This window comes from Juglans microcarpa x Juglans regia, chromosome 2S (assembly GCF_004785595.1).
Source record: "Juglans microcarpa x Juglans regia isolate MS1-56 chromosome 2S, Jm3101_v1.0, whole genome shotgun sequence".
In the NCBI taxonomy this organism is placed as follows: domain Eukaryota; kingdom Viridiplantae; phylum Streptophyta; class Magnoliopsida; order Fagales; family Juglandaceae; genus Juglans; species Juglans microcarpa x Juglans regia.
Window position 1 is genome coordinate 9,598,431 of NC_054597.1, and position 144,179 is coordinate 9,742,609.

Below are 144,179 nucleotides of genomic sequence, written 5' to 3' on the forward strand. Positions count from 1 at the left end.
TCATACTAGCATGTGTGCATGATTTTGATTGACAAAATTTAAAATAAATAATAATATTGATCATTCGTGAAGAAATAATCTATGAAATTTCTAAGATGGTTAAATGGATTTGGAAGGACGCATTTGTCCCTTGACGGGCTAGGCCTGGTCCAGTTGTCAGAATTAAGGGCCCAGTGTTAAAAGGCTCCTCGTATGACGAGGAGAAAGCTCAAGCCAACATGAGAAAAGACAAGACAGCCCCTGCTGGGACATACGACTCGAGACCTCGTCTCTGACAGAGGGTGCTAGATTAAATGCGATTGGATGCCGCCCCCTAGACATAAAGCCTTGGCATGGGTCGAGACATCATGATAGAGGCTACTGCATAAAATGCGACGGCACGTTGTCCAGCACAGGGGTAGACACTCAAAGCACAAGGACAATAGAGCTCCATTAGACAAGGGGAGTATAAAAGCCTCGATAAAGGTACAATTCAGGGGCTTCATTGTCTCCAATTTACTATCTCTTTCACTCTTAAGCATACACTGATTTAGGCATCAAATGTGCTTACTGACACTTCGGGCCCCTCAATCTTTCTTGCCTCAAGTGACCGGCAGAGCAAGACGGGGTGCGAAACACTTCCTTAATGTCCATATGTAAGTAGCGGTCAATCACCCAATTGTTTAAATCAAAGAACACAACTCCCCACAAGATAAGGGGCTCACAAGACTACACAAAAAAAAAAAAAAAACATCAACAACAACAATAAACAACAGACAAAGATAGCTGGAAACGACAAGCACCAAATATATATATATATATATATATATATATATATATATATATATATATATATATATATAGACAATGAGCTGATTACAAAAAAGAAGTGTAAGGAAGCAAGAGTGCACATATTCGCAAATACCAACAAAAGCATAAATCAGAACAAATGTGTATCATTTAAAGAGGCAAGGGCCAAGAAACCTATGTACAAGGCATATATCGCTAAAAAAAAAAGATGGGAGCCTATTATTTCTTAGTTTGGATAGCAGGCCGAGAAAAGGCGTCGGGCATCAGGTCCCTCCCAAAGAGTCAAGGAACCCGAGAGCCTCCTGATCAGGCTTCAATATCTCTAAGTTCAGGGCCTTTAGGTTGACTTGGGGTTCAACAATAAGTACGCTCACATTTTCTTCAAGCCCAGATAGCCCTAAGTTTGGTTACGAACCCTCTTAGCCACTGCGAATTGAGGGGAGAGCTTGGCAAGATCATCTTTGGCAGAGGCAAACTCGAACTTCTATTCCTTCACTAACCTCTTGCATGACCTCACCCTTTTCTTGATCGTGGCATACTTGGTGCCCACAGAGGCCTTGTTTCTTGATAGCGCCATGTGCCGCACCTCAAGCTCCTCTCTCTCGGCCTTGACACGATCATGCTCCATGCCCATATCCAACCTAACATCCTCGGCTTTTGACAGAGAGGCAAAGTAGCCAAGGCAACACTCTTAGGTTGCCTTTAGTTCCTTGTCCAAACAGGATGCCAGAATCCACTCCAGATTCTGTTCTTCGGTCAAGACTTCAACCGCTTTCGGGACACTTCCTCCTTAGACTTGTCCAGATCCTTTCAAAGGGCAAGAACTTCTTTGCAAAGGCAAGCAATGTCTCCCTCTAGGGCCTTGAGGTCAAGCCTCCTCAAAGTGCTATGTGGAGGTCAGGCCTTGACAAATCCCAAGAATTGGATTGAGTAGGGCCTTGAAGAATGCCATCTCCAAGTCCGCCTAGTCCTAAGCAAGAGTCATCGGCCCTTGGTCACTAGACGAGGTAGAAGGGAGATCTAGGGGCGGAGAAATGGGCTGAGCATTGATCAACAAGAGCTCAAAGTCTAATGTTGCGGTCATATTAGTGTCGGCCTACGCCATGATGGCATCAAAGTCATCCAAGTCAGGAGAGATCTCTTGGACTGGGGCCGAGGCAATTGGCTTGGGCAGGGTTTGACACGACCGCTCCACAAATGGGCGAGAAGCCCTTTGCTCGGGCTCTAAATGGTCGTGCATTTCCCTTGCTCCTTGAACCTCCTTGCCCTCGCAATGAGGTCTATTTTCTTCCCCTCCTGACATGGCATTAGAAGACCTCTTCTTGCCTCAAGAAACAACATGGTCCTTAAAAAAGCGATGATTGACCACGAGAGATCGATCCAGTATCACCAAGAACTAGTCAATGTTCTCTTTAGTCGAAATAGAATCGATACATACATCCTCGGGGTGTTGGTCAACCTAGGAATAAACTGATTGAATGCGAGCTTGCTCTTGCTCCGAAAGAGTCACGGAGATCACCTTGTCATCGGAAATGATCCTCCATGAGGCCTGTACATGGAACTCTTGCTTGCTGGGGAACTCACACTCCTTGCCGAAAATGAAGAAAAACTTGTGTTACCAATCTTTGGCATTGGAGTTACAGTTCTTAAACCAGGTGATGCGATATTTGGACTAGGAACAGAAACTACAAATATTACCTCCCAAAGACCGGATGTCGTGTGTAAACACAAACTACTTGACGGTCAAATCAAGATATTTCTCACTGGTAGGCTCTAGGACCATGCGCCATACGACGCAGCATGACATCATGATCCTCCATGAGTTAGGATGCAACCAGGCAAGGGCCACCCTTAGGAAATTAGGATTTGCGAACGGGGTGACAAAAAGGGAGTCTCAGCCCATGTGAGAAGGTGCTGGTATGTAGACCAACCTTCTCAACAAGCCCCTTAGAGTCAACGGCCCCGCGGCTCGGGATTGGGACCTCCAAGACAACCGTGTCTGGAACTCCGTATGTGTCCCTCAATGCCCTAAGGTCAACCAAACTAGTAGTAAAGGACCAGTCGCGCCCGTCGTAGCAAGGAAGGCCCCTTCGGGAAGAAGGCTTACACCTCACGAGGACCCCTATGGTGAGGGAAGTGCAAACCCATGAGAAGAAAGCTTAGACGCATTTGGGAGCCATCAAGGACGAATAATGGAAGCAAGGAAGAAAAAAAATGAAAGAGTAAGGATTCTGGAGAAGGGACAAATGGAAGAAGAAAGCGAAATCGAGAAAGGTGGAAAAGTGTTCAGATGACAAAGAGAAGGTTTTAAATAAAGAAGACGAAGGTCGAATAACACTAATGGGGGGGGCTGACAAGTGTGCAGGAAGCATAAATGTCTCTGATGGTTCTCGCAAACCACGCAAAGTGAAGGGATGTGGGTACAGAACTGTCATGCTTAGTACCGAGACATGGGTGCATGCAGTGCTGAAATAATTGGTGAGGGTAAGGACAAGACGGTCGTGGGCATGAGAAATTCCTATCATGCCACGTGATAGGAATTTGCGGGATAATTGAAAGGACGCATTTGTCCCTCAACAGGATGGGTCTGGCCTAGTTGTCAGAATTAAGGGCCCAGTGTTAAAAGGCTTCCCATATAGTGAGGTAAAGACCTAGGCCAGCATGGGAAAGGATGAGACAACCCCTGTTGGAGCACGTTCATGGTATAACACATCAAATGATTAGATATAGGTCAAGATCTAATGATTAAATGTGATTGGACGTTGCCCCAGACACAAAGCCTCACGTGGGTCGAGACATCCTGACAAAGTTGTCGCATTAAATGTGACGACATGATGTCCAGCATAGGGGCAGACACTCCAAGTACAAGGAGAACAAAGCTCATCAGACAAGTGTAGTATAAAAGCCTCGATACAAATACAATTTGAGGGAATTCATTCTCTCAGACTTTGGCATCAGGGGTTCTTACTGGCAATCCAGACCCCTCAAGCTTTCTTGCCTCAGGTGACTGGTGGAGCAAGGCGGGGTGGGAAACATGTCCTTAACAGGACTTATGTATATAAATTCTTTATTCTTTATTTAATTATTTCTGAGCATCCAACCAAGTAATAAATTTCCAAAGTTAATTTAATACTTGATTCGTTCCCTAGAATTCAACTTGTCATTATTAAATTTGACTGCATTAAAGGAACTCACGGTAGTGTTAAAGTTTCCTCACACAAATAATTTATTTTAGTGAGACAATAATTAATGAATGACTTGATGAAAATGAAGGTCATGACATTGTTGTCTTGTGAAGCTAATTTATATATGCAGAGATGTCGCTATAGAGCATCTGCAAAGTTATCTTATCGTTATTTTCTTACATTTGCTCGTTGTTCAATTCGATTCTATTGATACCTTCCATTTTTTTGAAAAATATTTTAATCAAACCCGCTATAACTTTCAATACTTCTAATTCATTACTTTCTAGCAATTTATATTATGATTATTACTTAAACTTAATCACAATTGAAAAAAATCTATTCATCATCTATTTTCTTATCATCTCATGATGTGAAATTAGATGATAGGTTCACAAATAAAATATAATAAATAGTCTCTAATCATCTTATAAACATATTCTGAGATGATGAGAGGATGATGAATAGAATTACTTATTAATTATGAGAAAAATGACAAACAAAATGAGTATTACAATATTTATTAAGTATTTAATATTATCGGGTGAGTCTCTACAGCATCAGGAAATACTAAAAGATCAACTTCGTGTCTTTCTTCCGTAAATCTTAAACTTTGGATAGAAACTTTAGGAAGTCCTAATCACCCAAAAATATCCTCAAATGTTAATCTTGTTTGTTTCGGAAGTTATTTCTATTTCTACATCTGTTCTTCCTCTTCCTAGTCTTCTCCCTCATATTTCATTTATGAAATTTCTTAGCAACAATAGGCGACAATACTCTGCTTAAATAGTACACTGGTAAAAAATAAAAAATTACTAATATTCTAGTCATATTAAAGTAAAGCTATGTTTGAATATAGAAATAGTTTATTCTCATTTTATCTCATTTCATTTCATTATTATAATTTTTTTAAATTTCTGTATAAAATATAATAAACAATTCAATTTTTTTAAATTCTAAAATAATAATAATAATAAAAAATAATATTATAATAATATTTTATTCAACTTTTAACTTTCATCTAAAACCATTTCATCTCATCTTACTATTCAAACGGAGCCTAAATCTAATATAATTAGTTTGTTGTATTCATACTAATTAATAATTGTTAAATGAGAGGCCCAACCAATGAAATTAGTTGATTAGAACAGTTGGAACGCGTGGGATATGTGATGATGGTATCTGTAAATTCAAGAGAACAACAATACCATAATGAATGTATGCTTGTTTTACCCAATTATTATTATTTCTGCAATAAACAAAAAATTTCCCTATTGTTAGTCAAATTTTCATTGATTAAGGAGTGGAGTGGATCGAGTGGTTAAGATCACTAATGCAGACACAGCATGTGAGCTTCTCTGTCACTCTTACGTGTGCTGGTTTTCACACCCCACTTAGACGTGGGCAAGGAGGGCTCAAGAATTTTGATAAGGACTGTGATATTATATCATCCTTGGATTATATATATTTTTTTGAAATAAAAAATTGATGGATGATGCCACCTCATCATATTAAGATAAAAATATACCATTAAGAATTTTTTGCAATTTGCAAGGATTGTATGATTATATCTTTGAACATAATGGGTTTTTTTTTTTTTTTTTTAATGCAAAGATTATGATATCTCATCGTGATATTCAGTAAAGAATTAATTTACCCATTAGTCACTATTCATTACTCTAGATCCTATAAAAAAAAAAAAACAATAAGGTGTAGGGTATGAGGATGGATAGTAGTTGATGTATAGTAAAACCTTTCATTAAAAATCTACTCATAACAAAATAAACTAATGAAAACAACAACATTAAAACCATTAACCAAAACGACATTGAAAAATAATTTCATTGTTCTCTCTTTATTTAAGATTTTGGAGATATCAGGCTGTTATAATCAGTTAATTTACTAAGTATAAATGTTGTGTGTAAATCTGCTTAACGGCTAATTTCATTCCCAACGAAAAAGAACAAAAGGCCCCCAAGGTTCAAGTCCAGGAGCATACTGTTGGGGAGCTCCAAATGCTTGGCCTAAGGCTAAAACCCACCCACCTTTACAAACGCCTTCCCTCCTCTCTTGTATTCTCCACAACTTCAACTTCCAACTATCTTAACTGTCGCCTCAACTTCTTCCTCTCCCAACAAACCTCAACCCTCCGATTTCTCCTTCAAGCCCATAATCTCGTCATAACAAGTGGCAACTCAAACAACCTCTTTATAGCATCGAAGCTCATCTCCCTCTATGCCTCTCTCAACGAACCCATTTCCTCCACCAAAGTGTTTGATTCGTTGTGTTCAAAAGATACGTTTCTTTGGAACTCCGTGATCAAATCCCAGTTCTCGAATGGAAATTACTCGCAAGCACTTGATTTTTATCTCCAAATGCGAGTATCTGATACCCCACTCGACCAATTCACCATTCCGATGGTTGTTTCTACGTGCGCCGAGTTGATGTTGCTATATCATGGCAAGAACATTCATGGATTGGCTTTGAAATTGGGGCTCTTCACGAGGAATTCTGCTGTTGGATCTTCATTTGTGTACATGTATTCGAAGTGTGCTCGAATGGAGGATGCCTGGTCCATGTTTGATGAAATTTGTGTTAGGGATGTGGTTGGTTGGACCGCACTTGTGATTGGGTATGTGCAGAATGGTGAGAGTGAGAAGGGTTTGGAGTGTCTTTGTGAGATGCACAGGATTGGTGGAGATGGTGAGGGGCCGACTTTTAGAACATTGGAAGGCGGGTTTCAAGCTTGTAGGAAACTGGATGCTATTGTGGAAGGAAGATGCTTACACAGTTTAGCGGTAAAAACCGGAATTGGGTGCTCACAGGTTGTTCGATCTTCACTTTTATCAATGTATTCAAACTGTGGGAACCCTGAAGAAGCTTACCTTTCCTTTTGTGAAGAAATGGATAAAGATCTTCTCTCATGGACATTAATCATTGGTATTTATTCGAGATTTGGACTAATGACTGAGTGCCTAAGTTTGTTTCTGAAAATGCAGGAGAATGATATATGCCCTGATGGAATTCTGATTAGTTCTGTGCTTTTGGGGTTCAGTAATTCCACGAATGTCTTTGAAGGAAAAGCCTTTCATGGATTAATCATAAGACAGCATTATGGGTTGGATGAAAAGGTTCATAATGCATTACTGTCCATGTACTGCAAGTGGGGACAATTCACTCTTGCAAAGAAGCTCTTTGGTAGGGTACCTGAGCCTAATAGAGACTGTTGGAACACTATGATTTTTCACTATGGCAAGATGGGGCTGGAAGCAAGATGTACAGAATTGTTTAAAGAGATGCAATATCATGGCATTCAACCTGATTCAAACAGCTTTGTCTCTGTAGTTTCTTCGTGTTCCAATACAGGAGCAACATATCTTGGTCTTTCACTTCATTGCTATATAATTAAATGTTCACTGGATGAAAATAGATTGGTCACCAATTCACTCATAGACATGTATGGTAGAAGTGGCAATCTAAACATAGCCTGGAAAATATTTTGTCGGACACAGAGGGATATCATCACATGGAACACTTTGATCTCATCTTACGCTCATAGTGGTCATTATGCTGAGGCTGTAGCCTTATTTGATAAAATGACTTCAGAGAATGTGAAGCCTGACTCGGCAACATTGGTAACAATTATTTTGAGTTGTTCTCATCTTGCATCTCTGGAGAAAGGAGAAAGTATTCACCGTTACATTGAAGAAAGAGAGATTGAGTTTAATATATGCCTTGCCACTACATTGGTTGATATGTATGTGAAATGCGGGCAGCTTGAAAAAGCAAGAAAGTTGTTCAATTCAATGAAAGAGAGGGATGTTATATCTTGGAATGTGATGATCTCAGGTTACGGAATGCACGGATATGCAAAATATGCCATTGATATATTTCAAGAGATGGAGAATTCAAATGTTAAACCAAATGGACTCACCTTCCTTGCCCTTCTCTCAGCTTGTGTTCATGGAGGGCTTGTTGAAGAAGGGAAGTGTCTGTTTGATAGGATGCAAGACTATTCCATAAAAGCCAGCATGAAGCATTATGCATGTATGGTAGATCTCCTAGGCAGGTCAGGTAATCTACGAGAAGCTGAAACTTTGGTTCTTTCAATGCCGTTTTCTCCGGATGGTGAGGTTTGGGGGACTTTGTTAAGTTCTTGTAAAACTCACAATGAAATTGAGATAGGAATAAGGATAGCCAAGCATGCCATTGAGACTGACCCAACAAATGATGGGTACTATATAATGATGTCTAACTTGTATAGTTCTGTTGGGAGGTGGGAGGAGGCAGAAAGGGTGAGAGAAATGATGAATGAAAGGAATGTGTTGAAGAAAGCTGGTTGGAGTACACTCTAAGTGAGATGTATTTCCTTTGATTCTTTGTTGGGAAATGTTTCTCTAACCCTGAGAGTTGATAATTATATAAGGAGCTTCAAGATCCACCTGAATTTTGATAGCTAGGAGGAACAGATATTGAATAAGCCACACGGGCCCTGAATTTTTTTTCCTTCCAAATATGACTGGTACTGATGTTGCACTACTGTGGCTCACAGGTAATATTCTGTTCACTGTCCTCAGCTCCTTCTCTTTCCTCTCTTTTTTTTCCTAATTAATGACCGAAACACAATTCCAGAAAACCAGTCTGTTTCTGTTGTATGAGTTCACATTCAAACCAAATTTATGGTTTCTATTTTTTTTATATAAAGAGGGATGGTACCCCATATTTTATTAGTTACCCACACTTTTGGCAGAAGAATACTGTATACATGATAAAAGGCTTTTGCGGTTTCAAAAATCCAGAAACGAAAACCTTGAAAAAGTACCTATACTGTAAAAGAAAAATAACTGTGAAAACCTATATTAACACATCAGAATATAGCCCATTAATGCCTGAAGGATGGCAATCCAGCTTTGTCCAATGCTAATAGGCCAATCACTGGCTTTGGTAGGAGACTCACAGAAACAAAAGAAGCATCAGAACCAGCTACCCCTATATTAGCAAGACCATCAGCACGTCTATTCCCTTCTCTATACATGTGGCATAGATCAAAAGGCATAGAAGAGGAAAGAAAAACAATATCTTCCCACAGTTCAAAATATTGTCAAGGAGGCTGCTTCCTATTTCTAAACCAGTGCATAACCAACGAAGAATTGGTCTCCACAACTATTTTTGTAGGCTGTAGTTGATAACATATTAAGAGACCAATTTTTAAATCACTAATCTCTGCAAATATGTTTGTCCCAAACCCAAGGAAGCAAGAGAAGCCTTCAACAAAAATACCTTCATGATTTCTTATAACACCAACTGCATCTTGCTGGACCAGGATTCCCTTTAGACGCACCATCAATATTCAACTTGAATCCATCAAGTGGAGGAGGGTGCCATCGAACTAAGAAAGGTTTAGGAGCTTTTATCTGAATTGGTTTAATAAAGAGACTAGATAAAACAGCCAGATTCATCTTCGAGGTTGGTTTCTATTTATTTTACCATTTATATGGTTCATGGATTGTGTGCTATCTTTCTTCTCCATGCAAGAAAGAAGAAACGAGGTGTGGGGGCTTTAGATATACTCCATCTCTTCTATATTCTATAGCTTAGGGAAAAAAAATATTTTGATTAAACTATGACTTACTTTCTCCATTGTATTTTCCATGGAACATTTGGGATGTGGTAAAGAGTGATCAATAAGCTGTTACCTACTGTAACTGGCATTTTTGTTGTCCATGTAGAGGATTGCAGTGTCTTGCAATCCAAAAAACAAGCTTTTTGACCTTTTTGAATTTGTAAAGGGTGAGATATTTTTCTTGTTCTGATTAAGTGTGATATTTACATTTTCCTCTGCAGAATCCTACTTTCTTGTTGGGTATGCTTGGATGGATTGGAGATGCTAAAGCCTGAATTAGGGGACTTCAGATTTTCAATATTTAATTTTGTTTTCATTTTTTAATATTTGAAGTTTCTGTACACTTCAAGTGCATTCCTATGTGATTTTGCACTTGGGAAGAGTGGCTAGGAGTGTAACTTGTAAGCTTCGAACATTTTGTTGCCCACACAATTTTTGTGTGGTATCATTTTGCCTTTTGATTTTCCTTTCTGTTAGATAGGGTCAAAGTTTTCATTTTATCGTGAGTTGAAAACTTTAATTACATTATAAGAATTTAATTTGTGCAGTGATAGATTTTCATTCTGCAACGGCAGGTGTGGAGGTTTTTGGGAATGTGGAAAGTCAGAGGAAGCATCTCTTGGAACAGCTGCAGATTTTGGAGGATAGAGAGTTGTTGGGGGAAACGTTAGGTGAGGATAAGGAGAGAAAGAGAGGGGTGGTTGCTGCTTTAGAGAAGATTACCCTTATGACGGAAATTTCTTGGAGTTCTTTGGTTGAAGGAAAGTGACAAGTGTACAAAGTTTTTTCACTAAATGGCAAACTCTCATCGAAGAAATAATGCTATTGAGGTTCTTCAAACAGGTGATTGTATTCTTTCCGATCATTTAGCTATCAAGGAACACATTGTGAATTTTTATGAAATGCTTTTTTGGGAGGAATACTCTTGGAGACCTAAGTTGGATGGGTTGGTTTTTGAGTTCATCGATCAGTATAGTGCAGAGTGGTTCAAGAGAGCTTTTGAAGAAGAGGAAATACTTGATGTGGTTACAGGAATGGCAAGGGATAAAGCTTTGGGTCCGGGCGGTTTTTCTATGACTTTTTTTTCAAGCTTGTTAGGATATTGTGCGACAGGATGTTCTGAAGGTTTTTCTGGAATTTCAGCCGTTTATAAAATTTGCAAAAATTCTTAATGCTACATTTATCGCACTTATTCTTAAAAAGGCGGGGGCAGTGGAAATGAGGGATTTTCAGCCTATTAGTTTGGTCAATGGGATGTACAAGATCATTTCCAAGGTGCTAGCTAACCATATGAGCGTGGTGATGATTAAGATTATTTTGAAATCTTAGAATGCATTTGTGAGAGGAAGACAAATTCTGAATTCGATTTTAATAGCTAATGAATGTTTAGAGAGTAGAATCAGATCGGGCGACTCTGATATTCTTGTAAAATTGGACATGGAAAAGGTATATGATCATGTTAACTGGGAGTTTCTCTTGTACTTGCTTGGGAGATATGATTTTGGTGAGAAGTGGTGTTTGTGGATCAAGCAATGTATTTCAACTATCATATTCTTGATTTTGGTGAATGGTTCTCCGGTTGGTTTCTTCAATAGTTTTCGTGATTTGAGACAAGGGGATCCTTTGTCTCCTTTTCTTTTTGTTCTTGTTATGGATGCTTTGAGTAGAGTGATTGAAGCGGCGGTGGACGGGAGTTTCTTGTCTGGTTTTTTGGTTGGTAATGGGTCTAGGGGCAGCATTAAAGTCTCACATCTTCTTTTTGCCAACAACACTTTAATTTTCAGTGAGACAATCGAGATCATCTTCAGTCTTTGAGAGCCCTCTTGTGGTGTTTTGAAGCTGTTTCTGGTCTTAGAATTAATTTATCTAAGTCTGAAATAGTTCTTGCGGATTCTGTAATGAATATTTTGGATTTAGCTAATATTTTAGGTTGTAAGGTCTCATCATTACCTATGATATATCTTGGTCTTCCATTGGGGGCTCCTCACAAATCCTTGATGATTTGGGACGGGGTGATTGAGTAGATTGAAAAGAGGCTGGCTGGTTGGAAAATGTTATATTTTTCCAAAGGGGGAAGAATTACTTTGATTAGGAGTCCGTCGTCTAACCTTCCAATGTATTTCTTTTCTCTTTTACCTTTGCCTGCAGGGGTGGCCAATAGAAATGAAAGGATTTTCGCAATTTTTTGTGGGGTGGTAATAGGGAGGAAAGAAATTTTCATTTGGTAAATTGGAGCAAGGTTTGCTCTCTGGCTTCTTATGGAGGCTTGGGGGTTCCAAATTTAAGGTTTTTCAACAAAGCTTTACTTGGGAGATGGTTATGGTGGTATCACCTTGAGAGGGATGCATTATGGAGAAACATTATTGATGTTAAATATGGGAGAATGTGGGGGAATTGGTGTTCTTATGAAGTTAGAGGAGTGTATGGGGTGGGTTTGTAGAAGTCTATTCGGAATGGTTGGGGGGAATTTGTCAATCATGTTAAATACAAGGTGGGTGATGGAACTAGGATTAATTTTTGGCATGATATTTGGTGAGGGAAAACAGCTCTTAAGAATGTTTATCCTTCCCTCTTTAGGATTGCAAGAGATAAAGATGCTTCAATGGCTGGTTCCTATATTTTTTTAAACAATAATCTTCAATGGAATGTATATTTTATTAGAGATGTGTATGATTGGGAAGTGAATTCCGTTTCTGATTTTTTTGGAAGACTCTATGATATGAAGATGGTGCAGGGAAGGGAGGACAGCTTGCTGTGGATTCACATTGGTAATTCCAGATTTTCGGTCAGCTCCTTTTACAAGGCGTTAAGTTGTCATTGTGTCAATAAATTCCCTTGGAAGAGCAGGAGATCTAAGGTGCCTAGTAAGGTTACATTTTTCTGTTGGTTGGCGTCTCTTGGAAAAATATGGACCATGGATAATTTGAGAAGGGGTGGATTATTTGTTGTGGATTGGTGCTTCATGTGTAAGAAAGATGGTGAATTTGTTGACCATCTGTTTCTACATTGTGAGGTGGCTAGGACTTTGTGGGATGAGATTTTTGGTTTGATGGGTATTGCTTGGGTGATGCCTAAGCAAGTGGTGTACCTTTTAGCATGTTGGCAAGGTTTTAAGGGGAGTCATTGCATTGCTGCCATTTGGAAGATGATTCATTCCTTCATGTTTGATATGGTGCTTATGGTTGGAAAGGAATGGACAGTGTTTTGAAGATAAAGAACGTTCAATGGGAGCACTTAGGGAGTTTTTCGTTAGTACTTTGTGTATCGGGGCTAAAGCTCTTGTATTGAATGGAGATATTCTTCATGATTTGCTTTTAGTCCACTCTAGTTCCTAGCTTGTATTTATGTGTTTTCTCATGTGTACTTGGGCTATGCTTATTTACTTGTTAATAAAAATTTCTTATACTTAAAAAAAAAAAAAAAAAAAAAAAAAAAAAAAAAGATTTTCATTTTGAACAAGTTATGTGACAGTTCAAGGCAAAGATCCAACCTCTAGTCACAGACTGTAATTAATTTCCAATGTCGATGAAGTTGAACCTCTCACAATCTGGGGAGAGCAAGTAAATATATTTGAATGTGAGACATTTATGATAAGAGTCACAATGCTGACTCCTGAGATACTTATAAAAAAAAGAGTCACAATGCTGAGATTGGTTATTTCCCTTCTACTATTTTACTTTTAAGTAATTATTAATTTCTAAATTCTGTTGTTGCTTTCCTAAAATGGTCAAAAGATTTGACTAAAGCCATACTTATTTTCTCGGTTTAGAAAATCTTTAATTTGTTTCATCAAAGTCGTGTCAATGTCAATACTCATACTCTATATGTTAAGTGTCTTTATTGCATTTTTGTTCTTAATCTACATAGTCCCATTGTGGCACTTCATATTCCTCTTCTCGTTTGTGCTATCTAAAGAGAAAGTTAACTTAAGTCACTGACCTTTGTTTATAGTGGAATTCGCTGCATCACTAATATAGAACTTCTTCATAGGTCTTTCAGAAACATAGATCCTTTATATTGCTACTGTGCTGCAACATATGACCGTAATCTGATTATCATTGCTGTCTCTTCTTGCAACCAGCAGTGTCAAGTACCGAGGAAAGCAAATATAGGATTGGCAGTTAATCAAATGGAGACTGTAGAGTTCCTTTCTGCATCCTTTACTTTCAACAATGGATGATGCAGAGGTTACCGGCTAACCTTGTTGCCAACCAGTTGGAAAATGCTAATAATAGCATTATCACAAATGACTTCGAGGTGAGTTGTTTCCAAGACCTATGTTGTAACTGCATATTCATTATTATTGCCATAATTAATTTTTTTTTTTTATAAGTAATAAGTAGTTGTATTGATAAAGATAGGCATAGCTCAAGTACACCGGAGGTATACATATGAGTACACCAAATTAAGAACTAGAAACTGTTACAAGAAAGTTATGGAAGCTGGGACCATTTAACTCTAGAGCAATGGCCCACATAAATAAGTTTCCCAAAAAAATCTCCTAAAATTCTTTAAGGAACGTTCATGATCCTCAAAAAGTCTATAATTTCGTTCTCTCCAAATACACCAGAAAATACAAATAGAAACCATCTTCCACACTGCCATAATTAATTTATATTCTTTAGTGGAACTTGTTAGATAATGATTGGATTAGAAATAATGAACTTGTTAAAATTACCCTTGCCTGATTTTTAGAAAGAGTTCTCCTTGGTAGGCATGTTACAAAATGAGTGATCGTTTGAGAGATTGAAGACTTTTTTTTTTTTTTGTTCTCTCAATGATAGCAAGTTGGCTTAGGAGGGGTTTCAAATCGGGCCACTCATACAAATCATTGACAAGCATGAAGCATCTAATATTCTTTATCAATCCCAATTGTTAGATATACGAATAATGCAAGTTTTCTGAAGCAAATGCTTCTTAAATGATCTTAACAAGCAATGTTAACCTTGTATCCACATACCAATCTTTCTGAAGTTTTGTGTCATTGCTTTTAGTATGCGTCCCCAATTGCTGGAGGAAGCATCTGTTTCAGATTTTCAATGATGAGTTTATCTCATTTTTCTATAAAAATCAACTTCGACACCTGGACTAAGGTACTTAACCGAGTTTTTTTTTTAATGTTTTTCTAACTAGAGGGGGATTACGGGGACTCTGCATCAATATTGGTGCATCCTATGCTTCAATCTAGTACTGTTCAGCCAAATATGAACCCCTCCTAAATATTTTCCATCTTTTTCTCTCTCCCTATCTCTCTCAATTATTTGATTGTTGAAGTTATAAAAAAAAATTCTCGGCTATTACGAAACTTACTCAAAAGAATATATATTGTCAAAATCACTGAGTTGTTTATGAAATAAATTATGAGCATCACCTCTTCTTAAGAAAAGACAGAGATGAGTTGAGATGGTTTTAGATGAGTTGAATAAAATATTATTAGAATTTTATTTTTAATATTATTATTATTTTGGAGTTTGAAAAAGTTGAATTGTTTATTATATTTTGTGTTGAAATTTAGAAAAGTTGTAAGGATGAGTTGAGATGAGTTGATGTGAGTCTTGAATCCAAACAAGGGCTAATGTTTTATGGGGTTTTAGGAGAGAACAGAAAAAGTTAAATAAAAAATATCATAAAGTTAAAATATTGTTAGAATATAATTTTTTATATTATTTTTGTTTACAGATTTGAAAAAGTTGAATTGTCTTTTATTTTATGTTTAAAAGTTTAGAAAAATTGTAATGATTAGTTTGAAAATATCTGTATTTAAGTGATATTTGAGAATGAGATAAGATGAAAATTTTGAAATGCTTAGTTTTGAAAGTGGATGCCAACTTTTTACCATTTTCCTTTCACTGTACTTTCTCTTGTTTTGTGTTACCTTCTATGGTTAACAGTACATCAATTAAAAAAATAAAAAAATAACAATGTTCTCTCCACTCTCTTCTCATTTCTTTTTAAATGATAGAAAAAAAAAAAAAAATTGTAAATCTTCTTATTGACACATTCAACACGTTTTTCGTGTATAATCAACTGAGAAAAAAGATCTTGGTAATCTTAATTCTATTATAGAACTCTAAAAAATTTCAAATCTTCGCCCTATTTCTATTTTGTAGAATAGTTAGGTGGAATTCTTTCCATTCTCTCTCGGCTTCCTCTGAATTGTTTGATCCTCTCATTTTCATTTTCTTTTACCTACTTTCACGCTCAGTTTTTCTCCTACCCTTTTATTAAAACTAGCCAACTACTAAGATTATCAACATTTAAATATTCTACATCCGTGGCTGCTTTACAAATTTCATATTGACTATAGAGATTAAAGTACCTAAGAGCTATACCCAGGTCGAGGTTTCGACTTTTACATAATCGAGGAAATTGTCTTTCCTACTATTGGTAGTCCGTAATAAAAAAAGGACCATATTTATTTGAGAAAGTCTACTATGTCGCCTCACTATGACCGCTCAATTTGACCGGTCAAATTGGCGGTCAATTTTTTTTTTTTTTTTTTACTTAATGATTAAGGAAGTGATTTTAAATATATTGGTGTATTTTTTTTATTTTCTAAAAATATTTAAATGTATTAAAAAAATATAAAAAAGAAAAAGATAATCACTAAGTGGCACGCCCAACTGTAAGAGTAGGGCGGCACTATTTATTTTTGCCTACAAATTAAAGATCTTTGATTGCTAAGGGAAGTGTACCCCCACCTAAAACAAAAAGAAAAAGACTAGGGAGAGGCTACCAGCCGGATGGTGAAATTCTCTGTTTTACACCCACATGTAAAAATTGTAGCAAATTGAAGAATAGAATCATATGTAGAGAATCATCATTCACACAGTTCTTTCTTTCTTTCTCCTGCGTTTTCTCACTTCCCTCTCTCGATGGTAGGCCAAAACCCATTCCCTTGCCTCTCTCTCTCTCTCTCAATGGAGGCCTTTTCCGGGTTCTCTTCGCCCTGCCTTAAGACACCAGGTTTTCTTCGTAATTATACAAGGAAACATGGCGTGGGAATCATAAGGGCCTGTGTGGCTGTTGTGCAGCAGACCGAGAAGACCAAGGTTACATTCATCGGTAACCCCGCACTCACTAATGGTCTAAAATTATTTTGCTGAATTGAAATCGTTAAGGTTGTTGGATTTGAGTGGAAACAATCTTTCACCCATCACTCTCGATATTTTTGAAGGTTATAATTGAGGGAAATCCTCTGTTGGTTGCAAATACAATTGATGTATCTCACTTACCTGCTAATAGCGTGCCCACCACCTGTTAGTCTAAAGCACTCGACGGAGAGGAGAAAAAGGAGAGGGTGTAGGAGAGGAGAATCAAGAGAGGCACTGTGTAGACAAGAGAAAAGTAAAAAAATGAGAGGAAAATAAGAGAGGAGAAGGTGCGGGGAGAGTATAGAGAAAGGATGAGAATTGCTTTAGTAGATTAGCACCCACCATAAAATATATAAACCTCATATATGTCGAGATTATATTGGCCAGTGTAAATTGGGATTTCTCACCCGATCGGTTCTGAGTTTTTCCCTACTATCAAACTTCATGTACAAATTTCGTACCCCCACTTTGTGAACTACGCCTCAAACAATACATATATATTATTATTTGTAAAAGTTGCACTTCACTTTGATAAGGAATATGAATTCAAATTCCTTACAATTATCTATTACAAATATTTTTAGATAGATACAAAATGTAAATCTTACTATATCTATGTTATATAGGGGTGACAATATATGATACGACCTGTGAGTTTGACACTATCACGATACAAAATAATTAATGGATTTGAGTATGGTATAGATGAGTTTTGATCAAAATGGATTGACCTAATAAGACATGATTAATAAACGGGTCAATAGTGGCTCAACCTGCAAAACCCTCAATCAACCCATATAACATGAATAAATTCTATTTTCTAAATTTTCTAAATATTTAGTTTTATATGCAGGGGTGTAAACGGTCCGGTTTTAGACATATTTTATAACCGAACCGGTATATATTGGGTTTGAGATTTGAAGAACCGATACCGCACCAGTTACATCCCTAAATTGGTACTCCGATCCTATTTGGTCCAGTTTTTCTAGTATATTATATAGTATATATAATATAGTATATATATTATAATATATAATAATATAATGATGATATATTGTAGTATATTATAATATATATTAAATTGTATTATAGACTATAGTGATATATTATAGTATATTATAATTTTTTTTTTCTTCCAAAAAGGGGAAGTGGGGGTGACCAGCGTAGCTACCCTCCTTGGGTGTGACCATAGGAGCCCTTCTCCGCTGTGGAATGTCCGGTTTGAGCCATAACTATTGCCCAATGGGTGAGCCCCTCACCACAGCAGCACCAAGCTATCAACTGGTCCAAAACCCATCCCATAGACTTTTGGTTAGGCAGTTCTCCCGCAAGCGGTTTCGACTTACGCCCAACTCAAACTCCTAATCTCAAGACTATGGAATACCAGCTCGTACCAACTAATCTACCACCTTGGTGGTTTGATATTATAATATATAGTGATATAGTATTAGTATAACTACTAATACAATAGACTATAGTGATAATATATAGTTATTTTATATAGGATTTTAAAATTTATTATATAATACAAAATTATTTTATATATAATTATATATTATATATAATTTAATTATATACATTATATATTAAAATTATATATAATATAAAAATATTTTATACAATATAAAAAATTAAAATATATATATGAACCGGTCTGGTCTGGTGTTAGAAAAATGAAAACCGAAAGCAGATTGATTTTGACCAATGTTAAGAAAAATGGAACTAGTACCGGATCGAACCAGACTCGATACTGGACCAAACGCACCAGTTAGGTTCTGTCCGGTCCAATTTACTGGTTCACCAATTTTTTTTCAACCTAGTTATATGTCTTTCGTTGTTGTTGGAAATATATAATATTACTATTAGTATATTAGTATTTGACTACATTATATCTCAAACTATTAAATTTTTTTTTGTTAATATGTAATTTTATTTTATGAAAATATTATTTTTCTCATATATTATTGGTTTGGATATTAATAATAAAATATTTTATCATGAATCTAGTAGTGATTGTAATTTATTTATATAATTATTCTCGTATTATATATGAAATTATATTAATTGAGTTAAAAAAATCAATATATGGGTCAACTCAATTTATTTATATGAAACATGTTAAGTGGATTAAATGGACTGAAACAGATTAAATGGGTGGTGTCTAGATTAACTCAATAAAAGTTAATTACTAAACGAGTTAAGCGGGTCATGTCGTGTTACACATTAATTAAACGGGTTGGGTTCGAGTTTCTCCATATAGCCTAACACTTATGACTTAACACAACTTACGAATACAAATTATCAACTCTAATGTTATACTATATCTATCTCGCTACAAATTGAACTACTGAACCCCTTCTCGGCATTATCTTCTTCCATAACATTCACCTCGCTCGTCACAACTGAGCCCTTTTCCGTGACATTAACCGATTGACATTCACCACGACCCCCTCCCAGCGACACGTGAAGCCACCGTGAAACATCTCCTCCTCGACGACAACCACAAAAACCCTTAATGACAGCGCTCGTTTTAATTTTTGTGGTTTATCTCTTCTCCTAACTCTCTCATAATTTTGACCATTGTTTGATAAATTATGTATTAGATTGGTAGATGAAATGTATGAACTTTTGATACATTGGTATGAAGTTAAGTAGTAGTTGGAAATGTATGGATTTTATGATAGAAATTCAATTTGACAAATTATGTATTAGGTTGATAGATGGAAATGTATGAACTTTTGATACATTTGTATGAACTTATGAAGTTATGTAGTTGCTAGAAATGTATGGATTTTTAATAAAATTTAGTTTGACAGATTCTGAAGTTAATTTAGGTTGATAGATGGATTTTATGTATTTTGATATAGAGATTGTTGGAAATTATGAAAATGAAAATAAAAAGTATTTTAAAAATAATTAATTAATGCATTAAAAAGTATATACAAAAATTAAAAAAATAATATCATTTTATTATTATAGATAGTAAGATAACTAATCCAATGTGAAGTCTAAATTTTGAGTGATTAGGCCTAAGGCAAAAAGTGGCATATTAGCCAAATTTTGGCTAAAACTTTGCCAAAGCCAATGAGAGTGCTCTTACTCCATATACTTTTAACTTTAATTAAACTAATGATTTTGTAAATAAACCATTAATAGTATGTTATTTTATCAATGTATTTATAGATGTGATTGTTTTTATTAAAATTGAAGGTGAGTTCAAAATTAAAATATACGGACTAAGACTTTTAAAGAAGCAAATCATAGGTTTATTTTATGAGAAGTGCTACATCCATAAAAAAGATTTCACAAAAATAAACTCACAAATCGATATGGTTTGGTGTGATTCATTAGATCTACTTTTATAATTAAAAATAACTTTACAATTCAACATACTATATCCCATGCGAGTAATGATACACGTAGAACCTTTTATACAACCATGTTTTAAAATAGAGAAATTCTACTAATCATCTTTACACCACACATGATTTTTTTTTTCCTTAGCAAGTATTTGGTATATGAATAATGAGTAGAAAAATTTAATTAGTTTAGTAGGAATAAAAAAATAAAATAAAAATAAGTGTGGTCATATCTGATATATGATATGATGAGCAGCAAAACTCTTTAAAATAAGAATATTTATGTAAAGTGATATTATTTTTATAATTATTTTACAAAAGAGTAGTTCTACTCATCTGCCCCTTAAGTCTCCAACACCACACACCGATGATGTGGCATTTTTCTTTAATTTTTTTTCTTACAGTAAAACGCATGTTTTACCCCCAAATAATCTGATTCGAATTTCTTCCTTCCCCCACATTCTTCCTCCATGCCTTCACCCCTCTGCTTGCCTTGCAGTACGTCTGCTATAGTCTGGTGTCGCCGACGACACCAATCAACGAAAGAAACTCACACCCAGGTTCTCTCTCTCTATGGAAATCTCTCTCTAAAAATTTTCAATAAAATGCCCAAATTAGTGGTTGCATTTTGGGTCACACTCGCTCGATGGCTAAGTTTGTATTTCTTTATACATGGCTGAGTTCTTTTTGAACATGGTAGATTTTATATGGCCCAACTCTGTCTTTTTTGTTTGGGTTTTCCTCAAATACAAAGTAATGTAATTTATGTGTATGTACATGGCTGAGTTGTAGCTCTATATAGAAGGATTGTATTTTTTTTTCTCTCTGGAATCTGGAAGTTAGACATGTTTGGGTTTTCTTCAAATACAAAGTAATGTAATTTATTTATTTGTACATGGTTGAGTTGTAGCTCTATATAGAAGGATTTGATTTTTTCTCTCTGGAATATGGAAACTGGACATGTTTGGGGTTTCTCTACAATATGAGTCGTAGCTCTATTTGTTTGATGCTTGAGATACTGGCTACCACTCTCATATCGTGTTCAGTGGACATGTGACTTATTTTAGACACATATATACCTTGTTACAAGAATCTGCAGTGAAAGAGGTACCACAAAGTTGTTAAATTTGTGGATTAAGCTACCAACTTTTGACCCCATTTTATACCAATCTGTCACTCATCTTAAATTATCATCTAGATCTTGTTTGTAGTTATTATTGAAAGCATTAAAACCTGTGTTTTGTGTTAATTATAGTGTACTCAGCACATAAGATATTCACCTTAATGCTAGTAGTCGTATTGTGCATCAATTAGATTTGTGAAGGTGTCATGCTAGTCAAAGGATGCTTGATTTAAATGACAGAGTAGGTATTCGAATGAATAAGAATTTCAGCGCACTTGTTGTTGATGCTGGGGAGTTCGAGAATCTTGATTTTCAAGAAAAAAAATTGTCAAAATTTCATTGACAAAGCCAGACACTTAAGTTGAGAGGATGATGTTGATGAACGATGGCTTTCTTTATGTGATTGATGTGGATGGGGAGTTGTGAATTATAAATGTGTTTTGAGCTGACGCACGAAGTTGAGCAGCATATGAGTATTTCGGAGATGTTATCACATTCGATACGACATACCTAATAAATAGATACGGCATGTTATTTGCTTCCTTTGTTGGTGTAAACCATCATGAGCATTCTATTCTGTTAGGGGCTGACTTGATTTCAATCGAGGACATAAGTACTTTTGTGTGGTTGTTTCGAGCATGGTTTCCAGACACTTGCTATAGATATTGTCTATGGCATATAATGTCGAAACTACCTGAGAAATTGATATCTCACTCCCAATTCAATGCAGGGCTGAAGACTTCCATCCAGAGTGCCTTATATGATTCACAGACATATGTAGAATTTGAGGAGAAATGAAGGCAACTTATTTAGAAGTATGACCTTGGTAATAATGCATGGATGCAAGAGTTGTACAACGAGAGGTCATTCTGAGTACCGGCTTACTTAAAGGATATGTTTTGGGCTGATATGAGTACTATCTAGTGGTCTGAAAGTATGAATGCTTTCTTCGATGGGTTTGTGCATTCTGGTACGACACTAAAAGAATTCGTCTATCAATTTGACAATGTACTGAGGAAGAAGGTGAAAGTCGAGACGATAATTGATTTCAATTCCTACAACCAAACCATCCCATGTTCATCCCCATTTCGCATTGAGAAGCAGTTTCAAGCGTTATATGCAAATGCGAAGTTTAAAGAGGTCTAAAGAGGTGTGATGGATGATTTTATGTAATTACATACTTATCAGCAAGTAGGATTGCATATCCACCTTCGTTGTTTTGGTTGAAATTACCGTCGATGATGACCATGTCAAAAGCATCAAGTACTCAATTTACTATAACGAGAAGAAGTGTAAAGTGAAATGTACATGTGCATTATTTGAGATGAAGGGGATTCCCTGTAGGCATGCATTGAAAGTTTGTCAGATGAAGAAAATTCATGTGTTACCAGAGAAGTACATCTTGGATTGATGGAGGTAGAACTTAAAGAGGAAATACACAATGGTCAAAAGTAGTTAGATGACGTGGCACAATACGGACTCACAGAGGTATGAACTTGTGGTGAAACGATGTCTAAAATTAGCAACCTGTGTATTCCCAAGTGATGACCATGTTAATGCATTCATGTGCATTTTGTATGATTTTGAAAATCAATTTAAAGGATTAAAACTTGAGTCCGGTTCAACCAAGATAAAAGAGAATGTGGTCACGGACAAGGGTAAGAAAATATTAAGCCTAAACGTTGTCCAAGGGAAAGGGAGGTAGCCAAAGAAAAGAAAGGTTCCGCCTGTGGACAAGGTTGTGACTAAGAGAAAGAAGAAACGAGTAATAAATCTTTTTTCATATTTATTCTATATTGCTTCTCCCTGCATGCATATTCCTTTCTAATGTATGTGTATTTTTTTGTTTAAAATTTAGACTTATAGAAAAATATTTGATGATGAATCACAGCAGAGTGAGGTATCAAAAGCTCAACTTGGTGCTAGCATTGATGATTTTGTTGTTGAAATACAATGTAGTATTGTCACACAACCAACGCCATCGGACAATGAGGAGGTGTGAGGTCATGGTTGTAACTGAGTAATTTGTTGAATTTTGGGTGTTGTAATGAAATATACTGTGGGTGTGAGACTCTTTAATGCAAAACGTATAATTTATTACAAAGAATGTTGTTTGCAAGTTGTAGGTTGTTGTATTTTGGGGCTTGTGATGAAATATGTTGTGGGTGTAAGAATCTTTAATGTAACTTGTATTGTAAAGAATGTTGTTTGCTAGTTGGAGCTTGTGATTTGTTATAGCTAAGAAGTTCATTGAGGATTTTTCTTTTGTTGGTGTAATAGGCAGCGGGATACTATGAATTATTTATGTTGTGTTGTGTTGTATTGGTGTAATAGGCAGGAGAATTTATATTGTGTTAGTGTAATAGGCTGAGAAGTTCAAGATTTATGAAATATTTCAACAAAGATCATGTATATAAGTGCTATGAATGGAGATCATGTGTATATTTCAATGTATATAAGTGCTATGAATATTTCTGTTGCGTTGGTTTAACTTGATGTATGCTGCTATTCGAGATTTACATAAAAAAAATTGAAGGCCTATTACTATTGCCTATAGGGCTGTAATTGAGCACAGTCGAGCCGATCTTTGGCTTGCTGAGCTCGGCTCGACTCAAAATGCTCGAGCTCAATCTCGAGCTCGAGATTTTTTTTTATTCTTTGTTCGAGCTTGACTCGTTAAGCTAAACTCTCAACTCGAGTTTGAGTTCGGGCTCGTCCCACAAACGAGTTCGAGTCGAGCCCAGCCGAGCTTGAGCTCAAACTGTTTATTTTTTTATTTTTTGAATAAGATTTAATAATTAATAAATTAAATAAAAAAATCTAATATTGAATTTATACAATTAAGAAGTAGAATATCTATTGAATTATAAAATTTATAAATAATTAATATCTAACTAGTTGATATTTATTCAAAATAACAATATATTATATGCATACAAATATTATTAATACATACACTTAATATGATAGCAAATATCTATTTCATATATGATTATCACATATTAGTATATGAAATTATTAAATTTTATCTATTAATTATTATACAAATTATAAAATATTCTTATGAATTATATTCAGTATATAGACATAAGTAATTAGATTACATATTATATATTTAATTTTAAAATTGGTATGCTTATATTATTAGTTACTACATATGTACACTATTATTAATACTGTACCGTACCGGCCGGTATTTGCCGTACCGGCCACTAGGCCAGTACAGGTACTATATATATTTCGTACCGGCCTAAATATTGAACGTACCGGCCGGTACCGGCCAATATTTCGGCCTGTACCGGCCTGTGTACCGACCGATATTTCGGTCTTAATTTTTTTTTTTCATTTTTTCACACTACAAGCTCATTTTTTTACACCAAATTCAAACTAGACTATTTATAATTTATATATATGTATATCTATTTATATATAATTTATCCATCTATAGACTATTATTTTGAAATATAATTTATATACATATATTTATATATATAATTTATTTATATATCGACTATCTCGAAACGGTACATGAAACGGTACCGGTATCGAAATATTTCGTTCCAGTGCCTTGACCGGTACGGCATCTGGTACGGTATTCAAAACATTGCATATGTATATATGTGTGTGTGTGTGTGTGTGTATACATAGGTGTATGTATATATTTATCAATATATGAATGAGTTTTAATTGAGTCGGCTAACGAGTTGACTCGAACATAAACGAGCGAGCTTTAATGAGTTTTAGCCGAGTCGAGTTGAGTTTTGTTGGGCATGTGTCATCTACAATTCGAGCAAGTATTTGCTTTCACGAACGAGTCTTTTTTTTTCACGAGTCGAGTTCGATTCAAATTTAATTGAGTGAGTACTGAGCGGGTTATCGAACAAACTGATTCATTTACAGTCCTAATTGCCTGAGAATAACCATGCCATTATGGAAAAATGAAGACTATTAATTGCACTAATTACTAGAAAATGAAGAATATTAATGGAGCATAACCACATAATCAAATTATCAATCTCCACCATATACATAGGCCGAATCATCGATTTACAATTAACAGTAACACGATACCTCTATAGTCCAAACCAACAAAAACTATTACAATTGATAACACCCAATATATACACAATAATATACGTGCACATTTATTCTCTACAATCTGCTTTTTAATTTTCTCATCTTGCTTGTGAAGAGCATTCTCTCTCTCAATTAGTTTATTTTTCTTTTTCTAAACTTCATACTCGTGCAACAATAAGTTATCCTCCTGTTTTCAAACTGCATTTTCTCTTGTGAGAATTTTCTTCTATACCAGTTGAAGTATATCTACCCATATGAAGAATTGACATCTTGCTCCTCTATGCATACAATTTGAGAATTTCAAACGTTAAATATGACAAGTTAAAAAGCAATACAAATATATATATATAATATGCTTTATCATGTTATACTTCGAGCATGCATAAAATTTTCTTTCAAAATTTTTGTTAGTTTGAGAGGTTTTTAGTGGAGCTTTCAGGCCACACCAACATGTTAGTGATTCCATTTGAAACATATCAACTACATATGATGATTGACTTGATGTCACAGGTGATCTAAATGAAACAATGAGTATATTTAATGCCACAGACTTCCAAGATAACTTTTTAAATGTATATGACCCCTTGTTGAGAAATGCAACCATAAATGAGGACTTATAATTTGAAAAACATAACTATATGAGTGTGAGATGGAACATCGATGAGTGAAACCTATCTACAACAATAAATAGAAAATGGGAAGCAAAGAATACAAGAAGAAACATTAACATAAATTCATAATAACCCACCCCACCTCCCTGTAAAAAAATAAAAGAAAAAAAAATAAAGAAAGAAGAACAAAAGCTGGCTTGCACACCTACTCCTAGAAAGTTGAATGAACTAAACAAGAATGCCTTTCAAAATTGAAACCTACAAGCATTCAAATATGCATCAAAATATAATATAACCTCGCTACATGATTTCAGTAGCCACTAGATCTATAGAAAAATGATAGGATAGCATTCTTTGGGTAATTGGCTGGAACTTAGACCTCAATTTCTGTTTTTTCAATCAAAATATAATTTAGGAGTCTTGTTGCCTAATCTCTTTAACAAGTTTTAGGCCCCTTACATCTTTGCATAAGACTATTGATTTGAAAATTTTAGGAATTTGCATAAGACTATTTTGATGAAAATTCTAGGAATTTGAATAAGGCGCTTGATTTGAAAATTTTAGGCCCCTAACAATAAAAAATAGTCTATTCTTTTTTATGGCTTTGTTTTTTCTATTTTTTATCACAGTGGGCCTCCAAACTAGAACACGTACGTGGACATACACAATGGGAAACATGCACTAATCACATTTTTGTTTGACATTAACAACATAACAATATGAAAAATGCACATAATCGAAGAAAAATTGAAAGGATTAAAAAAGTGACAACTTGAATGGGCAGCTAAATATGTGCAAACTAACAGCTTAAAACTTGCTGCATATAATATGGAAGTTAGCTTTTACTCTAATGGGCACAAACATGGACACATACAATGTTCATTTGGCTCAGTAATTCTCTCAAACAGTTGACTGGCACAACCAAAAACATCGAAACATTTGACCAATGATTTAGAGAATATAGTTTCCATACAACGCAACTCAGTGTAGAAAACCCACTTGTGCAACTCAGTGTAGAAAACCCACACAACGTCACTATACTGGGGCGGCCGAAAACTTACCATGATGGAGGCGATTGACCGTATGTCTTCGACTCAGAGATCTGGATGCAGTAATTTCCTCCAAATTACTATCAACTCACAGATTGGGGACGCAAGCACAGATTGGGGGTACGAGAGGGAAGTTCTTGTTGCGAGAGAGGGATGGCTACGAAAGTGAGAGAGGGAGAGAGGGTAGTCAGGCGGTAGGAGAAGTGACATAGTAGTGAGGGTTTTTCCTAGGGTAAGAGACTGAAAATGAATTTTGGGTTTAGAGAGGACGAATGAGAAGACAAGAGGGAAATGGAAGGGATCAAAGGTTTCTTAAGCATGGGTTTTTCCAAATGAAGGAGAAGACGAGAGGGAAAGGGAAGGCATCAAAGGTTTCTTACGCATGGACTTTTTCAAATGAAGGAGATGATGAGAGTTTTTCTTTTTCTCTGGAGAAGGCGTTCTCAACCTTTACATTTTTGGAGTTAGTGTCAAACCGTGATGTGGTGGCCGGACTGGATTCGCTATGTCACGGTGTATGGTGTTAGATTAATAGACCGATTTAAAAGTAAATTTTTTTTTTTAAAAAAAGTATCTCCCATTTAAAATATAAATATATAAAATATGAATAATGCTACACTAACCAAACAAACCCATCGACGGTGGGTAGCGAACGTGTAAATTATTCATAAAAGATTATAAAAATAGTTCTACGTCTATAATTTTTTTTTAGCGCAAAACCTAGCAATTGTACCTTTTTACGGCACATAAAAAAACAAAGCATGTGTCGCTCTCTAATTGGCTCCCATTTGTTGTTATCTCCCTCCGTTTCGGCGCCTGAAAAACCTACGCCCTCTTTTAAAATCCGAACATAGCACTATTCAATCGTTCTTACTGTCCCCATCAGATCATCCTAGTCTCAGTTCTAACCACTTTAAACCAAAGATTACCATTAAAACAATGCCCAAGTACTTCAACTTCGTAGCCACCTGGAATTGGTGGTTCCGCTACGCCTTCTCACACGCCGGCCTCAAGTCCACCATCACCGACCTCGGCGACGGCACCGTCATCCACTGCTGGCTCCCCAAGGCCCACACTCACTCCAAGCCCAATCTCCTCCTCATCCATGGCCTCGGCGCCAACGCAATGTGGCATTGGGGTCATTTCATCTCCTCTCTCATCCCTCATTTCAACGTCTACGTCCCCGACCTAGTCTTCTTCGGGATTCCTACACGACCCGCCCCGACCGCTCCGAGGCCTTCCAGGCACGCTGCTTAATGGCCCTCATGGAAGCACAGGGGGTGGTAAAGACGATGAGCATCGCCGGTATCAGCTACGGCGGGTTCGTGGCGTACAGTATGGCGGCTCAGTTTAGGGAGAGGGTGGAGCGGGTGGTGCTTTGCTGCGCTGGGGTGTGCATGGAGGATAAGGACTTGGAGGAGGGTATGTTCCTGGTGAGGAGCTTGGATGAGGCCGTTACCGTCCTGCTGCCGCGGAGTCCCGAGAAGATGAGGGAGTTGATGCGCCTCACGTTTGTTAAGCCCACTTACAAGGCCGTGCCCTCTTGCTTTCTCAACGATTTCATCCATGTAAGTGGTCTTTGGCATTTGCTTTGACATGGTTGGACGATTAGTTTTTTATATTGAGACTTGGGGGGATTGATTAGAATTGGAATTTGTATCTCGGGATTACTTCAACGTTGGTTCAAATTTTAATTAAGCGAAGAACAAATAAGAGCGGAAAATTATATTATTTTCCACTGTTTGTTTTACAAAGAGAAATTAAAGAAAATAGCTGTGTTTACAGTTAACTCTCAATCTCTCTCTCTCTCTCTCTCTATCAAACTCATCTGTTCTGGAGAGGAAACCCGACAATGACACATTCGCTCTTTCTTTTCTTCTCTCTACCATTATAAACCAAACACTGAAAAGGAGATAAATCTTGAAAAAGATTATCTTCTTTCCTTTCTATGGTTTGGTTTATTCGATAAAAAGCTAGCTAGCTGAGACAATTGAAGTTGAGAGGAGATCTCAGATGGGTGAAGGCCTGAAGTGTAAACAATGTATTTGTCTATTTATTTCTCTCTTTTTTCCCTCAAGGGTTACAATGTCAAGGATTGGGAATTGTTCGTGCAATATATCCAAAGTCTAAGATTAAAATCGACGGATCTAGGTTAAGCATTTTTCAGATAATTTTTTGACAGTCCTTTCCAGACCGCATAAGCTGTTCAAGACTGCGCTAGCTTCTTAGGTATAACTTGCTGAAGTAGTTGTTAATATTTTTGGGGGTTGCGTAAACTCTGATCCTGTGATGCTAACTGTCCTGATTTTCCCAGTTACTTCATCATGGGGTCGACGATTCATATTGAGTTTTAGTTAATATTTGTTTTGGAAATTGCTTTTTATCGCTTGCAGATAATGTGTACAGAACACTTTCAAGAGAAGAAGGAATTGGTTGAAGCATTACACCATGGTAGAAAGCTCTCTGATCTTCCCAATATAACCCAGGTTATATATTCACCATTACCTTTTAGTTTTCTGTACATGTTGACTTTTCAAGTTAGCCTTCCCTCTTTAGCAGTCTTCCTGGGTATGTATGCATATAAAGGCATATGATCTTCTCCTTGCTACATACAGCCTACACTGATAATCTGGGGTGAGCAAGACCGGGTATTCCCACTGGAATTGGCACACAGATTGAAGAGGTAAATCTGATCAACTTAAAACGTTCAACATTAATATCAACTTTATTTCGGCTTTCTCAAACTATATGAACAACTTTGGAGCATAATTAGGTGGTCGGTTTGAATTGAGAGATGCGTTGAGATCAATAATGTCACTATTATTTATAAATTTCAACTCACAAATTATCTCAATATTATTTACAAACCATTTCAATTCATTTCATCTTATCTATGAAATCCAAACGGATAATCTTCAAACTCGTCAGTTGCTTTTAAGGTTTTGCATTGTGGATAATTTACCCCTGTGATACAGGCATCTGGGTGAGAATGCACAACTAGTAATCCTAAAGAATGCAGGGCACGCAATCAATGGTGAGAAACCCAAAGAGATGTGCAAGCACATGAAATCTTTCCTCATTGACCGGCCACTTCCTTCACGGAAGCATTTTGTCAAATCACAGCAATGACCACAAGGTGGAGTACTGTAATTGGTATGATATAGAAAAAGATGTAGATAAGTGTTTATCAATGCAGAGAAAAGCACCAACATTGTCCATCACTGCTAAGGAAGCTGGCCTTAGTAACCTGATTTCACTTCATTTACTAAGGACATGCATATCAACCCCTGGCTTGAGATTTCATGTTGAAAATCATGAAAAAGACACATTATCAGCTGCATCTAAAAAATATGTACACAATAAGTGGACGATATACTGGCTGGTGGTTATCACTTTCTACATTGGTACTGAACTTTCTGTAGAATATATATCTCAAAAATAATTAGCATTAGGAACTTTAAGAGTTTAGTGTTCATATTTTAAAGTTTTAGAATTTTTTAATTGTGTAAATAGAGGGTTTAAAAGCTATTTTTATAGCCATCCTGACCAAAATGCACATTATTTTGATACACTTATAACTATTTTTTACAATTTTTATTTAACCATGTTTTAAATAAAGGATACTTTTGTAAAGTAACTTATAGAAGTAGGAAAATACTACTCCCACCTACAAAACCTACCGACAAAACCCACCGATTGGTTTTTTTTACTTAATGGTTACTGAAGTGTTTTTTAATAAATTTGAGATTTTTTTTTTGTATTTTTAAAAATGTTTAAAGGTTTTAAAAAATGTTTGAAAAAAAAACAAAAAAAAAAAAAAATTGCCGTTCGGTGAAGGTCTTCGATATGTGAGTGTAGTAGCATCACCCTATAGAAGTAACATCACTTTACAGAAATACCCTCGTATTAATACATGATTGTATAAAGTTGTAAAAAATAGTTGTACATGTATCATTATTTTTATTTTTATATATATAAAAAATGATTCTCATGTTCAAATAATGAAAAACAAAATACATATGTCAATTAAATTTGAAAGATGGTTAGATCAAGTGGAGGGACTTAAAAAGAAAAGGATTCACGGTTTACAACTTTGGAGATGAAAAACATTTTACAGAACTATGAGTTATTTTAACAGAAATGTTAGGTACACGATCCCTGTTTATAGACCCCTAATGTAATTTGTCAGCTCTTTTTAGATAGTGAAAATATTTCATCTCATCATTATAATTTTATCAAATTCTTACAAAAAATATAATAAACAATTCAACTTTTTCAAATCTCAAAATAATAATAATATTAAAAAATAATATTCTAACAATATTTTATTTAACTTTCAACTTTCATATAAAATCACGTCATCTCATTTAAGTATCCAAATCATACCTTAGAATTCACCTGAACGGTACAAATATTATTCACGTGAAAGTTCTTTTACGTAGAGATCCTTTGCTCCTAATATTAATGTATTTTTTCTTATTTTTTACTTTAATCAGTTTTTACACATTTTTAAATATTTTTTAAAAATAAAAAAAATATTAATTCACTAATAATTACTTTCTTAATAATTAAATAAAATTAAAAATTCAATGGCCATGACTTTCATCAATTACTTTTATCGGCTATACTGTCAAAATGCAGCGGTAAGCTAGGTTTGCTCTCCCTCCGAAGATGAGTCTCTTCCTCTGCGTAGTCTCCTCCTTTAATACCCACCTAACACATCATTTTCACCTGCCTTTCATCACCATCTATACCCCACCTCCTACCAATTCCGAAACCACCAATTAACTTCCATCTAACAATGTCAACGGAGAAAGAAAACGCAAGTGTTGAATCATTCATCGAACAAACAAAAGCTCTAACATGGGATGACATCATATTTGAGCTCGAGTAAGAAACATCTGCAAAAAATTCAAACCAAGCACTAATTGGTAAGTTCGTCTCTTCCAAAAACCTGAACAAACATACTTTTCACTCTACAATCCGTGAGGTATGGAGCTTTATTCATAATCTCACCATTGAAGACTTATGAACCAACATTTTCTTATTCACTTTTCCATCATCAATCGAGAAAAATAGAGTTTTTTTCCCAAAGACCCTAGAACTTCAAGGGATTCCATATGGTGCTCAAATAATGGCCTTCAGGCCTCAATCTTCAAGAAATAGACTTTACACACTCTGCCTTTTGGATTCATATATATGTGCTACCTTTCAGAATGATGACTGAAGGCAATGTTGCAAAAATAGGAAAAGTTCTGGGTCTTTTACTTGAAATAGATCAAGCATTTCTTTCTAGCAATGGGGTAAAACAATTTCTCAGGATTAGAGTAGAAATCAATACGGAAAAGCCTCTTTATGAAGGGTTCATCTTACCCCGACCCAAAAAGCAACCTACAAAGGTTAGCTTCAAATATGAAAGGCTTTTAGAATTCCGATATAGATGTGGACGGCTTGGTCATCTTCAACAGACATGCCACATTTACATCAGCCCAGTTGATGAGTCTTTCTTCAGTCCTTGGATGAGAGTGGAACCCCAAGACTCAAGAAGACAGTCTCAATTTGAAGAAACCCAAAGAGATTTACAACATCAAAGCTCCCAGGTTTTACCATTGTTAGAACAAATGAATCACATCCCGTCTTCCCTCCCGCCAGTACACATCAAAGAACCATCCAACTATCCTTCCCACGATGGTTCAAGAACTTTCGATTTAGCAAAAAAGAGCACCAAGTTGAATATCTAGGTAAAGGAAAAGCCATCATCATCAATGTGGAAGAAGGCCAAAAGAAGGAATTCTACATTAAAAAAAAAAGCTCTTCTATACAAAGTTATGGTAAAGAAACCCTAAATGTGTACTGTTCATCCAGAAGCACTTCGTAAGGAACTATGCAAGCAGATCAAATCACCACATGGCAACGATCCAAGTTCCCACACAAAGTCATCGGATCTAATTAAGTAAGTAGTCAAACCATCAACATCAACAAAATGATTCCTGACCCTCCCCCCCCCCCCCCCCCCCCAGTTTTGTCTGTTGACGAGTCCCCCTTCCCTCCAAGTGTCCAACTCGATCCCAAATAAGCCAGTGCTTGGTTTAGGAAAACTCCCATAATGCCCGTCTGGCCTCTCCTTTCAATCCTGTGAGGCTTACACTCCCGAACTCAGATAACAAATCCATTAGCCTCTTTCTGATGAACCTAAGCCCAAGACATCCCTCATCAAACAATTCATCTCTCAGTTCAAAGACAAAAAAGGCTCATCAGAATTTCAAAATCATAGCCATACCATATCCTTACTGGTTAGCCCTTCGGGTAAGGCCTGTTTTGCCTTTAACACTATACAGCTGAGCCCAACACACATTTTCTCCCCAGCCCATCAAACACACCCAACCCACTCTGACCCCCAGATCGTCTCTTCTTCCTCGATACAAACCCTAACAAAAAACAAAATGGCCTCCTCTGTCTCAGCGCATCAATGCCCAACCTCTTTCTAAAATGGATTATAAAGAAGAGGAAAAACTCATTAGAAGAGAATAGCTCATTCCTCAATCCTCACAAAAAAAAAATGCCTGCTAAGCATTACAATTCCTGTGACTATTGAAGAGGAAAATGGTGTCCCAAAGGAAGGAGAAAGGGTTGCCAATCCGAGAGCCTTTCCAGTACAAAGCAAAGCAACCCAGCAACCAAAGAAAGAACGGATTCAAAGAAAACAACCGAAAAGGAGCTCAACAATATTAAGATACGCACCATATCAAAATCATAATTTGAAGACTACGGGTAATAACATCCAGTCTCAAACTATAAATCTATTTCCTATGAATCCAATGACTGATGTGGCAGGGTCTTCACTGCCACCAGAGGAACCATGAGGCTACTAGTTTGGAATTGCTGAGGTATTGCTCGACCTTTCGCAATCATATCACTTGGGGCTAATATCAGGATTATATTAGCCCTGATATTTCTTAGCTTCTAACAAATATTAGCCCTGATATCAGAATGTTTATTAACTTCTAATGGCTGTGCACGTATTGTTAATATGTTAGGTTATGCATATTTTGTGTATTCTCCTCCTACTAGAAAATGAGGGAGCCTTTTGCTTCTGTATCGACTTGAAGTTAATATAGAAATTGTACATATTTCTAGTAATATTATCTCTGTTTTGTTGTATTCTGATCCTAGTCACTTGTCGTGGCTCCTCAACTTGGTTTACTATCTTTGCCCTATACAGAAAAAAATAATTATTTTAGGATCTCCTCTCGGGTATCACAACATCATTCTCTGGTTCTACCTTAGCTTTAGGGGATTTCAACTCCATACTCACCCAATTTGAAAAGTTAGGGGGTAATCTTTTTGCTAATTCCTCAAAACCAAAAGACCTCAAATTGTTCATGAAAAACTTAGGCTTTGTGGACCTAGGATCATCTGGCCCGAAATACACTTAGACTAACAATAGATTTGGTCCCCATTAAAGTAAGGAGAGACTTGACAGAGGTATAGCTAACATTTCCTGACTTGATCTGTTCCCTCAAGCTATCCTCACCACTCTCACACGGGCCTCTTCCGATCATGCTCCCATTCTCTTAGATACAAAAAATAGGAAGAGTTATCCCAAATCCTTCAAATTTGAAGAATTCTAGATCTGGGATCTGGGATCCGGGATCCGTTTATTTTCAAAATAATCAAAGAGGCCTGGAATTCTCACTTCATTGGAACCCCTTCCTTCATCCTCTCAAAAAACTCAAAGCCACCAAGAAAGCCCTTCGGGAATGAAATTATAACAACTTTGGTCACATCCAATCCAAACTTAAAGTCTTGATGTCGAAACTTTCCTCTCTCCAAAAAGAAGATTCTCAACCATATTCCTGCACCTTGGAAGCCGATTTAAAAGAAAACATTAATGAGTTGCTCTTAAGAGAGGAATTCATTTGGAGGCAAAAATCCAGAATCACATGGCTCATCTCCACAGATCTTAACACAAAATTCTTTCATGCCTCCACTTCAATCAGACATAAAAGAAACAACATTGATTGCCTCCAGTTAGGCAGAAACAATTGGATGGCTGACCAAACCACAATCGCTTCCAAGACCCAAGAATATTTCCAAAAAATCTTTTCTTCCTCTCACCCCACACCTCCTGATGACATTAAAAATCTATTCTCAAGGAAAACATCAGATCATAAAAATGATTTTCTTTGTAAAATTCCTAATGAAGAGGAAATCACTTCCATAGTGAAAAAACTTCCTCTCACCAAGGCTCCAGGGCCTGATGGTTTTACGGGTCTTTTTTACAAAACATTTTGGGAGATAATTAAATTTGATTTGATTGTTGCTGTAAATAGTTTTTTTTATCCAAGGAAAACTGCTTAGAGAACTCAATCACACAAATTTGGTCTTGATCCCAAAAGTTGACAATCCCAACGATATTAACCAATTCTGACCCACAAGTTTGTCTATTGTCTGCTATAAAATTATAGCAAAAATTCTTGCCAACAGGTTTAAAACCATCCTTCCCAACATTATCTCTCCATGTCAATGTGCCTTCATCCATGGTCATCTAATTCAAGACAATACTATTCTGGCCCAGGAGATCTTCCACAGCATGAAAAAAAAGAACTGGCAGACTTGGACAAATGGCCATAAAGATTGATATGGCAAAGGCCTTTAACTCCATGGAATGATAATTTCTTCTTGAAATTCTAAAACAGGTTGGCTTTAGACATCAATGGATCAGTTGGATCTAGGAGTGCATCTCAACAATGTCCTATTCAATCATCATCAATGGTTCCCCACATGGGTACTTCCACCCCACCAAGGGTCTCCGACAAAGAGACCCGTTATCTCCGACAAGGAGACCCGTTATCTCATTTCCTTTTCATTCTAGGTATTGAGATCCTGTCTAGCTCTTTGTTAGAAAAGAACAGCTTAACAGTTTAAAGGGAATTAAGCTTTCTAGAGGCAGCCCCTACATCACTCATCTCCTTTTTGCAGATTTTCTGTTTCTTTTTGGGTCGGCCACTGCTTTTAATGCTAAAAAATTCTCTGAATGCCTTGATGTTTATAATCGGTGGTCAGGACGATGTATCAATGAGCATAAGTCTTCTCTTCATTTTAGTAGAAATACCACTTTGGTTTCCATTAATGATGTCAAAAGCTCTTTCAATTTAAGAGTTTCTCCTCCAAATTCTAAATATCTAGGATTACCTCTTTCTAATGGAGCCGATAGAAAAAAATTCCTGACTGAATTAATGGAGAAGATCCAAAACAAGCTTCAAGGCTGGAAATCAAAAATTCTCTCTCAAGCTGCAAAAATTGTCCTCATAAGAGCAGTTGCTAGCTCTATTCCTTCATATGTCATGTCCTCAGCCAGCATCCCAAAAGCAATGACCAAAAATCTGGATTTCCTCTTCAAAAGATTTTGGTGGAGAATCAAGGACAACGGAAAAAAAGAAATTCACTCCCAATCCTGGAAGTCCATTTGTATACCCAAATCTATAGGAGGTTTTGGCATAAAAAATATGTCCTCTTTTAACTCTACTCTGGTTGCTAAATATGCTTGGTCTCTTCTAAATGGGTCAACAAGTCCTCGGAAGGATGTCATCTCAAAAAAATAACTAAGATCCAAATCTTTCCTGGAAGTCTCACCTAAATCCTCTGATTCATGGTTTTGGAAGAGTTTGCTTAAACAGAGAGATTTCTTGCTGTCTAGTGCTTGTTTTCAAATTAACAACAAAATCTCAACCAAGGTTTGGACTGATCCCTAGGTCTCCACTATCCTTGGTTCCATACCCCACCCAAATCCCAATAATAATTCTGATCACAATCATAACATGACTGTTTCTGAGCTCACGTTAGAGGAACCAAGACGATGGAATGGCCTTCTCCTCAACACCCTTTTCTCGAAAACTTCCTCAAGAGAAATCCAAAGAATCCTTCTAGTCAACCATAATTTCCATCTTGTTCAAGACAAGATAAAATGGCTTCATCAATCGTGAAGATTTTTCAGTCAAATTAGCATACGTTGCTCTTGTCAATGACAATAATGTTTTCAATCTCAACAATTAGCCATTAAACTGGAAGAGTTTATGCAAATTGAAATTGCAAGATAGACTGAAATTATTTCTCTGGAAAATAAGCCACAATATTCTTCCCACCAAAGCCAAGATTAACAATGTCATCATCTTGAGGAAGAGAAAATTGTTTGTCCTCTTTGCAACACTGAACCAGAAGACATCTCTGATCTTTTCCTCAATTGTATTTATTCTAGAGTACTATAGAGACACTCAAAATGGCCAATTGACACCACCTCTTTTGCAAGACAGCCCTTGTCTACTTGGATAAAAAACATTCTCAATCCTTTAGAGCTCCTAAAACTTCCAGAGGAAGAACACTATTCTTTCCAAATATTTGCCACCATCGCTAAGGACAATCTTTGGTTTCTCAAAAATAAAAAAGTGCGCAATCAGATTCCTATCTCTCCATCTCCATTTGTTTTTGTTGAGTTAGTTCTCTTAACCTTCCATCAGCACTCAGCAGCTTAGGTTAATGATAACAACCACACGCTAATGAAGGAAGATATGCATCTAGTCGATTACTTTCTCATCAAGTTTGATGTGGCAGTCAGAGATCAAGGCGGCAGCTTAGCACCTCTATGTTGGAATAATTTAGGAGAAATCATCTTTGCAATTATTGATTTTATTTGCAGTGTGAGCCCAAACTTTGGGGAAGCTAGAGCAGCATTGATAGCAATCACTGAAGCAAAGAGACTGTATCTGCAAAAAATATTACTTGAAGGGGACTCAAGTACCACCATAGCAACAATATCAAACTCATCAATTGTACATGATTGGACCATGAGCCCTATCATCAATGATATCAAGCACCATCTTCTCTCTTTCAAAGAATGAAAAGTTAGAAAAATACATCATTCAAAGAATTGATGCGCGCACAATTTAGTGCAATGGGTAGGGGCGACGCAAGCCTTTGGCAACATTCTTCTAATCCAAATACTCCATTCTTTGTTGAATTTTCAGTGAGAAAGACCCATCCCTTTTATCTGTATAATTAAGTTCGACTGTTTTTACAACTTCTGATGTAGTTTGGTATATAAAAATAGTAGTCATCTTGCTAAAAAAAAAAAAAAATACTTTTTATGGCTTAACTACTCCTTTCCGAAAAATGATATAAGAACAACTATATCACAATTTATTTACAACTAACTATAAAAAAATTATTATTTTATTTATTTTGAACTGTTGCAAGTACATAAATTTTGAATTAAAGTAAAAAATATTAATGTTTTAATATATAATAGTAGTTAAGTTGTAATATAGTTGATGGTGCATCATTATTTTTTATAAAAATATTTTTATTTAAAAATATAATTATGAAATGTCCTGTAAAAAGTGTACAGTAAAGTGGAGCTGTCCACCTCAGCATTTAGTAAGAGGATTGTTGATTCAAGATAAGCGAATCATGCGGTGGAGAAGCGGCTGAACACCGAAAGAGTAGGGCAGAGAGAGCAGGGAATCTCGCCTCGAAAGCCTCTCAAGCACCACGATGTTCGGATTCGCCAATTAGACTGCTGTAGAGCGGCAGCTTCTTCTTTCGCACCGCACCAAACCTCCCGTCACATCGCTCTACCGCGAATCTCTGGGAAAGAAGAGAGCGAAGCGATTGACTTTGAAGTCAACGCAGAGGAGCCGAGCTGAACGGGTTCGTCTTTCGTTTGATTTTTACAAGAAATACCCTAATCTTTAACTTACTGCACATAAGAGTTTGTAAATGCCTGTATTTTTGTGTGGCTGTAATTGGATTGTTGTTAACATGCTTTTTCTTGAATCGTGAAAGAATATGCTGCTTCCTACTGTTGTTGTTTTTCTAAATAAATTTAGTTAGGATTAGTTCTTTTTTGTTCTGTTGTTGGTGGATATGAAACCCTAATGCTTTAGACTTTGGAATCGTTTGGTTGGCAATTTTCAAGGGTCCAGAATGCTAATTAAACAGCAGTGTAGTTAACCCCTATAAAACTGATAACCAAAGAAACATTTTAAAGTCGGTGCTACAAAATGATCCGACAATTTGGAAGTGAAAGTTGCCCCCCAAACAATGGTAGATATGTTATTTTGCATTTTAAGTCTGGCATATAATTTTCCATTAAATGGGTCTGTTTTGCATATATAATTGTGCTGGTTGTTATATTTTCTTTCTTCTGGTTTGATTTTAATGCATAAAATATATACTTTATTTCTTGTTTTAGGTGCTCTCATTACTCAGGATAATATCTTTAGATATTGATAGTCGATATCCTGATTTTTATATTTTTGCTTCTGGCAGAGGTCCATCAGGCATATATTAGTAAATTGATCTTTTTTTAGCCAGTAATATCGATGGCAATTATACCTTGTGGAAGTAAATGGGTTGCTCAATGGGGTATTCACCCTCAGTGTACACTAAGGTACTACATGGCAAACAAGACACCGACATCCCGGTATTGGTGAGTATCTGTCATATATGTCTTTCGTATCTTCACTAACTTGTACCTCCTAAATGATTGCTGTATATAAGAAAACATTTATTATATATTTATTTTAAATTTAAGAAGCATCCAATACCCCTAGTGCCTTTCTTTTTTATTTACATTAAAATTAAGCAATATAAAGGGTTGGATCCTTCAGATCCACAAATAATAAACAACTAGTCAGTCCCAACATCCCTAAAGCGTGAAGAAATAGACACCCAGCTAAATTGAAGAGCATCTGAGCTTGTCGATGCACTGATAAAACTCAATTTTTTTTAATAATGCAGAGGAACTGTCATAAATGAGATTCTTTGTCGATGCAATCAAGATAGCAGAGGCATGTTATTTTTTTGATAAGTGTAGTGGCATGTTATTTAAAAGTAGGAAGTAATTGATGAGGTGTGATTATCGTGTATTTGGTCAACACACAGTAGTTTAGTAGAACCACAACTTGGTGATGGCATCATAAACTAATGTGGAAACTATTCATGTAAAGAAATTATTTTTTGTTGTGGTTAATGACCTTCATCCTTTCCTTTGAGCAAATGAGCCATTTGTTCCTAAATGCATGGCTTGGAAGAGAAGCTTGCTATGAAACACCCTTCTGTACAAGCTTTACCATCTCCATTTTCAATCTTCTTTGCAACATTTGTGATGAAAAATGCATCCAGGTTGTTTCTGAAGGTTTTGGTTTTGGATCTAAAATCAATTCTTAAAAGGATCATGATGCCCATCAGATATGCATGTGGTTCGATTGGGATGATTGTATAACACTCACGTGAGCAAAAAGTTTACCAAATTGTTCATTTCGTTTGCACCCTCTTTGGATTGCTTGCAAAAAGTGATGCAGCCATGTCTCTATAGACAGCTAAGCATGGCCATTTAGCATAACAAACGCTATTGCTTTTTTCTTTGTCCTTTTAAATTCATTGTATTATCTTTCATAATTGCTTGAGATAATGGAGAGGTGGGAACAAAGCTGTGTTGTTGAGTGATAATTGCTTGTATATTTGAACAAGGATCAGTTTGCTTTTCTATGCTTGATTATCCTACTATATGTTTTAGAATTGTAAACTTTGGTTTAATTGTTCTTTGCGTATCATAATTACATTTATATTGACTCATAAGTTTGAGTGGCCAAATTCGGAAAGGTTTGGATAGTGAGTTGAGATGAAAGGTTAAAGTTGAATAAAATATTGTTAGATTATTATTTTTTAATATTATTATTGTTTTGAGATTTGAAAAAGTTGAATTGTTTATTTTATTTTGTGTGAGAATTTGGAAAAGTTGTAATGATTAGATGAGATGAGTTGGAGGCTTTTTTGTATCCAAACCACGTATTCTTTGGGCTTAGTTTCAGATCTTATAGTCTAGTTTTACAATGAATCCTCTTTGCTGTTGTATCTGGTTGTATTTAGATTTTTAAACAAATTATTTTAGTTTTTAGATTTGTTAAAAAATGTTTCTTCTAGTATATGGTGAAAAAAGTTTATTTTAGGACATGTTACTGTATTGGAATAGTTTCATGTGCTTCTGCTAACTTGTTTACAGTACTATGAACAAGATAAGCTATTTATCAGCACCCAGTTCAAGCTTATTTTCTCGGGATTCCTTCCATTTGCTGTCATATCCAGGTTCATCTCAAACTTCACATACTTGTAGGGGAGGACGTTTCACAGTTAGAGCAGAGGCAGTGAGTACTCCTTTTTTTTTTTTTTTTTTTTTTAATCTTATGTTGTTTACTTGGCTAATGTTTTCCCTTCATTTTATTTATTATAAAAAGTCTGGTATCAATGTCGCCCTTGTTATATTTTGCTTATAAAAATGGATGCTCATCAATGGTTTTACTTGTCAGATAAAGGTACTAATATCTTTCAATCCACAGGATTTCTATTCTGTTCTTGGGGTGTCAAGAAATGCCAGTAAACCTGAAATTAAAAGCGGTACATAAACCTTTCACCCCTTTTGGCTGATTATTAAATGAGTTCCTTTACTTTTATCTGCTTTCTAAATTAGTTTCCTCGTTCATCTTTTACATTGATTTTTTTCTCCCTACTAAGCATCTTTTGCAGTGATTTGACTAGTTATTTTATGGCCTTTTTTTTTTTTTTTACAAGTAAAAATATTATATATATATCAATAGGAGTAACCAAGTACACTAGACGTATACAAGAAAAACACCTAGCCCATACAAGAAAGCCCATAATGACCCAAAAGCCCATAAAAACCTACTCAAAATACACCAAACCCGAATTGGAAAACTATCATTACACCTCCCAGACCCCATCCCCTAGATTCCTTAAAACTAATCCTCAACCTGAACATCACAAAGCCCTTCCTTTACCATTCCCTCTACTTGAGCTACCTCCCTTAGCATCGTAGTTAATTGTCCATGAAAGATTCTTCAACTCCTTGCTTTTCTTAAACTTAGATTTGGTTTCAAGCGCGTGGCTCGCCTTGATTGCAGTGAGTAGTGTTTTAAATTGGTCTTCATATTCTCCTTGTTCTCCATATGAAAGTCCCAAGATTTGTAGAAACCCGTTATCTTTATTTAGAATTCAATTCGATGTTGAACCCGCTATATCGTTGATCGGAGGAAGAGAAATCAGGGGAACGACATTATCCCCAGCCACAGTACCTAACTGCACTCTTGACTCTAAGGGTGTGTTTGGCACTTGAGAGTATCTCAAGTACTCTCACTATTATTCTTTACTTTATTATTACTTTTCACCTACTTTTCTACTATTCATTACTTTTCACCTACTTTTTACTACTATTCAATATTTTATTATTACTTTTTTATTACTTTTTCACTACTATTCACAAACATTCCCAACACTTCTCAGGTATTCTCATTACCCAAACCAAGCTTAAACCTTCCTCAACACGAGACACCAATGACAAATCCTTCCCGCCAAATGCATGCTCGACATCTATATGGTTGTTGTCCCCTCCATCTGTTACCATTGCAAATTCCTCCCCTCCATCAACATTGTGTGTATTATCTCCACCCCTTGATGATCCTTGCTGTGCTGCTTCCTCAAGAGGGGAAGCACTACCTTTTGTTGCCCCGTTTGCATATTCTAAAAGAGGCTCGACTGTATCTTCCAAAATGCTCAAGCCCTTGGAGGGACCCCCGTCTTCAACTACAAATGAACTCTGGACAAAAGGACTAACTTCATATGCAATTGGTGCCTGAGACCTTACAGCTCCCTCAGAAGGCATAGTGACACTGGCATGAACAAAGATGCTAGCGTCCAATGACCCTATCATTGACACACCCTTTGCCTGCACACTTTCCGCCACACTTGGTCGCACACTTGTACCCACGACTAGGTCCAACCTCTTATCCACTTTAATCATTAGATCTCTTACATAATCCATAACTCCCTTCAATTGAGATTTGACATCCCATAAGACTCCCTCCAACTCTCCCAATATTAGTTGAGGTCTTTTGTCTCCTATAAGTGCATTGCCCTTTCTTTCTACTGCTGAGCTGATCTCAACCTGACTACTTGCCAGTGACCTCAACACCGCTACGTACGAAGCACCTTTGATTGAGGAAGGCCTTCCCACTGTTTTTCCATCAACAAACTCCACACTTCTAGTAGTGGCTTTGGATTCAGTGACACTTAGAATGGACTGCAGAAAACCTTTCCATCCAATACCATTTGTGCCCTCCGGAATCACCAATAAACCTTTCCTCCTTCCATTTTGGAATTCAGAGAGCTGCAGAAAATTGCCCCTTGCATTATCATGATGTTGAATGCTAAGAACTCCATTACCCATCCTTAGCTCTCTGAAGAAACCTTCATGGCAGTTAAGTTTTAAACAATTCTCAATCCCCTTAGTCACCCACGAAGCTGTCGTCCCCCCTAGATACATGAACTTAGCTATCCTTTTCCTACGTTTAGAAATACAAAAGATATTTCCTCCCTCTTTCGTAAAAAAGAAAGTTTTTGATTCAACTTTCAACCACCTCTCCTTCCAACTGGGACGAAACCGCATCGTGCTTCGTCGTCATTGTCAAAACCCACTGTAAATCTGTTCCCACTGCTCCTTATGGTTCCCGCTTCATCCCTGAGTTAACGGAGAAAACTACTAGTCGCCGGAGGATGACCGACGTCGGAGGCCCACAAAATGGTCGCCGGAGTCTGTCAAAGCAGTCTGTATCGGTGGCTAGTGGAAAGGCTCAAATCACATTAACCTAACTTAGCGGCCAATGATATTAGTGTTCTCCATGTTTATACTCGAAGCAAGTGCTTCTATATTCTGCCATGCAGCTTACTACAATCTCATTCGAATCCTTTTGTATTTGAATAATGTTTCTTTGGAGTTTGGGTTTTCTTTCTGGTTTTGAAAAGTAGGAGAAGATTTATAACATTAAAGAATCTGCAGAAGATGTGGCTTTACTGAACGAGATTTTGTGATAATATTAAACTTATATTTCCAATCACGATAATTATTTTCTTCTTTTAGAGTGTAAATTAAGATGGCTCATGGTAGATTTCATAATATTAACGAGCTGCGGCTTCATGATTTGAGTAGCGTTATGTTATTCCTTACTAAACCTTTAGCAACTAAACTTGTGAAGCATGTTTGGGGAGTTTTAATCAAGTGGTATCAGATTGAAACAGTTCTCATTTTGAATCTATATGAGATAGTTGGAGAATTTGTATCTAATGTATGTCACACATAAATTCTTCATGGATAGAAGCTCATTTTCATAGCTTCAACTATAGTTACCCGAGTTAATGATGAAAACACCTAGCTGTGAACCTCAGCATTAAGCCCATCTGTTCTTATTTTCATTTTTTTTTTATTATTTAGACTTTTCTCCCTTGTAAATTTAAATGACCAAAAAAAAAAAAAAAAATCTTTCACTAGAATTGATGCCTAGAATGTTTGGAATTTTAGATTGTGATATTGCCATTAGTGCACGTGATTTGTCATGGCTTATATTGATGAATAAGAGGAGTTGTAATTTTATATGTCAGGCAAGAGCAATTAGTAGATGGAAAATTTTATATTGATCAAATTGAAATGCATTCTTTAGTTTTATATTTTCTTATTTTGCCTGCAAAGAAAGTTCTATATTTCCTTTGACAGTTTGGCTAGCGAAGTTAATTGAATATTGACTTTTGCCCTTACCTGTTCCACTGTTTAATGTTTTTGTATTCCTCATTGCTTTTCACTTTTCAGCCTATCGGAAGCTCGCTAGGAGTTATCATCCAGATGTGAACAAGTGAGTTGATTTGCCTTTTCTCCTTTCTCCCTTCTGCTGTGCGGGTTTCTCCTCTTCCAAATCAACAAGGTTTTGTTATGAGTGATTCTATTGTTGGTTTCTAAGCTATTAAATACGCGTAATTGATACACATTTCATTCAATAAGCTGTTGCACATGTTATTAGATTGTAGATGTAGATATAACAGGCAAGGGTTCCATGGGAACTGCATCAAGCTCACATCAATCTTCCTAAATTCTGATGGATTTTCCCTCACAACCATGCTTTTCACAAGAATGGGTTCGAAGGGCGCCATTTTCATTTTTTAATTTTTTTCCCTTTTTGGAACTAAGGGGATGCTTGGAGAATGAGATGCAGTGAGAATTTTGTGAATAGTAATAAGATGGTTTGTGAATAGTAGTTAGATAGTTTGAGTTTAAGTATTTATTGGGTTTTGGGAAAGGAGAGAGAAAAAGTTGAATAAAAAATATTATAAAATTAAAATATTGTTAGAATATAAATTTTTAATATTATTTTTATTTTGAGATTTGAAAAAGTTGAATTGTTTTTTATTTGAAAGTTTAGGAAAGTTGTAATGATTAGTTTGAAAAAGTTATAATGATTAGTTTGAAAGTGTTTGTTTTGAATGATGTTTGGGAAGTAAATGAGATGAGATGGGATGGGATGAGATGAAGATGTGATGGGATGGGATGAAAATCCTTTCCAAACATCCCCCATTTGGGATATGAGGCTTTTGAGTTTTTTTATACAATGATGTTTCTCATGTATACTCCTTGTGTACTTGGGTTTTACCTCTTTCTATGAATAAAATTTCTTGATTACCTATAAAAAAAAAAAAGTTTTTTTATACAATGATGTTGATGTGACGATTGAGTTCGTAACTTGGTGATATTCAGTTGTTTAATTTGTTTGCTTTAATGGGGTTTTGGTATTTGAGAGAGATTTTGATGTTCATGTTTTCGTTCTTTGAATTGTTCGCAATTTAGTTCAAAGGGCCTATTTGTCTATAGGTAATAGAACCCTTAGGGATTGACTCAAGTGGCAAGGGTCTTGGTCTTAGTGGTATGCTTCTTCCAGGTCTAGGTATCGAACTCTTGGGTGCAAACCATTTCTAGGGGCCATGTCGTATTGGTGAAAAGCCGATGATTTACCTGATCCATGTGATGGGGATGCATCCACAGGTTTGGGATTTAACCGAGTAAAGGACGTGTTTGCACAATCTCTGAGAGTCCTCGTCATTAAAAAAAATTTGTCTTTGGGTAACAGAAAACCTATTAGGATTTTGGAAGATTAATGGATCTTTGATTCACTACCAGTTACCAGTTATTTTTGTTGGTAGCTGCCTTGGAAAGGTAGTCTCCAAATCTTCATATGTAAAAGTACCCTCATTTTGCGTTGAAAATTGACTACCATCTTTTTTTTTTTTTTTTTTCTTGCTTGCTTGGTATTTACGAACCAATTTAGTCAGAGGCTTTTCTGAATTGAGATGTACTGACTAATAACCTTAACCACAAATGGATGGTAACTTAGAGATTTGACTTATGTTATCCTGTTGATTATGTCAAGACTGGATTTCGCTATTCTGAAATTTATGAAATGGGGTTTGATTATAAAGAAAATAATTTTGAGGTAAAAAATGACAAGATGTGAAGGAAAACATGGGACTTTTACCAATTTGTATATGAAGTTGTGCTTGTCTTCACAGAAGATATAGAAATAAATAGTAGGATCATATCATAGCCAAAAATCCTCTTTGAAGTTGTTTATGCTACTAGTTTGGGTTTGTTTTGAGAGTTGTTTCGACTCCATTTCAGTCCAATCTGTTTTGTTTATATTTCATATTTTTTTTCAAATTTGTGTTAACTATTTTATGTAATGCTTCAGAGAACCTGGGGCAGAACAGAAATTCAAGGAAATCAGCAATGCGTATGAGGTAAAGTACAATTTTCAGATTCATTATTGAGCTTTTTGGTTCACCCTAATCTAAAGTAGTTAATCTTACAGTGAGCAACTTGTTTTGCAGGTTCTGTCAGATGATGAGAAACGATCGCTATATGACAAATATGGGGAGGCTGGACTTAAAGGTGCTGGTATGGGCATGGGGGTAAGTAAATCTCTTATAATAGTTGGAGAAAGCACTTTTTTTGTCATATATTCTACCTTCTCATGGTAGCGTATTTTCTATGGCAGGATTTCAGCAATCCTTTTGATCTCTTTGAGTCACTATTTGAAGGCATGGGTGGTATGGGTGGCATGGGGGGCAGAGCTTCTAGGAATAGAGCGGTTGATGGTCAGGATGAATATTACAGTCTTGTCTTAAACTTTAAGGATGCAGTTTTTGGGGTTGAAAAGGAGATTGAGATAAGCCGGCTTGAGAGTTGTGGGACTTGCAATGGTTCAGGTGCTAAACCAGGGACCACGCCATCCAAATGTAGCACATGTGGTGGGCAAGGCCAGGTTGTTTCATCAGCAAGGACCCCCTGAGGTGTCTTCCAGCAGGTGATGACCTGCTCTTCTTGTGGTGGGACTGGGGAAACGTCTACCCCTTGCAACACATGTTCTGGGGATGGTCGGGTAAGAAGATCAAAGCGGATCAGCCTTAAAGTTCCAGCTGGTGTGGACTCTGGTAGCCGTTTAAGGGTCAGAAATGAAGGTAATGCTGGAAGAAGAGGTGGGTCTCCTGGTGATCTCTTTGTCATTATTGAAGTTATGCCGGACCCTGTCCTAAAACGTGATGACACCAACATTCTCTACACCTGCAAGGTGTCCTACATTGATGCGATCTTGGGGACCACAATCAAGGTTCCAACAGTGGATGGAATGGTTGATTTGAAGATCCCATCTGGGACGCAACCAAGCACAACACTTGTAATGGCCAAGAAAGGTGTCCCTTTCTTGAATAAAAGCAACAAGAGGGGTGATCAGTTGGTTCGTGTTCAGGTTGAAATCCCGAAGAGATTGAATGCTGAAGAAAGAAAGCTCATCGAGGAACTCGCTGATCTAAGCAAGGGCAAGACTGCAAACAGTAGGAGATAATTGTCTCTGTCATCATTTTGTATCCATCAATTTATGGCTGATCCCTTAAGTTATGTTCTCCCTTTGTGGGTGCAACTTTGTTTGAACCTTTGATGCACATCGAGAGGAATCAGCAGCTCTCAATCTGTTGAACTCTGGGAAGGACGAGCAGCAGCTGTTTTGTAGTCGTAGGTAAAGTATATTGTGATAAATTTTCCCCACCCCACGCAAGGTATCTCTAATGACAGGAGGTAGAAGAGGTGGTGAAAATTGAGGATCCATCACGCTTTCATCATCTGTATTCAAACCTAGAAATTCATTCTTTGGGCCCAAAAAAATTGAGCTACAATGCATTTTTTCCTTTTATTTAATTTTTTTTAGGGGAATCAAAAGCATATATACATAATTGTATCAAATTATATAATTTTTTGAAAGGTTTTTATTTATTTTTCACGCCATTACTGTGTTTTGGTTGGTAATTTTTGCATTCGGGAATCCCAGGCGAAGAAATTACTTATTGTGATTAACATAACATTTAGGGCTGGTTTGGATTCAAGGAATGGGATGAGATGGTTTTAGATGAAAGTTGAAAAAAATATTGTTAGAATGTTATTTTTTAATATTATTATTGTTTTGGGATTTGAAAAAGTTGACTTGAGATTTGAAAAAGTTGAATTGTTTATTATATTTTGTGTGAAAATTTAGAAAAGTTGTAATGATGAGATGAAACAAGATGAAACGGTTACGAAAAAAAAAAGAATGAGATGAAATACTTTCTGAATCAAACGGGGTTAAAGTTAGTTCCAGGATTCTAGGGTTGTTATTGGTTGGTTCATCTCGGGGTCTTGTAACTATTGGTATTTGTGAGATTTTTGGGAGGAAGTTCAGTCTATTATTTCTACTTTTAACATTCATGTTGTTCATGTATTTAGAGAAGCAAATATGGCGGCAGATTTTTTGGTAAAATTTGGTTCTAATGGTGAGAATTGGGATTTCTTGGGTGAGGAGTATGGGTTAGGGAGGTTTAGGGGTCTTATTAGAACGAATAGGTTGGATATTCTGTATGTTAGACATTAAGTTTTGTTGGGGCATTGTTGGTGATTCTTTGATGTAATTAGGGTTGTTCTTCCGCCATAAGTTAGGATTTTATTTAATAAAAGTAGGGAGGAGTTACTCCTGGACATGTGGCTCCAACGCTTTAAAAAAAAAAAAAGTGCAAACTGTGTCAATCGAGATGGAGTTCAATTGAGACTGCTCCATTTCCATTTGTCCAGGGAAAAAAAATAGATAGTTAAGCATACCAATTACCATAAACCTGTACTTTATTTTCAGCCGAAGCACTAATCTGATTCATGCAATCAAGGTTCATGGCAAGTTCTTTCACAAAAGATACAGAATTCGTTAAGAAGCAGTGGCACATTAACATGTCTTTGACAACTCGCAAAATAAATAAATAAAGATATTACTAATAGAGAGTTAGGCTAACAATTCAATGAAGCAGAGTACCTAAAATAAAAAGAAACAAGTTAATGGGGTGAGAGAGGCTCGAACTCTCGACCTCAGGATAACTCAGAAGCTATGAGACCTACGCGCTAGCCAACTGCGCCACCACCCCGTTGATGTTTGATGTTGCGTCTTTTAATTAGTGAAAGATGTACTGTTTCAGAGACCTTTTTTACAAGCCTAGTTTTTAGATTTTCCTTCTTTTTGGTAACAAATCAAGTGATGTCTGTGTACTTGAACCTCATGTATACTTCTCTTTATGATTTCAATGAAAAGGAAAGAAAAATCCCCACCCATCAAAGGAAGAACTATGAAATTTAGGAGCATTGCTACAATCAAATCCACAAATTAAAGCATTGTTTACGTAAATTATTGAGTGTAAAATGGAATATGATTCATTATCTATAAGGTAGCTCTAGAATCATGTTTCAATTAATGGTGGGCGGAGGACCCAACTGCCCATAAATCAGCCTGCATGCTTACTTTCCAATATTCTATAATTTTATAATAATGCATTTTCCTTTGGCTCATTCTATTGAGTAATTGATATTACTAAAAAAGGTTCCAATATTTGATGTTCTTGCAAGAATTTCACTACAGATATAGATAGAACAATATCCATCAATTACAGATCATAGATAGAACACAGCATTGCATAACAGAGCTGTAACCATAATAGCAAAACATTAATATTTTTGACATGCATTCACAGCTCGCTGTATGGCCAATCCAGAGCCTCCTTAATCAATCTTTCAAAATTGTTGTAAGATGAGCCTCCGACATCAGTAGCTTCCTCTGCTTTCTTCTTCCATTCTAATGCCTTTTGCCTCATCGCCTTCCCCTTAATCCCTCCCATCATTTCCTTTACCAGTGCTTCGATCTCATCACGTTTTACATCATGGTTGACCTCCATGCCAATCCCCCATGTGGTGCAGACATACCGACAATTCGGTTGTTGATCTGCGAAAAATGGCCAGCAAATAAGGGGCACACCGGAACAAACACTTTCCAAAGTAGAATTCCACCCACAATGTGTCAAGAAAACGCCAACTGCTGGGTGTGCTAGCACTTGTTCTTGGGGGCACCAGCTTGCTATCAATCCCCTGTCTTTTGTCTCCTCAAAGAATTCTTCAGGCAACATTGCCGAGTCTCCCATCACTACATCAGGCCTAACAATCCACAAAAAGGGGTTCTTGCTATTTGCAAGCCCCCATGCAAACTCCTTCAGATGTTGTTCGGTCATAACAGTCACGCTGCCATAATTCACATAAACAACTGAATTGGGTTCTCTTTTGTCAAGCCATTGGAGGCATTTCGTGTCTTCCTTCCATAAGCTCGCACTTAGAGACTTGAATTGGCTATCAGGAACATGCCGGCTTAGCAAGGTAAGCGGACCTATGTTGTAAATAGTGCGAGGGAATTTGGTCGAAATTGCCTCGAGTACTTCATATTCAAACTCATCAAATGTGTTGAAGATGATCGCTGCAGAATTCAAGCAATTTCGTGCTTCTGATCCCATAAAGTCGAACATGGTTTCCGTGATATCGGTGGTTCTAATGAAGCTAGGGAGGTCCTTGAGGCGGATGTTTTTCATGCCTGGGATCCAGTTGATTGGTGTGTCAAGCGTCCCGTCATCTTTGAAGGTTTCGTCTATAACACGAGAAAGACAGATTTATGTTTTGACGAAACGTTGTTTGATTGATTCTAAATATGAACAGCAAAAACTTTTTCCCCTTTCCATGCCTGTTTACGTGCAATCTTTTCATATCTTTATCGACATGTGATTCCGACAATAGTTAAGGTCATGTTTAATGAGTTTCTTCATTATTACTAATCATATGGTGCAACCGATCCTGCTTAATTATGATCATCCAGCTAGTTCTACTAAGAAAACAAATATAGCCAAAGTACCTTTGAAAGGAATGATTCCTCTCTTGATGAGTTCAGTAAAGGTAAGATATCCCATAAAGCCACAAGCTGAGGCAGTCCAGAGTTGAGCCTCCGGGATGCCTAATTCTTGAGCAACTTTACTTCCAAAACCCATAACCCCATCTGATACTATGCAACTAACCGGAGGCACTTCATCAGAGTTTAGAGAGTTGAGCTTAAGTACAAGCTCTTTGAAGGGGGCCAAGCAGTTCTTTCTTGTTGAGTCACACAGGGCCGGGACTTCTTGAGTTGCATCGCGGTCAGAGGGCGGCATCCCGTCCGGGATTGTTTCGAACCTGAAATCCGGCAGGCCCTTCAGATGGTCGGCTCCTCTGGACCGGATTAAGCGCATGTGGTTGAACTCAGTGTTGACAAAGGTTACGTGGAAACCCTTGGAGTGCAGGAGCTTGGCAAAGTGCATCATGGGGGTCACATGCCCTTGTGAGGGGTATGGGACGCATACAGCATGGGGTTTCTTTGCTCCCACTGAACCCATCTCTGGCCGGCAAATTGAGCTATCTTGGTGGAATCAGAGTTCGAGGGTACTTTATTTATATATATATATACATATATATATATATATATAGTTTAAAAGATGCTAGAGCTCTAATACCAACTGACGCCGAATATCATAATAATTATTTTATATGTTAGTTTCAACAGATGATTAACATAAAGAAGACAAGAGATATGTCCAAAACATAGAAAAATTTTAAATAATATTGATTAATAACTACAAGCTGGATTTAAATAACTACAAAATTTAAAATTATGAAAATTTTTTCAAAAATGAAAAAATCTAAATTATTGTACTATAAATTAATATATAAATAAACAAGAATCCTACAAAAAATTTAGTTAAAATCAAAATCAGAATCATTTCTAAACTTGAAACCAAACATTTACTAACAAAACAATAATGATTATAAATATATGATTCAAAGGAAAAAAAACTAATATTGCCCTAAGTTCAATGAATATATTAAGTTTTTTCTTCCGTATTTGTACAGATTCATCTTTTTAAAATAGTACTTTAATATAATCAATATAAAATTTGAACTTAGATACCTCATATCATTTTGGATCTGCATCACTATTAGAGACGTAAAGAGTTAGATTATTTATCAGACATTAGAACTAACAAATGTTAAGAATTCCCATTTGAATAATACTGACAAAAAGATTCCCTTTATATAGAAGAGACCTAGATGAATCAGTTTAAAAGAATTTAGAAGAAAGATGGGGGATAGTTTTTGTATATTTTAGGTCTTGAAAATTGACCCCCCACCAGGCCTGAAAAAGACAGAAAAAAAAAAAAGAAAGAAAGAAAAAAAAGAAGAAAGGAACTTGGGTTTTGTCGTTTTTGTTTTCCCTTTTTTTAGTGAGTAGGGAAAACGGCTGTTTGCCATGCTGTGGATTATCAAGTAATTATTGGGTGTCTAAAGTATGAAAGACGTCTTCATGTCCTTTTAAGCGCATCGTTTGGTTAAGAGTTCTCATTGTGAAATTCTTATTAAAAGTGAAATAAAATATATTATAATATAATTTTTTAATATAATTTTTATTTTGAAATTTAAAAAATTTAAATTATTTATAATATTTTATATAAAAATTAAAAAAAAATTATAATAATTATATAAAATTAGATAAGATAAAATAATTAATTTTTTATAACCAAACCATCCATAAGTCCCGATCTGATAATTATGCACGCATCCAAATAATAATTATTGGGTGTCAATCATCGAGAAATGCACTTTTAATCTACCCTTCTCTGCCAAAGGTAGGGAGAAAAAAAAAAAAACCAACTACCATTCTTTGACAAGTTTACGATTGAAATATATTAATGAGGTAGTTTGGCTTGAATATTTTGTAAATTTTATGAAAAGAGAGAAAATATTGAATAAAAATTATTATAAAATTAAAATATTATAAAAATATAGTTTTATAATATTATTTTTGTTTGAGATTTGAAAAGATTGAAATTGTTTTTTATTTTTTATTAAAAAATTGGAAGAATTATAATGATTAGTTTGAAAAAATTGTAATAATTAGTTTAAAAATTTTATATTTAAATTATGTTTGAGAATAAGATGGAATGAGATAAAATAAAATTAGATGAAAAGTTTATGTCTCATCCCATACTCCAAAACCTGCCCAAATCAGCTTGAAAGATTTTTAATATTTATATACTAAATTAATACTAAATTAAGCCAAATTAACCTGCAATTAGAATATTAATTGGTGGAGATCGATCAGGTCGTGTCATCATCCATTGTCCTCTTTCGCTTCATATATACACGACTTCTTTGTAACCATAGCTTTGAAGCATTTGCCTTAAATGATTGGCTGAGTTGAGGAACAAATAGCAAAAGAACACATATCATGCATATCTTTAATTGTCAAGATCGACAACCATTTGACCAATTCGTTGATGCCTAACCCCATATTATATGATATCTAATTTATATACGAAAACTCAAAGTAAACAGAACTTTTGCCTGCACATCCGACAGTCAAATTAAGATGATGATCATGTGCTCTGAATTTGAATTCTCTGTCTTTATCTTTTCGTTATATGCTTTTGTCTGCACCAAAAGCCACCGAGCTAGCTGTCAGAAATGGCGTCATTTCCAGTTAGAAATATTGGGATATTTTCGGTTGATGCTCTTTAAGATGCGTGCCCTTACATGCATGCATCAGTGTGTTCTATCTTCAGGTTGAAATTCCAGACTAGGGTCCAAACGTCTTATGTGTATTTGTGCTCAAGTTTCAGTCAAGGATAGAAATCATGATTTACGTAAGAATTATGGAACGTACTATCCTCTAGACCTTAATACGTGATCAGAAGATAACTTCTCGCGGTGTCCAAATCCACTTTAATTTCCTTTTTTGGCTCTAGGGAGACAAAAAAAAAAAAAAAAAAAAACCTTTCATTTCATTCTTCTTTTTCTTTTTCTTTTTTTATTTTTAAATCACGATCATATATTTTTTTTCAAAGTGAATGAAGTTTAAATACTTAACATAACAAATAAAATTGGGCACATATCGTTGCACGTGTTAATTTTGAGTAATAGATGTTGGGCTTATTCGTGTAGAGTTTTTTCTGTTTATGTGCGATCTAATTTGGTGACATAATTTGACAATAATTCGTTGCATATGATTTTTTAGTAGAGTTTCAATGGGATTTGAGCCGTTTTTAACTCTTAAACTGATCCAACTTGCTAATTAAGGTTTTACTATATATATATATTGTATTATTTTGTACGGTTGCCATACTATTGCACTGTGTATTCGACTATCATCTGAAATAAATTCTTCTACAATTTCGTAGACATAAATACACTGTCAAATCACATAAATCTTGTGTCTTGTGTGATTAATTCTGTTTTTTATTTTATTTTCCTCTTGTCCTTCCTAACAATAGAAACAGAATTGGATATGGAATCAATATTATATGATAAATTTTGTATAGAGCATATATGTACTATGAGTTTTCCACACATGTATTTATCTTTTAATTCATAAAATCATCTCACAAAATTAAAATTCACGAATACTTTATATAGTACATAATTCGTAATATTACATCATGTCCTTTAACATTTACTGCTATAAGAATGATTTATCACATCAACATTTATTGCTATCTAACTCAAATATTCATTATAATAATAAGTAATGATATTCACGTAATATATTTCACAATATATATTATAAAATAAGAATATTTTAATAAAATGATGTTATTTTTACAAGTTAATTTATAAAAATAATCTTTATTTTAAAATATTATTATATAAAATATTATAAAAAGTGATGTGTATTTATTATTTTTTTATATTGTGATAGTCATCGGCTTGGATTTGAAAGCAATTAGTGGAGATTTAAAAACCAATCGTCATAGCACCAAGGATTCTTGGAATTTTTAGGATCCTAATACTGTTACACAAGTTTTAAAGTTTCGTTTGTATGTTAAGAATATCTCAGATGATCTATTAATAATAGTAAGAATAATATTTGAAATTATCCAAATGTCATTGTAACGCAACATAATGTTCTACCAATTTATTCAACAAATTGGTTAGTCGACAACTATGTAATTATTTAATAATAAAGTAATAACATAAAGTAAATAAATTATATAACACAAAAATTGATAACGAATAGAAACACTTTAAAGAACTCTTTAAAGGTAAAACCCTAGGGGCAGCCAAATCCTGAAAAATCAATTTTATTATTTGAAAATCAGTTACAAGCAAGTTTCAATTACAAAATCTTTATTAATTGATACTATTACTTAACCAGACAAACGACTCATTTGTCTCTACCGTAGTAGCACTCAGAACCTCTAACGATTTTCAACATTGACTTTTCTCTTGGAACTCTAGTGCGAACCGATTGGCCGCGTCAGGAACCGGCCGGAACCCGTAGAGAACCGGTCGGCGTGCGGTGGAAATTGGAAGAAACCGATGACTTAAACTTAAGAGGAACGGCGTTGTTTCGAGTGAGTTTTCTTCTTCTCCAGCCCCTCCTTCTCCTGAATGTGATCTCTGTAACTCTCTCTCTCCTCTGTAACTCTCTCTCTCTCCTATGCATCTCTCTCTCTCTCAGTCTCTCTCAGTATTCTCTCAGTAAAACCGACAAAGAATCGACGCCGACCAAGAACTGCCAGATAACCACGTCGATCAGTTTCCTCCTCCCCATTGATCGGTTACGGTCGGTGCCTCCCCTATTTTTTCAGACGTCGGTCGGTGTCGATTTTGCTTAAAAACCGCGCCGACGTCGTCGGTTTTCACCCCTAGCAGTTTCCCACTTAAACTCTTATCTGGATAATTACAGAACCCTTGGAACTCAATTTTCACACTCTTGACTTATTTAAAACACTTCATAATAACTTTTAGATACACTCAAAATAGTTATAGATAAAGTTAAAGTATTTTACATTCATCCAAATTACAAAACTAAAAATAAGATGAAGTCTATCATCTTAGTCACCTAGTCCTATCCAAACTTATCAACTTAGTCACCTAGTTCTTGCCAAATTCTTGCATCTATAATATCCTCCTTTGGTGGATCTGTGACAAAATCAACTTGATGAATGTAATATAAACTAGTCAAAAGCACAAACAACAGACAAAGAAACCGAGTAGAAATTTCAAACAAATAATCAAGATTAAAAAAATACCAACATAGACCAATGATTAAGATTAGTACTATCAAAATTCAAAAGATTTAAAATCTAATTCAAAGTCTAAGCATGTTCTAGTCCAATAAAAACAAACTTTAATGAAATCAACTATCAAGTAAAAGTTTCTAAAACAATGTTTTCAAACCAGAATTTAGTTCTCCCCTCAATATTAAACTATCATAACAAAACAAATTCAACTCCCACTCAGCAACATACTTACTCCAACTCTCTCTAAATTTTACAATACCAAAACAATCAATCTGCTCCTCCAATGCTCCTCTAACTCCTCTAACCCTCTCTTTTTGTTACTAATTTGACAAGGCTAAAACCTCATCGTCATCAAAATTAGAAAAATAAATACCAAGTCTATGTGTGCCGAGATGAAGACACTAAAGAAGATCTTGATTTGACATTGCTAAAACTCTCCCTGATCTTAACTCAATCATACATTTTGATAAACCTAATGTATGAATATAAATGCATGTCAAATAGCGAGCAAATGATTGAGGTAACCTAGTTGAGACATAAAACCAAACACTTGGTTGGCATACCATGAAAACCGAAATGCATAATGTCGTAACCCACCAAAATCCATCCTAAATACATTGACAAATCAGACTCACTTCAGAGACTACACTTCTTCACATCCTAGACATTAAAACTCCAAGTCGAAAATCACAAAGCAAAACAAATATTAAAAATCGCAAATGGGTGTTCGCCGAGCCCTATAAATAGGAAATTAAAGAAGATGATTGAATAGAACACTTACCTTGACTGAGCAGCTTGTAAAGAATGAGTTCTCCTTGAGTCTAAACTCCCAATCAAATCGAAATTTTGAGATGTGAGTGAAATCGTGTTTGGCTAGGGCACGAAACGTGCTAGTGCTGTGAGAGTGAATATTGGGGGGGGGGGGGAGGGTGTGTGTGCCTATCGTGGGAACTAAGTGACCTAAGTCACTTAAAGACCTAACGTGCCGCGCACAAGCCTCTGTCTCAAAGTCCCACTCTCAGACCAAATAAAACAAGGGAGTGAGTATACGATTTATAAGATAGGTTGCAGTTAGGACACAATCACCCTAAAATGTGAGAGGTATATTGGCTTGAAAGCGTAAGGCAAGGGCGGCATTGAGCATGTGTTGATGTTTAAGTTTGACAACATCATTTTGTTGTGGTGTTGCAACGCAACTTCGTTGGTGAATGATACCATTTTCGGCAAAGAAGGAAGGCATATCAAATTCAATACCATTGTCACTTCATAACTTTTTAATCATGGTGTTAAACTAGGTGGCAGTGAGAGCAATGAAAGAAGATAAAAGGGATCGAGTTTGAGATTTTTCATTCATGATATATATCCATGTGTAGCGTGTGTAATCATCAACAATTGTGAGAAAATATTGAGAATCATTAAGAGAAGGAGTGGACATTAGTCCCCATATATCACATTAATGTAATAATTCAAATGGAGAGGAAGAAGAGATCTAACTAAGTTGAAAAGGTAGACGATTTTGTTTAGCCATTGGACAAACATTACAATGCTTAGAATCAGTAATGGAAATATGCAATATATCTTTATTGATGGTAGCTAAGCTAGGAAATGATAGATGGCCCAAGCGTTGGTGCCAAAGTATAGCAGGGAGAGTTGAGGTTGAAGCTGAATGTGCTAATCGGGATGAAGGTGGAAGAGACCATCACAATGTTCACCCAAACCAATTGTCCTCCATGTTAGTAGGTCCTGAATAAAAGAGAAATGAGAGAGAAAAATAAGACAACAATGTAACTGGCTTGTGCGTTTATTTGCAGAAATTAAGTTAAATGTAAATGAGGGAACACATAGAACATTAGTGACGATTAGAGAGAAGGAAATACGAATAGTGCCTATATGAGTGATTGGCACAGATGAACTATTGGGTAAATTAACGAAAGTAGATGCAAGAGAAGTGATGGAGGTAAGAAAGGTAACTGAACTGACTATATGGTCAGTGGCCCCTGTATCAATGATTCAAGGAGTAGAGGTGGAAGTGAGAAGATAGAAAGAGGTACCTGACAAAGACGTAGAAGGTTGTGGGGAAAGAGGTGTGAAACTACTTGCAGTAGCATGGATTGCCATTGGCTAAGACGGTGATGGCTTTAGAAGACCTAGAAGCTGTTCACATTGATCCTTAGTGAAAGGAAGGCCTTGAATATCAAGGATGGAATCAACAGTCGAGACTTGATGAGCGGAAGAAGGTGGTTTGTGTAGCCGATGTCCGGGAGGGTAGCCACGAAATTTGTAGCAACAATCCATAGTGTGGCCACTGACCATGGATTTTACAATGTGTGCAAAATGGTCTCTCACGCTTAGAACCAGAAGGTGGCCTGGGATAAGAAGATGGAGCATGGAGACCAAGTAAAACAATAGGTTCTGCAGTGGAAGATGTATGTGATGCCACTTCACGTTGACGTTCCTCTTGTGTGACAAGAGAAAACACTTTGTTAATGGAAGAGAGATGATCTATTAATAGAATTTGTCCACGAACATTGGAGAATGATTCGTTGAGCCCCATTAAAAAACACATGACCTGTTCCTATTGCTAATATTCGAGGAGGGTTTTAGAGGCGCCACAGCTGCAATGAGGGAGGGGATGAAAGTTGTTGAGTTCATCCCAATAACCCTTGAGAAGAGTGAAATAATTGCTAACTGATGTTTGATTCTGGGTGAGAGATGAAATGGCCTTTTGGAGCTGGAAGATGCGAGGAGCATTTCACTAGGAGAAATGTTCCTTGAGGTCAGCCCACATAGCTTGAGCAGTGTCAACGTAGATGATGCTGGCAACGAGATCTTTAGAAATGGAATTGAGTAACCAAGAGAGAACCATGTTATTACAGCGATGAAATAAACTACGAAGTTTATGGAATTGCTTTGGTTCTCAATACCAAAATAGAGTAATATAGTTTGTATATATAGATTACAAAATGTTATCAATTACAATTTAAATCTATTTGAACTGATGTTATCTATATACAATATTTGAATTTGAATTTAAATACTGATGTATATTAGACTTCTGTTGTGGAAGATCTTTATCTACTAAAGAATCGGGCTTGCATGCTGAATCATGAGGATTAACTCCAACAGCCCCCCGCAAGCTGGTGGGAGGAGGAATAACCTGAAGCTTGTCACAGAGAGTTGTGAAACGAGATGCAATAAGGCCTTTGGTGAAGACATCAGCTATTTGATCAATGGTAGAGATAAACCGGATGATAATATCCTTGTTAAGCACTTTCTCCCTAATGAAATGGAAGTCTATTTCGATGTGTTTATTACGAGCATGATAAATCGGATTAGAGGCCAATGAAATAGCCCCAATATTATCGCACCATATGGTTGGTGGAGAGGATAACAGAATATGGAGTTCCTACAAAAGCATGCATATCCAGTATGCTTTAGCTGTAGCATAAGATAGAGCCCGATATTCTGCCTCGATAGACTGAGAGACAACGGACTACTTCTTGACACACCAAGAGACAAGGCATGAGCCAAAGAAGACACCATAGCCAGTTGTTGAGCGTCGATTATCAGGATCTCCAGCCCAATTCGAATCACAGTAAATTTTGAGTTGAGACTTCCCGTTGCTGTAGAACAAGCCGTGATCAATACTTCCTTTAAGATAACGAAAGACCCTTTTGAGTACAATCCAGTGTGAAGTAGTGGGAGAGTGCACAAATTGGCACAATTAATTTATGGAGTATGCGAGATCAGGCCGAGTAAGTGTGCAATACTGTAATCCACTAACAAGCTATCTATATGTAGCAGTTTCAGTTTCAGACAGAGGAGACCCCTCAAAACTAGAGAGTTTAGTTCCACTAACCGAAGGAGCAGGATATGGTTTTGCACCAATCATACTTGCTCGATGAAGAAGATCCAAAATATATTTGGACTGTCGTAGGTGTGAGCCATTTGAAGTCCAATGAGCTTCCATACCCAAGAAATAACCAAGATCCTTCATGGCGAAGGATTGCTACAGCTGTTTGATAACAGAGAAAATAGTTGAAGTGTTGTTGCTTGTGATAAGAATATCATCCATATATACAAGAACATAAACCATAATATGATTTTGGGATAATATAAATAAGGAAGAGTCCACTACAGATGTAGAGAAACCGAGTTCCATGAGAACTTGAGAGAGTCTATAATACCATGCACGCGGTGTCTGTTTCAAGCCATAAAGAGCTTTGTATAGACGACACACATGCTGAGGATATTGAGGATCAACAAAGCCACGGGGTTGTTCCATGTAAACAACCTCATCTAAATATCCATGTAAAAATACCTTTGAGACATCCAACTGTCGAATGCACCAGTCAAAGTTTACTGCCAAAGCAAGGATCAGTTGAATGGTGGAAGATTTGACTACTGGGCTAAATGTTTCAGTAAAATCAACTCCACATTGTTGATCATATCCCTTGGTAACCAGCCTTACTTTGAAGTGCTTGATAGAACCATCTGGCTTACGTTTAATTTTATAGACTCACTTATTGCGTACAATGTTGTGGCCAGTAGGTTTAGGACATAGTGTCCAAGTACCATTTGAGATAAGAGCATCAGAATCTTGACCCATAGCAGCTCGCCATTCAGAGGAGGTGGAAGCTTGTGAATAGCAAGTAGGTTCAGTTGGTTGAATTACACTGCTCAAAGCACGAAGTGGATGCTTTGTAGAATAAAACATTTGATAATCGGGAAAGGATTTAGGACAAAGAGAACCTTTATGGGACCGTGTTATCATTGGATGACGATGAGGTTGAGTAGGTGGTGAGACTAGTGGGAGGTCAGAAACAGAACTATGGGAAGCTGCAGGGTGAGAGGTTGGAGATTGGTTATGAAAATCAGAATTTATACTCTCAAGAGAGGAAGAAATACTTGAGTTGGAAATGGTAGTGGTAGCCTCAGTGGGAATAGCTTTAGCGGGAAGAAGAACAGGCATACGAGCTGCATTTGTAGGAGGAGATGAGGTGGTATTTGGAGAAGTGGAAATACTTGGAAACACAGTTTCAGCAAATACAACATGTCGAGTGACAAGAACTTTGTTAGAGATGGGATCAAGGCAACGATAGCCTTTATGATGATAGCCATAATCAACAAAATTACAGTGTTTGTTGCGGTACATTAATTTGTGAGAATTATAGGGACGAAATAGTGGAAAACATAAACAAGCAAATGTCCGAAATGATGAATAATCTGGTTGTTTGTGAAAGAGTTCATAATGGGGATTTGAGTTACTAAGAACTGGAGTAGGAAGGTTGTTAATTATGTAAACAGCAGTAAGGAATGATTCAACCCACAATGATTGTGGTAAATAAGAATGAGCAAGCATGGAGAGACCCATTTCCACAATGTGGCGATGCTTACTCTCAGCGAGCCCATTTTGTTGGGTAGTATAAGGACAACTAATTCGGTGAAAAATACCATGGAGTTCCAAAAAATTATTGAATTGCTTTGAAACATATTCCCCACCACCATCAGATTGTAGTTGTTTAATAGAGGAGGAGAACTGTTTTTCCACTAGAGCTTTAAATTTAACAAAAGATAGAAAGACATTTGATTTATTAAATAAAGGGTACATCCATGTATAACAGGAGAAATCGTCTAGAAAAATTACATAGTAGCGAAATCCACCGAAAGATACAACTGGAGTGCACCAAACATCTGAATGGATAATTTTGAGTGGAGTAGTGGAAACATGTGTAGATTGCTGAAAATGAAGTTGTTTGCTCTTGCCAAGTTGACATGAAGGACAAACAACTGAATGACGATGAGAGCCCATAAGAGGGAGATTATGACTGGACAGAAGACTTGAAACTGTAGCGAAAGAGGAGTGACCGAGATGGGAATGCCATACATCAACTGGACTTTGACACCTAACATGGCAGTGTGAACATTGGATTTATGAACTTTGTTGGGATGGATGAGATAGAGACCATCTTCACTCCTTCCTTGCAATAGAGTGCGACCCGTGTGTTTGTCCTTAATATAAAACAAAGAATTGGTTAAGATAAAGAAACAAGAATTATCTTTACAAAACTGATTTATGGAAATAAGATTGGCAAATTTATTGGGACAATGAAGAACACGAGAAAGCTTGAAAGGGTTAGAAGAAGTTTGTAAAGTAAGAGAACCAGTGTTGTGTATATCCAAACCTGTACCATTGCCTACAACAATGTTTCCATTTCTACTATATGGTTCATGAATAGTGAGATTCTCAAGAGTAGGAGTGACATGAGCATTAGCTCCACTGTCAGCAAACCAAGCATCATTATCAGAGAGAGAGTTAGACTGAGCAACCATGGCAGCCAGCTGAGTAGGGGATGACGACCTTGATATGCATAATCCATCCAATGGTAACAATCAAGTGCACGATGACTACCCTTTCCACAAATTTGGCAAGGAAAGCGAGGTGCAGTAGTTTGTTGAGAGGAGCTACGGGACACTTGTGGAGTGGAAGAAAAACCTTGGTGAGAGGAGGATTGCTTGTGATGAATTTGTTTACTGTATGGAGGCTTATGCTTTTTGTGAGAGAGCTGACAATTATTGCGCGAGAAATAGGCAACATTGGGTTTAGGTGCACTTTGTTGGTGTTGGTTGTCCAGCAAAAGTTCAAAGGATAATAACTCAGCAGTGAAATCAGAAACTGACAATGCTGAATCACGAGAAGCAAATGAGTAAGAGGTAATAAAAGGGTTGAAAACTGGAGTCAGCCCACCAATAATGAACGAGATAAGGTCATCATCAGTAATTGGATGACCAGAAGCAGCAAGTTGGGCAGCCAAAGATTTGGCAAAAGTGACAAAGTCAGTGCAAGATTTGGACCCTTGATGAAGAGTTTGTAGTTGGCGTTTAAGTTGAGTAATCCGAGAGTGAGAATGAGAGGCAAATTTCAATTCAAGAGAATTCCAGACTTCACAAGAAGTGTGGAGACCATAGACGGTGGGTAGAATAGATTCAGAAATAGAGGCATTAATCCAACTCAAGATGAATTGATCTTTTTAACCCAAAGGGAATAAGCAGGATTGAGAGCAGACCCTGAAACAGAGTCAGTAGATAGAAGTTTTGGAGGGCATGGTTCGGAGCCATCAACGATACCCATCAAATCATAAGTGCGAAGGACTGGAGCAGTGATAGAAATCCAACTATGATAGTTGGATCCATCGAGCTTGATAGTACCAAGCTGAGCAACATTAGGAAAATGGAAGGGAGCGAAAGAAGATGCCATAAACGTGAGCTTATGGTTTGTATATATAAACGTGAGCTTATGGTTTGTATATATAAGCGTGAGCTTATACTATCTCTGATACCATGAAATAAACTACGAAGTGTATGGAATTGCTTTGGTTCTTAATACCAAAATAGATTAATATAGTTTGTATATATAGATTACAAAATGTTATCAATTACAATTTAAATATATTTGAACTGATGTTATCTATATACAATATTTGAATTTGAATTTAAATATTGATGTATATCAGACTTCTATTGTTAAAAATCTTTATCTGCTAAAGAATCGGACTTGCATGCTGAATCATGAGGATTAACTCCAACAAGCGAGACCATGGTTCAAACAAAGGATCAGAGACGGTGGATGGTCGAGGAAGGGAACCATTGATGAATTCAGCTTTTTTCTTGGCACTGAGAGCCACAACATAGGGCGGCTCCAAGTGGAGTAATTATCTACAGTGAGAGGGAGTGAGACTAACAGAGGACCAGGGCTGTCGCCATTGTGTAGAAAGTAGGGACTAGAGCGATTGTCAGCCATAACGTGTGAGGCCATTACCAGAGAGATCAAATCAATCTCTGATACCCATATATAAGTTGAATAAACTATTTCATTGATCTAATGTGTACAGGTGCTGAAGCTTATATAGAGCAAAGAATATAAAGTTGGAAATTTAAATACAAGATAACAGAATACAAGAATGTTATTCTATCTGTATTGTTATCCTATTGTTTGACTTGGTCTTCCAGAGTTTTTTTTTTTTTTTTGTGATAACTTGGTCTTCCAGATTTGTTCTTCTCGTGACAAGTGTTGAGCCAAGATTTTGATTTATAGTCGGTTAGTGCGAAGTTTAATAAAAAATAAAAATAAAAAAATAACATGGAATTATCAAATTTAAAAAATTCACTGAACACCTATTTTTTTTCTTGGACAAGCAAATCATTTTAATCCAGTTAATTATTTAGAACTGAAGTAATTTCTTTTCGCTTGTTTTGTTCTCTCTCTCACTCACTCTCTCTCTCATCTTCACTCTTGTTTTGGTTGTTCTTATTGCTTCCATATAAGAATATACAAAAAGTAATTGAATGTTAATTGAAAACAATCCAAGAATTAAACATTAATATAATCGAATCCCAAAAATATCAAGTTGGATATATATATATAAATATATATATGTGAAGTGATTTGTACAATATTTATTAAGTATTTAATGATAAAAAAATAAACATGGACAACAATATATAAATGCTCCATGGGGAAATTATTTTCGGATAATAGCCAAACTTAGATTGTTTTACGTTCACCCTTCAGAATTGGCTAATGGAGAGCCTCCTTAATCAACCTTTCAAAGTTCTTATAAGATGAACCTCCGATATCAGCAGCTTCCTCTGCTTTCTTCTTCCATTCTACTGCCTTCCGCCTCATCGCCTTTCCCTTCTCCCCTCCCATCATTTCCTTAACTAGTGCTTCAACCTCAACTCGTTTTACATCCATATTGAGCTCCATGCCAATCCCCCAACTGGCGCAAGCGTATCGGCAATTCGTTTGCTGTTCCGCAAAAAATGGCCAGCAAATTACAGGTACACCACAACAGACACTTTCCAACATAGAATTCCACCCACAATGTGATAGGAAAACGCTAACTGCTGGGTGTGCTAGAACTTGGCCTTGGGGGCACCAGTTTGCTATCAATCCCCTGTCCTTCGTCTCCTCAAAGAATTCTTCAGGCAAAATCACCGAGTCTCCCATCACTAAATCAGGCCTAACAATCCACAAAAATGAGTGCTTGCTATTTGCAAGCCCCCATGCAAATTCCTTCAGATGTTGTTCAGTCATGACTGTCATGCTGCCATAATTTATGTAAACGACTGAGTTGGGTTCTCTTTGGTCGAGCCATTGGAGGCATTTTGAGTTTTCTTTCCATAAGCTTAAACTTAGAGATTTGAGTTTGCTGTCAGGAATATGCTGGTTGATGAGTAAGGGAAGCGGGCCTAGGGTGTAAATGTTGCCAGGGAATTTGGCCGAAATTGCTTCGAGTACTTCATATTCAAACTCATCAAATGTGTTGAAAACGATCGCTGCAGAATTCAAGCAATTTTGTGCTTCTGATCCCAGAAAGTCGAAAAAGATATCCTTAGTGTCGGTGACTCTGATGAAGCTAGGAAGATCCTTGAGCCTGACGTTTTTCATGCCCGGGATCCAGTTGATTGGTGTGTCGAGCGTGCCATCATCTTGGAAACTTGCATCTGCACGCAAGACATAAATTCTATAGTCGATGAGCAGGTGTTGTCGTCACGTCATATCACGTCACGTCATATTATATCACATCACATCTCATCTCAACATTTAAATAAAATTCAGATACAAATATTTTTTAATTTTTTTTTCATACATTTTCACCTAATTATTACTAATTATTACGATTTTTTTAAATTTTCATATAAAATATAAAAAATAATTTAATTTTTTTAAATGTAAAAAAAAAAATCATATAAAAATATTATATTATAGTAATATTTTAATTTTATAATATTCTTAATCATTTCTTTAACTCATTTCTAAAATTTAATAAAAATCTTAATTCAAATTATTTCATTATTATTTATAAATCATCTTACTACTATCTTACTATTACAGAATTTCATGTCCCATAATTTTTCATAGCAAAAATTACTTTTTCATTGGAAAAATTGCATTCACCGCGGCCCAACGAAGATTGTAATTGCATGTTAAAAATATAGTTTTGTATGCTCCTTGAAAAACAAAAATTGTACGCATGGCCGCATGGTGGAACCAATATAAAAGCATGTAAATTGTTTTACTCTCTCTCTATATGAGTACACGTGCATTATTAAAGATCTATTTAAAGATCACTTGAAGTAACAAATCAATATTGTAATTGCAAAAAATCGATTAAAAAATAAAAAAGCCAACATTGTTTTACAAATCACCATAGAAGTACAAATAAATGATAAAAATTAAGAAAACAAAAAATAAAACTCATTGTTGAATCTAAGACTAAATGGTATAAGGCCTCTATTATATATAGATAGGAATAGTCATGGAATATATGTTGCCTTTACTCTTTCCTCTTAATTGTTAACTCGATGTTAGCTGCATATATATTAACAAAATCCAATCAAAATAAATTAGTTAGTAGAAGACTTGAATGAGAAAGTGTCGACAAATAGGAAAAATGAGGTTTTAAATATACCAAATAGTTTATAAAAATAAACCGAAAAATCTTCTTATCTATTATGAGATGTGAAAAAAAAAAAAAACAATTAATCTGAAACTGTGAGATTTTATTGATTAATGACCAAGAAATAGGTATAAGTATGAAAAAATTATTGAGAAAATAAAAGAAATTTGGAAAAATAAGTACTAAGTAGGATTTTTTAGAATTTTTGAGGGGTCAAATTGTCTTTATGTATATGTATATATATATATTAGGACATCTTTAAAAAGTATGTATTAAAGAAAGCGTTTTGAAAAATTTTAAGTCATGATTCCATTTAAATGTTGAGTTGAGTTGAGATGAGTTGAGTTCTTTATGAATAATAATAAGTTAAAATGGTAGAGTGAGTTTCATAGGACCCATCTAATATAAATTTAAATGTGTTTAGATGTTAAGATGAATTTAGATGTAGTTATGAGAAGTTGAAAAATATTGTGGGTCATACGTGTAAAAATGTGTTGAGTTTAAAAAGGTTATGTGTCTCACGTATAAAGAGGTTTTGAGTTGAAATGAATTTAGTGATTTGAAAGTTAAGTGTTTGGATGTTAGGCTCAGTTTAAAATTAGACTAAACTGAATTGATCTCTATTCAGTTCAAGTTCCAAACGTGACCTGACCTCGTTTGTTTTTTAGAAAGAAATGAGATGAGTTGAGATTAAAGTTAAAAATTGAATAAAATATTGTTAGAATATAATTTTTTAATATAATTTTTGTTTTAAGATTTGAAAAAGTTGAATTGTTTATTTTATTTTATATAAAATTTTGAGAAAATTATAATGATTTGAGGAGATGAGATGAGATAAGATGAATTGAGAGGAGTTGCGAAAACAAAAGTGGCCTTAATCTCTCAAATTCAAGATTAAAACATATGCTGTTATGCTTTATAATATCGTAATGATTAAGAAGACATTTTTTTCCTTTTTATTATATTTTAATAATCTTATTTTGAAAAAGCTAATAGAAACGAAAGAGATCGCTCCATCTAATATAAAATTGTTTAGTCTAATCAGTTGATTACAAATATTTCAAGAAGAGAGCTCCTTGACAAATTAAGGTCGTGATAAAAATCTTGTTTGTTTCATTATTAATAATCTTATCATGATGCCGGCCTCTATGCCAACTACATGACCATGAAAGGTTTGAAAAACAAAAATAGTGGAAGTACCTTTGAAAGGAAGGATGCCTCTGTTGATTAATTCAGTGAAGTTCAGATATCCCATAAAGCCACAAGCCGAGGCAGTCCAGAATCGTACCTCTGGGATGCCCAATTCTTCTGCAACTTTACTTCCAAAACCCATCATCCCATCCGATACTATGCAAGTAACAGGAGGCCGAGCGGAGTTGAGCCTAATTACCAGCTCTTTAAAGGGGACCGCGCAGTTCTTTCTTGTGGACTCACACAGTGCACGGGGTTCTTGAGTTGCATCAAGGTCGGACGGTGGCATCCCGTCCGGGATTGTTTCGAACTGGAAATCCGGCAGGCCCTTCACATGGTCGTGTCCTTTGGACCGGATTAAACGCGTGTGGTTGAACTCAGTGTTGACAAAGGTTATGTGGAAACCCTTGGAGTGTAGGAGCTTGGCTAAGTTCATCATGGGGATCACATGCCCTTGTGTGGGGTATGGGACACATACTGCATGGGACTTCTTTGCTCCCACTGAATCCATCTTTAGCTACCCAGTTCATGAGCGTCTAGGAGGTCTAAGCTTTGCCCCTTTTAATAGAAAAAATGCTTCGGTATTAGCCGTTCGATGGAGTCAAAGTACTGTCTCATTAACTGTTAAGAGGGGTAAGCTGAGAGATTATTTATCAAACATGACAAGTGACAACTGACCAATGCTAAGCATCCCAGTTTGATCATATTGACAAGATCAAAGAGAGGATTCATTTGTTAAAAAGAATCTGACAAGTAAGATAAAGAGGTAATCAATTTTTAATGATCATTAATGCCTGTACGTAATTTCATTTTCTATATATAGCGATCAATGCATATATATATATATATATATATGCACACGCTAGTAAAGTGCACGGCTAGTGATAGGCTTATTATCATATTATTATTCATCTATTATTTAAGTATATTTTAATTTTTTATTATTATTTTAAAATATTTTTTAACATCTTTAATCATTAAGAAAAATTTTAAAAATATATAATTTTATTAATACTCATTTTCTTAATTATTAAGTAAAATAAAAAATAAAAAAAATTAAATACAAAAAAAAAATAGATAAGTAATAGTAAGATAATAACCCTATTATTATTCAAAGTGCATCTATGCCCAGATGTTAAAAATAAGAAAAAAAATAAAAAATAATAAGAAATAGTAAATGGAAAGGTGAGAAATGAAATTTAAAGAAAAAATGAATAAAACGTAATAAAAAGTAAAAAATAAAAATAAAGTAAAGAAATAAAGATAAATAGCAAGAAATACTAACGTGCACTGTGAGATGTCGCACATGGGGACCCACCTAACATAAAACTAAAAAACTTTTGTTGTCTTTTTCTAGTGTGGAAAAGGTCAAAAGTCTTACGGATTCGGTTCTCTTTTATCTCCTCTATTATTCTTCTAGAACACTCTCTCCTAACAGTCATCTTTGAGTATTGATATTAGACTCATAAAATGAGTTTAATTTTTAAAATTTAATAAATCTAACTTTAAAATTATTGTATTAGATTCACTATACTTTGAAATCTGAAACTATGAGCTACAGTATCTCATTTCATTTTCAAAATTGAAGAACTATTATTCATCACTATCGATATTATTTTATTAGCAAAATCATATCTTTATCCCATATTCTCGTTGTTTTCTCTCTCTTTCTCTTCCTCTGTCTTTATTCATCCCCCAAGTTCCCAATAGCTCGAAATTTCCAAATCTCATTTCTCTTCATCTCCTTTTTTTCCTCTTCCTTTCTTTTCGATTCCCAGATTCCATTTCTTCCTCTCCGTTTTCTCTCCTTTTTTTTCGTCAAGCTATCCATTCCCTTTGCCGTGAGTCACTGGTTCATCTTCGTCTGACGAAATTAAACCTTCATTAATTGCTGAATAATCAAACCTCTGGTATGTATGGTCCTGATCGATTTCAACTACCGAAGCCATCTCAGTTGTTGTTGAAAACGACCTCGGTGGCGGTGAGGTTGCAAACGCAGCATTATTATGCCCCATGGAATAAACTCAGAAATTCACGAGGAGAATCATCACGTACACCATCAAAGTGGGAGTATGAGAAAAGACATGTTGAAATAGCCACACGAACGAAAGTGCATCTCTCTCTGAACCTGAGCGAGAATCCCCTGTAGGTCTTCATTTTCCTGCCAGGTGTTTTAGGTCCTGTAGATCTTTGTTTTGTTTGTTATCTATGGCAGTCGTAGATTTCATCAAAACCCAGTTTGGAAAACTTGATTTCTTGGTATATATGATTCAAAGCTGATTTCTTTATCTACTTTTTCATTCTTCCTGAACATCACGAAATTTGTTAAGTATCCTTCATGACAAGGTTGGACAGTTAGTTGAATTTTTATTTCTTGTAGGAACTCGTTGGCTTATTTTTCTTAGTTATTATTGTCATTGTTATTATTATTTTGCGTTTTTCTTCTCGTGTGAACCTTTTTCTTGGAGAAAAACTTTGCATTTTACACTTGAATGATCTCTATTTTTCAATTTGTATCCCAAATGATAAAGCTTGATAACTGACAGTCTAAATTACCAACTTCTAGTAATTTGTTATATTAATAACATATGGTTAGTGTAACTGTAAAATATGAAAAAAAATAAATTAAAAATATTGTTATTAAAAAAATAATATTATATTATTATTTTGATGAATGCAATAGCTAATTCAATGTGGGGTTATGCTTAGGAAGGTTTTGGACTTATGGAAAATATGTACTTTTCATTAAATTTTGAAGATAACTTTGATGAAACCAATGTTAATGTTCTTCGAGATTCTTCTTCCCATTCTCTTATCTTTTTCGTTTTCTCTCCTCTCCGTCTCCTACCCTCACCATCACACTACAGACAGCCACCTCACTTCTTCATCCCTTTCATCTCTCTCTCTCTCTCTCTCAGAAGCTCTTTGTTCCATCTGCATGTTTTTTTTTTTACTTTTTTGTTGACATGTATTTTTTTTAAAATCATTTTATTTATGTGATTTTCTCTGTTGTTTGTTTTTTTTTCCGAAGGTTTATTCTTCAAATCTAGAAAAATTGTAGTTTTTATTTTTTTCCTGCATATTGGTTTTATGTCCACGTATTAGGAGTTTTTTTAGATCTACAAATGTATTATATATTTAGATTTTTTTTTATTTTGTTGCTGTGTTGGAATTTTTATTTTATTTTCTCACAAAATGTTCTGTGTTATAATCCCAGCGTTCCTGAGCTTTCTTCACCTCCTTTTTGTTTCCCTGCTTCTCCATCTCTTTAATCTCTGTTTCTCTCTGTGTTTCTTGATTTATTTGATTTGTTTTGCAAATCCTTACAAATTTGGAGGTTTATTTATCAGATCTGAAGTTTTCTTTTTATTTTCTTGTTCTTTTTTCTGTATATTAAGATTTTGTTCTCCTTTTTTTCGATAAATTATTTTTTTGCGAGTCCTTACAGATTCGAAGGTTTATTCTTTAGATCTGCAGAAGTTGTAATTTTTTTTTCTTTTTGTATATTGTTTTTTGTCCTTGTATTAAAGATTTTTTTAGATGTACACATTTATTATATATTCCGATGTTATTGTTTATTTTTTTACTAAGTTGGAATTTTTTTTCCCTCACAAAATGTTCTCTGCCATAAGCCCAACGTTCTTGATTCTTCTTCACCTCCTGTCTTTCTTTGCTTCTCCATCTCTCTCTCTCTCTCTCTCTTTCTCTCTCTCTCTCTCTCTCTCTCTCTCTCTCTCTCTCTCTCTCTCTCTCTCTCTCTCTCTCTCTCTCTCGATTTGTTAGAATTCTTTTGTATGAATCTTTACAAATTTGAAGGTTTATTTTTTTAGATCTGGAGGATTTTTTATTCTCCTGTTCATCTTTTTGTATATTCAGATTTTGTTATCTTTTTTTTCCATAATTTTTTTTTTGTTGCGAGTCATCACAGATCCAAAAGTTTATGTTTAGATCTAGAAAAATTGGCAAATATTTTTTCTTTCTGTATGTTGGTTTTTTTCCTCGTATTAACGTTTTTTTTAGATGCACACATTCATTATATATTCCAAATTTCTGTTTGATTTTTTTATTGAGTTCAAAGTTCTTATTCAATCTGCTTGATTTTCTTTTTCTGTTATTTTGTTTGCTATCTGTTTTTTCTAAATAAGTAAATAAATTATACTATTTTCTTCCTTCTTGGATTTTCAATATAATTTTCTTTTACATTTTTTTTTTTTTTTTAGATATGATTTATGTTAGCAGTTTGCACGTGATGATGTAATATGGGCCAAGTGAAGTAGAAGTCGAAGATGGAAGAGGGAGCAACGACAGTGCACACCAAGTGTTTGGTAAAAAGGAAGAGGGAGCAACGGCAGTGCATACCAAGTGTTTGGTAAAAAGACATGAACGTTGGTTTCCCCCATCCCTTCCCGAGTGAATTTCATCTGCTTTGTTCTTTTCCTAGGGTTACTGATAGTGTATATATATATACACATACTTTTAAGAGCATTCAAATGTTTTACCAATTCTATTGGTTCAAAGTTGGATTGACATATGACCAAGTTTTCTTATGATCTCTATTTTTGCAAATGGTACAAAAGAATAATCTTCTTCATTAACTATGTCTGGTAGAACAAACGATTTGAAATTAATAGTTGAATTAAATCTAAACATTCTACGCATTTTGTTTTCAGACAACACAAACCTTCACACTTCAGTACCTATTACCATCCTTTTCTGTATTTTGCATACATTCATATGGTCAGTTTTACTGCCTGCTCTTATTAATTGCGTATTCTTTTACTGGTTTGTCTATTATTTCTTCTGTTCTTTTATCGTCTTCTCATTCCGTAGCAGACATAGTATCACTCAAAACTACTTAAGCATGAGAAGACGATCTATTAATCTTAAGCCCAATGCTCCCACTAAAAGGAATTTCTACCTCCTTTCATTCCGCTGTCTTTTTGGTATCAGAGCTATTTGAGTTTTGATAGTTCGAAATAATTCTCTTCATTTCAATTGTTTTGTCATCTTACAACCCATACCCTGAATTCTTACTTTATCTTTATTACTCTTTTATGTCAAGAGACCCAGAACCTTGTAAGACCTGTCAACCAGGAGAGTGTTTGGGCAATTAGGTATAGGGGTGAGTCAGGGATGGTAATAAGTACTGAAGTGTGAAGGTTTGTGTTGTCTAAAGACAAAATGAGTAGAATGTTTAGATCTAATTCAACTATTAGTTTCAGATCGTCTGTTCCACCAAACATTGTTAATGAAGAAGATTATTCTTTTGAAGAAATTGCTTTAAGTGATTTCAACTAATGGAATATTCCAAAAATTAGTACAAATTCTATTTACTGAACCTCTTGGGTTCAATCTACTTTCAACACTGCTTTTAATGTTAGAACGGTTGAACAAACTTATGCTATTGCAAAATCTCAAGAAAAATGCTACATGTTTACTAAAAAAACTTATCCAAGATTTTTTGGATAAGTTTTTTAGTAGAAGGCTACAAATATTTGCATATTAGGTCTGTTCAGGTTGCTATCAAACCCTTAACAAGGAAGGGCATCAATGCATCTATTCTACTTTGTTTACGAGATGCTAGGTTCAATAAGTTTGAAACTAGTATTCTTGGAATGATTCAGTCCTCTTTATTTGGAGGTCCAGTTCATTTTAATTGTTTTCCTGATTTAACTCTTGCTTTGGATGATAGTAATATTATCAAAGCTTTAACTTTGAATATTTTAACTTCTAGCTATGATATGCTGAAGGCAGCAAACCACTTGCTCTTGTTTATCGAATTTATTATCGTCTTTTAAAACAAATTTAAATCTAAAAGCTATTTCAAAACCAACTGTGGGAAAAACTCTCTTGATCCAGAGTTCTACCCCAGATGCGAACATTCAAGTTCCAAAGATAGTTTATTGGAAAGATATTTCTCTTCCCGATGAATGGACTTTAGAACATGAAGTTCCTCCTGTTAAAACTGTTCCTGATGATTGTAATTTGGATTATATTCGACAATATTTGGATAGTTCTGTTAAAACTAGATTTGATCAAACTAGTACTCCTAACTTAAGAAGAAATTCTTTTACTGGATCTAGATCTTTTTTTGCTGGTTCTGTTATTGATAGTCTAGTAAGACGAGATCAAAATCTCAAACAATTTCTGGAAGATTCAGTCAAAACAACCCAGCTTGTTAACCCTGATTTAAAACTGAAAGGAATTTCTACCTTCTCTCAGGTTACTTCTGCTTATTATTCTACCAAGGATACTGAAACATCCAAGGATAAGTTCGTCAAAGAAGAAGCAGATAAAGAAGAAGATACTTCATCTTTATCTCCTACAGTTTCGGATATGGCTGCACTTGTTGCATTTATTCACCACAATCTTATTGTGATAAATAGGCCTTTTAAATTTGATCTGATTGCTCTTGTTAATAAATATAGTTCAAAAGAAAATCGTGATAAGAGAAAAACTTATCATGCTACTTTTTATGCTTCTGAAAAATTACACATTAAACGAAAATGGAAAGAAAAGATGAATGACTTGTAAATGCATATTCTTTTCTTCAATTTTGTTGAAAACTATTATGTTTCAAAAAATAGTTTGAATGTTGTTAAAACTGATTTTTTCAAGGAATAAGGTAAAATGGTGATTCAATCTAGTCACTCACCTTTGGAGGCAATAGTTGTTTGTCATAAAGGATCTGAAGTTACTGCTTCTCCTTTCAAAGTTCCTGAAACTGTGTCCAAAGATCCAAAGAAGACAAGATTTTAAAAGAAACAAAACAGATTATTCATCAGAATAATTTTGTAAATCTTACTCTTCATATTAATAGGCAACAATAAGATAGGTTTGAGGAAAAGACAGAAAAACCTATTTTTACTTCAGTTCCCATTTAAAAAACTATTGAAAATCCTTTGATCTTCTCAAAAGATCAGCAGAAATTTACTTTAAAAATGATTGAAATACCTTTGATTAATTTACCTAAGGATCAGCCTAAAATTGATTTAAAATCCTCACAGGCTAAGACCCTTGATAAAATCAATCAAATGCTTGCTGATCTAAAAAAAGAACAGCCATCTACCAGTGCTTTAAATAGCAATGAAAATGATGTTATTCTTGTTGAAACCACAGAGGAATCATCTGACAATGATTCTTCTGCTATTCAAAATATTGATTTATTTGAAAAATATTTTCAAGATTTTGATTTAAAACCTGAAATAGCTAGATTCTCCTCGAAAGGACCTAAACCTATGAGTCTGACGAAGAATTGGTATTGCAAGCCAACTCCTCCCGATTTAAAATTTGAAGAAAAAGTTTTTCAAACACAATCTTCTTATTCTGCTGATAAAGTTTACGAATGGAATATTGATGGATTATCTGAATAAGAAATCTTCAATACTATGAGTAAAATGTCTTTAATAGCAAATGCTTATATTAATAATAATATAAGGCAACCTGATATTGTTATTATTTTGGCCAATAGTTTTTCTGGTGTGCTTCGTCATTGGTGGGATAAGCATTTCACTGATGAAACTAAACAAACTATTCAGACTGCTGTCAAGCGTAATGATGAAGGGTTACCTATTTTCAATGAAATTATTAGGATGGCACATCCTGATGGTGTTAATACTTTGATTTACACTATTATTAAGCATTTTTTTGGAACTCCTTCAAACATTACTAATCGTATCAGTGATCAATTGAATAATTCACGATGCCATCAGATGTCTGACTACAGATGGTATCAAGATGTTTTTATTTCTAGAGTAATGTTTAGAGACGATAGTCATAAGCCTTACTGGAAAGAGAAATTTAATGATGGTCTACCTTGTTTATTTACTCATAAAGTTAAGGAAGAACTTACTAATATCTCGAGATTTCTTAATTAGGAAAATTACACATATGGTGATATTTTCAGTGTAATTAAGAAACTTGGTATTAGTAAGTGTAATGATTAAAGAATGCTTCGCGAACAATTGAGAAATAGCAAGAAAGCCAAATATGAAATGGAAACTTTATGTGAACAATTTGGCTTTCCTCCTATTGCTCCCTCTAGATGAAAGTAGAAATATTCTAAAAAATTTTCTAAACCTCATTGTTGGATAAGGAGAAAACCCTGTAATATTTTTACAAAAATCTTCTAAAAAATCTTTTCCTAAGAAAAAGAATTTTTCAAAAGGAAAATGTTAAAATTGTGGCAAATCTGAACATTTTGCTGATAAGTGTCCTCAGAAGCCCAATAAACTAAAAAAGAAGCTTAATCAGTTGAATATAGATGTCAATAAAGAAGAATTGTTTCGACTCCTAAAAACACAATCTTCCTCATTATCTGACATTCATGAGTTTAGTTCTAGTGATTCAGAGTATTACTCAGAAAATGAGTCTCCTGATTTTTCTGATATTAAGCTTGATTGCAATCGTAAAAAATCTTGTTGCCAATCTTTGAGTAAAACAATCAATCTTTTAACCAAAGCTGGGGAACGAGAAAATCTTTTATTAACTTTAATTTCTCAAATTACAAATCGTGAGTTTAAAGAAGAATATCTTCACAAGCTCAAGAAGACGATAGTTCGTCAAGAACCAGAAACTTCTAAACGAAGGATTAGTTTTTAAGAAACTTTGGAAAGATTTCAAAAGAAAAAACTCAAAGATATTTCCTCTAGTGATTTACAACATGAAATTAATTTTATTAAAAAACAGATCATTGAACTCAAATATGAGATCAATAACCTTAAATCGGAAAATGATGTCTTAAAATAAGAATTTTTATGTTTTAAAATTGACAAACAACTTGATCAGGATATTCCATCTGATAATGAGCACATGAATGAATCTGATTCAAGCAAAAATGATAAGGCTACTAATAATCAGATATGTTTGATTCGTCACACCATTCCTCCCAAATGGTTTTCAAAAGTTACTAGTATTGTTTGTCATAAATTCCAATTTTCTGTTGTTGCTATGATTGATTTCGGATTGGATATGAATTGTATCCAACAAGGACTAATACCTAGTAAATATTTTAAAAAATCTACTGAAAGACTATTTTCGACAAATAGATCCCAGATGAAGATCAATCATGAGCTAAATACTACTCATATTTGCCAAGATAATATTTGTTTTAAGATTCCCTCTGTTTTGGTCAGAAACATGTCTGACAAAGTTATATTGAGAATCCCCTTTATTTCATCTTTATATCATTTTTTGTCCGAAAAAGAGGGTATCACTACTGATCATTTTGGTCAAAAAGTCAAGTTTAAATTTGTTTCATGTTTTGAAATTGATGCTAACAAAAGTTTGAAATATTTGCTTTCTGCAAAAAATAAAAACTCAAATTTCCTCCAGCAGAAAATAAGATACAAAAAGATTTATGAACAATTGTCTAGTAATTTACTCAAATCCAAGATTAATGATTTTAACAAACGTTTAATTTCTGAAGTATGTTCTAATCTTCCAAATGCTTTCTGGTATAGGAAGAAACATGTTGTTACTTTACCATATGTCAAAAATTTTAATGAAAAAAATATTCCAACTAAAGCTCGGCATATTCAAATGAATAGTGAGACTTTAGAATTTTGCAAAAAGGAAATCATTGATCTGCTCGACAAAGGAATAATCAGAAAAATGCTGAGATTGAAAGAGGAATCCCTCGACTGGTCATAAATTATAAACATTTGAATAAAGTTCTAGAAAGGATTAAGTACCCTATCCCCAACAAGAATGACTTAATCTATAGGTTGTATAATACTATTGTCTTCTCCAAATTTGACCTAAAGTCAGGATTTTGACAAATCTAGATTAGTGAATCATACAGGTATAAGACTGCCTTCAATATTCCTTTTGTTCATTACGAATGGAATGTGATGCATTTTGGTCTAAAAAATACCCCTAGTGAATTCCAAAACGTTATGAATAATATTTTCAACTCATTCACCCATTTTACCATTATTTATATAGATGATGTTCTCATATTTTTCAAATCTATTGATGATCATTGGAAACATTTGAATTTGTTTCTAGACATCATTAGATTAAACGGTCTTGTTGTTTCTACTAAAAAAATCAAATTATTTCAAACTGAAATTAGATTCCTTAGTTATGATATTTCTGAAGGTAAAATTAGGCCTATCAATCTGGCTATCGAAGTTGCTGACAAATTTCCTGATGTCATCCTTAAAAAAAATCAATTGCAAAGATTTCTTGGTTCTCCCAATTATGTTGCAGAATTCTATCAAGATATGAGGAAACAGTATCGTCCATTATTTGAATGATTACAAAAAAATCCTCATGCTTGGTCATAAATCCGTACTAATATTGTTAAACAGATCAAGACACATGTCAAAACTCTTCCATGCCTTGGTATTCCTACTTCTGATTCTTCTAAAATCGTTGAAATAGATGTCTCTAACATTGGTTATGGCAGCATTCTGATACAAATTATTTCACCAGACTCTTCTGAACAGATAGTTTGTTTCCATTTTAAAGTCTGGAACCCTGCATAGAGTAATTATAATACTATTAAAAAAGAAATTTTATCTATAGTACTATATATCTCTAAATTTCAAAGCGATTTACTTAACAAGAAATTCCTATTAAGAATTAATTGCAAAAGTGTTAAGTATGTATTAGAAAAAGATGTTGAAAACATTGTATCAAAACATATTTTTGCACGATGACAAGCTATTTTAAGTATTTTTTATTTTGATATTGAGTATATTAAAGGATCTAATAATTCTATTCCTGATTTTCTTACCCGTAAATTCTTGTAGACCCCCAACCATGAGTAGGGAAAAGGGAAAACAAAAAGTTGTTCCACCACCCATTCCTAATAAGCTCCTTATGAAGAATATACGTGCTTCACCGCTTAACATTGCCAATCGATTTACAACCCTTGGCAAAGTAATCCAACTAGCTACCTTTGCTTCAACAGTCTCCACCCCATATGACCCCTATTCTAAAGCCATTGCTTCTAAATCCATTGCTACTACTCAGTATTTGCTTCCTAAATAAAAAACTGAGCATATCAGAAAACTCCACTCCTCAAACTTGTTTTACATAGAACCTGACCATTCTACACACACTGATCCTTTTAAAATAGCCTCATCCTATTTTCCTCCAAGATTCCATTGGATCCCATAAAATTTCACCAAAACACTCAAATTCTATTCTAGTGTCTTGGTCCAAACTGACTCCCTTGTCATAAAACCTATTTATGATAAAACTGATAAATCTAAATTGATCTACCATAGTGCCTATATCCTTCAAGTTATCACAGAAGAACAATGGGGTACCAACCCCTTCACTTTTAAGAGACTTGCTGATTCTAACATTGCTTTTAATTACTTTGACTATATTGATGCTTGGTCCAAATTCATGTTGTTCCAAGTGCTAGATATGAGTTATTCATAGTTTCTTAATTTCGACAAAAAATTCAAAGGAAAACTTCCTTTCTGGTTTCTAAAATGGTGGAGCTAGTTTGGTCTTGTTCCTTAAAACTTTCCTGACATGCTTTTAAGAGCATTCAAATGTTTTACCAATACTGTTGGTTCAAAGTTGGATCGACATATGACCAAGTTTCCTTATGATCTCAATTTTTGTAAATGATACAAAATACCCTGGATTATGAAATGGAATTATGACAGACATGACGACATATTAGTCCGACATTACTTCACAAAATGGTGGGATAGGTTCCCCTATACCCAAAATATTATTGATTATGTGATAAGGGATTTTTCACAGATTGTCCCAGACTTGTAAAATAAAGAAAAATTTCTTGCAATCGCTTATGGTTCTCTTACTTCAACTGGATATCCTCAAATCTAAGCCAATGTTTCACCAATTGCCTCTAAAAAAGGAAAGACATCTACCTCTTCTAAAACTAGCAAGACTAAAAAGAAAAATGATGTTTTGGATAGTCTTACTAAAAAAGATTTGATTCATTTGCTAAAAAAGTCTTTAGAAAATGATAATTCTGATGAAGAAGAAAAGTAATAAGCATCATCTGAGGCTTCCATAGCAAATCCTTATAGCAATATTTTTGGACATGACTATGAAGGTATCCCAAGGTTATCTGATAATGAATGATCCCTTGATCCACTAGCCAACACTACAAGACAAAGAAGACTATCGTCTCAAAGACCAATTAGTCCTCTCTTCCAGATTCCTGGCTTGTTTTATGTCAAAAAGCAGATGCTCCCGTGAGATACACTAAGAAAGCAATCTGAAGACATAATTATTTATACTTTCACGTGAATGAACAATTATAGTTACTATTCACTCACGGTTTTAATGTTTTTACTATTTCACCTTAATCATTGTAAATAGGAACTAATTGATCTATAAAAGAGGCACCTAATGAATGAAGAGGGCAGTCTTAATTTTACGACCTTCCTTTTTATCTCTGATTTTCAATTTCACCTTCATTCTCTTCTTCCACATATCTCCTACCCCTATCCACTTGATCTTCTGTAAGTCCAACTTGTAATTTTAAGCTTGTAATTTTATTAATTTTATATTTCAATGCAAATTGTAATTTTTGCATCTATTTATTTTCTGTATTTTGCATACATTCATATGGTCAGTTTCATCGCCTGCTCTTATTAATTGTGCATTCTTTTATTGCTTTGTCTATTATTTCTTCTGTTCTTCTATCATCTTCTCTTATTAATTATGTCTTCAAATTGCTTTCTCAGCATCTTGCGGGAGCATCTGCTTTTTGATATAAAGCAAGTCGGGAATCTAGAAGAGAGGACTAATTGGTCTTTGAGACGGTAGTCTTCTTTGTCTTGTAGCGTCGGCTAGTGGATCAATGGATCATTCATATATATATATATATATATATATATATATATATATATATATATTTTAAATCTTTTCAAATTCCAACAAACATTGATCGACTTTACTTTTGTATAAATTCAAGTGTTGTTGCTTTTCGCTTTCTTCTTGTTTGGATTTCGTTTCCTTTATGGAATTGTCTCAAAACAACATTCCGTATCAATTTATGCTTTTTTTTACATCTAAGCACTACGTCTAAGGAAGTTACCTAATAAACAATAAAAAACATTTATCTGGCAAGAAGTAGAAGAAAGCATACCACACAATGCCGAGATTGACAAGCAAATAACAAAATTTGGGAAAATTGAAGGATGACAATTACTTTTATACTATGCCGCAAGCGGTGGAAAAAAAAATTAAAAATAGAAATGTGAAAAGACTGAAACAATAGTCGGCAAAGGCAAAATAAAAGGAAACTGAATGAAATTCTGGAATAGGGACAAAATTGGAAATGAAAATGTTAGACGAAATTATTGTTCATCCAACATTGCATTTATATAAATAGTAGATATATACACACTTCAAGACTGTCCTGATAGAATCTACTAAAGCTTTGTTTAGATACTGATGATATGATAAATCTATAAGTAGTAATCATGAGATGGATTGTGAAATAGTAGTAAAATAATTAGTGTCAAGATTTTTATTGAGTTTTAGGAATTGAGAGAAAAAAATTGAATAAAAATATTATAAAGTTAAAATATCATTATAATATCATTTTTTAATATAATTTTTGTTTTGAGATTTGAAAAAGTTGAATTATTTTTTGTATTTTATATGAAAGTTTGGAAAAGTTGTAATGATTAAATAAAAAATTATAAAAGAGAAATTGAAAAGTGTTTATATTGTAAAATGTTGAATACAGTAGCCTTATGTAAACGGCTTGTAAACGATTGTTGATATGGAAAAAAACAAAAAGCACCATTTCATTTAAAAACCAAAACCATGCTGCACTTCCCCTCCTCAGTTTCCCTCTTCTCAATTCCCTCCCTCTCTGGATTTCTTTCACACGAAGAAACTGACTCCCACACTGAGTTGAAGACGATTCGACTGTGGCCTTAGATTTTTCTCCCACAAAAGCGATTCCCTCTCTCTCTCTCTCCCCTCTTCTGCGATCCCCAAATCAGACTTGAAATGGTAGTCATTTCTATGTGGGCACTGTGGGTATTTATATTTTTCCCATCGTTGAGTCTAAAGTACATTGTGTTCTCTCGAATTTCACTCCATTTCAAGATTAAGCCAATCAAATTTATGGATGTGAGAGTTTATTGTTGTTGTTGTTGGGTTTGGGAATTAATCGTTGGTGGGAAAGAAAGGAGTTGGAGTAGTTCGAGAGACCTAGCCCACCGGATCTTGAAGGATTTGGGTGCTGGTATTTGCTTCTTGATCTATAAATACAAGTACAGGAAAATTACTATAGCAAATGTCAACAACTTACTTGAAAACTTAAAAGAAATATAAACAACGATAGAACCGTAGAAGAATGAACTAAAAGAAATTCCTTAGCCATACTGATGAAGAGAAAAGAAAAAGAAAAAAAAGTAGAGCTTTTCTAGATTATTCTTGGATGCTTAAGCAGACTATATTTTCTTTTCAGCGAAAGAGGGAGTGAGTCTCTTCTGCTAGTTATGTTGCAGTTACCGAACGAACATGGAACTAAAAACCAAAAAGAGCATAAAAGACTAAAGAGAAAGAGAGAGAAAGGAAACCCACAAAGACAGACGAGATCCACGATGTTACATGTCGTGGTCTTCTTCTTGTTTTTGCAGGACCAAGAACATTTTACGAAATGCTGAACACATCGAGAGACCCCTCCCTTTCGAAGACAAAGAGTTTGGTACTTGTCTGTAACTTTTTTATTTCAAATGCGTTTTTTCTTCTATTTTTGCTTGTTTTCTCTTTTTCTATTTTTTTTTTAATTTTAAAGTGACAGGCTGATATGGCAGGCGACTCCCTCGCAGTTACAACTACCGACTGTACATAGAAGAGCTGATTTATATTTAAGTACTGTTTAAATATTGAGATTAAATTAGATTAACTCTTTATCGAAACGGAACCGAAGTGATCAAAGATCAGCATCCTAGAGAACATTTAATGAACACCTGTCATTTCATTTCTATATATTGTAGATGGCATATATATATCTATTCTATGAATAGTAATGTGTGTATTTTGATGGCGTGTACCAAGTGATCAAAGATCACCAACTATAGCAGAATTGTTAATTGAGTGTGTACGCGGTACGGGAACATGAAAGAGAACCGCTTTGGAGCGGTCATGACTGGTTTTGCCTTTAGATCAGTAGGTAATAAGGTATTGACACATCAGCAATGTACATTGAAAGACAATGAGGATGACTACATCAGAACACCCAAAATACCCTACGTCTTTTCCCTTCTCTCTTGCTACCCACTGCTCTCCCTCATCCATCCCCGCCCAGCCATTCCCACACCAGTAGTCCGACGCCACAACCATTCTAACGCCAACAGCAGCCGCCCAATCCACGCAGCAGCCACAACCACCACACAGCAGTGCTTTCGACTCCACCGACGGACCCACAGCCACCATGCAGCCGACGCCACCCATAACCATCACGTAGTCCGACACAGTCGCCACCATCGTCCTCCATGGTTTGATAACTTTCCCTGTCATTCTTCTATGGTTCTGTTTGCCTGATTGAAATTGCCCAACCCATGTTTTACATTGCAAATTTGCTACAAATTAGCAGTTGCAATTCACAGGTTTTCTTGGGTTGAAATGCTCTAACCATGTTCTACAAGGTTAAAAACTCTCTTGGATATTGAGGTCTTCAACGCATCCTTATTGTCTCTACTATTTATTTCGACAGATTTTTCGCATATCCATATTTTATTCACACCACCATATGATTTGTTGTCAATGTTCCAGTTTTTTCCATGCAAATACAGCTAGTAGTACCCATTGTCTCATACGCAGAGCGATGCCTCACAAGTGCCTTATCACTCATGAGTTTTTTCATTGCAAAGGCAAGACTTGTGTCACTGCAAGAGGGAGTCCCTCAGGAACTGCAACAACTAGTATAGTCACTGAAATAGCAAAGTAATTTAGAAGTTTGAGTGCATCAATGGCAGACCAATCTTTGATCTTATTGTGTAGTGATTTTGGTCAAAACTAAAAAGGTCAGCACTGCAACAGCAAGACCTATCTTTCCAATAATGGGTGTGGGGAGGGGAGGGAGCTGGCTTTGTGGGTTCGGTGAGAGAGAGACGAGGGTGAGTGAGGGTAGGGGAATCAGAACTAGCTTCAAGAGACGAGCGTGGGAGAGAGAACAGGCATCGGTGTGGTGCGGTGTGGTGCGGTGTGGACGCATCTTAGGTTTAATGGGTGAGCTACGTGGCAGGTGTACAATGGTGGCGATTCTCAGCCCTACATCTGTACCGACCAGAAGATATTCTCAACATGAAATAATAGCAAAAGTGAACCACAACATGCATGCATACAATTTCAATTACTAATGTTAATTTGTAAGACTGGACCACAACATGAAATATTGTCAAGACCACGTGGTTCATGTACTAATGTTAATTTGTACGAAAACTCGATGCTTTTGATGTTTCAAATTTCAATTATTTATTTTGTCTAATGATTTGATGACATTTGTGATTTGATACTCTGGTTGCCACCGAAACTTGCAAGGCCAATATAGATATATATCTATTTTATTATAATAAGTGACTATTTAATTGTAAATAGTAACTTTTGTTATTTTTTCATTAACTTTTAATATTTTTCTGTTAAATCCTGTTTTACCAAAAGATCGTTAAAATTTTTGACCATTTGACTTGTAGCTTCCTTGAAAAATTTAATAAAGAATCTTGTTTTACCAAAAGGCTGTTAAAACCCTTGACCATTTCACGTGTAACTCCCTTGTAGAATTTAATGAATGATCATGTTTTACCAAAAGATCCTTAAAATCCTTTACCATTTGACATGTAGTTCCATTGTAGAATTTAATGAAAGATCATGTTTTACGAAAAAATCCTTAAAATACTTGATCATTTGACGTGTAGCTCCCTTGTAAAATTTAATGAAAAATCAGGTTTTATCAAAAGGCTCTTAATAGCCCCGCGGCGCACATGAATTGACGACTTTTTTTTTGTGTTCTTTTTGTTCTGACAGTGCACTAATTTTCCTTTTTTTTTTCAATTTTTTTTAAATAAAAAAAATTAAAATGACTTTACTCTTTAGAATAGAAATGCTTTAGAGTATTCTCATTGTAAAATTTAACTTCAAGTAAATTTAACTAATAAAATACTTAAAACACTCAATATATAATATTAATTATTAATTTAATTAAAATATAATTATTATTGATATTAATATTGAATATTATTAATTTGATTAGAATATAATTATCATTAATATTTTAATTAGTATAACTATAAAATGTGATAAAAAAAATTTAAAAAATTATTAAATTAATAATATTTTATTATTATATAGAGAGTAAATAGATAATCTTATATGGATGCAGACTAATGCTCATAATTTACTGAAATTTAGATTTTATTTTTAATCTTATTTTTTGTCCTTCTTTCACATTGTAATTTCTTTTCCCAGACAAATAAGATACTATTTTTTTTATTTTTTTAATTTAAATCATTATGTCAGGTACATTTTGGGGCTAACGCATCCAGCACCGTTCTCTAGTGTGTATGTATGTATGTATGTATGTATATATATATATACACATACATATATATCTAGCATGCTTTGTATTCTTGATTTCGGTCACTATCTAACTTTCTGAAAATTTTATTTATAATCCTATTTCATTTATTAATATATTTAACATGACATTATTAATTTGAGAATTAAATACATTAATCAGTCTAAAAAGGTACAGATATTTTTTTTTTGGATAAGAAAAAGGTATAGATATTTAAAGTAACATAACTCTTAATTTTATTGTGTTATTATATATTACTACAAGAAAAATGGCTTATTATAGCAATTTGGTTTTCACCATAATAGAAATCACTGCGAATAAGTTGTATTGCGGCGATTCGTATGTTGTCGTGGTCATCCCATCGCAATAAAGAGAAAAGTAAATCGTGAACAATATCCAAACTTTATATGGCGATTATAGGATCTTTTGTGACGGTTATTTCGCTGGAAATACCAGATCCTTCTCGCGACAACGAATATATGTTGGTAATAAATTTATATTCCATCAATATTAGATATCTGCCACTATAAACAATCAACTTAATCAGAAGATCCATTGACATTTCCTCTTTCTCTCTTTTGCTGACCCTTACCTCCTCTTAGATTTCTCCCACCAAAATAGAACATGCCTTGTAAGAAAAGGGAATAGAAAGCAAGAGGAGGAAAAATATTCTTTTGTATTCGATTCAATCGTCTATTTTGTACAGGAAAACTAGAAATATATATACAACAATTTGAGTTGTCTATCACAGAATCAGCTACTACTATCCTAACAAGAAACCAATAGTTGGTGTACAACGCAACAAGTAAAACAAAAATAGAAAGGGGAAAGAATATTCTCGACTAATTAGGTCTAGCTTTATGTAACTGATTTAGAGAAAGTGGATGATACCCATCTTCTGAATAAGCACAACTTGTAGCAACAACAGCAATACTGGCAATGGTATGCTGCAATACCCCTTCCCCCCCCCCCTCCACAAGATGGAGAATAGTAGTTTACTATTCCCATCTTGAGTAGGCTAGAGTGAAGGAGAGTTGAATGGAGAACCTTAGTGAGAAGATCAGCAACTTGTACATTGGTGGGAACATGAGAAGTGGAGATGGAGACATCCATGATTTTATCTCGAATGAGATGGCAATCTAATTCTATGTATTTGGTGCGATCGTGAAAAATTGGATTTGCAGCAATGTGGATGGTGGCCTGATTATCACAAAAAAGGTGGGCAGCTTGTGGATGAAGAACTTGAAGGTCAGCAAGAAGAAATTTACGCTAAGTGATTTTGGCACATGTTGCAGCCATAGACCTGTACTCGGCTTCAGCAGAGGACCTTGAAACCACTGTCTATTTTTTAGATTTCATTGAAATGAGTGAGTTGCCAAGGAGAATGCAGTATCCTGGGACTGACCTCCGAGTGTCAGGACAAAAAGTCCAATCAAAGTCATTGTAGGCAACTAATTGCAGAGAAGAGAAAGCAGCAAGAAGGAGTCATTGGCCAGGAGCAGCCATTACGTACCTCAAGACCTTGTGAGCAGCAGCCATGTGAGTCTTGACATGAATTGACTGAGTGTGTGGACTGCAAAGCTTAGATCAGGGTGAGTTATTGTCAAGTATAGAAGCCTTCCAACTAATCTGCGATAGGAAAATGGCTCCTGCAACTCAAGACCAGAATCTTTGCTAAGCTTCAAATTTTGGTCCATTGGAACCTTGATTGGTTTAGATTCCAAAGTGCTAAAGTTTGCAAGTATTTCTAAGGCATACTTTCGCTGAGAAATATGAATTTCCTTAAAAGATCTGGCCACCTCAATGCAGAGAAAAAATCGAAGAGGGCCAAGATCTTTGATCTTAAAATTGTCATTGAGAAAAATTTTGAGAGCAGCTATAGAATCAAGAAAGTCAGTGGCTTCCAAAATATCATCAACATACACTAGAAGAGCTGTAAAAGAGCTATCAGTAACTTTAATGAATAAGCTACAATCTGCTTTGGATTGGAAAAAACCAAAATTTGACAAGCAACCAATAAGTTTGGCATACCACTATTTTGATGCTTGTTTTAGTCCATAAAGACTCCTTTGAAGTTTGCAGGCTTGGTGAGGACCACCTTTAGAATATCTTGGTGGCTTGTTCATAAAGATTTATTCTTCCAAGCCACCATAGAGGAAGGCTTTATTTACATCAATTTGATGTATATGCCATCCATGAATGGCAGCTATAGATAAAACACAGCGAACAATCACCATTTTAGCCACTAGTGTGAATGTTTCAATGTAGTCAATCCCCTCTTGTTGGGTGTAACCCTTAGCCACCAATTGGGCTTTCAACCTTTCCACACTACCATCTGAGTTTCTTTTTACTTTATACACATACTTGCAGTCTATAGGTTCTTTACCAGGAGGAAGGTCTGAAAGCATCCAAGTTTTGTTTTGTTCCAAAGCATCTAACTCAGCATCCATGGCTTTACACCAATCGGGATCCTTGACTGCTTGGGAATAGGATGTTGGCTCGCAAACAGTAGAAAGAGATGAAGAAAAGGCTTGAAAAGTGGGAGAGAAATGCTCATAGGTCAAGTAGTTATGTAAAGGGAATAGACAAGTTGAAGATGGAGTTAGCTGAGCCAAAGATTGTGATGTTGAGGCCAAAGCAGCCTGTTGACAGTGGAAGTATCAGAGGTAGGTAGGTGCATTTCTAGTTCTGGTTGATCTTCAAAGATAAGGTGAAGAAACAGTAGATGTAGTTTTAGAAATGGGTGCAAATGGTATGGAAGGAAAAGTATATGGGGGTGGACAAGTGTTGTTTGTAGGTGGTTCAACAGGTGAAACTAATGGAGTTGGAGAAGGACCAGTAGCAGGTGTAGGTGAAGTAGGAGAAATGGTTGAATAATCAAGTGAATTTGGTGTAGGTGCAGTAAAAATAGGTGGAGGTTGGGAAATAACAGGTGGATGATCAGAGTGAGAAGTGTTAAGAAAAGGAAAAGAATTTTCATGAAAACTAACATCTCTAGAAACAAATGTAGTATGAGACTCTAAGTCAAGTAGCTTATATCCCTTGACCCCGAAAGGATAACCTAGGAAGATGCATTTTCTACCTCTTGGATCAAATTTCTTACAACCATGGGACAAGGTAGTTGCAAAACACAAGCATCCAAAAACTTTGAGATGATGGTATGTAGGTTTAGTGGAAAAGAAAATTTCATATGGGGTTTTGTTGTCAAGAAGAGGGGTAGATGTTCGATTAATAAGATAGACAGTTGTCAAAATGCAATCATTCCAAAAATGTAATGGTAATCCTAACTGAAAACGTAATGCTCTTGCAAAGTTAAGAATGTGTTGTTGTTTTCTCTCAACAGTACCATTTTATTGAGGTGAAAGTTCTAGTTTCTGATTTAGCATGCAGTAAAGAAACCCAAGTTGTTCGTGAAAAATCACCTACAAGAGTCAGAAAATACTTGGTTCCATCATAGGCAGATATTGAACATGGGCCCCAAATGTCAGCATAAACTAAATAAAAAATGGAAGTAGACTTGTGATGGCTGATAGGAAAAGAATTTCTATGTTGCTTAGCAATAGGACAAACTGAACAAGGAGAAATTTTACTAGCATTGAAATTGTCTTTTACATTTGAATCATCAATCAAAACAAATCTAGAATTTGAGGCATGACCAAGGCGACAATGCCAAAGGTCAGAACTATTACTACCAGTCCTGATAGAAGTAGCAAAAGGTTTAGAGTTAAAGGGTACGAAAGATAAAGCTTCAGTAAAGGCATTTGGAGAGACAACCACTGGCAAGAGATGATACAGACTACCCTTGACTTCAGCCATCCCAATCGTTGTCCAGATGGAAAGGTCCTGGATGAAGCAGTGATTAGACATAAAAACCAAACAACATGTAAGTGATTATGTTAGTCTTTTTACTGAAATTAAATTGAAACAAAAAGAAGGTACACATAAAGCATCCTTTAGTATGATGTTATCAATGACTTGCACATTCCCTAGATGACTAACAAGAATAGAGGTTCCATTTGGGAGTTTAACAGAGTATGAAACCTTAGAAATATTTATAGAAAAAAATGTAGTATTACAGATCATATGATCTGTTGCACCCGAGTCTATGATCCAAGGTATATCAGTATGATCAATGGATTTATATGCAAAAGAGGAAAGGGCAAAAGGAATACCAGAGATTTTGGAAGCTTTTGGCTCAGTTGTGACAGGTTGATGAATAACTTGAGCATAGTTCACAGAAAGGCAAGCAGTTAAAGTATCCTTGCTTTGAAGTAAAGCCATAAGTTGTTTATATTGTGCTTTGGACTTAGTTTCCATTAATTTCTTCCTAGTTAGAATCTGAAAGTAGACTCACTTGATTAACATAGAATCCAACATTCTTCCTCTTGTAAAACTTGTGATCTGGAGGGTAACCGTGTAGCTTGTAACATTTTTTAGCTACATAACCAGTTTGCTTACAATGAGTATAGCTAGGCACTTGTGCATATCCAACTTTAAAACAAGTCTCAAGGGTATGTCCCTGTATGCAACAGTGGGTAAAATATGGTTTGTCTCTCTTGGTAGTAGCAGGTAATTTGGAATGGTTTTTTAAAGAATTATAGGATGTGTTGGTGGCTAAGGCCATAGACTCAGGGTTTGGGAAAGCAGATATGATGTGGTGGTGCTATTCTTGCTGCTGTATAAGAGAGAAAACTTTATTAACAGAAGGAATTGGGTCTATCATCATAATCTGGTCTCTAACATTAGAGTACTTACCATTTAATCCCATGAGAACCTGGATTACATTGTCCCTTTGATATCTAGCATTCAGAATGGTTTTCAAAAGCCAATTTTGAAAACCATAAATAATCGAGAAGTTTTTGTAACCTCACCAAATGGTATTGCATTTGTTATTGGACGTGGCTATTTCAGACGATGTGGTTTATTGATTGCCAATTATACTCCTTTGAAACTAAGTTTATTGTCGTAACCCCTTAAGATATTCAATTTTATCTCGAGGGGCAACATGGTGCCTCCAATCTTTGCTCTACATCTATCATTGTTTACGTACTTTTCTGCTAAATAATTATGTCTGGTTTGGTTGAACTTATGCAAGTGAAGAGCTTTTGTGAACACGATTGACAATAATTCACACAATCATTGTCTTGCTGCTAATTGGGCCAATGTGAACATATACTTCGACGAGCTCTTGAGGCTTTATGACCACTTGTACTAAAATTGTGGGATTGTTTAATGTTATGGCTATGATGATGAAATCCAAATATAATAAATATTGAGAGATGTTGAGAAGATAAATAGATTATTATTTATACCTGCGATCCTCGACTTTCGATATAAGTTCATTATTGTAGAATTTTGGATTAGGGACGTCCTCAGTGATTAGAAGTCTGATCAGTTTGTTAGAAAGCTGAAATGTGATATTGACGACTTATATAGCCATTACAATATTAGTGATCAGTCTTCAACCGAAGGTGGTAGCTCATCATGCCTGACTAGCTCGACATCTTCCTTAGATGACACACATGTATAGAATTCATCTATTTAGATGCGATGATATCATCAAATCTGTACACCAAGGAATACTATGCAATGTAGTATGAGATTGAGTGTTATTTTATAGAAGATGTTGAGGCATGTAGTGCTTTATACATATACTTTCTAAACAGTAAATAACTTTTTTATAGTAGAACTTATTACTTAAGTTATAAGTTATAAGCCATAAACCTATAATCTATATTTCTCACCGCAATTCTAAACATGCACTTTGTTAGCGATAGATCATTATGTTACATTAACGAAATTCAAAAATTGATTTTATTTTATTTCTTTTAGAGCTCTCATTTGGCGTATGTCTTAATTTTGTAAATACTAGTAAAATGATTTAAAGGAAGATATTTTATTAGATTTTGAAAAATAAGAGAGGAAAAAATTGATAAAAATATTATAAAATTAAAAAATTATCTGAATATAATTTTTTAATATAATTTTTAAAAAAATAATAAACGCACAACACTTTATACAACACTTTACACAATATTGTTTTAAATGAGGGGTATTTTTGTAAAATAACTTATAAAACTAACATCATTTTACAAAAATACCTTTATTTAATAACGTGTGTTGTAAAATATATTATAAAATGTGTTGTGTGAATATCACTACTCTAATTTTTATTTTGAAGTTTGAAAAGTTGACTTGAGTTTTGAGCCCTTCCACTCATCATATCTATATCACATACCACACTTAATTTTTTAATTTTTGTTTTTATTCTTGCTAATTAAACTGAATGAATTCTTCTACTTATCATCTATTCACCACAAAAAAAAAAAAGTCATGTGTGAAGTGTGGTATATGGTTGATGAGTAAAATTTTTCTTATCTTTGTATTTTGTTTTAGTGTTTATAAAAGATATATTGATTTTTATGTTTAGATAATAATTAGATAAAATGTTAAAAATTAAAAATTATTTTATAATTAAGTAATGTTTGAAAATAAAATTAATAAGATAAGTGAAGTTATCTCTCGCAACAGACTACAGTCCTTGTTGCAGCCCAATTATGGTACGTGTCAGATTCGACTAATAAGGACTTATCACACGGGGATCGAGTAATAGTGCGTAAGAGTCCATGCAAGTGTAGAATCCGATAGTATCAAAGTGTCTCACTAATTGTTAGTGATCATGTTGTTATCAAATATGTAATTTTATCAAGTCATGTAGATCTTATCCCTCTGGTCTTATGGCCCTACACTTAGCTTCTCCTTTCTTTTCTCTCTCTCTTCTCGTTTTCACTCTTTTTTGGTTCTTATTCGTTACAAATGAAAGTAAAGAAAAAGTAATTGAATATTACTTGAAAACAATTCAAGAATTATACAACATAATTGAATTTAAAAAATAATGAAAATCAATTACCGATAGATAACTACTATTGATGGATTAGTAGGAGTGTAATTGGTCTGGTCTGATCTTAAATTTTTTGGTCCGGCTTAGAAATTTCAGTCCACTCTATTTTAGGAGTGATTATCCCTATCAACTAGACTAGATTGTTAGCTATCAGTTCGAATTCGATTAGGGCCAATGTAAAATGGGTAAAATATACAAAAAAATTCAAAATCAATTCTAGTGTATATTTTGGGCCCATCTAGCCCACAATGTTTACACTTTTAACTATCAACTATTTATTTTTATTTTGCACATTTTATATTTGAAAATAGCCTAAAGAAGTTGGAAGATTTATCAAAATTATCCATATCCATACATGAGAATTAGCAATCATCATAATAAAGTTAAAAAAATAGAGAAAATGATATTGAAAAATGTAATATCATCCAAATTTTAAATACATATGGTCAATGGTAATAGATTAGATTAAAATTATATAATTAACTTATATAACTACTATATAAATTAGTGTATATATAATATTTAAAAAATTAATTATATCATTTGGTCGCTCCAGTCCATTCCAAAAGAACCACACCCCAGGAAAGATCCAAAAATCGAAATTCTAAAGTTATATGAATCGGATCATATCAATCCGATCCGGTCCAATTGATTTTTTCAGTCCGAACCAGTAAACTTACACCTCTCCGGTCAGGTAGAGAAAGAGTAAGTTTTGCAATATTTATTTTTTATCTAATGACATTCATACACTCCACAGTAATAACAACAAATAATATAGAAACCACTTCAATCCCTCCAACTCGACCCGATGGATCTTGCTCAACTTTTATTGTTCTACCCTTCACTTACCATTAATGACTAATGGAGAGCCTATTAATCAACCTTTCAAAATTCTTGTAAGATGAGCCTCCGATCTCAGCAGCTTCCTCTGCTTTCTTCTTCCATTCTACTGCCTTTTGCCTCAACGCCTTTCCCTTATCCCCAGCCATCATTTCCTTAACGAGTGCTTTGATCTCATCACGTTTAACATCGTTGTTGACCTCCATGCCAATCCCCCAACTAGTGCAAGCGTATCGACAATTGGTTTGCTGCTCTGCAAAAAATGGCCAGCAAATAACAGGCACACCACCACAAACACTTTCCAAAGTGGAATTCCACCCGCAGTGTGTTAGGAAAACGCCCAGAGATGGGTGTGCCAGAACTTGGCCTTGGGGCACCAGTTTGCTATCAATCCCCTGTCCTTTATCTCCTCAAAGAATTCTTCAGGCAAAATTGCCGAGTCAGCTCCCATCACTACATCAGGCCTAACAATCCACAAAAATGAGTGCTTACTATTTGCAAGCCCCCATGCAAACTCCTTCAGATGTTGTTCGGTCATAACAGTAAGACTGCCATAATTCACGTACACAACTGAATTGGGTTCTCTTTTGTCGAGCCATTGGAGGCATTGCGAGTCTTCTTTCCATAAGCTTGTACTTAGAGACTTCATTTGGCTATCAGGGACATGCCGACTTAACAGGGATAGCGGGCCTATGGTATATATGTTGCGAGGGAATCTGGCCGAAATTTCCTCGAGTACTTCATATTCAAACTCATCAAATGTGTTGAAGATAATCGCTGAAGAATTCAAGCAATTTTGAGCTTCTGACCCCAAAAAGTCGAACGTAATAGCCTTAGTGTCGTTGACTCTCATAAAGCTAGGGAGGTCCTTGAGCCTGATGTTTTTCATGCCTGGGATCCACTCGATTGGTGTGTCAAGCTTTCCATCATGCATGAAGCTTTTGTCTGCAAAACATGAAAGAGATCTCGATATATAAGTTGAAAAAACTAATTAATTGATTACAATTCAGTCACTTCTTTATGGAGGCTTCTCTTTCCTTCAGTTATGATTCCAGCCAAAGGTGCTAATAAATATGACTTCTTTTTGTTATTATTATTAATCTTATGACAGCCTCTAGCACCATGCAATAAGCTTTGAAAAAAAAAAAAATAATCCTAGTACCTTTGAAAGGAACATAGCCTCTTTTGATGAGTTCCGTGAAGGACAGATATCCCAGGAAGCCACAAGCCGAGGCAGTCCAGAATTGTACCTCCGGGATGCCTAATTCTTCAGCAGCTTTACTTGCAAAACCCATAATCCCATCTGATATTATGCAACTAACAGGAGGCATTTCAGAATCATGTACAGAATTGAGCTTAAGCACTAGCTCTTTAAAGGGTGCCAAGCAGTTCTTTCTTGTGGAATCACAAAGGGCTGCGACATCTTGGGTTGCATCACGGTCCGAAGGCGGCAACCCGTCCGGTATGGTTTCGAAGCGGAAATCTGGCAGGCCTTTGACGTGATCTGCTCCTTTGGACCGGATTAAGCGCTTGTGGTTGAACTCAGTGTTGACAAAGGTTATGTGAAAACCCTTGAAGTGTAGGAGCTTGGCCAATTGCATCATGGGGTTCACATGGCCTTGTGCTGGGAATGGAACACAAACTGCATGGGGTTTCTTTACTCCTACTGAACCCATCTTTACAGCAGCCTGCAGCCAATTGAGCTTATATATTGGTGGAATCAGAGTTCAAAGATGATGATATGTAGCTTACCTTAGTTTGCTCCTTTTATACAGAAAAAAATGCTTTGGTATAAGCCGTTAGATGGAATAAAGATATCTCTGATTCGACAACAGCAATTCTTGTTCAAGCTAAGCATTCGTTCATAGCTCGCCCAGACTAGTTGCGCTTGCTTTCATTCTGAGTCTTTAATTCCCGCATCCCTCTCTACTTCCCCTCCGCTTGACTTAATCCCTCCCCAACAACCACTGACTTTTATTGTGACAAGTGATAGGCTTACAATCTATTCACAATTTATAAATAATTTTAAATAATATAATATTTTTTTATTAAATTTAAACCTGTCAAATCAAATGTAAAAGTCAAAATAAAAGTTAAAGTAATATTATTTTATTACATAGTTGTAAATAAGTTGTTATTAGGGGTGAACTAAAAGACGGCATATCCGACCCGACCGAACTACCATCCCGACCCGTTTGTGCTTTGAAACGGAAACAGAATACCCGTTACCCGAATTAGTATAAAATGCAGTCGTTGTTTCCTTTCACCGAATCACATTTGAGGCTCTCAGCCATCCTCTCATTTCTTCCACTCGACACTCATTCTCTCCCTCGCAGAGTTGCAAGTTCATAGCAGTCACTCTCCTCCTCGCAGCGTCACTCTCTTCCTTGTAGTGCACTCTCTCCATCACAGCTGACTCTCACAGCTCCCACTCTCTCCATCGCAACTCAGAATCAAGGTTAATGGGTTTGTCATTTGGTTATTAGAACAAAATATTACCGTTTGGTTTGGATCTAAGACTCGAAACCAGAGTTTTTCTTCTTTGCATGATTTAGGATGTTGCTTTGTTGGTTGGTTATTTATGGGTGTTCTTTGCCCTCCCGTACTTCTTCTATTTCTTGACCTTATTTTCTTGCCAAATCTTCGCACATTTCCTTGTTTTAACCTGCTTCTTAATCAGGGTCTCAATTTCCTGTTACCATAACTTTGTGCTGTTGTGAATCAAAGGTTGTGGAAAAAACACCTGCAAAATACTAAAGAAAGTACAATAAAGGCTGTGTAACAAAAGAAAACACCGAAAAAGAGTGTATAGAGTTGTATCTCCCAGATTATATTTTTGTAACATTGTTTGGATCACTAGAAAATGGAATGAAAGAACAATGAAACTTAAAGGTAATGCTTTCTGTTCTGGGCTTCACAAAAGAGAACCCCGAAAACGAGTGTATATAATTGTATCTCCCAGATTATATGTTTGTAACATTGTTTGGATGTCTAGAAAATCGAACGAAAGAACAATGAAACTTAAAGGTAATGTTTTCTATTCTGGGTCGGTATACCCATTTTCCCGTTTGTTGGGTCGGGTAATCGGTTAACATTGTAACCGAATAAACATAATAATTCTTATCGGGTCAAGTCAGAAATGCTGCTTGTCGGGTCGGGTCAGATTAACAATCCTAGTTATTATATAATAGTAAGTCTATCATTTTTCTTTTATTATTCCTTAGATAAGTTAGTTTAGAGACGTAACAAAAATAAATGCATTTATGGAAGATGACAAATGACAACTAGTATTAAGGAGTTCTCAATCTACCATTCAGCGGTTGTTCTCACAGTGCATAATTTCACAGGAACTTAAGCTTAAACGTGGTAGCTTAGTTACATTTTGAAAGATGCTTTTAAACATTAACGAACACCTGATCATGTCACTTCCGTGTATATATATAAATATATTAATGTGATTAATGAATATTCAAAAGTATTCCAGTGGAGTGTACCAAAGGGAAAGAGCATATGCCACATATATATTTAATTTTTTAATTTTTTTATCTTATCATTATAATTTTTTTAAACTTTCAAAAAAACACAAAAAATAATTTAAAATTTTCAAATCCCAAAACAAAAATTATATTAAAAAATTATATTTTAACCCGCTTTTAACTTTATAATTTCTTTATTTAACTTTTTTTCTCTCATTTTTTAAAATCTCATAAAATTCTTATCTCAAATCATTTCACTACTATATACAAATTATCTCATTACTATTCACATATTTCTTATATTATCTTATCTCATCTGTGTAACCAAACGAGTCATCCTGTTTTTGCTCGTTTAGATTTTATTTCAAAATTAAAATTTTATTATTGTTGAGTTGTAATATTAGTACTTCTCAATATGCTTATATATTTATTATTAGGATTGTAATTTTAGACCTATGATCATAGTTGTTATTGTAGGGTTTGTAATATTGATTTTATTATATGTTAAAATTTGAATATTATTGATATTTTTTGTAAGTAGATAATCTTTTTTTTTAAATATTGTGGCTACTAATAAATAAGGATTTTAACTTTGATGTGAAATTATGTTAACAAGGTCAAATGGGTTATGTGTGTTAGTTTAACCAATTTACATGAAATGGATTTAAATGAGTCGTGTTATGTTAACCTATTTATAATTAATTATTAAACAGGTCAAAACGGGTGACACGATATGATCCGTTATCTAAATGGGTTAGGTTAGAGTTTAAAAGTTTAACACGTTTAATTTAGCAGGTTGGGTTCAGGTTGACCTATATAATCAAATATTCATAACTTGATACGACACGAATACTATTCAACCCCAAAACACGATTTGCCTCCCCTAAATACCATGTTTAGTATATTGAACTTGATATCTCTTTCTCTCTCCCCATTTGTCATTGCTAAATTACTATTAGCTCTACGACCAATTCATCCCTTTGCTTTATCACTATATCTCTCAGTCACTCTAAGCTTCCTATGAGATTTGGAACTATATTTTGAATTTTCCATTTTTAAAATATGTATTAACTACTTCTGTTCTAGCGTGAAATGTAGACTGTTTTTGTTGCTTGGAGTTATCACAAAAATATGTGACAATTATCTCTTGAAAAATTTTATTCATCATCCATACATCACACACCACACAAAATTTTTTATTTTTTTTCCCTTTGCAAATATGTTAGGTAGGGATGATGAGTAGAAGAACTCAATTAGTTTAGTAGAAATAAATTAAAAACAAATATAGTATGTAATGTGTGAGATGATGAGTTGCAAAGCTCATTTCCTCTTCTAAAAAAAGCTATAATTGATAAATAATCATAATCCTAGAATAATCAAAAGTGTGCAAGAATAAAAAACAGGAAAAAAAAAAACAGAGAGAGAGAATACTCAGCGGAGGGGGGGCCACTCCACCTCCCTTATATTAAAAATTAAAATTTAAATGTTTATAGAAATATTTATTAAGTAAATATATTGTGTATATATATATATATAATATTTGTTGAAAGCTTGAAGTTGTACTCAAATTACTAGATTGTTTGGGCCTCCTAGACCAACATTTATATAGGAGTCCAAGACAATACAATAGTCATGCAATAGTTACCCCGCCACGTACCATGCGGGTATCACCCCTAATATCAGGGAAAATGAGATGGGCCACATTTGCAAATATTATTAAATGCACAAGCGAGGGTCAAAAAAAGTTGCCAATTGATCGATATTTAAGCATTAGAAACTTCCATCCATGGAATGTTCCAAGCAATTAGAGCAAATAAACCAAGTTTCTTCGATAGCCTACTCGATACTCGCCAGGTTAAATTCGAATCAAATTCGAATCGTGAAAAAAATACTCGCCCGTAAAAGCAGATACCCGCTCGATTAGTAAATAATACATATCTGATTAAACTCGACTCGACTAAGACTCGTTAAAGCTCGCTCGTTAATGCTCGAATCGACTCGTTAGCTCGACTCGATTAAAACTAATTTATATATTGATAAATACATACATACATCTCATGAAGCAACTATCTGTTTATGAATGAATTGCCAGCATATCTCAGACATTGTATCCATAATTTTCTTTGTTTAAGAGCTACAGATGGAAAGGCATGACCTGGTTAGCCGTTGACGAGGTGTAGGTAATCACACATTACATCCCAGCTCCTGTTGCTGCCTACAAATTTTGGTTTAATTCAGGATTTATCATGGTTCAACATGTAATGGCCAAATAGCTCAAAATAATTAGTGGAACTAGTAAAATGAGTAATGTTTATCACAACTGGAACTGTAAGAGATAATTATATATATAATAGGGTTCACTGTTCTTCAAGGTTTTAACTTTTAACCGTACTTTCAAGGTCAATGGTGTTATGCACTTGTTGAGACTCTGCAGGTATTTGTTTAAGAATTTTCATTTGATATTTTAACACCATCAGATAGTCCAGTATATTCTTGGACTCCATTTCAAGACATACCCGCGAGAAAGCAATAAAGACTTTGAAAGCGCTCCTAAGATGAGGGAAACACGACCATGGATCAATATATGTTGTAAAAACAGAAAAGTCCATATTATAATAAACAAAATTCCAACGAAACAACTTACAATTCCTATAAGGTTTTCAAGACAGAGTATGACCGAGCTTTTTGTTGCTGCAGAGCAAACAGCTAATTTTTTACCCTAAAATGGCCAGTAACTCTTTTTCTTTAAATGCCTTTTTTCTTCTCCTTTCGTCTGTTTACTCCTTTTTTTTTTTTTTTTTTTTTTAAGTGAAAGGTTGATGTGGTAGGCAACTCTCGCTGTTGCAACTATCGACTGACTGTATGTGGAAGAGCTGATTTATATTTAAGTACTGTTTAAATATTGAGATGAGATTAGATTAACTCTTTATCCAAACGGAACTTAAGTGATCAAAGATCAGCATCCTATATTAAATATTTAAGTACTGTTCTCTGCCATAAGCCCAACGTTCTTGATTCTTCCTTCACCTCCTCTTTTTCTCTACTTTTCCATCTCTTTAATCTCTCTCTCTCTCTCTCTTTGTTTCTTGATTTGTTAGAATTCTTTTTTGTAAATCCTTACAAATCTGAAGGTTTATTTTTCAGATCTGGAGGATTTTTTATTCTCCTATTCTTCTTTTTGTATATTCAGATTTTGTTATCTTTCTTTTGGATAAACTTTTTTTCTTGCGAGTCATCACAAATCCGAATGTTTATTTTTAGATATAGAAAAATTGGCATATATTTTTCTTTTTGTATTTTGGTTTTTTTCCTTGTATTAACGTTTTTTCTAGATGCACACATTCATTACATATTCCAAATTTCTATTTGATTTTTTTATTAAGTTCAAAGTTCTTATTCAATCAGCTTGATTTTCTTTTTCTGTTATTTTGTTTGTTATCTGTTTTTTCTAAATAAGTAAATAAATTATACTATTTTCTTCCTTCTTCGACTTTCAGTATAATTTTCTTTTACATCTAAAGTTTTTATTTTTATTTTTTTAAATATTGTTTATGTTAGCAGTTTGCACGTGATGATGTAATATGGGCCAAGTGAAATAGAAGTCAAATATGGAAGAAGGAGCAACAACAGTGCACACCAAGTGTTTGCTAAAAAGACATGAACCTCGGTTTCCCCATCCCTACCCGAGTGAATTTCATCTACTCTGTTCTTTCCCCAAGATTACTGATATATATATATATATATATATATCTTTTTAATCTTTACAAATTTCAACAAACATTGATCAACTTTACTTTTGTATAAATTCAAGTATTGTTGTTTTTCGCTTTCTTCTTGTTTGGATTTCGTTTCCTTTCTGGAATTGTCTCAAAACAACATTTCGTATCAGTTTATGCATTTTTTTTTTTTTATATCTAAGCACTACATCTAAGGAAATTACCTAATAAACAATAAAAAGCATTTAACTAATAAGAAGTAGAAGAAAGCATACCACGCGATGCCGAGATTGACAAGCAGATAACAAAATTTGGAAAAATTGAAGGATGACAATTACTTTTATACTATGTTGCAAGTGGTGGGAAAAAAATTAAAAATAGTAATGTTAAAAGACTGAAACAATAGTTTGCAAAGGAAAAATAAAAGGAAACATAATGAACTTTTGGAATAGGGATAAAATTGGAAATGAAAATGTTAGACGAGATTATTGTTCATCCAACGTTTGCGTTTATATATATAGTAGATATATACACACTTCAAGACTATTATGATGGAATCTACTAAAGCCTTGTTTAGATACTGATGATATGATAAATCTATAAGTAGTAATCATGAGATGAATTGTGAAATAGTAGTAAAATAATTAAAGTCAAGATTTTTATTGAGTTTTAGGATTTGAGAGAAAAAAAATTAAATAAAAATATTATAAAGTTAAAAGACCATTATAATATAATTTTTTAATATAATTTTTATTTTGAAATTTGAAAAAGTTAAATTACTTTTTGTGTTTTATATGAAAGTTTAGAAAAATTGTAATGATTAAATAAAAAATTATAAAAGAGAAACTAAAAAGTGTTTATATTGTAAAATGTTGAATATAATCGCCTTATGTAAACAGCTGCTGATATGGAAAAAATAAAACACACTGTTTCATTTAAAAACCAAAACCACACCGCACTTCCCCTCCTCAGTTTCCCTCTCCTCAATTCCCTCCCTCTCTGCATTTCTTTCGCATGAAGAAATTGACTCCCACACTGAGTCGAAGATGATTCCATCGCAGCCTCAGGTTCGTCTCCCACTGAAGCGATTCTCTCTCTCTCTCTCTCTCCCCCCCCCTCTTCTGCGTTCCCTAAATCAGATTTGTAGTAATCGTAGTCATTTCTATGTGGGTACTGTGGGTGTTTATATTTTTCCCGTCGTTGGGTCTAAAGTGCATTGTGTTATCTCTGATTTCACTCCATTTCAAGATTAAGCCAATCAAATCTATGGATGTAGGAGTTTATTGTTGTTGTTGTTGGGTTTGGGAATTAATTGTTGGTGGAAAAGAAAGGAGTTGGAGTAGTTCGAGAGACCTAGCCCATTAGATCTTGAAGGATTTGGGTGCTGGTATTTGCTTCTTGATCTATAAATACAAGTTCAGGGAAATAGCTAGAGCAAAAATCAACAACTTACTTGAAAATGTAAAAGAAATATAAACAACGGTAGAACCATAGAAGAATGAACTAAAAAATATTCCTTAGCCAAACCGATGAAGAGAAAAGAAAAAGAAAAAAAAAAGTAGAGCTTTTCTAGATTATTCTCGGATGCTTAAGCAAACTATATGTTCTTTTCAGCAAAAGAAAGAGTGAGTCTCTTCTGCTAGTTATGATGCAGTTGCTGAACGAACATGGAACTAAAGACCAAAGAGAGCGTAAAAGACCAAAGAGAAAAAAAGAAGACCCACGAAGACGAAGACGAGACCCACGTTGTTACATGTCGTGGTCTTGTTCTTGTTTTTGCTGGACTAAGAACTTTTTACGAAATGCTGAACACATCAAGAGATCCCTCCCTTTCGAAGACGAAGAGTTTGGTACTTGTTTGAAACTTTTTTTTCTTTCAAATGTCTTTTTTTTTCTACTTTTGCCTGTTGTCTTTTTTTTTAAAAAAAAGTGACAGGCTGATGTGGCAGGCAACTCCCTCGTTGTCGACTCTACGTAGAAGAGCTGATTTATATTTAAGTACTGTTTAAATATTGAGATGAGAGTTGTGTTTGGATGTTGAATTGAGTTGAGTTCAGATGATAAAATATTGTTAGAATATTATTTTTTAATATTATTATTATTTTGAGATTTGAAAAAATTAAATTATTTATTATATTTTGTATTAAAATTTAAAAAAATTATAATAATGAATTGATATTAGTTGATGAACTAAACGAAGCTTCCAAACAGAACCAAAGTGATCAAAGATCCGCATCCTAGATATGTTTCTAACATTTAATGAACACCTGTCATTTCATTTTCTATATATTGTACATGGCATATGTATCTATTCTATGAACAGTAATCTGTGTATTCCGATGGCGTGTACTAAGTGATCAAAGATCACCATCTACCGCAGCATTGTTGGTTGAGTGTGTACGCGGTACGGGACATGAAATAATAGCAAAAGCGGACCACAGCATGCATGCATACAATTTCAATTACTAATGTTAATTTGTACGAGTGGACCACAACATGAAATATTGTAAGGACCGCTCGTACTAATGTTGGCATGTACGAGTGGACCACAGCATTGTTAATTTGTTCTAATGTTAATTACTGATGTTTCAAATTTCAATTATTTATTTTGTCTAATGATTTGTTGACATTTGTGATTTGATACTCTGGTTGCAACCGAAACTTGCACGGCTAGCATAGTTATATATCTATTTTATTATAATAAGTGATTATCAATAGTAACTTTTGTTATTTTTTTATTAATTTTTATTATTTTTTCGTTAAGTCTGTAAAGTCCTATTTTATCAAAAGGTCGTTAAAATTCTTGACCATTTGACGTGTACTTCCCTTATAGAATTTAATCAAAGATCATATTTTACCAAAAGAACGTTAAAACTCTTGGTCATTTGACGTGTAACTCCCTTATAGAATTTAATGAATAATCATGTTTTACCAAAATGTCCTTAAGATCCTTGATCATTTGACATGTAGCTCCCTTGTAGAATTTAATGAATGATCATGTTTTACCAAAAGGTCCTTAAGATCCTTGATCATTTAAAGTGTAGCTTCCTTGTAAAATTTAATGAAAGATCATGTTTTACCAAAAGGCCCTTAATAGCCTCACGGCGCACATGAATTGACATCTCTTTTACGTGTCCTTGTTGTTCTGACAGTATACTCATTTTTCTTTCTTTTTTTTCAATTTTTTTAAAATAAAAAAAAAAATTAAAATGACTTTACCCTTTAAAACAGAAATGCTTTAGAGCATTCTCATTGTAAAATTTAACTTCAAGTAAATTTAACTAATAAAATACTTAAAACACTCAATATATAAAATTAATTATTAATTTAATTAGAATATAATTATTATTAATATTAATATTGAATATTATTAATTTGATTAGAATATAATTATTATTAATATTTTAATTAGTATAACTATAAAATGTGATAAAATTAAAAATTAAAAAAATTATTAAATTAATAATATTTTATTATTATATAGAGAGTAAATAGATAATCTAATATGGATGCAGACCAATGCTCATAATTTACTGAAATTTAGTTTTTTTTTTAATTTCGATTTTTTTTTCTTTCTTTAACATTGTATTTTCTTTTCCTAGACAAAAAAAAGTACTGATTTATTTATTTATTTATTTTATTTAAATCATTATATCAGGTACATTCTGGAGCTAACGCACCCCAGCGCCGTTTCTAGTGTGTATGTATATATATATATATATATATATATATATATATATATATATATATATATATATACACACATATACATATATATCTGGCATGCCTCGTATTGTTGATTTTGTTCACTATCTAATTTTTTGAAAAATTTATTTATAATCCTATTTCATTTATTAATATATTTAACATGACATTATTAATTTGAAAATTAAATACATTAATCAGTCTAAAAAGGTATAGATATTTTTTTTTTTTTCTGGGATAAGAAAAAGATATAGATACTTAAAGTAACACAACTCTTAATTTTACTGTATTATTAAATATAACTACAAGAAAAATGGCTATTATGGCAATTTGGTTTTCGCCTTAATAGAAATCACCGCAAATGCGTTATATTGCGGCGATTCATATGTTGCCATGGTCATCCCATCGCAATAAAAGAAAAGTAAATCATGAACAATATCCAAACTTTATATGGCGATTATAGGATCTTTTGTGATGGTTATTTCACCAGAAATACCAGATCCTTCTTGCGACGACGAATGTCTGTTGGTAATAAATTTCTATTGCAGCGATATTAGATATCCACCGCTATAAACAATCAACTTTATCAGAAAATCTATTGACATTTCTTCTTTCTCTCTTCTGCTAACCCCTACCTCCTCTTAGATTCCCCCACCAAAATCGAACACAACTTGTAAGAAAAGGGAAAAGAAGACAAGAGGAGGAAAACTTTTCTTCTGTATTCGATTCAATCATCTATTTTGTACAAGAAAACTAGAAATATATATAAAAAAATTTGAGTTGTCTGCATCACAGAATCAACGACCACTATCCTAACAAGAAAAATAACAGAACCAATAGTTGGTGTACAGCGCAACAAGTAAAACAGAAATAGAAAGGGGAAAGAATATTCTAGACTAATTAGGTCCAACTTTATGTAACTGATTTAGGGAAAGTGGACGACACCCATCTTCTGAATGAGCACAATTTGTAGCAGCAACAGTAGTACTGAGAATGGTATGCTGCAATACCCCCAACAAGATGGAGAATAGTAGTTTACTATTCCCATCTTGAGTAGGTGAAAGTGAAGGAGAGTTGAATGGAGAGCCTTAGTGAGAAGGTCAGCAACTTGTAGAATGGTGGGAACATGAGAAGTGGAGATGGAACCATCCATGATTTTATCTTGAATGAAATGGCAATCTAATTCTATGTGTTTGGTACGCTCATGAAAAACTGGATTCTCACCAATGTGGATGGCGGCCTGATTATCATAGAAAATGTGGGCAGCTTGTGGATGAAGATCTTGAAGGTCAGCAAGAAGAAATTTAAGCCAAGTGATTTCAGCACATGTTGCAGCCATAGACCTGTACTCGGCTTCTGGAGAGGACCTTGAAACCACTGTATGCTTTTTAGATTTCCATGAAACCAGTGAGTTGCCAAGGGGAATGCAATATCCTGTGACTGACCTCCAAGTGTCTGGGCAAAAAGCCCAATCAGAGTCACAGTAGGCAACTATTGCAAAGAAGAGTGAGCAGCAAGAAAGAGTCCTTGGCCAGGAGCAGCCTTTAGGTACCTCAAGACCTTGTGAGTAGCAGCCATGTGAGTCGCGGTTGGCCTTGACATGAATTGACTGAATGTGTGGATTGCAAAGTTGAGATCAGGGTGAGTTATTGTCAAGTATAGGAGCCTTATAACTAATCTACAATAGGATGAGGAGTACTGGAACTCAAGGCCAGAATCTTTGCTGAGCTTCAAATTTTGGTTTATTGGAACCTTGACTGGTTTAGATCCCAAAGTGCCAGAGTTTGTAAGTATTTCTAAGGCATACTTGCGCTGAGAAATATGAATTCCCTTAGAAGATCTAGCCACCCAATGCCAAGAAAAAATCGAAGAAGGCCAAGATCTTTGATCTTAAAATTGTCATTGAGAAAAATTTTTAGAGCAGCTATAGAATCAAGAGAGTCAGTGGCTACCAAAATATCATCAACGTACACTAGAAGAGCTGTAAAAGAGTTATCAATAGCTTTAATGAATAAATTATAATCTGCTTTGGATTGGGAAAAACCAAAATTTAACAAGCAAGCAGGAAGTTTGGCATACCACTGTCTTGATGCTTGTTTTAGTCCATAAAGACTCCTTTGAAGTTTGTAGACTTGGTGAGGACCACCTTTAGAATATCCTGGTGGCTTCTTCATAAAGATTTCTTCTTCCAAGTCACTATGGAAGAATGCATTATTTACATCAAATTGATGTAAATGTCATCCATGAATGGCAGCTATAGAAAAAAGATAGGGGACAGTCACCATGTTAACCACTGGTGAGAATGTTTCAATGTAGTCAATCCCCTCTTGTTGGGTGCAACCCTTAGCTGCCAATCGGGCCTTCAACCTTTCTACACTACCATTTGAGTTTCTTTTTACTTTATATACATACTTGCAATCTATAGGTTTTTTACCAGGAGGAAGGTCTGAAAAGACCCAAGTTTTGTTTTGTTCCAAAGCATCTAACTCAGCATACAAGGCTTTACACCAATCGGGATCGTTGACTACTTGGGAATAGAAGGTTGGCTCACAAATAGTAGAAAGAGATGAAGAAAAGGCTTGAAAAGTGGGAGAGAAATGATTATAGGACAAGTAGTTATGTAAATGGAATAGACAAGTAGAAGATGAAGGAGTTACCTGAGCCAAAGATTGTGATGTTGAGGCCAAAGCAGCCTGTTGACAGTGGAAGTCTCGGAGGTAGGTAGGTGCATTTCTAGTTCTGGTTGATCTTCGAAGATAAGGTGAAGAAATAGTAGATGTAGTTTCAGAAATGGGTGCAGATGGTATGAAAGGAGAAGTTTATGGGAGTAGACAAGTGTTGTTTGTAGGTGGTTCAACAGGTGAAACTAATGGAGCTGGAGAAGGATCAATGGCAGGTGTAGGTGAAGTAGGAGAAAAGGTTGAATAATCAAGTGAATCTAGTGTAGGTGCAGTAAAAACAGGTGGAGGTTGGGAAATAACAGGTGGATGATCAAAGTGAGAAGTGTTAAGAAAAGGAAAAGAATTTTCATGAAAACTAACATCTCTAGAAACTAATGTAGTATGAGACTCTAAGTCAAGTAGCTTATATCCCCTGACCCTGAAAGGATAGCCTAGGAAGATGCATTTTCTGCCTCTTGGATCAAATCTCTTACGACCATGGGACAAGGTAGTTACAAAACACAAGCATCTAAAAACTTTGAGATGATGGTATGTAGGTTTAGTGGAAAATAAAATTTCATGTGGGTTTTGTTGTCAAGGAGAGGGGTAGGAGTTTATATGGTAATCCTGATTGAAAACATAATGCTCTTGCAACATTAAGAATGTGTTGATGTTTTCTCTCAACAGTACCATTTTGTTGAGGTGTTTCAACACAAGAACATTGGTGAATGATGCCTTTTTTTATTAAAAAATTCAACCATTTGAAACTCAGCCCCATTATCATTTCGAATAACTTTGATTTTGGTGTCAAATTGGGTTGCTGCCATACTATAAAATGATTCGATGCAAGTTTTGGTTTCTGATTTTGCATGCAGCAAATAAACCCAAGTTGTTTGTGAAAAATCATCTACAAGAGTTAGAAAAAACTTGGTTCTACCATAGGCAAATATTGAACATGGGCCCCAAATGTCAACATGAACTAAATGAAAAATGGAAGTAGACTTGTGATGGCTGATAGGAAAAGAATTTCTGTGTTGCTTAGCAATAGGACAAACTGAACAAGGAGAAATTTTACTAGCATTGAAATTGTCTTTTACATTTGAATCATCAATCAAAACCAATCTAGAATTTGAGGCATGACCAAGGCGACAATGCCAAAAGTCAGAACTATTACTACCAGTCTTGACAGAAGCAGCAAAAGGTTTAGAGTTAAAGGGTAAGGAAGATAAGGCTTCAATAAATGCATTTGGAGAGACAACCACTGGCAAGAGATGATACAGGTTGCCTTTAACTTCAGCCATCCCAATCGTTGTCCAGATGGAAAGGTCCTGAATGAAGCAGTGATTAGACATAAAAACCAAACAATAGGTAAGTGATTCTGTTAGTCTTTTTACTGAAATTAAATTGAAACAAAAAGAAGGTACACATAAATCATCCTTTAGTAGGATGTTATCAGTGACTTGCACATTCCTTAGATGACTAACAGGAATAGAAGTTCCATTTGGGAGTTTAACAGGAATAGAGGTTCCAGATATGATCTACTGGTGCTATTCTTGCTACTGTATAAGAGAGAAAACTTTATTAACAGAGGGAATTAGGTCTATCATCATAATCTGGTCTCTAACATTATTGTACTTACCATTTAATCCCATGAGAAATTGGATTACGTTGTCCCTTTGATATCTAGCATTCAGAATGGTTAGTTGTCCACATGTGCAGGTAGGCATTGGATCATACACACTGAGTTCATCCCACAGGGTTTTGAGCTTACTATAATATATGCTCACAGGATCTTGTTCTTGTTGCAGACTTGCCAAGCTCCTCTTTAACTGAAATATTCGAGGACCATTATGCTGAGTGAATCGATCCTTGAGGTCACCAAATATCCTAAGCATCACCCTCAAAGGCCACACTCGACCTCACCGTGGTGCTGATGGAGTTCTGAATCCAAGTCACAACCATGTCGTTGCATCGCTCCCATGCATTGAATAAGGGATCCTTAGATGAAGCAGGTTTGCAGAGGCTGCCATTGATAAAACCTAGTTTATTCCTTTCTCTGAGGGCCCGTCACATAGCTCGGGACCAAGTCACATAGTTTTCTGATGTAAGAAGGTCAGTTACGAGTGTGATCGTGGTATTGTCTCCACTATCAATTCTGTATGGGTTGTTTGGATCACTGAAATTGAGGAAGGGGGAAGGGGTTTTTGTGTCATCTTTGGTTTGTTCCATTGTAGAAGAAGTAAAAAGGAAATCAAGAGCAGGAAACGAACTTGGCTCTTGATACCATGTAAGAAAAGGGAAAAGAAGGCAAGAGGCGGAAAACTTTTCTTCTTTATTCGATTCAATCGTCTATTTTGTACAGGAAAACCAGAAATGTAGATATAGCAATTTGAGCTGTCTGCATCACAGAATCAGCTACCACTATCCTAACAAAAATAATAACAGAACCAATAGTTGGTGTACAGCGCAACAAGTAAAAACAAAATAGAAAGGGAAAATAATATTCTAGACTAATTAGGTCCAGCTTTATGTAACTGATTTAGAGAAAGTGGACGACACCCATCTTCTGAATGAGCACAACTTGTAGCAGCAACAGTAGTACTGGGAATGGTATGCTGCAATACAACTTGGTTCGAGTGGCTTGAACGACTCTCTGTTATTATCTATAAGTCTCTCTCTCTCTCTCGCCTTTTTAATTTTGGCTTTCGAAAACAAGCGAATCTGTGGTTTTTTTCACCACAAATAAACATGCATTTTGTTGGGTGCCCATTTTCTGACAGAAGAAGTGAGTTTCTATATATACTAGTATAATTTATTTAGTTGTCAGTAGTGCTCAAGAAGGGTCCCAAAGTGGCTAATATTACTTCCAAAAGTCTATTTGTAACTCAAAGCTAGCGAGTTACAAGTTGAAATCGTATCTATGAAGGAAATTTTTTCCCTTTCAAAATTAGTAAATCAAATTAGCGGTTTATTTTACCCTCTATTTCTAGATAGTCTTTAACTTAATGATGCACATAAACAATTGAGAAGTTTTTGTGACCTCACCAAATGGTATTGCATGTATTATTGAACTTGGCTATTTAAGACGGTGTGGTTTATTAATTGCTAATTATATTCCTTTGAAACTAAGTTTATTGTCGTAACCCCATAAGATATTCAATTTTATTTCGAAGGGCAACATGGTGCCTCCAATCTTTGCTCTACATCGATCATTGTTTACATACATTTCTACTAATTAATCATGTCTGGTTTGGTTGAACTTATGCAAGTGAAGAGCTTTTGTGAACATGATTGACAATAATTCACGCAATCTTTGTCTTGCTACTAATTGGGCCAATGTGATGTATTTTGTTCCATGGTTCAAGTTATTTTATAACATAACTCTACGGATATCTGGTTCCAAAGATAGTATTGGGAACATGTACTTCGACGAGCTCTTGAGGCTTTATGACCACTTGTACTAAAATTGTGGGATTGTTGAATGTTATGGCTATGATAATAAAATCCAAATATAATAAATATTGAGGGATGTTGAGAAGATAAATAAATTATTATTTGTGGCTGCGATCCTCAACTCCCGATCTAAGTTGGTTATTGTAGAATTTTAGATTAGGGACGTCCTCGGTGATGAGAAGTTTGATCAGTTTGCTAGAAAGCTGAAATGTGATATTGATGACTATATAGCCATTACAACAGTAGTGATCAGTCTTCAACTGAAGGTGGTAGCTCCTCATGCCCGACCAGCTTGACTTCTTCTTTAGATGACACACATGTATAGAATTTATATATTTATATGTGATGGTATCATCAAATCCTTGCATCAAGGAATATTATGCAGTGTAGTATAAGGTTGAGTTTTATTTTATGGAAAATGTCGAGGCACATAGTGCTTTAAACATTTGGTTTTTAAATAGCAAATAACTTTTTGAAAGTAGAACTTATTACTTAAGTTATAAGCTATAAGCCATAAACCTATAATCTATATTTCTCACCACAATTCTAAACATGCACTTTGTTAGCGATAGATCATTAAGTTACATTAACGAAATTCAAAACTTGATTTTATTTTATTTCTTTTAGAGCTCTCATTTGGCATATGTCTTAATTATGTAAATACTAGTGAAATGATTTAAAGGAAGATATTTAATTAGATTTTGAAAAATATGAGAGAAAAAATTGATAAAAATATTATAAAGTTAAAAAATTATCTGAATATAATTTTTTAATATAATTTTTATTTTGAAGTTTGAAAAGTTGTATTGAGTTTTTATCCCTTCTACTCATCATCTCTATATCACACACCACACTTAATTTTTAATTTTTTATTTTTTATTTTTATTCTTGCTAATTAAATTGAAAGAATTCTTCTACTTATCATTTATATGGATGATGAGTTGATTTTTTTTTGTATTTTGTTTTAGTGTTTGTAAAAGTTATATTGATTTTTGTGTTTAGATAATAAATAGGTAATAATTAGATAAAACGTTAAAAATTAGAAATTATTTTATAATTAAGTAATGTTTGAAAATAAAATTAATAAGATAAGTGAAGTGAAGTTAACTCTCGCAACAGACTACAGTCCTAGTTGCAGCCCAATTATGGTACATGTCAGATTCGACTAATAAGGACTTATCACACGGGAATCGAGTAATAGTGCATAAGAGTCCATGCAAGTGTAGAATCCGATAGTATCGAAGTGTCTCACTAATTGTTAGTGATCATGTTGTTATCAAAGATGTAATCTTTATCAAGTCATGTAGATCTTCATCTTGTCCCTCTAGTTTTATAGCCCTATAATTATCTTCTCCAGTCCATTCTTTTCTTTCTCTCTCCTCGTTTTCACTCGTTACAAATGAAAGTAAAGAAAAAGAAATTGAATATTACTTAAAAACAATTCAAGAATTACACAACATAATTGAATCTAAAAAATAATGAAAATAAAGTACCGATAGATAACTACTATTGATGGATTAGTAGAGGTGTAATTGGTCTGGTCCGATCTTGAATTTTTTGGTCTAGCTTGAAAATTTCAGTCCACTCTTTTTTAGGACTGATTATCCCTATCAACTATTAGCTATCGGTCCAAATTCTATCCGGACGAATGTAAAATGGGTCAAATATACAAAAAACTCAAAATCACTCCTAATGTGTATTTTCAGCTCATCTAGCCCATAATGTTTACACTTTTAAATATCAATTATTTATCTTTATTTGCACATTTTGTACTTCAAAATAGCCTAAAGAAGTTGGAAGAACTATCAAAATTATCCATATCCATACATGAGAATTAGCAATCATCATAATAAAGTTAAAAAAATAGAGAAAATGAAATTGAAAAATGCAATATCATCCAAACTCTAAAGAGATATGGTCAATGGTAATAGATTAGACAAAAATTATATAATTAACTTATATAACTACTGTATAAAATAATAAATATATATAATATTTAAAAAACTAATTATATCCTTTGGTTGCTCCGGTTCATTCCAAAAGAACCACACCGATCATATTGAATCGGATCATATTGACCCGATCCGGTTCAATCGGATTTTTCGATCCGAACCGGTAAACTTACACCCTCCGTCAGGTAGAGAAAAAGTAAGTTTTGCAATATTTATTTATTATCTAATGATATTCATAAACTCCACGATAATAGCAACAAATAATATAGAGACCACTTCACGAGTCCATCCCTCCCACTCGATCCGATGGATCTTTATGACAATAGCTCAACTTTTATTGCTCTACCCTTCACATACCATTAATGACTAATGGAGAGCCTATTAATCAACCTTTCAAAATTCTTGTAAGATGAGCCTCCGATCTCAGCAGCTTCCTCTGCTTTCTTCTTCCATTCAACTGCCTTTTGCCTCAACGCCTTTCCCTTATCCCCAGCCATCATTTCCTTAACGAGTGCTTCGATCTCATCACGTTTAACATCGTTGTTGACCTCCATGCCAATCCCCCAACTAGTGCAAGCGTACCGACAATTGGTTTGCTGCTCTGCAAAAAATGGCCAGCAAATAACAGGCACACCACCACAAACACTTTCCAAAGTGGAATTCCACCCGCAGTGTGTTAGGAAAACGCCCACAGATGGGTGTGCCAGGACTTGGCCTTGGGGGCACCAGTTTGCTATCAATCCCCTGTCCTGTATCTCCTCAAAGAATTCTTCAGGCAAAATTGCCGAGTCAGCTCCCATCACTACATCAGGCCTAACAATCCACAAAAATGAGTGCATACTATTTGCAAGCCCCCATGCGAACTCCTTCAGATGTTGTTCGGTCATGACAGTCACACTGCCATAATTCACGTACACAACTGAATTGGGTTCTCTTTTGTCGAGCCATTGGAGGCATTTCGAGTCTTCTTTCCATAAGCTTGTACTTAGAGACTTTAGTTGGCCATCAGGGACATGCCGACTTAGCAGGGAAAGCGGGCCTATGGTGTATATATTGCGAGGGAATCTGGCGGAAATTTCCTGGAGTTCTTCATATTCGAACTCATCAAATGTGTTGAAGATAATCGCTGAAGAATTCAAGCAATTTTGCGCTTCTGACCCCAAAAAGTCGAACATGATATCCTTAGTGTCGGTGACTCTCATAAAGCTAGGGAGGTCCTTGAGCCTGATGTTTTTCATGCCTGGGATCCACTCGATTGGTGTGTCAAGCTTTCCATCATGCATGAAGCTTTTGTCTGCAATACATGAAAGAGATCTCGATATAAAATAAGTTGTTAAAACTCATTAATTGATTGCATTCAGTCACTTCTTGATGGAGGCTTCTCTTTCCTTCAGTTATGATTCTAGCCAAAGGTGCTAATAAATATTACTTCTTTTTATTACTTTTATTAATCTTACGACAGCCTCTAGCTAGCACCATGCAAGAAGCTTTGAAAACAAAAAAAATCCAAGTACCTTTGAAAGGAACAAAGCGTCTTTTGATGAGTTCAGTGAAGGACAGATATCCCAGGAAGCCAGAAGCCGAGGCAGTCCAGAATTGTACCTCCGGGATGCCTAATTCTTCAGCAGCTTTACTTGCAAAACCCATAATCCCATCTGGTATTATGCAACTAACAGGAGGCACTTCAGGCTCATGTACAGAATTGAGCTTTAGCACTAGCTCTTTAAAGGGTGCCAAGCAGTTCTTTCTTGTGGAATCACAAAGGGCAGGGACATCTTGGGTTGCATCACGGTCGGAAGGCGGCAACCCGTCCGGTATGGTTTCGAAGTGGAAATCTGGCAGGCCCTTGACGTGATCTGCTCCTTTGGACCGGATTAAGCGCTTGTGGTTGAACTCAGTGTTGACAAAGGTTATGTGAAAACCCTCGAAGTGTAGGAGCTTGGCCAATTGCATCATGGGGTTCACATGGCCTTGTGCTGGGAATGGAACACATACTGCATGGGGTTTCTTTACTCCTACTGAACCCATCTTTACAGCAGCCTGCAGCCAATTGAGCTTATATATTGGTGGAATCAGAGTTCAAAGATGATTATATGTAGCTTACCTTAGTTTGCTCCTTTTATACAGAAAAAAATGCTTTGGTATAAGCCGTTAGATGGAATAAAAATATCTCTGATTCAACAAGAGCAATTCTTGGTCAAGCTAAGCATTTGACTTCCCCTCCGCTTGACTTAATCCCTCCCCAACAACCCCGACTTTTATTATGAGTAGTGATAGGCTTATAATCTATTCATAATTTATAGATAATTTTCAATATAATAATATTTTTTTATTAAATTTAAACCCATCAAATCAAAAATAAAAGTCAAAATAAAAGTTAAAATAATATTATTTTATTACATAGTTGTAAATATGTTGTTATTAGGGGTGAACAAAAAGGGCGCAAATCTGACCCAACCGAACTACCTACCCAACCCGATCTGAACTGAATTACCCGACCTGTTTGTGCTATGAAACAGAAACAAAATAGCCGTTACCTGATTCTTTTTTGAATGGGTAATACCCGTTTACCCGATTTAGTCTAAAACGCAGTCATTTTTTCCTTTTAGCGAATCACATTTGAGACTCTCAGCCCTGCTCTCCTTTCTTCCGCTCGACACTCATTCACTCCCTCGCAAAGTCACAGGTTCACAGCAACTGCTCTCCTCCTCGCAAACTCACTCTCTCCCTCGCAACTCACTCTCTCCATCACAGCTAACTCTCGTAGCTCTCACTCTCTCCATCGCAACTCAGAATCAAGGTTAGTGGGTTCTTCATTTGGTTATTAGAAAAAAATATTGCCGTTTGGTTTGGATCTAGGACTCGAAATCAGAGTTTTTCTTCTTTGCATGATTTAGGATGTTGCTTTGTCGGTTGGTTATTCATGGGTATTCTTTGCTCTCTCGTACTTCTTCTCTTTCTTGACCGTATTTTCTGGTCAAATTTCGGCGCGTTTCCTTGTTTTAACCAACTTCTTAATCAGGGTCTCAACTGTGACGTTTCCTGTCACCGTAACTTTGTGCTACTGTGAATCAAAGGTTGTGAAAAAAACACATGCAAAATACTAAAGAAAGTACAATAAAGGTTGGGTAACAAAAGAAAATCCCGAAAGCGAGTGTATAGAGTTGTATCTCCTAGATTATATTTTTGTAATACTATTTGGATGACGAACAATGAAACTTAAAAGTAATGTTTTCTGTTCTGGGCCTCACAAAAGAGAACTTCGAAAACGAGTGTATTGAGTTTTATCTCCCAGATTATATGTTTGTAACATTGATTGGATGTCTAGAAAATCGAGCAAAAGAACAATGAAACTTAAAGGTAATGTTTTCTATTCTGGGTCAGAATACCCATTTTTCCGTTTGTCGAGTCGGGTTGGATCAGATCGGGTCCGGTCAGTTAATCATTTAACATTGTAGCCGACTAAACAAAATGATTCTTATCGGGTCGGGTCGGAAATACTGCTTGTCAAGTCGGGCCGGATGAACAATCTTGGTTGTTATATAGTAGTAAGTCTATTATTTCTCTTTTATTATTCCTTAGATGAGTTAGTTTAGAGCCGTAACAAAAATAAATGCATTTATGGAACACGAAAAATGACAACTAATATTAAGGAGTTCTGAATCTACCATTCTGCGGTTGTTGTAACAGTGACGTAATTTCACAGGAACTTAAGCTTAAACATGATAGCTTAGTTACAATTTGAAAGATGCTTTTAAACATTAACGAACACCTGATCATGTCACTTGCTTGTATATTGAAAAGTATTCCGGTTGAGTGTACCAAACGGAAAGAGCATATGCCACACATATATAATAGTTGGTTGAGCGGATTGTCAGGACGGCAGATCCAAAGTATTACTTGCGTATGTATTATTATTTGTTAGTGTGAAAACTCGATGCTCTTGATTTTTAATGTAATTTTTGAAATCTGCAACCTGAAGTTGTCCCACATATCGGCCGGTATGGGGTCATTTCCACTGTCAACATCCAATACACGCGCGTTGGAATAATTTAATAAGGGTATGCAGCCAAACAGGTTGTTTGTCACAGCCCATGGCGCCAAATGATGTGCCATCGGCTCTGGTGGCGATGAATTTTCTGAGGAGTCCAACTTTGAAATAATTTTAGTAGAACTGTCATGTGACATAACTTATGTCCGTGAGGATATTGAGAAGACCAATCCGGATATGTTGCAGGTCAATTTATAGCATTGACTGTCACCTTCAACGAAAAGTCTATTAATATGGAAACATTTCAGTGACCATAAAAAATATTGATATTTTAATTTTGTTCAGACTGTAATGAGTTTTATAAAAATTGTTATGTTTTGCATCTACTATCTACTTATAAGCAGTAAAACTTTTTCGTGGTAAACTTTTGTTTGCACAAAAACCATCGAATCAGATGGTTTCAAACTCAAGTTTCAATATTCAAATATTATTTAAATATAAATATTTTTTAATTAAAAATTTTTAACTTTTTAATTTTTTCATCTAATCATTACAATTTTTTTAAACTTTCAAAAAAACACAAAAAATAATTCAATCTTTTTAAATCTCAAAACAAAAATTATATTAAAAAATTATATTTTAACCATCGTTTAACTTTATAACTTCTTTATTTAACTTTTTCTCTCTTATTTCTCAAAATCTCATAAAATTATTAACTCAAATAATTCCATTGCTATACACAAATTATCTCATTACTATTCACATATTTTTTATCTTATCTTACCTTATCTCATCTGTGTAACCAAACGAGTCAACTTGTTTTAGCTCGTTTAGATTTTATTTCAAAATTAAAACTTTATTATTGTTGAGTTGTAATAGTAGTACTTCTCAGTGCGCTTATATATTTATTATTATGATTGTAATTTTAGACCTATCATCATAGTTATGATTGTAGGGTTTGTAATATTGGTTTTATTATATGCTAAAATTTGAATATTATTGATATTTTTTGTAAGTATGTAGTCTTTTTTTAAAGATATTGTGGCTACTAATAAATATAGATTTTAACTTTTATGTGAAATTATATTAATAAGGTCAAATGTGTTATGTGTATTAGTTCAACTAATTTACATGAAACAGATTTAAATAAGTCGTGTTGTGTTAACCTATTTATAATTAATTATTAAAATGGTCAAAATGGGTGACACCACACAATCCGTTATCTAAATGAAAAAAGCTATTTGCACACGGGAGGGGTACCCCCAGCGTACACGGTCCTCCACGTGGATGCCAGAAGAAACGCTACGCTTCAACTTGTGAAATCCAAGCCTCCCCTTCGTGTGAATACTTCCCCTTTCAACTTGTGAAATCTCATCCTCCCCTTCGAGCAAACACTCCCCTTCGTCCCAAGCATGCGACCTCTCTGCTTCCCACCTATGAAATCCTTCCCATCCCCCACTAAATCCTTCGCAAAACAAATCTCTCTTCGACTTTCGCTTTTCACAGATCAACAGCTCTCTCTCTCTCTCTCTCTCTCTCTCTCTCTCCTACTTTTGTTCTTTATTAGACTGTTTTTTTATCTTAATCTCAAAATTATGTGACAATCATGTCTTTCCTTGATTTTTTTGGTAAAATATGTTTGTGCTTATTTGATCTGTTATCTATGATATATATTGCGGTTTTGGTTATTCGATCTGTATGTGTAGCTGGCATCTGCATATGGTTTTTTTTTGGATTTGATGAATTTTAGAAGCTCCTAATCTATACCAAGATTTTTTTTTCTTTCAGTAAGAAAATTAATTCATTGAGTTATGGCTAGTCTTTTAATCTTGAGGCTCTAGTTGTGATAGCTTTGGTTTTGATGTCCTGTTTGGCTGCCGAGAAAGTAGAAGAGAATGAAAAGAAAATTTTGTTTTTTTATTTGTAAAAATAGAATTTATTCTTCTGGTATGTTACCTAAAATTCTTCGATGAGAATATCTTTTATTGTAGCAACTGAGCTAAAATGCATGAGCTATCTGAGCATTTGGCCAAGGAATGAAGACGATGAAGGCAAGTTCTGAGATGCAAAATATCAGGGATGAGTTATGAGTTATGGAGGAGAAGAAAAGTTATCGTTATGCAGATGAATTGTCAGGGAAGAAGTTTGAGAAAATAGAAGAGAATTGAGATCTGTAAGAGTCACTTGCTGAACCCATACTACTATTGGTACTACTACCATTGAAAATGTTGATGAACCAAGGAGAGGCAGAGTTGGACGAGGGATTGAAGGCTAAAAAAACGGTGAAAGCAACAAAAGAAAACACGAACCCATATACTAAAACATCGGTTCTTCTGGTTTTGAGGATGGGGAAGAGGATCTTGAAGTCTCATATCAAACTCTCACCTGCGATGAGGATGTACTTTTTAGCCTCGGCCATGGAGGAGGGTTTTTCTTGTTTCTACGTATTTTGCTAAAGACCTTACAGTAGAAGAGTGACACAGAGTTATTCGTTCAAAGTGACACAAAGTTGAATTTTTTTTTTAATAATATAAAAACTGACATGGTCAGCCGATTCCGCAACAGGTACCCAACGGCAGGTACCTGTAGCAGAATTGTATCTAAGTAGGTTGGGTTAGAGTTCGAAAGTTTAACACTTTTAACTTAACAGGTTGGATTTAGGTTGACCTATATAATCAATTATTCATGACTTGACACGATATGAATACTATTCGACCCCAAAACACGATTTGCCCCCCATTATACCATGTTTAGTATATTGAACTTGATATATCTCTCTCTCCATTTATCACTGCTAAATTACTGTCAGCTCTATGTGTGAGATCTCTAGTTTCACTTGAATTTTTAATCCTTATTTTTATTATTTTTGAGGTGTTATTTTGTTATTTTAATTAATGTGTTAATTAATTATGTTGTTTGTTATTTGTTTTGGTATTTTATTTTGTTGTTTTGTTAAATTTATTTTAGAGTATGTTATTTTGATTATTTGTATTGTTTTTATTTTTGGGCTTGTGTTTGTTTTTGGGCTTATTATTTTTGTTTTATTATGTTGGGTCGTGTGTGTTGTGTGTGTGTGTTTATTGAAGCCCAGCCGAAGACCGGCCCAGCCCGTGAGAACCCAGCCCCCTACTAAAAGAAACGGCACCGTTTTGATGGAGCTAGGGCTCCATCTTATTCCCTTCATGCGCCGCACCCTGCTGCTTCTTCTTCCTGTTTCTTCTTCCTCCTTTTTTCTTCTTCATTTCTGCTTCTTCCACCGAATTTCCACGCAGCTGCTGCCGAAAGTAGATCACAGCCGAGAGCCACCTCCACCTACATATCACTCTCTCGTGCCGTTCGGCATGCACCCGAGGGCTTGCTGTCAACCCGTGGCATCGCACGGTCACTTGTCCTTCTGTAAGCTCCTCGGTGGCGATGGGCATGGCTTCCGTGAGTGCCGCCGTGCCACACGTCCGCGAGAGGACTTCTTTTTCTCCACGGCATGCTACCGTTATTTCCTTCCTCCACCGTGCGACACGCACGCCATGCGAACCGTCGCATTTGGCCTATAAATAGGCCACGGCTTCTCATGGTTTGGGGATCCCCGTTTGAATGTGTTATCTGTGAATTTAGGAGTGAAACCGAGTAATTTTGTAAGCTTGTTTCGAGTGTGTTTGGTTTTGTTTTGGAAAATCAATCGAAAATTTTGGTGTGATCCGAGAGTTCTAAGTGAGATGCCATGCGGTGTTTGTTCTTATTTTTGAAAAAAGTTCCACTTGGTTTCTTGATAAATTTTGGGTTGTAAATGGTGAGTGTTGTGAGATTGTTGCCGTGTATGGTGTTGTGAAATTGTTCGTTGTTGCTGTGTAACAAAAACCCAAGTTTTAGGCACTGTCTTGCTGGGTGCCGCTGTTGCACCGTCGCCTTGTACAACTATGATCTTTCAGATTATTCCACTCAACGTGTGTATGTAATTTTCCATCGAGTGATATTAATTGGCTTTATAACTGTTGTTTAATTATAAATTGTTGGTTTATTGGAAATATATTATATTTGTTGAAGTGTTGGGCTTTAAACGGTGTTGTGAAAAAATGGGCCTTAGGCCGTCGGAGTTGTTGAGATTTTAAATGTAATTGGGCCTTGGGCCGGATTAGAGGATGGGACTGTACGTGTATTTGTGAAACTGTATTTCGGTGTTTATTAAGAATTTGTAAAATGAATTATTTAAATGCATATTCCAATAAAATGTTGAAAAACATATTTATCGTTTTATTAAATTGTGCGGTAATGTCACGAAGTCTGTTGGATATTAATATTGTTGCGTGGGTGCGTGTGTTTCACGACCCCAAGTCGAGATGGGGCATTATCTCGGTGGAGCTCCTCTAGTCACTCGGGAGCGTAACAGACTGACGTGACGTCCTCTGAGTTGTCGCAGGGCGACGACGGGAACGGACGAGACGGTAACGCTCTCGTACCGATTCCGTGACCTTTGGCTGGCGAGGTTAGAGGATGCTTGGCCATGTACGCGCTGGGTGCGGAACTGGGCATCGCTCGTTACGAAGTCTCATGCACGGACGTTACCCGTGATGTGACGAAGAGAGCCAGGGTGTGCAGACGGTCCATAGGGGAAACCGTGGTGCATGCGTAAATTCATAATAAATATGATTGGGACAAAAATGAGATTTTTGGTGTAAATATAAAAATGGTATTTTTGGAGAAAATGAATGTAAGTTGTTATTTGTCCGCATGGGAACACGTGTTTGTATAAATGTGTTTTAAATCTCTTGAATGTTGTTTTGGTTAATTACTTGCTGAGATGTCATAATCTCATAGTGGTGTTTACCCTACGGTTCCGTTTTATGGTGCCGTAGAGTTTGACGCAGAGCCCGAATATTAACCTGAAGGACCGACTCCGCCAGAAGCTTAAGTCGTTGTTATGTTGTTTAGCGTTTGGGACTTGTTTCCCTTATGTTATTTGCTTTCTTTAAATTACTTGACGGAAGACTGTAAAATATTTGTAAAGTTATTTTACTGTTTTTTTAACAATTCTGGTACTTAATAAAGAAAGACTCTTTTATTTTTTCTCCGCTGCGAATATTACTGTACATTTAATGTATGTTATACACACTTTGAGTACTGGTCGTTGGGGTGCGTGATCCGTGTGGTCATCATCTCGGTGTCACGAACTCCACAAAAATAACACGTGGGGGTCGAGGGCGCCACACTATGACCAATTCATCCCTTTGCTCTATCACTATATCTCTCAGTCACTCTAAGCTTCCTCTGAGATTTGGTACTATATTTTGAATTTTCCATTTTTAAAATTTTTATTAACTACTTCTGTTCTAGCTTGAAATGTAGACTGTTTTTGTTGCTTGGAGTTATCACAAAGATATGTGACAACTATCATCTGAAAAATTTTATTCACCATCCATACATTACACACCACACATAATTTTTTATTTATTTTTTTCCCTTAGCAAATATGTTAGGTAGGGATGATGAGTAGAAGAACTCAATTAGTTTAGCAGAAATAAAATAAAAACAAATATAGTGTGTATTGTGTGGGATGATGAGTAGCAAAACTCATTTCCTCTTCTGAAAAAAGCTATAGCTGATCAATAATCATAATCCTAGAATAATCAAATGTGTGCAAGAATAAAAAACAGGAAAAAATATTGAGAGAGATAGAGACAAAAAGGATATCAGGTAGGGGTGGACAGAGGGGGCTCGCCCAGCAAGGAGAATAATCAGCAGAGGCAGGGGGCCCCCACTCTGTCTCCCCTATATATAAAAATTAAATTTTAAATGTTTATATAAATATTTATTAAATAAATATATCGTATATAGATATATATATATATATATAGTTTGTTGAAAACTTTAAGTTGTATTCAAGTTACTAAATCAAATTGGCCTCCTGGGCTAACCTTTTATATAGGAGGCCAAGATAATACAATAGTCATACGATAGTTTATCCCGCCCCGCACCATGCGGGTATCACTCCTAATATCAGGGAAAATGAGATAGGCCACATTTGCAGATAATATTAAATACGCAAGCAAGGGTAAAAAAAGTTGCCAATTAATCGATATCTAAGCATTAAAAACTTCCATCCATGGAATGTTCCAAGCAACTAGGGTTGTAAATGAACCAAGTTTGTTCAATAGTCTACTCGATACTCGCCCGGTTAAACTCGAATCAAATTCGAATTGTGAAAACAAATACTCGTCAGTGAAAGCAAATCCCCGCTCGATTAGTAAATGATATATACTCGATTAAACTCGACTTGACTAACGCTCATTAAGACTCGCTCGTTAATGCTTGAATCGACTCGTTAGTTCAACTTGATTAAAGCTAATCTATATATTGATAAATACATACATATATCTATGTGTGTGTGTGTGTATATATATATATATAAATATATTAGCTAATAATATAAACATATCACTTATATATATATAATCTAATCGAGTCAAGCTCAACAAGTCATATTTTTAGTTAAGCCGAACTCGAGTAGTCAAAGACTTGGTCGGCTGTGCTCGATTACATCTACAAGCGACCTGTTGTGGACAAGGAGATATGCTAGCTCAAACTACATTTCGTCACGTATCAGTGGAGATCAATTTAATTGTTTGTCATCACTGTTAAATATTTTAACATGAATATTAATAATTGGATCTTTGATTTTCTATGATCCACAATAATAAAACAATGATAATTAAACACGTACATTTCTCCATCTGTTTGATGAAGAATTTGATCTGACTATGAGAGAAGGATCACCCTAGCAACTTAGCCTCCTAAGTGTCTCCCGATGGCTAGAGGCACTTTGATGTTGTAGGTGATAACCCTTTAACCCCTCGTGCTATTTATAGATTTCTGGCCATCATAAAATCTAAGTCTTTGAGTTTGACTATGATTAGAGATCAAGAGTCAATCTTATCTCTTAGGAGTTTTTATCCCATTATAACTCTTTGAACTATTCAAAACTCTATCATGATATAGGTGAGTGGGTCATAAAGTTCAAATAGAACTCTTACATTCTCCCACTTGGCCCATACGCCCATAAATGATATTTTCCGTTCATGAGTTTATTCCAGGAAATTAACTATACTGTGTAAATTCATTTTCTAAAACTTTTCATAGCTCAAAATACATTTCATGAGTTTCGTAATATCAATATCAAACTAGCTACTAATGCGAGTCATAGCGGTCCTCTGTTATATAATCAACAAATTCCCTTCCATGTACCACAACACCAATAACTTAGTTTAACATGATCTTTGATTGGAATAATTAAGGCTAATACTATAATGCCTTGGGTTCCAATTCATGTCTATTGTAGACATTATCTTGTCATCATTCATTCACACCATTTAATGTACATATAAAGTGGAAAGACAAGAAAACAGAAACAACCATAATAGTTATCTTTCAATTTCCAGTAATAAAATACTCAGCATATCAATGATCTCTTTAACATGTTAACATCATAGGTATAAGCATATGACCCATCTTTTCAACATGTCCCTTAAAGTATAACCATTAACACACTGTTGTTATGGACATATTTGTTTCTATACTTTCTCCTTAACACTTATGTATTTAAATTTTCATTAAATACTTATCATTCGGAGAAAAAATATTCTGAAGAATTCTTGCAATACTTTCTTAGCGTCTTGGCTATAAGTCGACAATTTCAAATCATAAGATAAATTTTCTCAATCAGACACCATATATTGTGGCCTCATAGCATATCACAAACTCAGTCCCTATTGCACATGAAGCAGTAAGAGATTTGCTTCATACTTTTCCATAAAATAACTCTACTAGATAGCAAAATACATAACCATAACTATATTTTCTATCATTAGAGTAATCCCACAAAATAGGGTCTGAATATCTAGTTACCTTAAGAGTATCAGTTCTTCTTAAAGCAACAATATAGTCTTTAATTTCTTGCAAATAACCTTGCACTCTTTTCACAGCTTTTGGGTCAAACATCATTGGCTACTTTGGCAATAACCAAGAATGTCAGTTGAAAAACTGACATTCAACCTTATACAGGTTTGTACAATCATCAAATTTATTATAACAGTCATATAAAGAATTTCCTTAACAACCTAATCAATTTGAGGATAAAGTAAAATACTGAGCATGTCACATTTTATTTTTAAAGCATCTATTGAACAACAATTTTTCATGTAAAATCTTCCAAAATTCTATGCCACTATACTAAGACAATCTTAACACTTATCATTTTAATATTAAAATTCAATCCCAATTACAAAAGATGTATCGTCCATAAATTTCATTTTTAAAGTTCTTTAGAGACATAACTTTAATGCCATACTATAAACCATAATTCATACTTGCCAAAAGTCATATATATGCATGACCATAAATACAAATATACTCCCACTGACTTACGGGTATATACATTAACAATATTTTTCTTAATTCCAAAACAGTATTGGTATTATCAAATTTCAGATACCAATTTTCAAAAAGCTGTTACCTTTCTAAGTAATCATTTTATTCGTTTCTTGTAGACTTTAGACTTGTATTCTACAATTATTTTTACATCTTTTTGATGTAACTCTAGACCATAATGAGCTTCTAATGCCATAGTGATTCTTAATGAGTTCTTTTAGATTTATTAGAAATCTATTTCTAATCAATGCTTATTTCTGAGTGAAATCCTTAATTGCAAGTCTGACTCTATATCGTTTAACATTGCCTTTAAAGTTGGGGTCTTGTCTCCAACACCCATTTACATTCGACTTTTTATACATTTCAGACAATTAGACAAAATTACAGATTTTACATTGATTCATGGTTTTCAATCACTCTTTTATACATCGGTCTTTTATAAAATCACTTATTTCTATAATTTGTGAAAACATATGCAAACCTTCATTTAGTTCTATATCAAATTCAAATTTTGAAAATACACCACGTAACCAAAATTAAATCAAGAAAATCACATGAGGTTACCTGTTCTGATGTCTCCATGGCCAATTCTTCAGTAGTGTTTCTCTGATGAGGTAGATGATCATTTGCTTGTTGTCTCATGTTATCATTAAGATAATCATAAAATAAACTATAAGCATTTTCAAAGTACAAGAATGTACTTCACAACAATCACGTCTCTAGTTTCTATACTCCCACTGAATTTGCCAACCATAAGGAATCTGACATTTCAATTCCCTCAAAATTCAAACTATGAATAAAGACAATACAACCTAAATCATTTGGATCTCTATGAATAATCAATAATGTACCCATTAACTATTATACGATCAAACTTTCTTTCATTTGGATTGTAAAGCCTCACTTTAGATTGACTATTCATACATGTATAAGCCTTAAATCAAGTTCCACAACTCAAAAATCTTTGAGACTACTTACTGGGAACACAATTTAAGATATTTACCATTGTCTTTAATAATTTTACTACATATCTTTTCAAGAAGTTACAAAAACAGGTCAAGATTATAACCTGACTTATAATATTTTTTTGGCACTCACTACTTCAATCCAATTTGATGAGTTTTACCTTTCTACCTAGCTACATTTCCTCCCCATGAGAAGTGCCTCAAGAATTACTAATGGTTTGAGACTTCTCATGTAGCAGATAGATATATCCATACTATGAAAATCATCTATGAAAGTAATGAAATATTTATATCTATTAAACATTATAGAGAAAAGATTTACATGCGTCTATATGCATTATCTCAAGAAACTCTCTTTTCCTTGTACCATCTTTTCTTGATATGTTTAATTTGTTTTTCTTTTATACAAATCAATACACATCCTAAGATTAGAAAATCTAAATGCGAAAAATATTTTATTTATTAATCTTTGCAACTTTTCTTTGAAGACATTCTCCAAACTTTTATGTAACAAATTCTATTTCAAATTCTATGCCACAAATTGTAAAAAAATTTCCTAATTCATTTTTCACTTGGTTCCAATAGATGCCTCATGGGTGAAAAAGAAAAACTTTCAAAAGTACTATTATAAAGGCAAATAAGAATTTTATTGGAAGGAAAAATGGAACAAGCATAAATGACATTTTGAAACAATTTAAAAAACTGAACATTTGTACCACTAAAATATGTATCAACATTTATAGAGTTTGATTTGAAACTTATAGAAACAAAATACATATGAACATTTGCACTCAAGTTCAATCTAAAAGAATGTATAAACATGTATAAGATCTGATTCGAAACTTATACAAAAAAATGCTTACCCTTCCCTTCGATTCATGTCTCATGCTTATGGCACATAAACCTTTATGTGTCATTCTTTCTTTCGAACTTCAATTGATACAATTCTTATATTTTCATCACCATCATTTCCTTCATTTCCCAAAAGATACAAATGACTTTTCATACAAATTAGCAAAATAAATTTATATCCAACTAATAATTATACTACCAAATTTTTCATATCTTATTATTTTAATGAAATAATAATGCCTCTGAAGTAAACCATTATGTACAAAACTAAGAAATTATTATAGTTTGATATCTAGTAATTAATCCAATATTCTTAAAATGTTGTACTTTTCTGACCCTTATCACTATTCTCAATAATAATTGATATAAAGACTTAAAATGGATAAACAAGGGTCTACAACTCTAATTGTAAATTTGACATGCTCATGTTTCTTTATACTAGAGTCAATTCCCTACAGAAAACATTGTAAAGATATTCGTTACTGCAAGAAAAGCATTTAATCACATTAATGCTTTGAGTTCGACACTCAGAAACAATAATCAGAATTTAATCAATTATGGATGAACTAATAGTGTCATCAAGACCCTTCTTTGGAAGTAGATCTTAATACAAAAAGTGTTCTCACCAGTATCAAATTCTGTGGATGAACTAGTTGTATCATCAGAATTCTCCTTTGGGAGTAAACTCTGACATACAAAGTGTTCCCTCCAACTTTAAATTATATGGATGAACTATCTGTATCACTAGAATTATCCTTTGGGAGTAAACTCTGGCATACAAATTGTTCACCCCAACTTTTACTTTAATGGATGAACTAGTAATGTCATCAAGACCCTCCTTTGGGAGTAGATCTTGACACACAAATTGTTCACTCCAACTTTATCCACCTTACTATGGAGTTTAATGATTTTTCACCAAAATTAAAAAAATCTTGTACCTTGGGCAACCAATCTTTTCTTTAATTTTGATGTAAATCATTTGCCCCATATTAGATAAACAAATATACATGGCATGATAATGTCAACCAAAATAAACAGTTCATACATGTATTTAACAATAATAACATGCATATGACATTTAATAAAATTTAATACATGTATATACCAATAATAACATGTATAGAAAATTTAATAAAATTTCATACATGTATTTAAAAATAATAACATGCATATAAAAGATAAATAAAATTTCAGATTTTTTTTAAATAAATAATATTAAAATAATATAATCTGACCGATTCGGATCTGGATCGGACCGGTATAGTAACCCGGGCCAAAACCCGGTTCAGTGGTGAGGCCGGTCAACACAGCCCTTGTTCAGGCTTGCTGTACAGGGCCCACAGGCCTGATTTCGATTCTGGTTTTTTTTTTATTGGGCTGGGCCAGTGGCCCATTGGCCCGTTTTCTTTTCTTTGGTCTTGGACTGGGCCAGATCTCACGACCCAGCCCAGTAGCCTAGCCCTCACTGCATAAGAGAAACCCTAATTGCATCTTCTTCAACCTTCAGTCGTCGCACAGCTTTCTCCAGTGCTTGAGTTGCCGCGGCTGCGGCTTGTCGCAGGCGAGGAGAGCTCGACAAGGGTCTCCGTCCACCTCCTACCGCCGACCTCCAAGTCACGTTTCACTCTCCCTTTTTTTTTTTATTTTTTATTTTACCTTAATAATCGCCACGGTCACTGGGCTTTAAAGCCCTCTAAGTTGCCGACCCAGAGGTGCCGGCGAGGAGGTTTTCAACCTCCTCGCGGCGCCAAACAACCCTCCTGGTTTTTTGTATCAACAAAACGGACGGAAAATCGCTAACAGGCAGCATCCATTTGGTGCTTCACAACCCTTACGTCACCCCTTTTCACTGTGCCGTACGTGGCGAGTTACCAGCACGGTAACACCCGGCCACCATACACTGCATACTACTGACCCACACGGTGGCCCTTTTCCTCAACTCAGTTTCCTCAACCACCAACATACATACATGCGGTTCTTCAACTTAGTTTCCCCTTCATAGGCGCATTATAACGAAAAAATAAGCAAAAGGCTAGAACCGGAAACACATACAACACTTCGCAATTTGCCACCTTCCTCAACTCCCTTTACCCAGTCAAACATAATACAATAAAAGAGAAACCTGAAACACATACAAGTTTACAACACTGTAATTTCTTCTTTCAGATAAAAAGGACAATCTTTTTAGTCTTTATGATAAAATCACAAATACGAAAGCTCAATCAAATATTTATTCACTGTATGTTTTATAGAAATCATAAAAAATCTATAACCTGGCTCTGATACCACATGTTAAATATTTTAACATGAACATTAATAATTGGATCTTTGATTTTCTATGATCCACAATAATAAAACAATGATAATTAAACACGTACTTTTCTCCATCTGTTTGATGAAGAATTTGATCTGACTATGAGAGAAGGATCACCCTAGCAACTTAGCCTCCTAAGTGTCTCCCGATGGCTAGAGGCACTCTGATGTTGTAGGTGAGAACCCTTTAACCCCTCAGTGCTATTTATAGATTTCTGGTCATCATGAAATTTAAGTCTTTGAGTTTGACTATGATTAGAGATCAAGAGTCAATCTTATCTCTTATGAGTTTTTATCCCATTATAACTCTTTGAACTATTCAAAACTCTATCATGATATGGGTGAGTTGGTCATAGAGTTCAAATAGAACTCTTACAGTCACGCCTTCAAACTTGAGAGCCATGCCACATGATTGGCATATCGACAACAACAGCTATAATTGGCTATATTTTGTTTTTTACTATTATCCTAAACGCAACATTGAATTCTTCTACATGCAAGCTAGTGTGTCAGATAGACTCGCTACACTCTGACAGAAAAATAGTTTATAGACAAGTTTACTGTACCGCCCAAACTATACCCTTCGTTTGACCGTTTGGTTTTTTTTTTTAAATATTTAAATACATTAAAAAAATATTCATGACTTGACATGACACGAACATTATGCGACCCCAAAACACGATTTGCATCCCCTATTATACCATGTTTAGTATATTGAACTTGATATCTCTCTCTGCATTTATCACTAACATCTATCTTTTGAAAAATTTTATCCATCATCCATACATCACATATCACACATAATTTTTTATTTTTTTATTTTTTTTCCCTTAGCAATATGTTAGGTAGAGATGATGAGTAGAAGAACTCAATTAGTTTAACAGAAATAAAATAAAAACAAATATAGTGTATAGTGTGTGAGATGATGAGTAGCAAAGCTCGTTTCCTCTTTTGAAAAAAGCTATAACTGATAAATAATTATAATCCTATAATAATCAAAAGTGTGCAAGAATAAAAAAAGGAAAAAAAAGAGAGAAAGAGGAAAAGGATATGGGTGGACAGTGGGGGCCTGCCCCATAGGCAGAATACTCAACGGAGGCAGGGCCCCCCGCTTCGCCTCCCTTATATATAAAAATTAAATTTTAAGTATTTATAGAAATATTTATTAAATAAATATATTGTATATAAATATATATATATATATATATAATTTGTTGAAAACTTGAAGTTGTACTCAAGTTACTAGATTGCATTGGCATCTTGGACCAACCTTTATATTGGAGACTAAGACAATATAATAGTTATGCAATAGTTACCCCGCCACGCACCATGCGGGTATCACCCCTAATATTAGGAAAAATGAGATGGGCCACATTTACAAATAATATTAAATGCGCAAGCGAGGGTAAAAAAAAAATTGCCAATTGATCGATATCTAAGCATTAAAAACTTCCATCCATGGAATGTTCCAAGCAACTAGGGCCGTAAATGAACCAAATTTGTTTGATAGCCTACTTCTTGTCTGGTTAAACTTGAATCAAACTTGAATCGTGAAAAAAAATATTTGCCCGTGAAAGTAGATACCCGCTCGATTAGTAAATGATACATACCCGAATCCACTCGACTCGACTAAGACTCGTTAAGCCTCGCTCATTAATGCCTGAATCGATTCGTTAGCTCGACTCGATTAAAGCTAATCCATATATTGATAAATATATACATACATCTATGTATATACATACATATATTAGCTAATAATATAAGCATATCCCTTTTATAATTAAATATATGATATGTAATCTAATTACTTATGTCTATATATTGAATATGTCTCATAGTTATATTTTATAATTTGTATAATAGTTAGTCAATAAGATTTAATAATTTTATATACTAGTATGTAAGAATCATTTATGATATCATATTATGTGTATATATTAATAATTTATGTAGGCATATAATATATTATCATTATAGATAAATATCAACTAGTTACTTATTAATTATTTATTAATTTTTATAATCTTATAATTCAATAAAGGTTTTAATTGTTAGTTGTATAAATTCAAAATTATATTTTTTATTTATCTAATTTATTAATTATTAAATCTTATCTAAAAAACAAAAAAAATAAACAACTTGAGCTGAGCTCCTTTTTGGGTCGAGCTCGAGTTAGGAATTTATCTTACCTAGTTGAGTCAAGCTCAACAAGCCATTTTTTCAGTTAAGCCAAACTCGACAAGTCAAAGACTTGCTCGGTTGTGCTCAATTACAGCTACAAGCAACCTGTTGTGGACTAGGAGATAGGGGTGAAAACCGATCCCGTTGGTTCGATTTTTAGACAAAACAGACGCCAACCGAAAGTTAATTTGTGGAGAAGAAAACTGACCGAAACCGGTCGACGGGGGAGAGAAACATCGGCCAAAACTGTTGCTTCATTTCTCTGGCAGTTCATGGTCAGTTCCCAGAATGAGCTTCCTTTGAGAGAGTAGAGAGTAGAGAGAGAGAGAGAGAGAGAGAGAGAGAGAGGATGAGAATTGGGAAGAACGCAAGGAAGAAGACGCAAGGAAGAAGATGAAGTTATTTTGAAATGACACCATAAACCAAATAGCGTCATTCTACTTCGTTTTTTTTTAATCGTTATGAGTTAAACAATGCCGTTTGGTTTAATACCAAACGGTGTCGTTTAAGTTGTGTTTAGAACACAACTAAGGTTTAAAACGACGTCGTTCCACTTAAACTTAAATCGGTTCTCTACCGATTTTAACCAGTCTGAGTCGGTCTAGGTCGGTTTCTCAATTTTTTTGTACAGCCCTACTAGTAGATATGCTAGCTCGAACTACTTTTCGTCACATATCGGTGGAGATCAATTTCATTGTTTGTCGTCACGCCTTCAAACTCCAGAGCCATGCCACATGATTGGCATACCGACAACAACAGCTATAATTGGCTATATATTTTTTTGCTTATTATCCTAAACGCAACATTGAATTCTTCTACATGCAAGCTAGTGTGTCAAATAGACTCGCCACACTCTGATAGAAAAATAGTTCATTTATAAGAAGAGTTCAAAATTTTAAATAGGTTTTTTTTTTTTTTTTTAATTTGATAGGGTTTTTTTTTTTCTTCTGTAATCAATTTGATAGGTTAATAACGATGTAAAGGATGTATTCTCCTAACCAGCTTACAAATATAATGTTATTGTATCTATTTAACATTTATCGTATTTTAAGCATATTTTAATTTAAAATTTTTCAAATCATGTAGCTGGAGATGATAAAATTTAAGATAAAAAAAAATATCATTATTCTAGTTTTAGGTGAATTTTTTAATATTTTTCAAACTTTCGATTGAAGAAGAAGAAGATGTTATTCAGTAGTATTAATCAGAAGTATCTGGAGCAAGAGTGAGCTTTGTATAATTGTTATAAGCTTTACAATCACATTATTTGTGGTAATTCAAAACAATTGCCATCAATTCTGGGGCCCCATCCCTGTTGCTGACTTTTGTGAGATGATAAGGGTATTTTTTTTCAGCTAAAGAAGAGTGAAGGGGGGAGTAACTTCAATCGCCGCCACATTTAGATAATTAAAAAACTATAAAAGCCTGCCACACGCAGTTTGGACAAATCTAACTGGCAGCAACGACATTTTGAAGTAATAACTCCAAGTCTTCCAATCTACATGGATGTTTGGAAACCTATGTAAGCTGTCAGGTGAAATAATAAAAAAATCCAACCATATATAAATGAAAATGGCTATATACCATACCTAACATTACTCAAATCAGGATAGATGGCTATTGCATCTTTAAAATCCTACATTAAATAAATGGATAAAAAAAAATTAAGTCAGGGATCTCATGAAACAACTATCTGTTTATGAATGAATTGAATTGCCAGCATATTTCAGATATTGTATCCATAATTTTCTTTGATTAAGAGCTACAGATGGAAAGGCATGACCTGGTTAGCCGTTGACGAGGTGTAGGTAATCACACATGACATCCCAGCTCCTGTTGCTGCCTACAAATTTAGTTTAATTCAGGATTTATCATGGTTCGATATGTAATGGCCAAATAACTCAAAATAATTAGTGGAACTAGTAAAATGAGTAATGTTTATCACAACTGGAACTGTAAGAGATAATTATATATATAATAGGGTTCACTGTTCTTCAAGGTTTTAACTTTTAACCGTACTTTTTAGGTCAATGGTGTTATGCACTTGTAGAGACTCTGCAGGTATTAGTTTCAGCATTTTCATTTGATATTTTAACACCATCAGATAGTCTCAGTATATTCTTGGACTCCAAGTGCTGGCCTTTTTGTATTTGTTTTGGTTTGAGTCCGTTTGAATTGATTTTGGTTTTAGTTGAACCTAGACATGAGAGGTGGTGTCAAGGATATATGTATGGATATATGTACTTCTAGGCCACCTCTACCTGCTAGCATAACATTTAAATTGATGCTCTAAAATTCAAAATTCCTCATTTAAGCATGTAAAGCAACTGGTTTCTACAGATCACAAGATCTACCTGTAGTCCAATAATGCTATCCTCCACTACCAAACAATCTTGCAGGGACACGCCTAGCCTCTGCAAGGTAGATCATTCTACAGCTCTGATGATCATGATATCTATTTACCAAGCAATAGAAAGCACAATGGTAAAATTACCTTGGAAGCTGTCAGATAAATTGATGGATCTGGCTTCTTTTCCTTCACATCATCACCTGCGACCCGAAAAGAAAGAAAAATAACACGAGTGTCAGAGTTACAAAATATAGTTTATGCATCAACATGTACATATGAATATTATATATTTTGGAAACAAATTGATAAATTAATCAGAACGCATGCTAACAGAAAAAAAAACTTCAAAATTACCAAATCTTAGCGGACTAGAATTGTGGCCAAATCAAAATGGGCACAAAATCAAACAAAGAGAACAAAATTATGTATGAATTCCAAGTTCTTTACATCAATGTTCTTGTGCACATATGGCAGATGGATATAAGAATAAAGTATACAAATAGTCAAGAAGTCTCTGAGATATGATATTCCCAAAAGACAAGGAATACTCCATTTCAAGACATACCCGCAAGAAAGCAATCAAGACTTTGAAAGCGCTCCTAAGATGAGGGAAACACGACCATGGATCAATATATGTTGTAAAAACAGAAAAGTACAGATTATAATAAACAATATTCCAAAGAAACAACTTACAATTCCTATAAGGTTTTCAAGACACAGTATGACCGAGCTTTTTGTTGCTGCAGAGCAAACAGCTAATTTTTTACCCTAAAATAGCCAGTAAGAAAAAGAAGTCATTACTATCAAGTAACACATATATCCACTCAGGCACCGAATCTGCCAGTATCGATCTAGAATACACGGACCAAGTTACTAAACCTGTGCAAAAAAATATGAAAAAAGAGGACCTTTGAACCCAATTATCAATCAAGAAAATGTTACTGCATTCAACATGACAACATAATTGCATTTTTCTCATAAGCTTAGCTTACAGCAGCCTTGGCCTCATCCATCAATCTCAAAACCCCAGGTCTAGGTTCCACCTGGTGAAAACAGTATCAGTCTGTATTCTAGTTTCCCATCAGCATAATTGATGATAAAAATAAATAAAATCAACAATAAATTAGTGAATAAGAAACGTAAACATCTCCTTACAGTTCCAGATTTGATTATTTCTTTGTACCTTTCAGTCTTCCAATCCTACGGTACCATAAAAATATCAACATAGGACCTGCCTAAAATTAATATAAACATCTATTCCAGGTATAAAACTGATCATTACAGAATAATAACTAATTTACAATTTTTTGTGTATGCACGTATCTCTGTATAAATGCATTGAGAACAAATGGGTAATTGCAGACTTGAGCTTCTATGCCATGTACCATCTCAAAAGAAAGAAGACCGCATCCCATTGGAAATGCATAAAAGCTTTGGAATCAATTGCCACCTCATGGATAGAGATTTTGAATTCACTCTGAAATGCATTTCTAGAAGTCCATTTCGGTAATACTAAATACGGCATTCACGCATTTCTAGGTCTAGTTGAACTACAATGCTTATTATGATATCATCCACTCAAGTCTCATGAAAAATAGGAGTAAGCAGGGAATAAATAATTCTCAAATTTTCTCTTTATCTTTTTTCATAAGATAGCACTAGGTTAAATGCAAAATTTTCTAAAAGGATCTGTTTACAAGACACTACTACTCCATTCAACTAAAGGCCAATAACAGCGCTAAGGTTCATTGATTCAACTTCTTATTTTGTTATCAGCACCTACGAAATGGAAATTTCAAATCAAGAACTCGGATTTCTTTCTCCTTTGTGGCGGATTGCAAAATCATTTAATACTTCTCTCACTCACAATTAAAAATCTCATGCATATAGGATCCCCACATTTTCCCGGCAGCCAAACAAGTAGAATTATTTAAAAGAAAAAAGCAAGTGAAAAAGACAGTACCTGGAGAGTATCGATCAACTTGACTCGGTCGACATCGGCCTCTGGAGGCTTCTCGAATATAGTCGACGACGGCCACCCTTGCTCTCCAAAGTACCTTCACAATCCCAAATCCCAACCAATCAACAAAAAAAGGAAAAATACAATAAAGAAAGAATAAAAAGTAGAGAAAACCATCGCATTTTGGGTTTGCCGCCTCCGATGCGATTCTGGAGCTCGTCGTAGAAGTCGGAGCCCCAATTGAGAGGGTGTTGCGATTGAGAAGAAGGACAGCGGACGTTGAAGTGAGCGAAGGCGTCATTGTAGGCCTGGCGATGCAAGTGCTCGGACTCAAGGATCACGCCGTCGCAGTCGAATACGAGCGCTTGGAATTGATTAGAAGACGAAACCGAGAGCCGTCTCTCGGAGGCGAAAGATTTTCGGAGGGTTGGGAAGCGAAGAGTGGTGGCGTGGCGGAGAGTGTTAGGAAGAAGATAGTTTGCGGCAGAAGAAGAAGAAGAGGGGAGAGAGTGGGGCAGTAGAGCGTTATCGGGCAAGCCATGGCTGTGTGGCCTCAAGCACTGCCTCCGCTTTGAACGGATTTAACGACCGTCAACGACCATTAAATACGAATCTCTCGACATTCGAGTGGAAATTACATGAATTATTACGACTACCCCACCACTCTTCGCCTTAAATATTCTTAGAAAGAAATTATGATATCAATAATAGAATACATTTATTTTACTGTATGAAATCTTTTACAATCTCACGTATGATATATAGAAGTTTGTACATTTAGTATTATAAATTTTTTATTTAGAAAAATTCTATATATTAATTACTGTTCACTACTCCACACTCTATACTTTATAAAAAATACTCACATACTCTATAAAAAACACTTCATCTTATGAAAATATATATAAGATAGTGATAAGGTTACTACTCATCTACTATCCATTTCTTACTTATAGTGTATTTATTTTTTTTATCATTTTATTTTAAGTATTTTTTTAATATTCTTAATTTTTAAGAAAAAATTAAAAAAATATATAAGTTTATTAATAATCACTTTTTTAACTATTAACTAAAATTAAAAAATTAAATATAAAAATAATAATAAATAAATAGTAAAAAAAATAGTAAAACAATAGTAATCCTATCATTTTTTATGTGTGTGAAGCATAAAAATAAATATAGATATCTCTTTTGGAAAAATTTTTATTGTAGCCTACTCTATACTGGAGCCGCAGCACACTATGTGTTGAGTTTAAAAAAAAAAAGAAAAAATCTCACATGAAGTATACAGAGAGATTACGATTGATGAGCAGAATATCTCATGAACATTTTTCAGGCGAAACCGACGAGGAAAAGCGTCTCCCGTGATGCTATTAAAAACAAGGAAAAATCTTGAGGACGGTCGGGTGTGAAATTAATTTTCACACAGGCCAATCATGAAGTGCCACGTAGGCATCTCAAGGAAATGTTAATTGGATCCGCATACAGTGAATTGAGTCTCCCTCTCACTTCGTTCTCTCCCTCTTGCTACACCAAACCCAGACGTTTCTCTCCCTCTCCCTTCTTCACGCCGATGGAAGCCCCACTCGACGTGACGCCGACGGCAGCCCTGAAGCCGACGAGCCCCAACAAATATTTCATATTTGCATGCATTGTTGCAGCTCTTGAAGGGTCTCTGCAGCTCGTTCCTGTACAGTTCCCGCAATTTCGTCAATTTTTGCTTCTGAGAAATGATGGTCTAGAGGAGGGTGATGAGCTGGAGTATGGTGAACGAGTCTCTTCAAGTTCTTGTGGCACATGGCTTGCTCTTCTCCTTCACTCTCTTGCTTGCACTCAAGCTTCAACATGCCGTGCTTTACTCGTGGTGGTTCGTTATTTCCCTTTTAATTGTTTTTTTCTCCTTTTTTATGCATGTTCATCTTGGATGAATTGAGAAAGTGGCAAAAAAGGCAATCTGGGTTGTTGGGACAACTATTACAAGTTTAGAACCCGTTTGAATTCTCCATATAATACATTTATCCCGTTTCTTTTTCGTTAGACTTTTTTTATTTTTTTTTTTTTTTTGGGAGACCAAAAGGTAGCCACTTTGTGATTTGTGATTAATTCTTTGGTTTCATGGGTGGGCTCAATCTTTGTGTATGTTTAGAAGTTTGAATTGGCCAAAATAGTCTAAGAATTTAGATGAAGACTCAGGGTTCCTGTGTAAAAATGTAAGAATTCTAATGGGGATGCCTTTTTTTTACCTTCCGTCGACTTTGAAGTCGAGTGCAGCTGCTTGCCAAATAAATTCTGAATTAAGATATTATGTTCTTTGCTAATTTTCTTTCAAATAGCAGGTTTAATATGCAGAGGACCTAAAAAATTAATTCTTTAATCAAGTGATGAACAAAAAATACAGAGAAACACTAATGAGGTTCAGAAAACTCATTTTTTTGGGAGACTCGATTAAGTGCAGATGGGGGAGGGATAAGAGGGAGAGAAAGAAGAAGAGAGAGTGTCAATTCATTGTATGTAGATCTAGTTTGCATTTATTTAGGATGCTAACGTGGCACTTCATGATTGGCCGGTGTGAAAATTAATTTCACACCCGACCGGTCTGGAGCGTCTCTCTAAAAACAATCTTAGGATTGCCAGACAAAGATTTTGGGGGCTGAGCACCCACCAAAGTCCAGTTTCAGGGGAACAAGACCACACAGATCGATGTTTGACAGTGTGTCTAGCAGTCGATGCAACTGTGCTGCAGATTATTTAGTAAAGCATTTAAGGAAAAAAAACCCAAAAAATTTGAAAAAGGAAAAACCAATTACCAATGTCAACAAAATAACCTTCAATCGCTTCAGATGCTGAGGCATTTTTGTCCCTTCGATGGTGATTGCTAAGAAAGGCAGCAGAGATATGATATTGGAGATGGGCCATGTAAATCCCTAGAAGATAAGGAAAAAGAAATCACAACCCAAAAAAAAGCACATTTTGGAATGTAGGGGACAGACTGCCAGTAAAAGAAGCAAGAAATTCCCCATTTAAAACCAATAATTATAAGTAAAAGATCCCTTGGCAAATTAAAGTAGGACTATTAATTGAAACAAACATAGGGAAGATTGATATACTAAATTTGCAGGAACAAAGAAAACAGAGCAACAATAAATATAAATACAAATTCAGATTTCATTGTATAAGATTTCAGTGTATACAGGTTATGCTGATACCATTGACATGTCCTGTTTTTCGAAAAGGGAAAAAAAGAAGAGGAATTTCGATTATCCTCTTAGATAAAAACTACACATTTCAAAAAAAAAAAAAAAAAAAGGAGATGAGGATTAATGGCTCTAGGCCATTTTGACATGAAAACTTGGTTTGCAACTTTGTCTATGGGTTGAATAGATGGTTTTGGCAGCGGCATTTCCAACCCAAAGGCTTGTAATTGGTGTAGCTGTTGCCTCGAGGTGATGCGTCAAAGAACTCCATGGGAGCGGCCCGAGCCAGACGACTCAAACCAGCAGCAGCAGCAGGAAGTTTGAGCGCGTTGGTGTTGCCTGGTGTGGTAGGCACCTGAACCGCCATGCATGGGTGGCACTCGTTGCACTTGTTGTGGCAGCTCGGAGGGGTCGATCCCAGCCTACTTTTCTCCTCAAACAACCACCCCTGAACACCACCCAAATTCCATTCTAATCAAACAAAAGAAATAATAAACCCATAAAATCACAGAGCAAAAAAGCACCAACAAACAAATTATATACAACTTACCCCAGGATCAGAACTTGGAGGCTGTTGTTTCTGCTGGTTGAAGCAAGAGGCTGGAGAGAGAAGAAGATATAGGACCAAAACAACCAGTGTAGTGGTGCAAAGAGGACATGAATTAATTGAATTCCTCATGGTCATTAGAGAATATGATCATGTCATGTCACCATGAAGTCATGCCCAACCAAGCAAGCCAAGAAACAAGGATGTAAAAATTAACGACCTTTTTCCAGTCCTAGAAGCAAACCAAACCAAGATAGACTGAGATAAGTCTTGGGGTTTTTTTCCCCTTCTTTTTCCTAAGGATTCAATAGAGGGAAGGAAGGGGAGGTGCATAAATTGGGTGGTTTTGGGGGTGGGGGTCTGACCACAAGGAGCACCGACAGAGTTGCAGATTGCAGCAGAACAATGAAAGGAACAACACAGAAGAGCAAAACAAATTGGGATGAGAAACAACAACACAATGAAGGACCCTTGGCCACAATTCTGTTAGGCTAAACGAGGATCTATATATATATATATATATATATATATATATGTATGTATATGAGAAAAGCTATTCTGCTGCCTTAATGATACCGCTCTAGTGTACTGTTCGGAAAAAAAAATTAATTTTTTTTTATTTAATGATTAAGGAAGTGATTTTAAGTATATTGGTGTATTTTTTTTATTTTTTAAAAATATTTAAATATATCAAAAAAATGTGAAGAGGAAAAAAAATAGTAACTAAAAAAAAACCTCAAATGTAAGGTGGGTGAAGTAGAGCGGGAAAATAGCCCGACTCATATATATATATATAGACATATTACATACAGTACAGCTGCGTAGAAAGCGAAAGGATCGTACATATTGAGGGGGTAAAGTTAGAAAAAGTTGAGGTACGTAATAGTTAAAAACGAGCATTTAATACGGCAGGCTCACTTCTGTTTCAGTTTTCAGAATTCAGAACTTTTGGGTTGGACTGCGACGGATTTAATAATTAAGCAAAAGAGAGGAAAACGAAGATCTACAGCCATAATATATCATAAGTAAATTACATATTAAAACATGAGAAATATTTGTTTGTGTTTATATAATATATGAATGATAAACTCTGAAGTAAATGTGAGCCGATTGGATCAAGATTATTATCTGGGTCGGGTTTGGCACCTAAATGCTGATCATTGTCTTCTTCCTTCCTTTCATTACTCTTCTGGTAAAAAGACTCAGAAAACAGCTTCAGAATTAATTTTTACAGAATATCATTATTTTTTTGGCCTTTTGCATGTCTTCTGATTCTGTGCAGTGATTTTTACAGATCTCACAATATCAGCCAAAGTTGCCGACAGATGGAGAGTGAGTTTTCATAGAGAGTAGTACTAATGCAGTAAGCAAGCCAACGTAAGACCCTTTTTTCTTTTTCCCTCCTCCCACAGAACTGTATCAGCTGCAGGAAAGAAGAAAAAGAGAAGAAAAGATCACTGCAAGCTGCATGCTAAACTTTTCACTTTCTGATCTGGTTATAGTGCATTTTCACAGTTTCGTGAAACTGTGATTATCATAAAAAATAAAAAAGAGTAAAAAAAGTGGTGACTGACTCAGAGGAACACTCAAATATCTGCTTCTCTCTGCATGCATCTTCCTTCCAAAACTCTGTTCTCTTGGGTAATATTTTTGTTTTATTTTCGAGAAACTGATTGCGTATATATGGTTGTGATATTCGGCGCAGGGTTTTTGTTAGTGTTATGTCTCTTGAAAAGGTTACCTCTGCGAATCGATGGATACAATTCTTCACGAAAAGCCTTTTCATGGACACAAACATGGTGATGAAACTACCGTGAAAGCTTTTCGCATTAATTACCATAAAAAATTTTAAATTTATTAAAAATATATTAGATCTTTCAAAAGAACAGATTTATATACCGATATGCATGTTGTTAAACTCTCCCTCTCTCTCTCTCTCACACACACACACACACATATATATATATATATATATTATATATATATATATATATATTTAATGGTGGGGTTTTGTAGCCAAGGACAAGGTAGGGAAGGATACAGAGACTGTGGAAGAAAACTCACAAGAGCCGCTGCCAAAGAGAAGAGAATGCCAAACTTATTTAACTCGAGTGTCAATAATACAACCATCAGCATCAATGCTCTCAGAAACGTGGCTACCCAAAAATATTCCATTTGATCAACTTTGTTCCATGCATCAGAGTTGTCAACTGGAATTCCAGGTTTCATTTTTTGTTTCTGTTTTTTGTTTTTGGTCGATATATACAAACCCCTTTTAAATTATCATCATCAAATTCGCCGCTCGGTAACAATTTTTATTTCATTTTATCTCATTTATTTCCTAAACATCACTTAAACATAAGCACTTTCAAACTAATCATTATAATTTTTTCAAATTAATCATTACAACTTTTCTAAACTTCCAGACAAAAAATAATTCAATTTTTTTAGATCCCAAAATAAAAATTATATTAAAACATTATATTCTAACAATATTTTTAACTTTATAATATTTTTTATTCAACTTTTTCTCTATCATTTTTTAAAATTCGAAAAATACTTAACTCAAACTATTTTACTACTATTCACAAATTATTCACAAAATTTTTATCTCATAATCACATTTCTCTAGCATTCCCTTAAATCAACGCACCTTCATTTTTCTTTAAAATGACAAAATTATTCTTAAAAATTCTCCAAAAGAAAAGATATCCCATTAAATTAAAAAAAAAAATTGAATATGACGATGATAGCTTTGGAAAAAAAATATTCTTTTAAAATAAGAAATATATTTTAAGAAATAAGAATATTTACAAAATAATAAAGGGTAAATAATAAAAATATATCATTTTAAAATTTTCATAATTTTTTAAATTTAAAAATGTGTTTTGATTTTATTTTTTTATTTTTTTATTTTTTTAAAAAATATTTTACAAATTTTATATTTTTTATTCGATCTTAATTTTAACATTTTAAGTTTTCATCTGTTTTCATTTTCTTAGTTTTTTTTTTTTTTTATTAATTTGATACACACACAAGTACCCTTTTCACGAACATATTTTTTTTTATTATTATTATGGAGGGGGTAGATTACAGTTATGTTCTTTTGTAAGTTGAGAAAATGATTATCCAAATCGATAGTTTGAGAGTGTGATTACAGATTGGGTGGTAGTTTGAGAATTTTTTTTTTCCCTTTTTAACTCTAGCAACCGGAGTGATAATACAAAACAAATAACAATCATATTTGACCGAATTCAATAAAAACCAGTTTTTTTTTTTTTTTTCCTTCCAAGTTCTTACGCTATAGTCTATAATGAAGAAGAATGCTCAATGCCCCCAACATATCTCTTTATTTATGTAGAAATTGTAAGCAGTTGCCCAGTAGAAATTATTTATGTAGAATGTTACTCATCATCCCAACTTCCATCATCCTCTCATCATCCTATGATGTGTCATTAGATGATTGAAGATTATTTATTATATTTCACTTATAAACCTATCATCTAATGCCACATCATGGGATGATGAAAGAATGATGAATAGATTTTTTCGGTGAAATGACCAAGGTGAGTCCGGTACCCTTACATCATCATGAACAAGGCATTGATAACATCAGCTGCAAATAATTTCTTCTTGCATTTCAGTATTGGATCTGAGTCGACTGTCATAATTTCATAATGTAATGCACAATGGTAATTAAAAAAATACAGTTAAGAATAAATGTGATGAGTTCACAAAGTAATTACAGGAGATCAAACATTCTCCGCAATATAAATAACAAAACTATCCAATTTATTATTCCATTGCCGTGTCTCCTTCGACCTCCAAACTGGGGATTGAAATTTCCCAGAGCCGAAAAGGCAAGGCCATACCCAAAGTAACTCCAACTGCCTCAGACAAAAATTTGTTTCTGTCAACATTAGAAAACTTCCTTCAGCATTTGTTTGGGTCAAAATGATAAGTTGTTTCCCTTGCTTGTATCAAAGCTTAAATTTGTTGTTTCCTTCTGTTTTAACCCCTCTTAAGCCATATTGCATGTTTCAATTCAATTGTATCTTGTTCTCGGTTCTCGTACCCGTTAGCTTTCCCATAGCTTCCCAGTCTTGCCAATTGCAAGAATCAGTTCAAGTTGTTTTTGCTGCTGCTCCTATAGATAACATTCAATCAAAATTTCAGTATACAAGCATTTTAGCAACCATAAAATTAAGTTCAAGAAAACATCCATAGTTCTCACCATCAATGAGATCACTACACAACCTTTAAATAAATGATCGAGATATCAATAGGAATGACCTTACACAGATATATTGTAGCCATTGAATTTAATATACAAGTGTTTCATATACCTGCATGGCTAGTAGCACCTTTTGAATTTCACCAAGCTCCTTTTCCAGAATCTCTTCTTGTACTGCTAACGTTCGAGTGGCCTCCGAGTTCTTTTGAGTCAAAGCTGCAGTCTGTAATAATTGAACCAAACAGTTTGGGATCAGTTGAGTTGGGATTAATGCGTAGTTGAATTGTGTTCATTAAAAAATCAGAATCTGGAATTGAATTAGTTAAACAAGTTACCAAAAATCAAGGGATTAAGGCACAGTTTGAATTGAGTTCATAAAAAATTGAGATTGGGATTGAGTGGGTTATACTCCAGCTGGTGATAGATTTTATGGCTCGATGACAAAGTCCCTTTGTAGCTATAGCAATCTAGAGGTTTGGAGAATGGTTCCGTTGTGTTTGATGTGGTGTATTTGGAGGGACCATAATGCTTGAACTTTCAAAGATATTGAGATGACAGTATTTGAATTAAGAAACATTTATGTTCAAATCTCTTTATGTATGGATGGTGGCGCACAATAGCTCCTGTCCATTTAGCTTTGTAGAATTCATGGATTTGTGGCCTTTTTCTCATCCCTCTAGTTGGGCATTTCTTATTGTATACTTCCTGCATGACTGAATTGCGCCCCTCTGCGCTTTGAATAAATTACCTTGACAAAAGAATTTATAAAAATTTAGAAACTGGAAACTGAATTAGTTAAACAAATTACCAAAGATAAAAGTGATATAATATTATATCACCATCCACAATTCCTCATGCCAAAATCTGGTTTAGCCAAATAAGTCCCAACCAAGTTAACCTGTCATAAAGCTAGGCCCTGTACAAAGGCTAAGAGCATATGTATATTCCTGAATTCCATCAATGCTAACCATCAACTTATAAAAAGTTACATA

At 34.9% G+C, this 144,179-nt stretch overlaps 7 protein-coding genes, 1 long non-coding RNA gene, 1 other non-coding gene and 3 pseudogenes across 11 annotated transcripts in view; 4 read left to right on the plus strand and 8 right to left on the minus strand.

Annotated features, from left to right (window-relative positions):
• Nucleotides 1-5,918: 5,918 nt before the first annotated feature.
• Nucleotides 5,919-10,279, plus strand: LOC121252958 (pentatricopeptide repeat-containing protein At4g39952, mitochondrial). Its single transcript, XM_041152820.1, has 2 exons — nt 5,919-8,523; nt 10,149-10,279. The coding sequence occupies exon 1, from the start codon at nt 5,987-5,989 to the stop codon at nt 8,324-8,326; it is 2,340 nt and encodes a 779-aa protein (XP_041008754.1). The 5' UTR covers nt 5,919-5,986; the 3' UTR covers nt 8,327-8,523; nt 10,149-10,279.
• Nucleotides 10,280-27,747: 17,468 nt separating this feature from the next.
• Nucleotides 27,748-30,372, plus strand: LOC121252959 (annotated as a pseudogene).
• Nucleotides 30,373-38,328: 7,956 nt separating this feature from the next.
• LOC121252960 lies at nt 38,329-48,124 on the plus strand (annotated as a pseudogene).
• Nucleotides 48,125-49,208: 1,084 nt separating this feature from the next.
• TRNAM-CAU lies at nt 49,209-49,293 on the minus strand. The gene is given in 2 exon segments: nt 49,209-49,244; nt 49,256-49,293. It is a non-coding gene; the product is annotated as a tRNA-Met (tRNA).
• Nucleotides 49,294-49,728: 435 nt separating this feature from the next.
• On the minus strand, nt 49,729-95,161 carry LOC121252961 (linamarin synthase 2-like). Of its 2 annotated transcripts, none has more exons than XM_041152821.1 (3): nt 94,998-95,161; nt 51,093-51,670; nt 49,729-50,831 (listed from the first exon to the last, which is right to left on the minus strand). In XM_041152821.1, the coding sequence occupies exons 2-3, from the start codon at nt 51,604-51,606 to the stop codon at nt 49,888-49,890; spliced, it is 1,458 nt and encodes a 485-aa protein (XP_041008755.1). In that variant the 5' UTR covers nt 51,607-51,670; nt 94,998-95,161; the 3' UTR covers nt 49,729-49,887. The 2 variants fall into 2 exon arrangements, with proteins under 2 accessions (XP_041008755.1, XP_041008756.1); XM_041152822.1 differs by lacking the exon at nt 94,998-95,161 and adding an exon at nt 68,511-68,533 and having other exon boundaries at nt 51,093-51,668.
• Nucleotides 64,825-68,564, minus strand: LOC121252965 (linamarin synthase 2-like). The gene is made up of 2 exons (XM_041152824.1): nt 67,953-68,564; nt 64,825-65,796 (listed from the first exon to the last, which is right to left on the minus strand). Exons 1-2 carry the CDS (start codon nt 68,452-68,454, stop codon nt 64,868-64,870), a joined length of 1,431 nt encoding a protein of 476 aa, XP_041008758.1. The 5' UTR covers nt 68,455-68,564; the 3' UTR covers nt 64,825-64,867.
• Nucleotides 81,616-117,703, plus strand: LOC121252967. The gene is made up of 3 exons (XR_005938312.1): nt 81,616-81,666; nt 101,312-102,321; nt 117,688-117,703. It is a non-coding gene; the product is annotated as an uncharacterized LOC121252967 (long non-coding RNA).
• On the minus strand, nt 93,198-95,002 carry LOC121252962 (annotated as a pseudogene).
• Nucleotides 112,431-114,393, minus strand: LOC121252964 (linamarin synthase 2-like). The gene is made up of 3 exons (XM_041152823.1): nt 114,287-114,393; nt 113,697-114,222; nt 112,431-113,476 (listed from the first exon to the last, which is right to left on the minus strand). The coding sequence occupies exons 2-3, from the start codon at nt 114,208-114,210 to the stop codon at nt 112,542-112,544; spliced, it is 1,449 nt and encodes a 482-aa protein (XP_041008757.1). The 5' UTR covers nt 114,211-114,222; nt 114,287-114,393; the 3' UTR covers nt 112,431-112,541.
• Nucleotides 117,704-132,156: 14,453 nt separating the features above from the next.
• LOC121252966 (haloacid dehalogenase-like hydrolase domain-containing protein At4g39970) lies at nt 132,157-135,840 on the minus strand. The gene is made up of 11 exons (XM_041152825.1): nt 135,387-135,840; nt 135,216-135,309; nt 134,408-134,452; nt 134,245-134,295; nt 133,946-134,020; nt 133,818-133,851; nt 133,397-133,452; nt 133,257-133,316; nt 132,686-132,745; nt 132,492-132,538; nt 132,157-132,400 (listed from the first exon to the last, which is right to left on the minus strand). The coding sequence occupies exons 1-11, from the start codon at nt 135,392-135,394 to the stop codon at nt 132,352-132,354; spliced, it is 579 nt and encodes a 192-aa protein (XP_041008759.1). The 5' UTR covers nt 135,395-135,840; the 3' UTR covers nt 132,157-132,351.
• A 2,519-nt stretch (nt 135,841-138,359) lies between these two features.
• LOC121252968 (EPIDERMAL PATTERNING FACTOR-like protein 1) lies at nt 138,360-139,448 on the minus strand. Its single transcript, XM_041152826.1, has 2 exons — nt 138,957-139,448; nt 138,360-138,854 (listed from the first exon to the last, which is right to left on the minus strand). The coding sequence occupies exons 1-2, from the start codon at nt 139,089-139,091 to the stop codon at nt 138,579-138,581; spliced, it is 411 nt and encodes a 136-aa protein (XP_041008760.1). The 5' UTR covers nt 139,092-139,448; the 3' UTR covers nt 138,360-138,578.
• Nucleotides 139,449-142,570: 3,122 nt separating this feature from the next.
• Nucleotides 142,571-144,179, minus strand: part of LOC121252969 — a 5,187-nt gene continuing 3,578 nt past the window's right edge. The window contains exons 2-3 of one of the 2 annotated variants that reach the window (XM_041152827.1): nt 143,300-143,410; nt 142,571-143,100 (exon numbers count right to left, since the gene is read on the minus strand). In XM_041152827.1, coding sequence (XP_041008761.1) covers nt 143,032-143,100; nt 143,300-143,410 — 180 coding nt within the window. In that variant the 3' untranslated portion in view covers nt 142,571-143,031. Of the gene's footprint in view, nt 143,101-143,299; nt 143,411-143,855; nt 143,936-144,179 lie in introns of those variants that run through there. The other variant, XM_041152828.1, reaches the window with a different exon arrangement.

What these genes read in the sequence shown, in the direction of transcription:
- LOC121252958 (XM_041152820.1), top strand. Translation starts at nt 5,987, where the DNA reads ATGCTTGGCCTAAGGCTAAAACCCACCCACCTTTACAAACGCCTTCCC.
- LOC121252961 (XM_041152821.1), bottom strand. Translation starts at nt 51,606, where the DNA reads ATGGGTTCAGTGGGAGCAAAGAAACCCCATGCTGTATGCGTCCCATAC. An exon ending in AGGAATCATTCCTTTCAAAG is followed by an intron (nt 50,832 to 51,092) that starts GTACTTTGGCTA and finishes CTCGTGTTATAG; the next exon opens with ACGAAACCTTCAAAGATGAC.
- LOC121252965 (XM_041152824.1), bottom strand. Translation starts at nt 68,454, where the DNA reads ATGGATTCAGTGGGAGCAAAGAAGTCCCATGCAGTATGTGTCCCATAC. An exon ending in AGGCATCCTTCCTTTCAAAG is followed by an intron (nt 65,797 to 67,952) that starts GTACTTCCACTA and finishes TCTTGCGTGCAG; the next exon opens with ATGCAAGTTTCCAAGATGAT.
- LOC121252964 (XM_041152823.1), bottom strand. Translation starts at nt 114,210, where the DNA reads ATGGGTTCAGTAGGAGTAAAGAAACCCCATGCAGTATGTGTTCCATTC. An exon ending in ACGCTTTGTTCCTTTCAAAG is followed by an intron (nt 113,477 to 113,696) that starts GTACTTGGATTT and finishes CATGTATTGCAG; the next exon opens with ACAAAAGCTTCATGCATGAT.
- LOC121252966 (XM_041152825.1), bottom strand. An exon ending in TGGATGAGGCCAAGGCTGCT is followed by an intron (nt 134,021 to 134,244) that starts GTAAGCTAAGCT and finishes TGGCTATTTTAG; the next exon opens with GGTAAAAAATTAGCTGTTTG. An exon ending in TCTTGATTGCTTTCTTGCGG is followed by an intron (nt 133,453 to 133,817) that starts GTATGTCTTGAA and finishes TTCGGGTCGCAG; the next exon opens with GTGATGATGTGAAGGAAAAG.
- LOC121252968 (XM_041152826.1), bottom strand. Translation starts at nt 139,091, where the DNA reads ATGACCATGAGGAATTCAATTAATTCATGTCCTCTTTGCACCACTACA. An exon ending in CTCCAAGTTCTGATCCTGGG is followed by an intron (nt 138,855 to 138,956) that starts GTAAGTTGTATA and finishes GGTGGTGTTCAG; the next exon opens with GGGTGGTTGTTTGAGGAGAA.